Below are 133,791 nucleotides of genomic sequence, written 5' to 3'. Positions count from 1 at the left end.
TTAATAGAGTTTTACAAGGAAAGTTGTTTTTTAATACATTATACATTATACATCCTGGTGTATACTCAGCCTATTTAAGTTTAATCTGCCATCTAGAGAACAATGTAACCAATAATACTATGCTTTCCATTTCCTGCCCAATCAGCTTTTTAAGGCAATTCATAGTTTTAATCTTTAAGTTATGCATATTTCCATGCCCCTGACTCAAAAAAGAATGGGTATGTGTGTGTCGTTATATTTCAACAGGTTATCTACCATGAATGTTGGAAATAGCCTGCATATATAATTTGATAATGTTTATTTACAGTATCCAGTGTTCCTGGGTCAATATTTGTTGGTAAGAGAAAATTAATACACATAAAAAAGAGGAAGAGAGCATAAAGGAATTAATTTTTTTTTCAGAATGAAGCCCAAAGTAACTGTTTAGATTTTTAATAATTTTTCTTTTTATGTGTATGAATGGTTTTTGCCTGTATGTAAGTTTACCACATGCATTCAGTGTCCATTTGCATATATAAGCGCACCATATGCATTCAGTGCTTGTAGAGGCCAGAAGAAGGTGTCAGAACTCCTGGATCTAGAATTATAGCTGTTTGTATGCCACCATGTAGTTATTGGGAACTGAACCCAGGTCCTCTACTGCCAGTGGCCATGTCAGAGGAGCAACGGTAGTGATTGAGGTTCAGGGTGTTGGCATACCTGGAGGCAACCCCCTAGTGAATAATTCTTGGCTAGGCAAGGCCCCTGAGACCATAGACCTGGGAATGTCTTTTGCTTCTGCTGTGCCTTTACATGTTTGCTGTTGCCATCTTCCTCTGGTATCCAGCATGGTTGGATTGGGTGTTGGGAAATTCCCTACTGTCTGTAAGGTAATGTGTTTATTTCATGGATACATCCTGTTCTACTGGGCATTTTTACCGGCAAATTATTATGAAGATGACTTCCTCCCTAAGTTTACCATCTAATTGATAATATTACCTTATACAGAACTTTGATGAATAAAGGTATATACAAGGATATGTTTCACAGCTAAGGCTTATGAGTTCCACCTAAGGAGCTGCTTTAGATCACAGCTCAGGTTAATGATTAAGGAAAGCAATTGAATTCCCTGAGAGCCAAGCTAGCTCTAATAATCTTAATGCTGAAAGATGCTAATGCTGAAAAGAGGCAGTCAAGGGTTTTGATGTACATTATTAGCTGAAACAAAGCCTTGTAATAACCAGATTAGATCAGACTTTTGGACAATAGATTTAAGATGGAAAAAATACAAAAAATAATCTAAAGTCCACAAGGACACATAGCTGAGGTAAAAAATACAAAGCAGCCCAAATGTTAAGGTTGGTTGATGATCAAAGGTTATGATTAACTCCTTGTACCCAGTCCTGCTCTCAATCTCCTTATAGAAGAAACTATTAATAAATAGGTATACACCCTAAAGATCTAAGGTACATACAGCTGACTAATTTTTGTTTGTGTACAAAAGTTTGGGTTTGTTATTCCTTTAAGATTCCTCATAAAATTAACTTTCAAGATAAACAAAAAATTATTGATTCTTTCTTTGTAACTGCGGTATGCAGCCTTCCAGTAAAAGAGTTGGCTGTGAAAAAATACTTTGTCTGCTCATATTCTGTGAATCTGGAGTAAGTTACTTAGACATTAATGTATATGGGATATTGGGATGACTTTGTTTTTAATCATGTAAGGAAGATGAAAAACATATTGTTACCTGTACTCTGTAGGATCTTAGCAGAATCACTGTATGGGATAGATATTAAAATGAACAGATGTTTTTTAAAAGTACCTTGACCTTGAGGAATCCTTGTGGAAGACAATGATTGTTTTGCTCAGGGGGCCTTGAGGCCATCCCATGACTTTGGTCACAAGACACCTCAGGCACATCTGGGGCTCTTGTCTTATTGTGGTATTGCACACAATGAATAATGAAGGACTAGAGTCACGGAGGCATGTGATGGTCTTCTTCAGTAAGACATGTAAATTAAGGTTAGGGACCTTGGTATGAGGAAGTACTTTATGTAACCATCTATAAATATGCTTTTGTGCAGCTGTTCCTCGAGTCCAGTCAAAGCCAACCCCACCCCTACCCCCAGTCAGTCCAGTCCAGTCAGTCCATTATAAGAGGCTAGACCCCATCCATGCCTCCACATAAAGAAGGAAACCATCAAGAGAGTGTGGGGGTGTCTTTTTCTCCAATCCCCTCAGATAGAAAAGTCCTGTGAATTTCCCTTTGAGCCCTGTGATGCCTGGAGGCTGGTCCCCCAGGTGGCAATACTCTATTAGAGCATTAAGTCCTCTTAAGCACTAATCCATCTCTCCAGATCTGTTTTAAATTCCTAACAAAAATAGATTAAGACTATCTTTTAAAAGTCAGGCATGGAATGGCAAAGGTGTTATCTGTCTACTAAGTTATTATAAAAGATTATAGAAAGTTTGTGGACCAAAAAAGACAAAACAGAACCTGAACATCAACAAGGAAAATCAGAGGGAAGAAGGAAAGGAGAGAGGAGAAAGGAGATAGTTGCTCTCCTAAAACTCAATTCAAACATATCTGATAGGGTTATTTGAATAGAAGAGATTTAAGATTATTGGACAAGAACTGCTCCAGGTGTGTCCAACCTGTGGTCCACTGGGGATGCATATAGCCAAGGAGAACTATAAATGCAATCCAATATAAAACAGCAAATTTACCAAAACATTATGAGATTTGTTTTTGTCATTTGGTTATATGGTTCTTAAGCATGAACTTTGTAGATGACAGTGTCTTGTTGGAATGTCAAGGGTTGGGCATGCCTGCAAGTCTAAGGTCTTTCAGCTTACAGGAGACACCATAAGATAAAAAACAAATGAACAAACAAACAAGCAAACAAACAGAAAACATCATTTTACAACTTACATTCTTTTTGCCTTCCCTTCTCTGATGTTTCCTGAGCCTAGGTATCCTGTCTACAGCTGAGCACTCTCAGTCACTTTGTCCTCAGCACTTTTCACAGTTATAAGTCTCTACATTACCACTACCCACTGCAATGAGAAGCTTCTCTGACCGTGGTTGAAAGCAGCACAAAACAATGAATATAAATGTAAATATCCAGAAGGTGGCTTGACAGCATGACTAAACAAGACATGGCTGTTGCACATGTAAACTCACAGCAGCTGTGGTTACCTGCACATGACCTGTGTAAGATCAAGCCAGTCGATATTCCAGCATGGATGGTAGAAGGACCCCTGATGTCCCATCCCTAGGCAAGATGCTACGAGCGGGAGAATCACTTTTCTTTGGAGGAGTAGCCTCTGGTAGATTCCCCATTCCCTAATCAATGGCCCTGTAAACACACATGTATAGGCAACAGTAAATGGACTCAATCTTTTTTAAGGGAATGAAGTTGGGAGACAGATGTGTTGGGGGGACTGGGAGAAATTAGGGGGTGGATATGATGAAGATACACTGTATACATGTATGAAAATTTCAAAGAATGCAAATATTTGAAACTTACTCAAATAAGAATAAAGATATGAGAAACATGGGGTGTTGACACATGCCTTTAATCCCAGCACTCAGGAGGCAGAGGCAGGTGGATCTTTGTGAACTCTAGGCCAGCCTGGTCCATATGAGGAGTTCTGGTAGGCCAGGGCTATACGGTGAGACCCTGTCTCAAAAAGAAAAAGAATACAGATATGAATTTAAAGTAACAGAACATGGAATGTTTTAATGAAAATTGATTCAAAAGTACAGATTGAGATAGAAACTAAGAATAATGAAACGAAGTTAATATTGCAAAATTGCATCAATGACAAAAAAAAACCCATTTACTAGTACATTGGGCAACATGAGAGTCATACTGTGTTGTCCAGTTGGCAATTAGCATCTGTGAGCTAAGACAACAACAGAGATAAGGAGAGAGACAGAGACAGAGAGACAAATACAGAGACAGAGACAGATTATACATAAAAGGAGAGAGCGAAAAGGATTAAGAGTGCTTTACTGCCAGAAACAAATGGGGATCCTTAAGAATGGAGTGACAACTAGATTGGATCGGAAAGCTGAAAGGAGAAGTGGGTGCAAGCCCCCATCACTAGCTCAGAAGCTATCTCCAACTGATAACCACTTGCAAATTAAAATTTAGTTTCCTCCAAGGGAATCTCACTGAAGAAACAAACTACTTTTAACGGTAGGCTGCATGTCCAGCAGTAGATGGCCAACAGCAAATGAACTCAATGACACCTTTGGAGGTCCTTGTCTCATAATGTCCTGCCAGGGGTCTTCAAAAAACTTATTATTTTTATTTTAATTTATATATATATATATATATATATATATATATATATATATATATCTTCTAAATTCTTTTTTTACCCTACAGGTCTTTGTGTATATACCATGGATTCCAGTTTAGTGCTTTTATGGGATTCTTGAGTGTGCAAACATGTGGATCTCTGATTCTTGTACCTTCTCTTGGGCTCTTTTCCTTCTGCTGGGTTGTCTTGTCCAATTCTTATGTGTTACGTTTGTTTTATCTTATTATATTTTATCTTATTATATTTTATTTTATTGCTATCCCATAGGAATCCATTTGTTTATTTCCTAATGAGAGGCAGAAAGGGGGTAGATTCAGATGGACAGGGAGGTGGGAAGAAACTGGGAGGAGTAGATGGAGGGGAAATCATACATAATCAGGATATTTTATGTGAGGAAAAACATCTATTTTCAATAAAAGAGAAAAATTATGAAAAAAGAGTAGAGTAACAAGATGAGCATAAATGGCACTTGTGCAAGGAGATGTCACAAGTGCTACAGCATATTTACAATAATTTAAGTGCAAGATCAGTGGTAGCTGCCAGGGAGGTGCCCTTTCCTCTAGAACATAGGCACCATGGGAGCAGGGAGCCGGACGAAGATTTCTCAGCTGCAGAGATGTAAAGAGTACCTGGATAAGTGTGCATGGAGAGACGTCCAGAGTAGATCAGGCTGTAGAGGTGGAAGCAGAAATATACCACAGGAGCCTGTACCTAAGGTTCTTCTTTGGCATGCTAAAATTGGCTGATGGAGAGGCATCATGTCTGTATGAGCAAGCCACACAGGAATGTGGAAGTGTACTACTGAAGTTAAGATAGTCTCTGGCAGGTCTGGAAGACAACAGTAAACACAAGTAGGCAGATCTAACATATTCCCTGGGAGCCTCAGAGAGAGCCTCACTTGTGGAAAAAAATGATTCCCAAACACCAGAGATGGCTTTGTAACAAGACAGCAGAAGGAGGCCTTCCCACATAGTGATGCTGTCTTCTGATCTTGTCAGAGACACAAACATGGGAGCACACAAGTGTCTTCTGCAACACAACACTGGCCTGCTGTCAGGTCTCTGTATCAGAGACTGCAGTCTGCGTCACTCCTAAATAATAGTGGAGGATGCCGGGCGGTGGTGGTGCACGCCTTTAATCCCAGCACTCGGGAGGCAGAGCCAGGCGGATCTCTGTGAGTTCGAGGCCAGCCTGGGCTACCAAGTGAGTTCCAGGAGAGGCGCAAAGCTACACAGAGAAACCCTGTCTCGAAAAACCAAAATAATAATAATAATAATAATAATAATAATAATAATAATAATAATAGTGGAGGACACAATCCAAAGGAAGACCACTCACCAGGGGACTCACATAAAATGAAACAGACACATAAAAGATTTGGGAAAGAGGGAAAAGGAAAAAACCTCCAGAAGCTCACAACTCCTCAGTTCTGGAAAGTTAAGATAATGAAGTAGCTGAAATATTAGAACAATATTTCAGAACCCCATTTTTGATAAAGAGATCAGTTCGAGGAAGTGAGCAAAGCAAGGAATGTGGTCAGTGGTTAAGAGCACTTGTTGCTCTTACAGAGGACCTGGTTTGGTTCCTAGCACCCACATGGTGGCTCACAACCATCTGAAACTCCAGGTCTAGGGGATCTGATGCTCTCTTCTGACCTTCACGGGCACCAGGTATGTACGTGGTATATATACCTTCATGCATTCATTGACACAAAATAGAATAAATAAAAATCTAATACAAAAACCATATTGAGGACTCTAATAAGCAGGTGAATGTAATAAAGAGGCCAATTCAGGCTCTAGACAAAAAGCACCAGCAAAACGGATGAAACAGGCGTTAATTTGTAGAAGAAATCCAAAAGTATGGAGAAAAAGTCAGCAAGGAAATTAAAAATCCAGAAGCATGAAACAGAAATGTAGGAAATGAACCAATTACAACTGGATAAGAATCACAATTGGAAAGTGTTAACAGACAAGAACAAAGGGGACAACTGTCATGAACAGAGGATAAAATTCAGACAACAACCCACTCACACATCATCCTAGTTGGCTTTCTGTTGCCATTAACAAAACAGCATGATCAAAACCAACTAGGGAGAAAAGAGTGTGCTTGGCCTACGGGGTTACCTAACCCATCATGAAGGGATGCCAAGGCAGGGCCTTGGAAAGAGGAACTGAAACAAAGGCTGTAGAGGGACACTGGTTTTACTGGTTTCCTTGCTTTCCCTGGTTTGTCCAGACTGCTTTCTTACACCACTCAGGACCACGTTCCCAGGGGTGGCACCACCCATGGTTGGCTGAGACCTCCCACAATACCCATCAATCAAGAAAATGCCCCCAATGACATGCCCACAAGCCAGTTTAATGGAGGCAGTTCCTCGATTGAGGTTCTCTGTTCCCAGGTAGCTCTAGTGTGTGTCATGTTGACAGAAACTAATCAGCTCAGACACATATGGAGAAAAATTAATGATTATTACCCAAAACTCCAACAATTTTTAGATACAATCAAAACACCCTCACTAAGAATACACGTGACAAATGTAGGAGCTGAGATATTGTCTAAGGGCATAATTTAATCAGTAAAATTACAACAGAAAATTTCCCTAACATAGTAATAGAAATGGATATTCAAACACAAGAGGAATTTGAAATCCTAAATAGATATGTTCAGAAAACTCCACAGAACAACATACTATATTGTGTGATATCATAATCTGCTGTGAAAAATACTAAAAAAATAAATATTAAAAGCACTAAGGAAAAAACGTTAACTCACAGGCAAAAGAAAACATATCCAAATAATATCAGATCTCTCATCAGCAACCCTAAAACCAGGGAAGCAGAAAATTGTATGATTTTAAACTCTTCAAAGAAAATAGCTACAAAAAAATCACTGCCCCTGACAAAGTTGTCTGGGCTTTTGTCTGCCCTTCCTGGCCAGCAACTCTGCCACATTTCTGAAAAGAAGCTTGCCGCACAAACTGACTGTCCAGTACACAAAGAAAAACTATGCAGCTGCTCATCCCCATATGCTGGAGCCAGCCAGCCAGCCTCCACTCTGAGTCCAGCCCTGGGAAGGCCCCACCAAGGCTGTTATTCTGTGAAATGCGTCCAGAGCTGACTGATAGAAGGCCTTGCACTCCCCATGACCTCCAGGTTTTGGCTTTCCAAGAAACCTCTAACTTTGGATCACAGCAAAGACCAGGACCTGCTCATTTGCTTCTCACTGTTTGTGGCAGATGCCCTGGGTGCATGGAAGAGAGAACGGCTGATAAATATGCCACCTCACACCAGAAAGAGAAAGTCGGGGTTCATCCTAGGGGAGTAAGGAACTGTCCGCAAGCACTATGGATTAAAGGATGCAGAGAAGGCTGAAGGCCTGTAGTTCCCTGAACACTGATAAAGTTATTGTCCTGGAAGGAAACAAGTCAGGCCTGGATCTGGGTGGCAGAGAAAAGCTGAAGAAGAACAGAGGGAGGTCCTGGGAACCTCTGTACTTGAGGCCGGCTAGAGGTCCTATGGTGGCACAAGTGAGTGTAGAGATCTAGCTCTGGCACTGGAGATATGAGCAGATGGCACAAAAGGAAGGGGCATTGTAAGTCCTCTTCCACCACTGGATTGACGAGCTGAGTCTGTGGCAGTCTGCACCTTATGATGGGCTGTGAGTGTGTATAGTGGAGGTGTATACCTATCCACAACAGGACCCCGAAGCACTGCAGGTCTACAGAGAGGTGTCAGTCTTGCCCTTCCCTTAGTGGACCATGAGGGAAACCAGTAATGGGTTTCTATGGCAATCTAAATATTAGCCAGTCTCAAGTCTAGTTCCAAGGTGGGCAAGAATAGGAGCTCACTGTCACCTAGGAACTTAAAGCTCCCATTTCCATGGCTGCTGTGGGTATCTGCTGCTTCCCTATCAGGCCACCAGAGTATCTGCAACTACCTTATCCCAGAGGAAGCACGGTCCTCCTCCCTCTGCGGCCAAGGACAGTAGCATCGTCCTCTGTACCCTGTGTCTATCACACAGGGTCACTTGTCCTCATATATCAGGGACAAACTCTGGGTCCTGCCCTCCATATCTTGTAACAACTCTCCAACAGCCACCGTATCCCCTGCTTTCAAAGAACACAGTAACGAAGTTATTTCTGGCAAAATGACCTCTAGAGTTATGTGGAGACCTGGAGCTTGCCTCATGGAAAGATGGAAATTAAGGGCCCTGGTGTCCCTCAGAGCACTGTCTTCCTATTACTTGCATGTCTCCCCAGATCTCATAGAATCTTCTGTCCCACAGGATTACAAGGTCCTTGTTTAAGAAACTCACCATTGTGCCCATGGAGTGATAGCACTCTCTAAAGAGCCCTTTCCCTGTCCCAGCTTCCATTTCCCTCATCTATACACTGGCTTGCCTCTCCAGCCCCTTAGTCTGGTGCCTGAGTACTTTCTTTGAGAAACCATCCCCAATAAAAGGAAAACTCCCCATTTTCTCTCTTGTCTTCATAACTGTCATGGTTTCCATCTTTAGAACATACCCCTACACCAAACCAAACCCATCCCCAAGGTGTAGGGTGCACAGGGGTAAGGAGCCTGCAGGGTACCTCCAAGCTGTGCTTCGGCTTTAGTGAGCCAGAGAGATGGAGCCCTCCCTGTCTTGCCCAGCTGAATATTACCATAGGCATCAAGTTAGAAAAAACAGAGGACCGCCAGCTGATCACTTCTTACCATTGCTGCTCTATCAACAGCCCTTTCTGCTTGGGGATAAAAGGCCAAGGCCTTGCACTAAGGCAGAGAGCATGACTGTAGGAGCCAGCTACTGGGATGGTTGATGCACGGGTAAGTGGAACGGTGGATTTTCAGAAATGTTCCCCAGGAGAACCTTCCTTTGCAGGTGCGAGCAGAAGAACAGGGGAAAGAAAGATGGCCCAGGGCAGAGAAGAGGGTAATAAATGTTCCTCCTTACATGTTGACACTTCTGGACACCTCTGTCCAGTAACACAGGTACACCACACACAGCATGGGCACAAACAATTACACACACCATAAATACAACATTCAGCCACCACACACAATATGCACTAGTCAACACATAGCACACGATACAACAGACAGCACATATAATTTAGTACATACTACATACATCTATCATACCACTCAACAAACAGAACACACACAACACTCAGTCATACACATATATAACATATACATATATAACACATAGAACAAACAAACACACAAAACAAACACACAGCACATATACAAGTTTTAGACACACAACACAAATCTCAAACACACGATACACATAGGCAGGTAGAGCCTCTTATTCTCGGAGGGACAATAATATTGGGTACTCAGCTTCAGATCAAGCTTCAGCTAAGAAATCCCCAACTGTTTCCTCCCCACTCAGTTTAGAACAAGTGAGTGTATACTCCAGCCAGCCCTAAAACCGTCCTGTCTCTGATGAAAGATTTCCTAGAACAAAGATGGATAAACTTACAAAGTAAGTATAAAGGAGGAGTAAATACACATTTAGATGAATGGATGCATGGGTTGGTAGATGGATGGATAGACAGAAAGATGGATTGATATATAAATGGATAGGTACATGGCTGGCTAGATAGGTAGATGGTGGTTGGATGGACAGGTGGATAGGTGAATCCTGTATAACCAAATACATGTGTTGGTGAATGCATAGATGTGTGATCTGATAGGTAGAAAGATGGGTTCATAGATGGGTAAATGGCTTAATGGGTAGGGTAGATGGATGAATAGATGCACACATACATACATGACTAGATGGATGGGTGTCAACCTGCTCCATGGCCAGCGAGGCTAAGTTTTCACAGATTGAAGGATATTCCAAAGACCTGCATGGGTAACCAGAAGACTCCAGGCATTTGAAATCAAGAATAGTGCAAACAAAGTATTTCTCATTTGTATTATTAAAACAAGCAACACATGAGGTGACATTTAAGCAAATACAAGTACAGCGAGGGAATATACCTGGTGTTTTATCTTATCATCTTTGGTCATGTGACAAGAGCCAAGAATATTTCTCCCAGGCCTTTGCCTCTCTAATGTGGACATGCCAGGGCATTCTCTTTATGTCCTTGAATTCAAGCGCATCCACTTATCATAATTTATGCAATTCTTTCTAGAAGGCCACCATGTGGGAGGAATTTCTGCACTGTGCCCTATCCATAGTTCACAGGAAGTTCACAGCTTTCTTACACAAGCTCCCACAGATGAGGAATCTGATGAGGTTATGGGTGGTATGTGTGGATGTGTGGATGGGTGGATTGGGGATGGGTTGATGGGGAGGGTGGGGGGTTGTAAGTGGTGCTGGATGGCTAGAGCGTAAATGCTAAGCATTAGTTGAGTAAGGAGACACTTGGCAATGAGTTTATCCATGAACAAAATGGGGTTAAATTCTGTTTGTCCATCTAGGAATAGTGTGAACAAAGAGGAAGGGCAAGATCACACATCTTGGGTATGCCTGATCAGCTACTAAAGGCATCTCTGGTCAGAGAGAGGCAAGGGAAAGAAGAGAAAGACAGACTGGCTGAATCTTACTTCCTTTTGTTCTTGTGGGGGAGGGGGCATGGAACAGGTGACTGTGAGTCTGTGACTCCAACTGTGACTCTATTTGTGAATATGTAAGTGTGTTGCTGTGTGTGTCTCTGTGTGAGAATATTTGTGTTTACGGAGCATGTTTGTGCCCAGGTCATGTAGGGTTGTGCATGTGTCTCCTTCTCTTGATGTCTGTGAAGTATTTGGCTGTTTATCTGTGTGTGTTGTATGTGTTTTTCATGTGTCATGGCTGGGGATCCTCCCTTCCTTGTTTCCTCCCTGCTCTCTGCCAGTGCAGAGATTGTCAAATATTTAACAAATGGCTCTAAGGGAAGGTTTTTATATTTTGTCATTTTTTTGTGAAGCAAAAGCCCTGGTTGTTTTTCACTTTGTCAGCCCTGATGGCAGTGCTGGTCAGAGACACACGTGCAATACCAACTCGCCAGAGTTAGTACTAGCGGGCCCCACGATGCCTCAGCCTAGGCTTGAGTCTTCACTTGTCAAAACTCCCGCCTCCCCATTCTACCCCAGCTCCTTGACCCAAGGGGCAACTCAGGTAGCCTGAGGGTCCAAGTGACTGTGAGGTCATGAGCTAGCCTGGAGAATTCTTTCTAGGCCTGTCTGTTCTGCTGATATGCAGGAATCTGGGTGAGTGCGCAGAAGTAGAACATGGTTCTGCTGGAAAGGGGCCAGAGGCTCACCAAGATCAGCCCTGGAGTTCATTCTGCTTCCTAAGCATAGAAGTACACCTAAGCATCTCTTCCCTCCTCATCCCCTCTAGGAAGCCCTCCCTGCTGCATAGGCCACACACTATCAGACAACTATGGAATTGCCCTCAAGTCTCTCACTGAATATGTCCCACAGGGACACAGAGGATCCTGATATGGTGGGTGATACCATTTATTCATCCAGTCTAAAACTGAATTTTTTCTTACCCTATGCCTCACATGCTAGGGTGGATGTTGAAAGTACAGAGATGGTGATACACCCCTACTTTCAGGAAGATCGCCACAGGTACACCATCCCCAATACAGATGTTTGTTGCTTCATGGCACTGTGCCATAGACCCTGTAAGGAGACATGAGGGATCCTACAGGTGCATGTTAGCGAGCAACAGCCCTGCCTGGGCTGAGTCCTGTGTTTACGTGGTCCATACCGAGTGGGCTCAATTTCCTGCTGCATCTGACTTTGTAGTGAAAATACTAGCCCTCCAGAGTACCTCGTCTTGGTTAAACAGTCCTGACTTTGGTTTACTTCTCCTTTTCTCTCCTTTCTCCCCTGTTTGTCATGGGAATGTAGTGCATGGCTCTTTGCTCCTCTAAGCAGGGCTGCCGTCAGAGGTCAGGAACAGCCCGCATCTTTTAAAAGGAAACACCAGGGCCTTACCCCAGGAACAGGTTTGGGAAATGGTGGCTCCAGTGTGTGAATAGATTAGGGAAGCCTACCTCCTTGCTCTACATCCAGCAGGGTAGATATATATAAGACATGTATTACAGTCTTACCCACGCACAGCCTGCCTTGCTGTTTTCACATGCTTAGTTACCATCTCTGCTTCCTTGGCCAAGCTAGCACCAGCCCCCTTGTTCCTATCATCTAACTACGCCTTCTGCAGTAACTATACTCTCCATTATGTGTATGCCCCCTGGCCTGCCTACAGCCATCTATGGCCCTTCACTGTCCTCAAGGCCAAGCACAGAGCCCAGAGATTCTATGCTTGTTCTACCCTCCCTGCCCATCCCTCCTCCCTCTCCAAGCGAGGCTCTATGGCCCCCAGGGGTGCCTTTTCCCCCTTGAATATCCCCTGGTTGTCTGTGATCACACTTCAGTCCATCTTTGGGTAGAACAGCTTATATTTGTGCCTCTTTTCCATACACAGATTTTAAATGGTCAACTTATGTCCAGAAGAATTAAGGGAACATGGAGCAGGAGGGGCCACAGGCAGCATATTCTGCAAGAGCAACAAACAGATAAAATAAGGGAAAGGGCAAGCTGGGTGCAGACAAGGAAATGGAGAAGGATGGAGAAGTGATGCAGGAAGGAGGCTGGCATTCCATTGGCTGCGGAGAGTTGCCAAGGGCAACTGCGACAGTTTAGTTGTGGTGCCAAAGGAGACCTTACTCAGATGAGGTGTGGGTAGAGACTGAAGGTAGGCTAAAGAGTAAATCACATAGCTGGGGCTAGGGGGCGGGATTGTGTCCTAGGTAACAAGTGCAAAGGTCCCTTCATCAGAGCTTTGCAAAAAAGATCTCAAAAGAACCAGAGAGATCTGTGTAGCTGGATGAAGTGAGAAGGGAGCTGAAGATGTCATGCTGAGGAAATGGCAACCTGGCTGTCAGCTTTGCTGGATGGTTGAAACTCAGCAGAGCTTTCAAGCAGCTGCCCATAGTGTCTGGCCCTGAATGATAACAATTCCTCCCTGTGTGCCTATGCTCAGAGGCCAGACGCTGTCCCCCAAACTCATATGCCACAGTCATTTAACCTTTACAAAGATTTCCTCCACAAACCAATTTTGCAGATATGTAAGTGGAAGCACATATAGGCGAAGTAAGCTGTTTCGAGCCACACAACTGGTCAAAGGAGGAGCGCGAAGGCTGATTCCAGATTTACTGCCCCGTCCACCATGAACCATGGCTTTATTTCCTATATGCAGTGACATATCTGGGTGCTGGTGCTGGGGTGACAGCATAGCACTGGGCAGTGCCCAGGAACCAGCCAGGACCTTCCTAAGCAAGAAAGCTCAATGTGCCCAGTTGCTTATGAACTCACTTATGCTTTAACTTACTCTCCTGTATAGGCCACTCATTATCACTAATTTAAGCGTATTTTTCCTCATGTCTCTCACTGAATTTTCATTCACTGGCCCATTCAATGGTTCATTTATTCACTCAACCCATTTACTCTCTCTGTATTACTCACTTATTACAGCCTAGCTAAATAAATCTATTCCCTGAGCCTAGCAGAAGACACTGTGATGAAACAGTGTTGCACTCAGGCAAGAAAATCAGACAGAGACAGTTGGGAGGGAAGCCCAAAGGTGGCAAAACCTAGGGGAGAACTTTTATGGGCAAGGGTCACAGAGCTCTCTGCTCCTGAGTGAGATGACCAGATTCTTCCTTTTTAAGGCCATTGGTTCCATTTCTGCTCCAAGCATCCCCAGGATACTACAGAACATGAAATCACCGACCTCCCACAAACCTGATCCAGAACCTTAGCTGCAAGCAGAGGAGGCCCCCTGACATGACCTCAAAGAGCCATGTATAATAGTGGCACAAAGCCATCAAGCCTGCCTGTCCTATCTAGCACCTGAGTCTCTGCTGACATTCAGCCCCAGAGGCCAGAAGACAGACACAGCGCAGGATCCAGCTGAGTCTGGCAGGACAACGGAAGCATGTCTCACAGCCAAGGCAACTGGGGAGTAGAAAGTGGCCACATGCCCTGGACTCACTGAACTAGGAGGATGAATGAAGATGGTCACTGAGAGCTTCCAGGCACCAGATGATCTGGAAGCTGAAGTCTGGAGGAGCCTCAAACCACAGAAAAGAATCCAGAATCAGGTGGTACATGTCTTCCTAGCAAAACAGGCCTGGGTTATCCACAACAGGGAGCCATCCTGAAAGCTGACTAAAAGCCAGAGTGATCAGATACTTCTGTCCTCTCGGGAGCACGACTTGAGAGGTCCCCAGGGTCACACACCATAACTGTCACTCAGAAAGTCCTGGGTTCCCCTTCAAACAAAGCTCAAAGACTTGCATGACTGGGGAGACAAAAGCTCATCACCTGCCCAGTCCAACCTCCTCTGGGATGAGAGCAATGTAGCCACCAAGGACACTGGCAAATAGGAGGCCCAGAGACAAACACTTCACTGTGAGGATATGGGTAGCTTCAGCCAGGTTGGCCTTAGAGCTATCCACCCTTAAGCTAGAGACATCCATACCCATGGCTCCTGAATGTCAGTCTGGTAGAGCCATAAGAGCTCTAGGCCCACCTGCCCCTCCCTGCCCCACTGACTTGATTATCCAGGTGTCATCTGCTTCCCACCTCTGACTACCCAGGAGGCTCTGGGCTTCTTCCACATATTCCATAGCCCAGTTTCTGGTTCTGGGTCACAGGAATCCTTCATGCCCCCTTTCATTGCAAGTGTTCCAAGGAACCCCAAAGAAGGAAGGGTTTAGGGGAAAGCTATAGGTAAGATTTCAGACCTCTGGTGGCACTGAACAACTGCAACCACATCCCTTACTTGTGAGACGCTCTCAGCTGATCATGGTCTGCCATGCTAACTACCATTATCTAGTAAGGGCACTTGGGGAAGAGCCCTTAAAAGGAGAGGAAAGAGGAAGTTGTGGTTCAGTGCTAAGTGCAGACCTGCCCATGCCCTTTGCTTTCACCCACGCATAAAAGCCAGCTTCAGACTTCCCCTGATGGTCTGCAGGATGGGTGCTCAGTACAGCCAGTGAGCTGAGCAAATGTACTTCCTACTGCTTTGTCAGTTCACACCTTCCATGGGACCTGAACCCCTGCACCAAGTACCTGTAGATCTCGCTGCATTTTTCTTGGCTTAGGGGTATCTGGGCTTGTGGTTCCTGGCCTTTCCAGGAGACATCTGCCAGTCCTGAGTCTTGACTTGAGGATGACCAGATGTGATTTCTCAGTGCTGGCATGGCGGTACCTAAGACTTCTTATACAGGAAGTAGGGGCTTCGGTGTCTAAACCTTAAGGAAGGATGTTTGTGGGCAAGAACAGTTTGTCTTAGGTACAACATTGCGACAGGTAAGGGTGGCTGAATGGACAAGGCTTCATCCTTAACTGGACTATGCCTCGCATCTGTGTCCTTGGACTCCTCACTATTATGTACATGGATATGTTGACAAGAAGGATGACTGGCACTCTAGGGCTCCTGTCCACCAGGCCATGCAAGGCAGCCTAGGTCCTTCTATGAAGGGGCCATTGGCCCCAATGACCAGTGCCGAGTAGATTCTGGAATGTTCTTCTTGCATTTCTAGGTCCACAGCAGATGATGACACTGGTCTGGGTTTACCCTCACCCCTACTGTCTTCTTCACCTACTGCTGACTTCCTTACTTGCTGACAACGCTTAGGGATGAACTTTCATCAGATGACACCATTGCTCCCTTAAGACCTTTCTGTTCCTTGAGACAGAACTCTCAGACCATGTGATATATAAGAATGAGGCAGCCCGAGGACACAATGCCCCAGCCTCCTCCCTGAGGCTCCTTCAGAATCAGTAAGAGTGCTGCAATTTGTTGGATACTGAGACATATACGAAGGCACATATGGTGAACAGCTTGGTCCCTATTGTCTTACCTCCTGGCTCAAGTAACATAGCCACCCACAAAAAAAGCAGGTATAAATCACTATGAGCACAGAGTCTGAAGAGGGAATTGAACTAATGAATGTGTGTTAAAGAAACATGGTTTATCCAGCTTAGTAAGGAGTTCATTCTATAAATTAAAAGACTCCTTTATCCTGGGGATGGATATGAGTGGTACAGCACTTGCCTGACTTGTTCATGACCCTCGGTTCAATCCCCAGCATCACACACAGAAATTAATTAATTAATTAATCAGTCGGTAAGGCAGACAGTCATAACGTTGTGGGCCTGAAATCCCAGGTAGTCAGAAGATTGTAAGTTCAAGGTTAGCTTGGGCTACAGAGTAAGTTCAAGTCCAGCCTGGGCAACTTAGTAAGACCTTATGACCTGGCCAAGTAGGGGGAAAAAGCCAGGCATGGCAGTACACTCCTTTAGTCCCAGCACTCGGGAGGCAGGGGCAAGAAGATCTCTGAATTTGAGGCCAGGTTGGTCTGCAGAGCAAGTTCCAGGACAGCCAGGGTTACACAAAGAACCCTGTCTTGAAAACCAAAAGTTGGGGGAGGGCTTATACTTTTGTGTTAGAGTGCTTGTATGATGTGCAAAAGGCCCTGGGTTCAGTCACCAAGGCTAAAAAACAACCATATTGTCTGAGGTGTAGTGTGCACCCTTGCTCCACCTGGCTCTTCTCTGGGTCCCTATCAGATCAGGCTTTTTGGGAGACCCCAAAGGGGCTAGGCTCCCCATATAGCTTCTTATAAGTTCTGAGAAACCCATGTAAGGTATTGTTTGTGAGCACCCTACTGTAGATCCATCCCTGGACTAAAAGAAAATAGGGGTTGTCACATGAAAAGTGTGACATTAGGGCGGCCCTACTGTTGCTGCTGACCCGAGCTGAATGCAAAGTGGCTCTGAGCATGAGAGAAGCTGCACCTCAAATCTTAGGCTTTGACCAGCTTCTCTTGTCACTGATGTGAGAAACCTCTTGAGCCTGGAATGGTCTTTGTCCTCAGTCCTACCAGCCTTCATATTTGAACTGTCTTCCTGCCTTCCAGGACCAGCCCATAGGAAGACAAGCCCCAACATGCCTAGGATCATCCTACTAACAGGGGTGTCTACAAAAACAAATACCCATAATGCTCACACATGCACACACACACACACACACACACACACACACACACACACACACACCCACCCTGTGTGGGCATTACGTGCACTCTTCAGCTCCTGAATTCCATACCACAGCTTGTGGAAAATGACAGGCATCAGTGTCACCGAGTTTATCTCTGAGCAGTGTCCTCAGCAACCTCTTACAACACATGCTCTCAGGCTGTCACCCTGTCAGAGATTTCTAGTGTTGATAAGTGGATCGTGCGACAGGTTAGAGCAGGACACCTGTCCTTCCATTCTATTGTGTAAGCTGTGCTGGCTTCTTGCAGGAAGCTGGTGGCCATCCACCTAAATTAATTTGCTGGGACCCAAGAATGCCACATGACTCTCTGGGAGAAAATAAGAGGATTCTGTGGAAAATAAACGAAAGGATAATACACAAAAGAACATATGAAAGTGGGTGGGGGAGGCTTGTTGGGATGAAAGATTTCAAAAGGAGAGGAAGCAGGTGAGAGAGGGATATGGGGTGAAAATAACTAAAATTTTTTATATAAATGCATGAAAGTGTCAATAATAAAAACCTGATCAATCAGTCAATAATCAGTCAATGGCTGGCTGGGTGTAGTGGCACAGGCCTTAAATCCCAGTGTTCTAGAGGCAGGCAGATCTCTGTAAGTAGAAGTCCAGCTTGATCTACACGGTAAATTCCAAGCCAGCTAGCATTACATAGTGAGAGATACTGTCTCAGTACACGCACACACACACACACACACACACACACACACACACACCCTCTCAAGAACTTACAGTTACCAGGGAATAATGTTAACAAGTGTGCCAGGAGATGATATCAAAGGTAAAATCCCCAAAGCTGGCAATACCTCCTTCTATAAAGTTAAATATGTGCTTTCATGGGCTGAATGGCTGGCATTATAGACAGGACTAGAGAAAACCCTAGAGGGGGGGTGGGGGGTGGGGGTGCTTCAAGGTCACTTTCTTTGTAAAGGTCAAAGCAGAGGGATTTCCTTGTTACCTTGACTCAGGATGACTGGAACTTCCTATTTTAGGAAAATGGTGTCATTCTCAACATTCAGTTTGGCAAGAGAAACTCCAGTCATTGATCTTGTCTGCTGGAGCCTCCTGCAAAGCAGTGGCCTCTGATGCATATTGTCTAACTAGAGGAAATGTTTGCAAACTTCTGAAAGACAAGCGAGGATACTTTGAACAACTGAAAGAGCATATATTCTGGTATGCAATGATTCCATGTAAATGAGGTTCAAGCCCAGTGGTGGTGGTGGCGGCGGCGGCGGCGGCGGCGGCGGCGGCGGCGGCGGCGGCGCACGCCTTTAATCCCAGCACTCGGGAGGCAGAGCCAGGTGGATCTTTGTGAGTTCGAGGCCAGCCTGGGCTACCAAGTGAGTTCCAGGAAAAAGGCGCAAAGCTACACAGAGAAACCCTGTCTTGAAACCACCCCCCCAAAAAAAACAACAAATGAGGTTCAAGTTCTTCACAGATAAACACATACATTTAGCATGATTTTAAATACAATATCAAGAATTCATTTTAGATCAATTAATTCTAATTTTTAATCAGTAGGGGAAACTCTACTGAATCAAAGCAGAGGAGTAGTAGTGGCATTGGCATGTACTGTAGAGTCGTGGCACTGAGACAGAGAGCCTGATCCAAGGTACAGGCCTCATACATAGGGATTGTATAAATGCTAAAAGGGGACACCAAGTGACTCAGGACACTGGGGTATGATATACTGTTTAATAAATGGTTCTGGAACTGTCACTTTAAAAGCATCTGATCCAATCCCAGGTACTTCAGAGGCTGAGCCAGGTAGATTACAAGTTCAAGGCCCACCTGTTCTGTAGTGTGAGTTAAAAGCCAGCTTGACAGTTTGGGCAACTTAGTGAGACCCTGTTAGAAAATTAAAAGCCAGCAGAGTTGTTTTTTTTAATGAGGTCCTAATTTCAATCCCCAGCAGCACAGAGTAAAAATTAAACATGAATGTACCTTAGGGTCCAGTAATTCACTCCTCAATATTTACCTAAGACAAATGAAAACATGTGCCCAAAAGAATCTATGCACAAAATATCCATAGCAAATTTCATCTCTAATAGCCTCAAACTGGAAATGGCCTAAGTGATAATCAGTAGAAAAATCAATAAACTTATTATGCTCTATTTACATAATGGAATCCTACTCAGAAATGTTTATAGAGCTAAATATTGATAGTGCAACAGTATTCCAGCCCAGCCATGTTGTATCTATCTCAAAGGCATTATTCTGAGTTGAAGTATACACACACACACACACAAACACACACACTGCTGTATGATTCAATTTGTGTGGTATTTTAGAGTACTTAAAACTACCTTTATGACAGATCATACGATGTCCTCTAGGGTTGAGAGTAACAAGATGACTGCAGGGGATGTAAATGTCCTCTTCCTTTGATAAGCAGAGAGGTTATAGGAGTGCATGCCTTTGCCAAAACAATGGTATATTTTAAGATTTTAGTATCTCATGTAAATTATATCTAAAAATAAGGTAGTATAACTTGGCTGTGCATGCATGAGATCCTAGTATCAGTCACCAGTACTACAAATAATTGTATATTATAATTATACATGTGTATATGTATATACACACATATTACTGTACCTTAAAATCCAATAATTTACTCCTACATATTATACAAGACAAATGAAAATGTATCCACGGGAAGCTTTAAATGATATAACAGCTACTTAAGATAACTTTTTATTTTTTCTATATAATAGAGCAATATAGTACTCGTATTTTGTGATTATATGAGACATAACTCTAAAATGAGTACCTCTGAATCCAACATCTAATTTCACTAGAACCTTTCAATATGTTCCAGCTTCTCCCACCTCTCTCAAAGTGTCTGTTCTTCTGAACTTGTTTCCAGTCTTTTAAAGAGCAGTTCTGATGCAGAGGCTGGGACAAGAGGGTTATAAGTTCAAGGGCTTTCAGTGTTGCAAAATTAGCTCAAGGGCAACCTGGGCAATTTAGTGAGACTCTCGCTCAAAATGAAATTTAAAATGTGTGTGAGAGAGAGTGTGTGTGTATGTACTTGCTTCTCTCATCCCACCTTTTCATGAGTTCGGGGAATCGAACTCATGCCATTAGAGTTTATATGGAAAGCATCTTTACCTGCTAAGCCCTAGACTTTTAAATTTTAATTATGACTTTTCTAGATTAGATTTAGTCGAGCAATAATGATCCAGGTGCTCACTATAGCCTTTAAACTAGTTAGGATTTTGTTTTGTTTTTCGAGACAGGGTTTCTCTGTGTAGTTTTGGGGTCTGTACTGGAACTCGCTTTGTCGCCAGACTGGCCTCGAACTCGCAGAGATCCGCCTGCTTCTGCCTCCCAATCTGCCTCCCAAGTGCTGGGATTAAAGGCGTGCGCCACCACCGCCCGGCCAAACTAGTTAGGATTTTTAATTTTATGTTTGAAATACTTTAGTGGGTGATTATACCAAGGAGAGTTGATAGCACATTTGCTAGGGTTCCTGGTAGTGACTACCTGGCATGAAATCCACCCATGGCATATGGTCAGTACCTTGCCAACAAGAAAATTGAGGACCGCTGGGTGGCGCAGGGATACCTAAAGGTGCTTGCCTGTAGGAGGGAATGTACGCTGTGAGAGTCCAGGGCTCAGTGATACACTTCCCAAACGCCCGGAAGGCCCCTGTGAAGAAACAGCGCGCAAGGATCAACAGCCTGCGGGAGTTGGGGCTGTTGCCCGGGGCCGCCGAGATGCGGCAAGCAACTGGGTGGACGCCACGTGGGGGTACTAGGAGGTGGTTCCGGGAGCACTCGTCCCGGATAATTGCCTTTCTCCATCTGCACACACGCAGGCCAAGCTGGACCTCCCGGAGGTGCTGGAGCTGATGGCGCGCGCGGTGAGTAGCCGCTCCGTGTACCGCAGGGGAGCAGGCCACTGAAGCCTGCTAGTGGGCTTGAGTACATTTGCTCAGCCAGCCCAAGCAGGGCTGGCCTCGTCTGTCCGGGCGTTGAACGCAGCGAACCCTAGGTCCTGCTGGGCGGGCGGTAGCAATAGCTGCTCGCGGTGCAAGGAACATTGCTTTGGACCCCCTGTTTTCGGGCCAGAGCAGAAACGCCTACAGGCAGAATCCAGGGAACTCCTTGCCGCCTGGTTACACACACAGATGTAAGTGCCACACACCAGGCGATCAAACCTCCTTCGCTGCCAAATTCTGGAACCACCTATTCTGGCTCTGCCACTATGTAAAGTCAGCAGCTTTTAGGGTCTGCTGGGAAAACACCCTGGCTGGACTGGCTGGAGTCCCTGGTCTGAGGGGCTGGCCTGTGGAAGGGGCTCCTGTAATCCCATTTGCCCGGCCCCCAAGGTCCAGGGGACAAACCATCTCCAACCCGAAAAAAGCCCAACAGTTTAACTGAGTCAGGAGCCCTTTGAGGCTGGGTTTGATGCTTGTGGCTCTGGGCAGCTCAACCACTGGCCTAATCCAATGTCTGGAGGCCCCGATGACCAACATCAGCCTAAGGCCTTCAGGGGTGTGCATGCTTTCCCAAATTTTAATTCCCTATGCCTAAAGTTCAGATGTGGCTAGGTGCAGGATGCCGTTGTACCCCCTTCCTCACCAGCAGTAAATTGGCTTGTAAGACGGCTTCTGATGACTGGCCTAGTCTTTATCCCTGTTTCTGAGGGGTGTGTCTGTGTAGTGGTGTGCAAACCCCTTTTAGTTGTATTTAATTAGTATACAAAGTAATGGATTTTATTATGGGGTTTTCATACATAGTTTTTGCTGATCCTCTCCCCCGCCCCCGCCCCTCCAATTCCTTGCCCCCTCCCACTGTTCCCCACCCCTCTCTTCTGCTTTCATGTTACATGTATTTTGTAACCCTCTTTTTCTTTCTTCTACCCACTCCATGACCCTCCCTTAAGACCTCTTTTTTCTGCTCTTATGATCCATTTTCTACTTTCATGACAGACAGACAGAAACACACAACACACACACACACACACACACACACACACACACACACACCCTGAAGTAATACATTTATGGACCCTACAGCACTGAGGCAGATGGATAAGAGAATCTTGTAGAGTTATCAAAGCTTCCCACACTTGAGCAGACAAGATGGCTCAGCAGGTAAGGGTGCTGCTTGCTGTCAAAGCCCAAGGCTTGAATTCCATCCCTGACACCTAGAAGATGGAAAGAAAAAAACAACTCCCACAACTTGTTCTCTGACCCCCATCATGTGCCCTTGACACACAAATAAACACATATAATTACAATTTTTAAAATAAGAGCTTTCCGCCTTCACCTGTGCCAGCGTTAAGTGCCAGGCACTGTGTGGTATCTGGAGACAGATGCAGGAGTCACGCTGATCCTCCACTGAACTAGGTACCATTATCCTCGTGGGTAGGGTCAGTCAGGTCTTGGTGGTCCTGACCTGAACAGAAGCTGGAATTTGTCACTTCCGATGGATGAATAGAGCAGGCATGTTTATTCCTCAGCATTGCTTCGTTGGCAGAAAGGAGAAAGGCTCTCCATACAACTTGTTTGCCACACACTTGAGTTTGTGTTTTCAGCCAGTTGCTGCCAAACATTCCAACTGCATTAAGTGAAGAATTTCAGATTTAAGTTGGAGAAAAAGAAAAGATGGACATGGTGGCACACACCTATAATCCCAACTTTCAGGATACCGAGCCGGGAAGATTGGGCTTTGGAAGCTAGCCTGGGGTACATAGTAAGTTTAAATCAGCAAGAACCATAGCAAGAAAGAGGAAGGGGACGAGGGGAAAGGTGGCATGTGTAAAATTTGAGAACACGAGCTTAGACTAGTCCAGGCATTGTGTTATCCTGCTTTGGATGGACATGACTAATTATATAGTCCTCTTTTTTGGTGAGCTTTTTTGTTGTTGCTTTTATTTTGTTTTTTGAGACAGGGTCTCTCTGTGTAGCCTTGGCTGTCTTGGAACTGACTATGTAAACCAGGTTGGCCTTGAACTCACAGAGATCCTCCTGCCTCTGCCTCCCCAAGTGCTGAGATAAAAGGCATAAGCCACCATTGCCAGGCTTTTGGGTGAGCTTTTGCTTGACCTTAGGCTCTTTGCCAAGTGGAGCGGCCATCAATTAGAACTCCAGGTACAAGACAATGGCAACACTGTCTCTGGGTGTCATCCTTTGTTCTTGCAGAGTTAGAAAGAGGTAGAAGTAAAACAGCTGGGGGGGGGAGGTAATGTTATTTCTCATGCCTCCTCTTGTTCTTCACTCTGAGCTCCCAACCCAGGATCCCCAGTCTTTGGAAGGGAAATGAATAAAACTTCTGGGGCTACCTTAGTTTGAAAAGTCTTGCTTGCTTCTACAGAATACAAGGTAAATTTAGAGATCCATGATGTTGTTTAGTCAGAATTTTTAAGCCTACTATAGAAAAAAATTTAAATAGACATAAGTGAAAGAAAACACTTTAAATGGATTTTTTTCATTTAGTGAAAATGGCAACATTCTGTACCAAAACTTTCCAATTTTTATGTAAATATAATATCACAGATCTCCTTGACTCTGATGTATTATTTGTGGTATAGTGTAAGAAATATATATTAAATTTATATTTGAAATATTAAAATATCAGAGTTATTTTATAGTGGAGGAAATATTACATATATAAATGTATTTCAGTGATGCAAGAGTGAATAATTCTACATTTCTACAGCTATGAAATGCAACCTAGGCTACAGTCACAACTAACTGCAGTATATATAATTGGTAACTTTTTATTTCTTTTTAATAAGTTTTGCTAGTCTTTATTTTGATTGTGTATAGATATGTCTACACATGTGTATGTGCTTGTGAGTGCAGGTGCCCGTGGAGGTCAGAGGCACCTGATCCTCCTGGAACTGGAGTGAAGAGGCAGTTGTGAGCTGCACAACATGAGTGCTGGGGACTGAACTCAGATTCTCTGCAAAAGCAGTACGTGCTCTTAACCACAAAGCCATTTCTCCAGTCCTGAACATTTTTAATTTATTATTATTGTGTGTTTATCATTGTGTGTGAACTCAAGTGCTCCATAGAGTGTATGTGGAGGTCAGAGGACAACTTGTTTGTTCTCTCCTTCCACCTTTATGTGGTTTTTGAGGATCAAGCTCAAGTCATCAGGTTTACAAGGTAAGCACCTTGACCCACTGTGGTGGGCTGAATGAGAATGGCTCCCATAGGCTCATATGGTCCCCAGGTGGAGCAGCTGTTTGGGAGGTGTGGTCTTGTTGAAGAAGGTGTGTCATTGGGGGCGGGCTTAAAGGTTACAAAAGCCCAAGCCATCCAGGGTTAGTTCTCTTTCTGCCTCCTGCTTTCGGATAAGGATGTAAGTGCTCAGCTACTGTTCCAGTGCCATGCCTGCCTGTCATGATGGTCATGGACTCACCCTCTGAAACTGTAAGCCCCAATAACCTCTTTCTTTTATAAGCTTCCCTGGTTATGGTGTTTTGTCACAGCAACAGAATAACTAAGACACCTACTAGGCCATCTTGTGAGTCCTATTTTTTTTTATTTCTTAAAGGTAAATGAACATGGTAAATTAATAGGTGCTATCATATTGCATTTTGTATGATAGGTATTTATAAAAATGTATACCCATACACAAACACGTATGGTTCTGTAGAACACTTTTAGTTCAGATGTTGTGCTATCTCCAGTATTTCTCTTTTGACTGACTCTGGATTGCTTTGAGTACTCAAAAGTCTTTTATGCTTTCACATATATTTTAGATACTGATATTCTATTTCTGTGAATAATGTCATTAAAATTTTGGGGGTTATTGTATTTGAATCTGTAGAACACTTTTGGTAATATAGTCATTTCCACAATATATAGCAATGTTAATTCTGCCTATTTTTTTCCTTCGGTGTTATAAAGTTTTTATTGTAGAGGTCTCTCAGAAATCTCTTTGGTTATATTATTCCTAGGTCATTTTTTGAGGCTAGTGGACATTGAAGCAAGGACTTGGACACAAACCTGATTTCAGAGACCATACTCCTTCTATAATATTCATTCTGTCATTCATAAAGGGAGATTGGAACCCAGACTCTTGCTCAGTATACACTTCCCATACCTTCTGCAACCATCTAAAACTATGTTATAACAATTTTACTTCCAAGTTTTAAATTTTTGTTTCGATAAATTACAAAAATAGTACATATAATTATCATATGTATTTCCCCTAGATTTTCCAAATTGTAGCATCTTTCATAACCACAGAAAAATTATCTGATACAGACCATCAGCATTGACATAAACATCTTTGAGAACCCTAGGGTTATTTTATTTTATTTAATCAATAATTAGATTGAATAAGTGATGTTTTAAAAGTAGTTTTGTCACCAGGCACCAGGTAAAACTTCTCTTACCAGCTAATTGTGTGACGTTTGGCCATTACTTAACCTTCTTGAAATTCTACTTTCTATCTGATTAAGTAGAAATCTTAAAAACCACTGTAAAATTTAAGTTAGATAATATATAGGAATCACTGACCCATGGTAAGGAATGTGTAAATACTAAAAGTATTGTTGTTCTAACAGTCACCCTGTAGTTGATGGCATGGAGAATGAGATCCCTGTCCTACCCACATGAAGAGACCCATTACTATATATTAAAGGCCACTTTTATACCTTTTTTGTGTACAATGTAAGAAATGATAGTGCATTCAGGCTCCAGTGTAAGGGCCCCACAGCAAAGTTCTGACTCTCATTTGCCTGGCTCTGAATATGTTTGTTCCTGAGATGTCCGTGTCCACACTTCATTTCAGACTGGGAAAAGGAAGACTCATTTCTAATGTGACTAGCTGCCTGCATGGGCTAGATGGGTTCCTCATGGGAAGAGAATTACTTCTAAGGGCACAAATAGACCCTTCGGGGCCATTAATTTATAGTCTGTTGCAATTTTCAAAGAGAGTAGAAAGAAAGGGAGGTACATTCAAATTTTGAATTTTTCCTATAAAATCAAAAATATTTTTTGTATTCAAGATTAAAATTTCATTAAGAACTAGAATCATACCTCACCTTAAAATGGTGATATTATGAAACAGTTTACAACTTTGGTTCCTTTGTTATCACTCTGATTTTTAAAATTTTTCCATGCATTGTAAATTGAAAAACAAATCCAGTGAAGATGGTGTGAAATGCTGAAACATAAAGAAAATATGAATTCTAATCTTGCAGTTGTTGACAAAGGGCCACACACGCATAGGAAAGTTCATCACCATATTGGATATAATTTTGAAAGAAGCGATACTGACTGTGATAGGTTTGTGTTAGTTTGATCACTGACAGGCATCACTTAAGTTGCCTGGTCACGGATATTGCTGCTGTTTACCAGTTATTTGGTCTTTTGCTCAATGTCCTTAGTAGGGGGATGCCTTTGACTAAGATAATCTTGCTTTGTGTTTCACACCGTGTCTAATTATCCTGTCTGTTTAGTTTAAAAATGTCTCTATCTCTGCAATTGCTTTCACCAGCTCTTGGCATACTATCACTCACTACGTGATCATTCACCCCTAGTCAGTGAGGCAGTCGCTCCCTGCTGATTTCATTTGGCTGACTGTACTTTTAGACTTCTAAGAAGTTTCGAAAGTAGAAGAACCACAGACTAAGTTCCATCTTGTTTGGCTTAGACTGATATTCATTCTGAAATGGATTTGCTTAGTCTTCAGTATTTCTTGTATTTATTTTTATTTTGCAGTACTGTGGATTGAACCTAAGTCATCACACATTCTTCTCAGGTGTTCTGCTGCTTAGCGATTTCCCTCTCTTCACTTTGTATTTTGAGATAGGGTCTCATAAGGTGTTCAGACTGACCTTCAACACACTGTGAGCTCAGGTAGACCTTGACTTTCTGATCTCCTTGCCTTAGCTTCTTGAGTAAAGGGGATTACAGACCTATTGCATGAAGCCTTAGCATGTATCCTTTTCAATTTTAACACACAGTTAGATGGGTACCTGGAGTTAGGACCTAACTTATAGGCAACTAAAATCTATTTGCTCTTAGACGCCACAATGAACCAAAAGTTGTCTCCCAACAAATATTAAGCTAACTGAATAATCTAATATGCTAATACAGCCAGTCTTTGATTTCGTTCATCCATCTCTATTAAACATACATCTCTGCATTAAAGATAGATCTGGTTCACATGAACCTATAGTTAGGAATTCTCAAATTAAAAGTTACATGTAACATGAGCTAAATTTTTTGGTAATTAAATATATGTTTCTGAAGGACTTGTCCCAATACGAATCAGAAATTTTTCTTATCATGTGTCATTTGAAATTGTTCATCCTGTTATTTCTCCTTTCATTACTTCAAGATAATCAATTGCTAAATGTATAAGGGTAACATAGAAGGTACATGTTAGCATGACTAAACCATTCATTCCTTTATTGGAAGTCTGCTTAAGCTGATTCCAGAATAACTGAATGAATGGCATAGATTCTTGCTAAAATAAATAAATGTGTCATTAACCATGAAGACTGTTACAACTCATTTGGGATGATAGTGGCAAATCATAGTCTTTAGCACTGCTCTCTGCAATCTGGGAGAGTCATTTAATTCTGGGAGCTTGAATTTTTCTTTTTCTTACCTTTCTGCAGAATTGAGCTCTAGGCCCTAAGCAAGATCAAAGAGGGAAAGCAGCTAACAGTATCTTATATTAGCTTCTTCAAAGTCGATAGACTGGAGGGAAAGCGACTGGAAAAGCTGTACTCATGACCACACATGTGAACTCTCAGGAAAGATACCAAAGGACAAACTCTTCTTGAGGTAAAAAGCAACTTAAAGGTATGTGTATTTTTTCTGCCTGGGTTTTTGTAGCCATCTTTTCCAGAACTAAGAAGAGCATTTATTTTGCAGTTAATAGTAGTTCATTTCTAAAAGTGTCTAAAAGTTCATTCTATAAGTGTCTCTTACTTCTTGGGATGATACTATATAATGACGGACAGAGCACAGGATTTTGCTCTGAAAAGACCTTATCTGTAAACCTGACTTTTCCATGTACTATATATTTGAGTTTAAAGTTACTTAACTTTATCATATGCAGACTGGCAATTAAATATTTATTAGGTAAGATTATTATGAGACTTGAAAAAGATAATATAGGTGAAGGTATTATTATGTAGTAGAGAAACAACAAACATGCCTTATCTCAGTCCATTATATATTAAAATAATATCATTTGAATTTTTGTGATGAAAACTGGGCATGTGGACTTCTTTTGTTATTCTGTGTCTAATATGGACAAAGCAGGCTGGGACAGAGCACAAGATTGTGGGCCTGGTTGGGACTAAAGGGTTGATACGGTTTGGGTGGGATGAAGTCAGGTGGACATAATGGGCTTTGCTGGCACACAAGCCTGGAGGTTGGGGACACTTCAGGCAGAGCTGACCAGAGTAGGTGGGGCACTGGGTGTGGGACACAGGCACTAGATCTGGGGATTAGGGAGGGTGCCTGGATGGGAGGATCAGGTGGACTCACCAGGCTGGGCCCTAGTGCAAGATGTGCAGGATCTGACTTGGCAGAAAGGCTGGAGGCGGCATAGTGTGGATGAAGTATCAGGAGGTACTAGGGGCTCCTGTACTGGCCACAGGGTATGTACTGGGGCTAAGACATTTGTCTTTGAAGTTATTTTGTCAGGTTTTGCCACAGCAATGTTAAAGGTTACTAAAATAAGGTTTTAACACATACTACCATATGCACTTGTATATACATAGCACATACACTTCTAAAAGTAGCCATAAGAAACTGGTTCTAGTTGTTTCATGTAGACACCAGAAGAGGGCATCACATCTCCTGGAATTGGAGTTACAAACGGCTATGAGCCACCAAATGGATGCTGAGAATCAAACCCAGGTCCTCTAGAAGAGCAACCAGTGCTCTTAAATGCTGAGCCATCTCTCCAGCCCCTAATTTTAATTTTTTGAGGAAGCTCCAAACTGATTTCAATAATATTAATTGTGCTCCCACCAGAGAGAATAAGGGTTCCTCTTTCCCCACATTTTCTATATTTATTGTCAGTTTCCTTGAAAATAGCCATTTTGACTGGGGAGAGGTGGTAAATATCCTACCATAGAGATATTTTCACATCCACATTTATTGCTATTCTACATACCATAGCAAGGAAACAGAACCAACCTGGATGTCCATTAATAAATGAATGGGTAATGAAAATGTGGTACACTTACAAAATGGAACATTATTCAGCTTTAAAGAAAAAGGAAATCATGAAAATTTCAGCAAAGTATATTAAGTGACATACCAAATTCAAGAAAAACTGCATGTTCTCCTTCATATGTGGATCCTAGCTTATAGTGTCTGTGTGTGTGTGTGTGTGTGTGTGTGTGTGTGTGTATGTTGTAAGTGCATACAGAACATAACATTTAAAAAAGAAACCAAGACAGGGTAATATTAGGTGATGAGGAAGGATGGAATGTAGGCAAAAGAACACATGAGTCATGAATGAGGATATAATGCTGTTTTTTTTTCTAGTTTTAACACTATCATAGTTTTTTTTTTCTTTTCTGTGGACGATATATCCAAAAATGTAATAGATAGTTGAAATATAAAACCTTAAGGGAAGTTCCATGACTTCAGAATGGCCATTTTTACTGTACAGAAGTTCACTGAGATGGACAGAGTTTGAGACTAGGCAAATATTTATTTGAGTGGCTACCTTAATTGAGCTGTGTAATGTTTTTATTTGTGAGTTCATTACAATAAAGTGATTTTAGTTAATAACAAAATAATTTTAAGATTTCAAAATCCTGCCAGTCAGTGGTAGCACATGCCTTTAATCCCAGCAGATTAAAGGGAGGCAGAGGCAGGCAGATCTCTGTGAGTTCAAGGCCAGTCTGGTTTACAGAGTGAGATCTAGGACAGCCAGTGCTACATATCACAGTGAAACCCTGTCTCAAAACACCAAAAAAAAATTTCAAAATCACTGGAGATTAGTAATCATAAAGAGGGGTAATTTATGAGACCTAATACTTGAATAACACAGAAATAATGTACTAAAAGTGAAGATAAGCAAATGTGTAGAATATATCCGGGGTAACAACCACAACGTTCTGCATTATCCACTTACAGAGATACAAGAACCTCTTGTGGCAACTGGTCTCAATACAGACACAGCATGAGGAAAGCAGAAATACCTTCCAAAATAACTTGACTATAAGTTAGCAGAAGACTCAATAGAATTGCAATGAGTAAAGTTATTTTTCTCTTCTTTAAACTCTGTTCTGGCTTGGATGTAAAATATCCCCAGAGTGCCATGTATTTGAACACTTGATCCTCTGCTGGTAGTACTCTATGTATAGGTTGTGGAATCTTTAGGAGTTGGGGGTTAGCTGGAGTAGGTACATCACTGGGGACCAGCCTTGAGGATTATACCCCAACCTTGCTCCCAGTCCCATATTTTCTTCTCAGAACTATATAACAAACAGATACTATATGCTCTTGCCATCTAGGGTAGATCCCAAGGCACTGTGCCTTCCCTGCTCTGATGGGCTATATACCCTCAAATCTTCTGAGCCCAATTAAATCCTTCCTCCCTTAAGTTGCTCTGTCAACTATTCTGGTACAGTGAGAACAAGAGTAAATAATGTAGAAAATTGGTACTGTGAGTGGGGTCACTGCTACGATAAGCCTGGCCATGTGATTCACTGCCTTCAGAACTTGTTAGTGAGAAGCATGTGGAAGAATTTGGAGCTATGGACTAGAGAAGCCCTAAAATATAGTCAGCAGAATTTAAGGGGCCATTCTGGTGGTAGTTCAGAAAGCCGAAACCCAAATATAACAGTGGAAGTGAAGGCCTGGCACCTGAGGTTTCAGAAGGGAATAGGGACTTTATTGGTAATTGGGCTCTGTGTCACTCGTCTTACATTCTGGCAAAGAATCTGGGTATATTGTCTTCATGTCCTGAAAATTTGAGTGAGGCTAAATTCAAAGATACTACACCAATTTATTTGGAGGAGGAAATTCTAAGACTGCATAACATTAAGTTTATGGCATGATCACTTTTCTGTACTTTTAGCCAGGTTCACCATGGGAATGGAGAGAAAACAGAGCACAAAGATGTAAAAATGTACCATTTGGTAAGGAAAGGAACCTATTTAAAATAGTAGACATATCATGTGTAGACAGTGACTATAATTGTTGAAGTGTTTGGTATCATTAAAAAGCAACCACAAAATTTGCACTGAAACAGTGAGCGTGGTGCCTGACGGGTAAGACCCAAAGTTCCAAGCTATAATACAAACTCATTTTGAACACCTTGATTTAAAACTAGAGTGCTGGAACTGGAGAGATGTCTCAGTAGCTAAGATCACATACTGTTCTTGCAAAGGACCTGAGTTCAGTTCCCAGTACTTAGGTAGGGTGGCTCACACCTGCTATAACTCCACTTCCAGTTCCAATGCCCTCTTCTGATCTCCATGGGCAACCACATGCACATGCACATGTCTGCACCCCATGCCTCCCTGCATACAAATTAAAAATCAATAAAATAAATAAAAGTAGAATATTTGAAAAGAGAAGATCCCCCACTCCAGAATACCTTGCTCAAACAGGGAAATGTTTTCCCAATCAAGCACTTGGAGGCCACTAGAGCCATTGTGTACCAGGGCCAGGCCACATTTCAAGCTGGAAGCAAAACTTGTTAGTTATCATCCATGTGGTGCTAGTTTAACAAGCATACTAAATGCAATAGTTATGTGATTATGAAGGCTTGACCGAAACTTCGGAGGGAAAAGCCTTTGAGGCTAGATGATGTTTAACAGTCATATGCTCTGAAGAGAGGCCCTGATAGGCTGGTGTATGTAGCTGCTAGTGAACCCTAAGGCCGCAATATAGGCACTAGGATAAAGGAGATGCCAGAAATGTTGAACATCTGCTGAGGGAAGTTGAAAACATTGAGTAGAGTTACCCCAAGAGAGAGAATGTGTATGTTGCAGGAAGCAAGGCTGGAGAGCCAAGGTTACCCAAGCCTGCCTATCACAACCTACATTATGCTATCATGAGCTCTAATGTTGAACATGGAGCTGTAAAGATTGATTGTCCTGGGGGGTTCTGGTCTTGTTTATCTCTGCTCTTTCCTTGCTCTTCTTCCATTCCTTACTTTTGAAATGAGAATGTTTATTCTGTGCCATTGTATATTGGAAGTATGTAACTTGGATCTTTTATTTTCTTTAAATTATTTTTATTTTATGTGTATAGGCGTTTGCCTGCATGTAAATGCACCAGGTGCATGCACTGCCCACAGAGGCCAGAAGAGGGTGTTATATCCACCACTACTGGAGTTACAGATGGTTGTGAGCTGCCATATAGGTGCCAGGAACTGAACCTAGGTCCTCTGCAAAAGCAGCAAGTGTTCTAAACACAGAGCCATATCTCCAGCCCCTGGATTTTTTTTAAAAACTAGGTCTTAAGGATAAGAGTTTGCCTGAAACTTTGGATTTTAAAGATTTGGGTCTCCTTATACTGGTGTTGAGAATATTAAGACTACGGGTATTTTTGAAGTTGGACTAAATACATATGTCATTATGAGATGGCATTGAGCCTATGGAGGCATACTACAGTTTGAATATAAGGCTGCTGTGTTTGAACACTTGGTCCCCAGCTGGTGGTGCTGTTTGGGGAGGTTTCAAAACTCTAAGAAGGTGGAGCTCAGCCAAGGAAGTCCAAGTCCATCACTGGAGGCAGGTCTTGAGGGTTATAGCCTGGACCTGCTTCCAGTTCCATCTCTGCTTCCTGGCCTAAGTTATGCATCATCAAGCTGCAATGCATGCTCGCTGCCATGGATGGAGCCCCCGCTGCCATGGATGGAACTCCCGCTGCCATGGAAGGAGACCCCGCTGCCATGCCTTCCCTCCCAAGATCAACTGTACCTCCTCAAACTGTAAGCCAAACTAAAACCTTTCCTCCCTTGAGTGTTTCTATCAGGTATTCTCTCACAGTGAAAAGAAAATTAATATGAATGCTAACCAATTTCTAATATTTGATCATCAACATTTATGATTTAGAAGAATGATCTGATTCTCTAGCACTGGCAGAAAGTAGAAAGCTTTTAATTATTTGATCCCCATTATTTCGGTAGATAGCTTAAGAACAATCCCAATTCTGCTAGTGCCCTATAGCTAAGACCAGACAGGGAGATAAGGTATTCTGAGACTTTCCAGCTCGGTGGGTGATTTTGCAGATGCATTTCAGACAGCTTCCATAAATTCTCCTTGAGTCTAAAGCCCTGTGGTTGGTGATAACAGAGCTACTGTAATGCTTCTATTTATATATAAAAAAAATAAGCTATTTTCCCTCCCAAGAGCCTGTCTTTGTGAAGTCTAATTAACCGAGATCACTAAATCTAACATTTGGAATGTAAATGACTCTTTATAAGGGTGTGGACTTATAAGATGTAAATTTCCAAGAAAAGTCTTCCTACCACCTTGAGAGCTTAACCAAGGGATTGTCTCAAACTATAATCATTTGCTTAAAGAGGAGCTGAGAAGCTCTATTATTCTTTTTGTGAATCTTATGGACTAAAACAACTACCTCAATTTGCAGATGAATTTAGGATGAGCTGAAATGAAAAAAGAAACATTAAAATTGTGCTGAAAGACATGTTAAAAATTGTTGTATAACCTGTGCCAAATGTCCTACTTTATATTAGATAAAAATTATAGGAGGCCATTGTTTGGGATTCTAAGCTTCTGAAGGAAGCCCCAACAGAGCATAATAAATATTGAAATATTGTTACTCATACCAAAGCAAGTTATCTGACCTTCCAAAAATGATAGGCAATAATGTAATTTCTCAGACAGGCCAGTTATAGTAGGCATGAAAACAAAATCCTCCCTGTTTCCAATCTTTATCCCCAAAAGCAACCTGAAGTAACCTAAAGTTAACCAATCAGTGTGTTTTCTTTTGTTCTTTCTATATATCTTCTGCCAAAGGAACCTTGAAACAACTAATCCAGTTTGTTATTTGTGTATGCTTTTTTCAGCTTCTCTTCGTTTATCAATCTTCTGCTCACTTCACTGGAACATGTCTTTCTGTTTCATGAAATGAAATGCTGCTGAGTCAAGCACCACAAAGTCACTTAGAGATCTTTGAGATAAATTTGTTGTATTTTGTCTTTTGACAGCAGTCTCGTTCAGATTGCCTATGTGCACATAACTTGAGTATGCTAATTAAAAAATCAAACACAATTATTTTCTGTGCTTTATAGAGTATCCTGTGTTGGTAGCATTTTTACTTCCTGAATATGATGGCTATCAGCAGATATAAAACAGGGTGAAAAATGTTAGAAGTCAAAAGTCCAGGCAATGTATATAACACCTACTTATCTAGACTTGAAAGCAGCTAGAAGTCTGAATTCACAAACAAATCAAATCCCAGGTAAAACTCCCAACTAGAAACCATGCCTGCAGGCAGAAGACATAGAATTGTAAGGTATGTGGAATGGAGCGACCCTGGCACCAAGCACAGATAGCTATGTCAAGGACATTCAGGGGAGAATAAACACTGAAAAACAAGGAAAAGAGGGTAGTCAGATGTTCAAGTACAGTCAGCATTTCTTCCAGGGCCAAAGTGGATGAGGTAAAGCAAAACGCAAATACATTGTTTCCTATATTGAAAGAAGAGTATGTACAGAGTTGTGCTGGCCAGAGGATGCATGTGTATTCTGTGACCAATTATAGGGCTGGCCAGGAGCACCAGAAAGAACAGAAGGGAAAGTGGAAATTTCTACCAACATGACAGTTTTTCTAGTCTATTAAAACTAATTCCAACTCTCCATTTACTTTTTGGTAACTTTAAGATGAGTAATTTCACCAAGCAACATCTGCCACAAACCTGAAAAGAACTCTAGCTTACTTAGTTCTACTTTTAAAACATTGACATAAGCAGGGATCTGGTTAAAATATGCTAACTGCATATGGTGAAAAAACTGATGCAGCTTTTTTTTTTTTTGAGTTTCAAGACAGGGTTTCTCTGTGTAGCTGTGGAACCTGTCCTGGAACTCGCTCTGTTAGACCAGGCTGGCCTCGAACTCACAGAGATTCACCTGCATCTGCCTCCCGGGTGCTGGGATTAAAGGTGTGTGCCACCACTGCCCAGCTGATGTAGCTATTTTAAAAGGATAAATTCAAATTTTCACACAGAAAAACATATTTATTTTATGTAATTTAAAAAATTTAGTACATACAGGTAAGCCTACATCATCATATGACCCGTGTGTCTGTCTGTTCTGATGATTTTCTGTCTTACACCAGTTATTAAATATTTTCAATGTTTTCTTTCTATATATGTAGAAAATGTTCACCGAAGATCTTGCTGTGATATCTCTCACTCCTGTGTGTTCTAGAAATCTACTTTATTGTCCTTTAAACAAAAAACAATAACACTAAAAAGAAAAAATAAGAGCTAATCCATGTTGCCCATTTCCCTCAGGGTGTAAGCAAGTGATTCTCAAATCTCACAGTGAACTAGAACCGTCCAAGTACTTTAGAGCTAGAGAAATTTTCTTTTAATTGAGTGTGGTAGGTATGGACACAAATATATCTTACACATATTCCAGGTGAGTCTAATATGCACTCAGAATTGAGAATCTGCCAGGAACTCAGACGAGAAAACTAGACTACTTGAACTTGAACTTGAATCTTGGCTCTGTCATTTATTCCTCATATAGGCAAAATACTTAAGACTCTCTGTACTTCAGTTTTCTCACCTGACAAAAGCCCATGAATGTTAGTATCAACTGTCTCTTCCAGTTTTGTGAGATTGACCCTATGTACCCCATGTACACATAAAATGTAAGATGAAGTTTCTTCTGCCCTCTGGTAAGTATTGTCATCCCAGATCTGGTAGCAGCTCCTCATTTAGCATCTGTAATAGAGTGCTGCCAAATTTATGTCCTATTTAATAATATATTATTTACAAAAATTATTTTGAAACATCTTTCTTCTCTCAAAAATGCAGTCTTTGAACATATGAGATCTACTCCCTGAAAACAGGAACTTTTAGCTAACTGAACTTTAAAATCATTGTTCTAGACAATGGCAACCTACTTAAGCTGAAACCTTTTCTGGTGCCATATAGAATAGCATCTTGGGGCAGGAGGAAGTTCTGGATTTTCAGTGAGCCTCATTCATTCTATTATCTGTCCTCCATCCATGTGGTAATCTGGCATAATTTGTGAAAGGTTAGATGATGTATGGTAGAATGGGGAGACTGAATTAACAAGAAGGTAGTGTTACATTTGGGTGTTGTATAGCTAGATGCGTAAGTGGGAAGTAACCCTCTTATACCAAGGAAGAACGATGAGAAAAGGTTAAGGAACAAAAAGGCAAGTTCAAAAGAAATCTAATATCTAAAAACATATAATGAAATTCTATTTTCTTTAGGAACTTATTTCTTCACCAATAAAATAGAAATTAAAATGTACACAGGTAAAACATTAAAAGAAATGTTAAAATATACATATATTAAGGGGTATTGTTCCTGGCACTTACATTCTCAAATTCTCAGCACATGTTCTTTGCATATCATTATTCCTCCCAGCCACTCAGAAGAATGAAGATTAGAAGAGATTGGGGGAAATTTAATGCATTTTGTCTAATCCAATGCCCTATCTCTTGTGCCATAATATGAATAGACACTATATAGATTCTCTGCTTCTGCTTAAAATAGGTAGCCCAGGAATTTGATTGGTTAGCTCTGGTGGTAAATGATTGACATATTGGCATTTTTGCAAGACCATTTAGGTAATCTCTAAAGATTAATGGGGCTTTTTCTATCGCTTTCAGCTGTAAGCCCTCATCAGACTTGTTCTTGTTGTGTTCACAGCAAAGCAGGTTTTTGGTTTTTTGTTTTTTGCCTGTTTTGGGTTGTATTGGGTGTTTTGTTTTGTTTTGAGACAGGGCCTCACTATTTGCTCTAGCTGTCCTGGAACGCACTATGTAGACCAGGCTGGCCTCAAACTCACAGGAGATCTGCCTGCCTCTTCCTCCTGAGTGCTGGAATTAAAGGTGTGTACCTCCATGCCAGCTGCAAAGTAGGTTTTGTTTTGGAAGATTTGTTGTTGTTGTTGTTTTTAAACCACATCATACTGCTTCAAATGATTCGATCTTATACCCATGGCCCAGTATCCAAGCCACTTTCACATTTTATTTATTCTGTGTATGAATTTGTGTCTTGATCTGTTTGAATTAATACCACGGCCTGAATAATTAATAAACAAGGAAACGTAATGCCTACAGCCCTAGGAATTCTGAGATGGAGGTGCCAGTAGGTTTGGGGCTTAATGAAGGCTCATCTATCACAGCATCCCCCTCCCAGCTGTCTTCACATGGCAGAAGGGCAAAGGGGGGGGGGGGAGAAGCTCTATCAAGCCTCTTTTATAAGGATGCTAATGTCATCTGGTTGCTTGCAAGAAGTCCCACCTTTTAATACCAATGAAAAGTCAGTTTTAGCATATGAATTTGGAAGGACACAAAGTTTCAGACCAAAGCCAATGGTGAAGAATTTGTGACATAATTTTTGTCATCATGCTGCCTTTTTAATCTTGGTAACATACACCCTTTTATTTCACTAACTTCTCATAACAAATACACAAGCAAATAATATTACCTTAAAATCGTTTCATCACTATCATTAAGTCTCCATTGGTATTTGAAGGATTGAATAAAGTATGGTGATTGTGCCATGGGTACTGCAGGGGATGCTGCCTGGTTCTGTGCCAGGCTCCAAGCTTGTTCCTTGAAAAACGTATTCCAGTTATTCCCTGCAACTTTGATGTACGGCATTATCATTTCTATTCACTAGATGGCAGTCTTGGGTAATATAGTAACTTTAGAAAGATTTACACTGCAATCCATGTCCTTATGATACTATAGTCAATCTTATTGCCTTTAGAATTGCTCATCCACATCAGGTACTATGTAAGTCATCTATACCGTGCGTTTGAATGTTTAATATGGAGGACTATTAATAAATAAAGAGGGTGGTGCATGCTGGTAGGACTTGCTGAAGGAGGGGCAGGAGGATCACGAGTTTGAGGCCAGCCTGAGCTACACATTTGAGCTGGGCATAGTGGCGTGCACCTTTAACCCCAGCACTCAGGAGGCAAAGGCAGGTGGATCTTTGTGAGTTTGAGGCCAGCCTGGTCTACATAGATATTTCCAGGACAGCCAGGGCTACCCTATCTCAAAAACAACATACAAATAAATAAACAAACAAACCAAAAGGTGTAAAGTGTTTTTAAGTCATGTGGATTCTGGAAAATAAAAATATGGCCTGATTTTGTGTTAAAGGAACAGCTGGATAGAAAGGCTGAGTTTATCAGCTGAGCTTTTGTGACCATAGTCATCTTGTGAAAGTGGCACACTGTTTGTCTTGTGATCAATGTCTTAATCAACTAGAACCTTACTAAACAGGTCTCTGGTACGTGGAGGTCTATTTGGAAATTCAGCTGGTTTACATTTTAAATTCTGGTACTGTGAGGAAGGACTGAAATACAACTCACTACATTATTATCTGAGTGTAGAAAGGGGGCCCCTGGTTGTGAGTATATGGATATATGCACACATATGTATGGATAACAGGAGAGAAGACAGTGCCCTTACCAACAGATACGTGTTGGTTTGATGGAGACTTGGGTTAACTGTCATTGAGTTAACTCTCATATGTTAATCTGGATTCCATCTTGTAGTGAAATGATAACTATTAACTTCAATTCAGGGTACATTAACTACTTTAACAAGCACCTCATAAAGGTAGAACTAGTATCAGAGCTGCTGAATGAAGACCTCAACTCTTGCTAGCAACACCGGGTGCTTCTTGATGCCAATATACTTTAGTATTATGAACCAAAGGGTGTTTAGTTAAGACAATTCACCTACACCCCACATTACCTTCCTGTGCAATTATGGATACTTGAGAAACAAAGTAGATGAAACCTTGCTGCTATGTGAAGTAAAGGGGACAGGTGATAGGTCAGGTTTATAGAAGGCTGTTAAAGTTCCTCAGTTAGGCCTATCAGAAAAGGTGTCCTGAATTCACTCTAGTGGTCTCTTGAGCAGTCAAAATACTTGTTTTTGGCTAAATCCCACCTCACCTTTAAGAAAAGTTCTTGTGCAGGTACATGTGCAGGTATGAATAGCAGGGAAGAGAGAATAGCATGTCACATTTTCAAAATTCAGTAGTTACAGGATTAATTACACACTAGAGTTGGTAAAGAAGGAAAGAATATATTCTAACATTTTTCCTTGTGTTGTCAAACCTCTGGGCTTATTGTTATTTAGTAGAAAATTTCCTGTTGTGTTCCAGAAGTAAAAGATGATGGTAGAAAAACCACAGCATGGTGCCAAAATTGCTAGATGGATAAATGAACTCAGGAAACCCATGCTGTTTTACTCAGCCATTGCCTCCACAGTGACTGTTACTGGCCATTTGCTTTGTGCGCTTGGGTTTTTCTTTTTCACACCTTAGTAGACTGCTAATAATAACTGGATGGTGTCAACTGATTGCATTATTCTTTCTTTTCACTGCTTACTATCCCTTCTGTAGTAGATGCTCTCTAGTGAGCATTAGTACACAATACAAAGATTTTCACTGTTTACTGACCTATTTGTCTAGTCCCATGCCTTCTCCCCCCAATACTACCTTGTACCTGATACTCCAGTCATTCCCTCTGCAGTACTCAGATCATTTTGATAAGTCATTTTTCACTGTGTATAAATTTACAAACATTTTACTTTTGCTTTGAAACAAAGTAAATGGCTCTTCACCTTGTGCCAGGGCTAAGCAAAGCCATCCATAAATCAGGTTAGGTCATTTTCCTTCCGTATTCACCAAGACCAGTAATAATGTGGAAATCTGGAACTCCCTGCACATTCTAGAGCTGCATATGCCAATCTTAGAAAAACCACTTTCATCATACAATGAGTTATCATTGGGCCCATTCAAACAGATAATTGTGTAGGTTTAAAAGTATTACATTTGAAGTGGGAAATTTCTGCTCTATACTAATTATTTGATAAATGATCAGATGTTCTGTCTGTACCAAGGCCTAATAATATGCCAGAGACTCCTTTTTAACTCACGTCTAATTTTTCACTACAGATAGCATGCCCCTGTTCCAGACTATCAAAGAGTATGCTGTAAATTTCTTGTGATAGTTATCACAAATTGCATATGGAATCTGTTCCCTCATCTATTCTAACACCATTAAGAGCCATTAGATCACTGTTTATCAACCTGTGGGTCGTGACCCCTTGGCATCACATATCAGATATCCTGCATTTCAGATGTTTACATCATGATACATAACAGTAGCAAAATTATAGTTATGAAGTAACAATTAAATAATTTTATGGTTGGGGGTCACAACATGAACTGTATTAAAGGGTCCCAGCATTAAGAAGGTGGAGAACCACTGTATTAGGTCATATGGCCTAAATAGCAGAGTTACTTTTGTTCCAATTTAGACCTGCTACAGGGTCTTTTCCTGATTTTGGTCCTACTAGAAGTTAGTATATTTGCATGTCACTCACTCAGTAAATGCATCAGAGCAACAATTCCAACTTAAGTATTTTACCTTCACAAAAAGAGGTCTAGGTCTACTTAGTGGTGGATAACACAAAAAACATTATAATATGTGCTGTGACTTTCCAAGGTTTTCCAAGTACATTCTGAAAACTACTGGACCCCTCAAAACTTCAGTGACATGAATCTCAGATAGTCGTATTCATCACATGCACCAATACTTGAGTATAACTATCAATTCTTTCTTACTCGGTACAATTATTGGTGTTATCTGTGTAGTGGATTAAATACTGTCCTTCAGAATATCCATATGATCCACATCTTTATACAAAATGGGAGTGTTAATATATCCCTGAGGCAAAGCCATCAATTATTTGTGTTGTCTAAATAATGTGAATGTAATTTACTTCTGTTTGTTTTTCATGGAAAATAATTTTATTAGATTGATGGCTACATACCATGTATCTGAAGTCATGTTAATCTCTCCTAGCACAGATACCATGTCTAGTATGGAGAAAGTATCTTGTTTTGAATGTTTGGTAATTCTTTCCTTTTTCATAATATCTTGGGATTTTTATAATGGCATAGACTGGCTAACTAAATAGGGAAGTGACTGGCATCATTTCCTATGCATCATCAACTCTTTAAAGATAGCATGAATTTCTGTTGTTCACCACAGAATTTTCTATAGGTGATTTTTGTTGCTGTGTAATTTACTGTTTTGGATATAGTAGCATCTTCAGAGATTTCACTTACAGATATTCCCAGAATCAGAACACCTTTTTTCTTCACAGATTAAGGATGTGCTGGTTAGCATTAACTGTCAACTTGATACAACCTAGAATCACCTGAGAAGAGTCTTAATTAGGAATTCTCTAGATCAGGTTTGCCTGTGGGCATGTTGCCAGTAAACTGACTTGACTGTTACTTGCCCAGTCCACTATGGGCAGCACTGTTTCCTAGGCTGGGTCCTGAACTATATAACACTGTAGAAAGTGAGCAAGCAAGGACCCATGTATTTTTCCCCCGGCTCTTGATAATGGATGTAATCCTTAATGTTCTTCCTTGACGTCCATACCATAATGGACTATAACCTGGAACTGTAAGCCAAATAAGTCCTTTCTTCCCCAAGTTACTTTTTGTCAGGGTATTTGTCAGAGCAACAGCAATTGAAGACCACTGCCATACAATCAGATTCTCAGCACAGGTAAGCCTAACTTAAAGGAAAGCCTTTCCCTATACTTGGGGTTAACCAGTAGAATTTTCTGTACATTTTGTAGTGTTTATAAACACGGGAAGTATTAAGCATGATTTTGGAATAGAATTGTATACTAAACATGTTAAGATATTTCTTTTTTAGACTCGTCTCTAATCTGACAAGAAAAGTGTGTGTGTGTGTGTGTGTGTGTGTGTGTGTGTGTGTGTGTGTGTGTGTGTGTTGGGGTTGGTAGCAGAAAACAAAAATGATATTATATAAAAATTTGAGACTAATTAGACATGTATGCAGGCAAAACACCCATACACATAAAATATAATTTTTAATTTTTAGAAAAAGTGGCACCTTTAGAAGGTAATTAAATTAGGAGAAGAATGCCACTAGCAGGGCTTCAAGACACATGCATACAGAAAGTGCACACACACACACACACACACACACACACACAGAGTTTATTTTGTACATTAATCTATAAAACCATTTTTTAAAGGCCTGAGGGAGTTCATTATCTTCTGTTCTTCTACTGTGTGGACACAGCATTCATCCTTTAACCCTCATTCACCATTTCTACCAGTGTCTTAATCTAGAAATCTCAGCCTTTAGAATAAGAAAAAAATTCTTGCTTCCTTTCTTTTGAGGCAGGGTATCACAGTTCTAGGATTTCAATCATCAGTCACCACACTCAGTTTATAAATTCGTTTTGTAAATTATTTAGCAGCAAAAATACATACACCGTTTTCTGCATTTTCATTTGTGTATCTTAATATGTCTATTTGACATCCTTTTCAATGTTGTTGAACAACTTTAGATATTTCTATCACTTATCACCTTTGAATCATTGGTTGATAAAATTAAGCATTTCTGTTCTATCCAGTAAGATTCACCTTTGATTTTTTTTTTTTACTTGTGAGCTATAGCATTAATGGCTGAGACATCTCTCCAGCACTATTTTTTATGTGTATGAGTGTTTTTCTTGCATGTATGTCTGTGCACCAAATATATGCCTGACTCCCACAGAGGCCAAAAGAGGTTAGTCCTGGTAGTTATAGACTGTTGTGAGCCACCATGTGGGTCCTGGGACCTGAACCTTGGTTCTCTGCAAAAGCCGCAGGTATTCTGTAGAAGAGAGCAGCATTAACTAAAGAGAAATAGACTAGGTTCTGGAAGAAATGCACTATTATCTAAGTTTCAAGGAGTGTGTGGACTTCATTAGGCACTTGCCTAATATGGGAGGACCTGCTTTTCACAGGAATCTGTAAGACTGAGGATTGTTGAGTCCTTTAGTAAAAGAGAGAAGGACAGTGAAGGATAATATCAAGGAAATGAGAACATCAGTAATATAAAACCATGTCTCTACACTTCATCCAAGCAAACAAGGGAAGCTGGTGATGAGTGACCGCAATATGGAAATAGGCTGGGGGGATGGACACTAGAGGAGAATGATCAGTGGGACAGATGCCACGGCTCTGAAAAGACATGACAAGGAAGTAAGCAATGAAAGACTGGAAAGGAGAGCAAACACAAAGGAAACACTGTCCAAGTCTGCTGGGTTTGTCTAGTAACAAGGAAATAGATGAGTTTGTCCACTATTACCAGGGAATGATTGCAGCTTCAACTAGCAACATGGATGTGACTTACAAGCAAAATGTTATATAAATGAACTAAGTCCTAAAATACTATCCAAAGAAAGTTCCAAATTTTAGTGAGTTTCATAATCAAACCTAAAGAATACTATTTATTCACAATGTGAAGATGGTTGTATTATATAATTATTTACTTCTGCCAGGTAATTTTAAAATTGCAGGCAAACTTTAATACTATCAAAAAGACTCAGAAGTTTTAAAATACAGTATTTTTTAAAATTGTCTGTCCTCTTTGTTTTTTAAACAACCCAATGGGTCCAATTTGTACTGCTCATACATTCCTGGTTGTGGGGCCATCTGCCGGAGCACTGTGGACCTACCAGGGGCCACGGCCTTAAAGATAACTGACCCTTCTTACCCTAGAAGCCTTCAACTTGTCAATAGCTGCTCAGCTAGGGTTGGGGCTCTTAAAGCCCCCTCCCCAATGGGCTCTGAATTCCTGTATGCAATGACCCTGTCTTATGCAGAAGGCAGTTTTACTTGTCCTCTCCAACCTCTGGCTCTTACAATCCTCCCACGACCTCCTCTTCGATGGTTTCTGAGCCTTGCCAGGACGGGATGTGATATAAGTGCCCCATTTGTGGCTGAGCGCTCCACAGACACTTATTTCTGTACTTTTTGACTAGTTGTCAGTTTCTACATTAATATCCAAACACTCACTTTACAAAGAAACTTCTATCATGTCTGAGAGCTGCACTAATCTGTGGGTATAGTGATAGGAATTTAGAGGGCAGTTCGCTATTATGTCCACTTAGCAAAAGAGTAGTAGGTTCACCCCTGGGGCCTATGAACTACCCAGCCATGGGTTCTTGAGCAGATTTACAATACTGGGCATTTGTTTCCTTTTAAAAGAGATTTTTTGATGCATGGACCCTTACAGAGTTGATGAACAGCTGGTAGGATTACCTAACAGAATACAAGCAGTAATTTACTTGAAAGAGTCTAATAAATACCAAGGATGAAACTGTTTCCTTTAAATTTCATTTTTGGGGTCTGGGGAGATGGCTCTGCTGTTTAGAGCACTAACTACTCTTGCAGAGGACTTGGGTTTGGTTCCCAGCACCCACATGGCGGCTCACAACAGTCTGTTTTAGTTCCAGGGGATCTAATGCCGCCTCTGATCTCCTTGAGCTCCTGAATGAACTGTGGTGCACTTGCATACACAAAGACGCACACACAACACACACACAACATTAAATATTTTTTAAATGAAAAAATAAGTCTCATTGCTGGAACACAGCTTGGAGCCTTTCAAATTTAATTTGGGTATCATAAGCACTATCTAAAGCCAAAAATAAATTTTGTGTTAAAAAAAATGAAAAATTTGCTGGGCAGCGGTAGCACAGGCCTTTAATCCCAGCACTTGGGAGGCAGAGCCAGGTGGGTTTCTGTGAGTTCGAGGCCAGCCTGGTCTACAGAGTGAGATCCAGGAGCACCAAAACTACATGGAGAAACCCTGGCTTGAACAACCAAAAAAAAGAAGAAGAAGAAAAAGAAAAGAAAAAGAAATATTTTAAATTTAGTTACTTATAAAACTGTTCTAGCTTTTAAACAATTTCTTTAGAGAAACAATTATAAGTAGCACTTACTTCTAAATACTGATTTCTGTATGTGATCATTTTGGAAAATCTTTAAAATGTAATACTTGGGAGCAACAAACTGAAATAGTATAGCTGGGGAATTCTAAAATATATGTAATGCTTCACTCAGGGCCAGGCAATTAGATTATTCCACTAAATACATAATCACATTCACTTTTCAAACCAAAAGTCTTATCTTGATTAGTAATACCAGGTTTTAAAGGTATGTATTCATGATTATAACGAAATCATACTATTTAGGCATATATCTCTGTGACAATTAGTATGTTTTAAAGGCAAGGAAATAAACAAAATATTGGAGTTCTGAGAGTTTGGGGTAAAAGTGATGATAATTAAATTATCAGTAATATTTCAGTTCTTCCACTGAGTACCAGATTTACCGTAATTTAGATGGATAAGCTGTTGTTTAAAGGGCCATGAAGACTGTAGTACCAGATTTTGCTTATTTCAATCCTAAGACTTCTCAAACAGGAGAAAAATGTCTTTTAGAGATTTTTTGGAGGTGGGATCAAGAAATATGCTGATATATTTTTTAAAAAAATGGGTGTTAGATTAGCGCTTCAATCCCCACTGTATAAGGACATTTGTTTTTCCATCCCGCGCTTTTTGCCCTTCGCCCTTGGCCATCTTTTCTTCCTCTCAGGAGGGAGGTCCGTGATGCAGAGCCAAGGGGGAAGGGGGAGGCGTCCTGCGGGTGCATGGCTCTCTTATTGGTGGACACCGGGAGCCAGAACGAGGCCCGAGTTGGAAAAGAGGAAGCGAGGGACGGGGGCGGAGCTAGGGGGAAGGCGGGGCTAAAAAAGCCTAACGGAATCCAGAAGCCAGTGCAATTGTGCGCGCCAGGCTGCGACGGCGGCGGCGGCGGTGGCGTCGCCGAAAGCTGTAGCTCAGCTGGCGAAGTCTTCCCCTCGGGAAGCTCCCTAATCTGTCGCCTCCGCCGCCGCCTACGCGGCGGCAGCGGCGGCGGCCTTGCTGGTGCCTCCCTCCTCTGCCACCTCCACCCCTGCCTGCTCACTTGCCGGTGCGTGGAGAAGGCGGCGGCAGCTTTGGCGGCTCCACTATGGCGGCGGCGGGGAGGGGGGACAGTAGTTTTAAAGTAGACACCTGCCCTTGCCTCAGAGAAGGTGAGTTCCCGTCCCGGGACGCGAAGGCGGCCTGTTCGCCTTCGCCGCCAGTCTCCAGCCGGCCCGAGACCCGGGCTGGGCGCGGTTCGACACCGCCCCACCCCCCACCTGCTGTGGCGCAGTAAAGGCCAAGCTCGCCCCGCCCCGTCCCGCCCCGCTCCGCTGGGCTTGGTCCCGTCCCACCCCACCCTACCCCACCCCACCCCACCCTCCCTTATTAAGCCCTAGAGTGCCAGAGGGACTGAAGCTGTGAAGGGCGTCCCTAACCTCTCCTTCCCCAAAGGCCCCCAGGCAAAGGAATGGCAGATACTCTTAAGGCAGGAGTTTGAAGGGAAAAAAAAAAAATAAACATAATTTTTGTCCTAGCCAGACGCTTTAGTGTGAAGTAGGACGCAGAGGTGCGATTTGCGACGAGGCAGAGCAGAAGTGCTGTGGCTCTCCAGGGCAGGGAAAGGAAAGGGAGAGCAAAGAGGGACTATCATAAATGTCACAGGAACCCCCACCCACCCACCCTGAAGAAATTCTAGGTATTGCAGTGTAGAAAGTCAGTGTAGAAACTTGGCAGTGAGATATTTACAGAGATGGAGTTAGCAATTTGGGTAGGGTAGCATGTGTACTTGAGCATTCAAGTAGAATTTGTTGGATGATAGGGTCATAGGGTCCTCTGGGGCAGTGAGGCCTGTACTGAAGAGAAACAGTGTTTGGCAGAAGCACAGATTTCAGAAATCATTCGGAGAATTTTCTTTGGTATTTGAGGTTATGACCTAGTAAAACAGGGTTTAAGGGCCCATCTTTAACATTTCTTTGGTTTCCAGTAAGTGCTGTTGTACCTGCCAACAGTTACTATGCCAAACGTGGAAAGCTGTCTCTTGACTGTTTGAATATAAGCGATCTTCACACAGACTATTATAGATCTGTAAACAGCCTACTATTGGACTGTGAAATTTGCCATTGCAGTGTGTTTTAAAGCAGTTTTGAAAATGTTCTTAAATGGTTAAGACTGATTCTGCTGCAGAAGCTCTCAGATTTAATAAGTACTGTAAAATATTTGCTGGATTACCTTATCTTGCTCATGTACATCCAAAGTGAAAGATTGTGAATGTAAAAATAGAGGAAGTAATTTAAGTTCGTTTTTCTTGGATAAAGGACACTCATTAAAATTAACCTCATAAAATAATTTCTTCACATTTATAAATTATATACCCTTGTGTGCAATTCCATAGTATTTCACACCTTCCACTTTGGTGGAATGGGAAAGCAATAAAAAAAATCCCCCATAATATTTGTAATAGGCACATTATGTAAGTACCACCTATTAAATACTGGGAATCCACTGTGATATCATGCTTTATTAACAATTTTTACTGAAGACAGTCTTTGCAAGATTAATGTCTTCAATCAGCCATGAATTATACCATGTTTGGGAACTCCTGGGCTGTTAAATTGTCAAGGGACTTTATGATTGTTTTTTTCCCTTTTTGTCTGTTTTGTTTGGAGACATAGTCTCATGTACTTCACACTGGCCTCAAACTCACTGTGTAGCAGTGAACCAGCTGATCCTCCAGTTTCCATCTCTTGAATGCTGGGATTGCAGGTTTGTGGCACCATGCCTGGCTTTAACTTGGATAACAAACTTTGTCTATAACCAGCAAATAGGTGAGCATTGGTTTTGTAGGCATTAAACAGTTTGGCTCTGGTGACCTTTTCATAGTAAGGTTTCAAAACAGTGTTTCATAGAAAAATGGCTTTTTGCCTCACTGTGTAACTGCTTTGGTTGCAGTGTCTTTGAATATATGCAAATAACAACAGCATTATGAGAGAGAGAATTTCAGGGGCCTGCATGATGGCACAGTAGGAAAAGGAGCCTTCTGCCAGGCTTCAGGACCTGAGTTCATTTCCAGGAACCCCAATGATGAAAGGAGAGAACCGACTCCTACAAGTTGTCCTCTGACCTACACACACACACACACACACACACACACACACACACACACACACACACATTGTGGCACACACATACTCACACAAAATAAATGTGAGAAAAGATAATTTAATAAAAGAGGAAGAGTATTTGAAGTCTGGCACAGTAAATACAGATTATGATGCTCACAAATCCACTAGACTTTGTGATCCTGAATTAGTTCCAAATTTCCTTGATTTGGGCTTTCATTTCTGAAATAAGGGACTTGGACAAGACAAACTCTGAGATTAATTTTTGATCTGAAAATATGAAAGATGATTTTGGAGTTTGTATTGATAATTCTTTTGGTGGAATTTCTGTAGCTGTATATGAAAACAATAATTCATAAATCATAAGAAACTTTGACTATAATTACCATTTGGCACTCCCTGAGTAGCAAACTCTGTGTTGAAATACTGTTCAGAAAGTTTACTAGGATATGAAAAAAACATATGTACTTTTTATCTAAAAATTATCTGTCATTTCATTTTAGTTAAGTATCCTTCATTAACTCTGAAGTCCAAACTAAAAACCCCTTATGTTTTCACTTAAAATGGTAGATATTTAATACATTGTAGTATTCAAACACTATTAGGCCTCAGAATCTTGTTTAGATATTTATAAAACACTATTTTTCTAGTTATAGTGTACAAAAGACAAGGAAATATTGCTTAGTTGTGTGCCAATGTCCTTTTGTTCTAAATCCTAGTTAAGATATAAGTCTGAAATATGTCAGTGTATTGTCAAGATCCCAATTATTACAAGATCACTCCTGATAAGATCATTACAAGTGGTTTGAAAAAGTATTTGCTGGCCCATTTACAGTTGTAGCCACCATTCACAAGGCCTTAGTAGTGGGCAAATGGCAGTAGACATAAAAATTGTCATACAGGGAATGTTAAAATTTTTCAAAAAATTCTATTGTGATATTGAACAACAAACTTAAAACAAGCAAAAGAAATGCCAAGAAAATAATATGCAAAAAGACATACACACAGAGAATACCTGGATAAGAGAAGTCAGGAGGCTTTTTAGGATACTTCATATTTCATTAAGTGAAGTTCTTCAAAAATATTTATGACAAAATGAATTCTGATCCAGTAATGATGCTACGTGTATTAGTAGTTTTTTTAACCCTCCTTGCATATTTTTCCCTTTAAAAACAAAACAAAACAAGGTTCTGAGTTTGTATTTTAGATTAGAACCATTGTGGATTTCAATTTAGTTGTTAAATAGTTCCCATAGCAATTACCTTCTCATAGCAATTACAAAGGCTTTCCTTTGTCTCCCTAATGTTCAGTAATGCTTTGAGTCTTATGTCACTAAGTCCTCCATCAGAAAACCTAGTTAATCTTTCCTTCATTTACTAAGTAATAATTGAGTGACAATGCGTGTGTGTCTGTGTGTCTGTGTCTGTGTGTCTGTGTGTGTGTGTGTCTGTGTGTGTGTGTGTGTGTGTGTGTCTGTGTGTGTGTGTGTGTGTGTGTGTGTGTGTGTGTAAGTAAACCATACTGGCTAGTGCTGAGAACCTACAGATGAATTAGAAACATCTGTAATGGGCCTGGGCAGATGACTCAGTGGTTTTAAAGATACTTACTGTTCTTCCAGAGGACCCAAGTTCCGTTCCCAGCATCCACGTGTCAGGAGGCTCACAACTGCCTAGAACTCCAATTCCAGGGGATCTGATGCCTGCTAATACATGCCCATGGCATACATTTATGCACATACATACAAATATAAATAATAAAAGTAAATCCCTAAAGAAACAGCTATAAAAACAACTCAGTAATGGTCTGTGGACATAGCTCATTTGGTAAGTGTTTGCCTTAAAAGCATAAGGCTCTGAGTTCTGTCCCTTAGAACCCATGTAAAAACATGCATGGTAGCGCACACTTGCGATCCCAGCATTGGAGAGGCAAATGCAAGAGGACTTCTGAGGGTCACTAGCCAGCCAGTCTAGCCTAGTTGATGACCAAGCCAGGGAAAGATCGTGTCTCAAAGGACATGGATGGCAATCTTGAGGAAGATACCACATGCACATGTACTAGTGTGTACACAGATGCATAATAAAAAAGAAAAGAAGAAACTATGCACAGTAGTGCTTGATAGGAAAATTCTAACACAAATCAGTGAGAAAAGTGTAGTTTTAAATATAACTAATCAGACTCCTGGACTGTCAGTACTGTTCAGATATTTCTTATAAGTCTGATTCTGTGATACCTTATGTACTATAGGCACACCAAAGCATATTGTGGGTCTGATGTTGGTGCTCAACAAAAATGATTAGTAAACAGGATTAAATTTCCATTTTCTACATTTGGCAGATTGGAGATGTCTAGACTGAGATAAATGGCCATTTGTTGGTGTCTGTCTCCCTGAATTATATCAGTATGTAAAAATAATCACTAGTCATTAGTCGAACAAGGAAGTCTCCTACTATATATTTCATATATGCTAGGATAGAACTTTATTTACTCTCCGTCTGAAACAATCTTGCACATTCATTCACATGTATTAAACTGTTGGCATGAGTAGCATGTATTTAGTAGCTCTCTGATATAAAGCAGCTGTCATGGGATCAAGGAAATTAAGATTACACAGAGCCTTAGCATTATTTCTGGCTTTATAAGAATGACTCCTGAGCTCCCTAGCCACAAAGGCTTATTATTCCAAAGGTCAAATACTCATTGTGCATAAAGACAGCACAAATATTAATCATAAACATATTATTCCCAATTGTTTTAATTCTGTTTTATTTTGTTATTGTTGAGATACCATGGAAAACCCTGCATTGACTGTGATGACCTATGTAAAATTGTAAGAACTTGTCAAACTCATAAGCCAGAAGCTATTTTAATCACCTTAAAACTAAGGATGCAAAATAGCACTATAGCTATAAGCATTTGTCATGCTGACAGGTACATTCTTTATAAAGTTAATATTTCTGAGTACTCTTTAAATAGAGTGTAGCCTTTAGAAAGAGAGTATTAAAAATATTGTGGCAAGTTTAACATTCATCCTCATTCTCTTCTATCTCAGGACTATGCTCTGCTGATTTTTTTCCTATGATAATGATGGTACTAAAGGAATACAAAAGTCAACTCTTGCCCAAAAAATCCTATTTAATGAAGAATGTTTAAGGAAGACTATCTCTAAAGGTCTATTCACAGAAAATATAACACGTATGTTCTTTGCAAAGCAAAATTAGTATTTCACAGATTTCTCTGTGAATAATGAGATTTGTGTATATAGTGCTGCAGTTCACTCTTGGATTTTCTCTATTCTGTCACTATAAAAGTGGAATATATAAGTTCTTTACAGTGCTGTGTTTCTTTACATCAAGATCATTTAGATTATGAAACTCACAATTCAGGAAAGCATTAAAATTTATATTAAGTAATTGTATAAACATCTGGGTTTCCTAAGGGTAAAATTTGATATTTTGCGGAACAAAATCAAATTATCATTTAAGAAATGTGAGGATGATTTTGTGATATATAACCAGTTATATCTAGAATCACCTAATTTGAGTAAGTTTAAATTTATCAGACTAACTGAAGAACATTTCATTACAGTAAACAGACAAAATTCTCATTCCCAGAACTGGAGAAATATGATAACCTTCCATTTCCTTTCTTCAGAAATACTCTGTGGTTTATAATTCCATAAGTGAAATTGGACCAAAACCATTATTCTTTTCTGACTTCTGCTGTGTTAACTTTTTGTTACAAAAATCTATTTCACCCTAAATTTCCTGATTTGTAGTGTGAGGAGAAAGTCTCAAATATAGTCATTTAGATTTCACATGCAGTTGCATTATTTTTTGATGCAGGAGTTAATGTTATTTTACTCTAACATGACAGTTTAGCTGTTTGCAAAAGGCATGATCCAACAAAAAAGTAAGTTTCTGTAGAGTGGATTAATTTTATATCATCAAAGCATACATTCTGATGTAAACTGAATGAATAATCAATAAAGGAAATTCTACTAATTCCTAAGTCTAGAATGTTACCAATATTAATATTCATAACTATAAGTTACCGAAGAACATCCCTCTGCTATTACTATTGTCTTTCCCTAGACTGTTGCAATTATTTTTTAACCAAATCTACGTAAACTTAGAATCACAAATTTAAAATTTTAGCTCTCCCAACTAGCTTTTTCTTTTATGAAGTAAAGTCATAGATTAGATTGGTTCTACACTGTAGGTGGTTTTACCCCACAAAGAACATTTGGCAGTGTTTCCAGACACATTAGGTTTTCATACTAGGGAATGCTACTGCCAGCTTACTGGTCAGAAGCCAGGGATGCAGCCAAATACTTGCAGTGCATAGGACAGCCTTCAGCAATGAGTTCTGTGGCCCAAAGTGACTGTCGTGTCAAGGTTGAAAAACACTAGGTGATCTCTTAAAGAACACTGAACTAAACTAGGGTGATTATCGACTAGTAAATCAAATTTGCAAAGCTTCTAGATAAGTAAATAATCATACTTTTATTGAGTATGGAACATTCGTTGAACTTTTTGGGGGAAAACATCTTTTATGTTTGTCTGATCCTGGGAATTAGAAATTATGCATTATATTTCTGTATTATTGGGGGAAATAGTTTACAACAGTTAAATGATTTACTCAAGGTTATAAGTCTTTTTACTAATACAACATTTTTATTTTTTTCCTGTTACCTAGCACTACAGATCAAAGGCCCTAACCTCATTCCAAATTATTGTTAAAGTTATATTTTCTCAAATTATATAAACCTTCCATGTAGGAAGGAAATAAAATAGAAAAACACCTTTTTGAGGTGAAGTCCCACTGTGTTTCTCTGACTGGCCTAGAACTCTCTGTGTAGACCAGGATAGCCTCAAACTCACAAAGATCTGCCTACATCTGCCTCCTACATGCTGGTATTAAAGGTGTGCACCACCAGACTCCACTAAAACATTTTTTATTAATAGGAAACTAGGGTTGATTCATTCTCCTACTGAAGACTGAAGCCACATTTCAACATAAATACATTACATTGAATGGATGAACTCTCTTATCCGATAAAATTTGTCATAAAACTACTCTTTCATTTCGGATAATCTTCCTAAGTGTTATGCAAGTGATGATCACTGACATCATGATACCAAAACAAAAGTTAATGAAATAAATTTAAGTACAAAATAAACTTTAGCAATAGAAATCTGAAAGGTTAGCCTTTGTCCAACAACTAGTAAACAGCAGAATGAACCTGGCAGTGCTGTTTCTCTCTCGGTCTGGTTCTTTTTACAACTCATTTCTTTTGAAATTAAGGATCTTCACAAGTTCATATTTACCCATTAATAAGGAAGAGGGGGAAGCATGGGAAAAGTGTAAGGAGAAAAAAGGAAAGAAAGGGAGATAAACATCCCTCAGGTTTCTCCAGCTATGCCTCAGTTCTTAAATCCCAATTCTTTGACAAACACCTCTCAGTTTGGGGGCCCAAGTATTCTCTGGAAGTGAGTTCGTTAAAAGGAAGGTTTTTGCCGGTGGTGGTGGTGCACGCCTTTAATCCCAGCACTCAGAAGGCAGAGCCAGGCAGATCTCTGTGAGTTCAAGGCCAGCCTGGTCTACAAAGTGAGTTCCAGGAAAGGTGCAAAGCTACACAGAGAAACCCTATCTCGGAAAAAAAAAAAAAAGGAAGGTTTTCCTACTAGGGAGTGCTAGTCACTTGGGTCACATCAGGAAAGCTGACTCTCCCTCTCCCAGCAGCTATCAGATGCCAATAGCCTCTCAGCCAAAACAGCTTCTCCTCTGAGCTTCCAGCCTAAAGAAGAACTCTGGCATTCGATGTTTCAACCCATGTACGAAGCAGCTTTCAGGGAATGCTTGGGCAGAAGGAGATTTGAATCCTGGCTCTAATCCATAGTAAATGTGTGACTCTGAGAAGATCACTAATCCTGCAAGCTTCACATTTCACTTTTGAGCAGATAGAATTCCGGTCATGATGAATGTGGGGGACGTGCAGCTTGAGGGGAAATTGGACAGCATAGACTGGGCCTTAAGAACAATAAATTTGTTCTCAGAAGAAATCCAACTTCCACAATCCCCCTGACAACAAGTTTAAGACTTAAAAAACCTTTATTTTTTTTTTAAATTTGGGGGGAAGTGGTGTGTGTTGATGTATACCACAGCATGCATGTGGTAGTCAGAGGATAACTAGTAGAAGTAAGTTCTGACCTTCCATCGTGTGGGTTCTGAGAATCCAACTCAGGTCTTCAGGCCTGGCAGCAAGCACCATTACCCTCTGTGCCATCTCATTAGCCAAAAAGGGATCTTAAAAGGTTGAAATGATTAGGTGAACACAGCAAGACAAAATGTAAATAGTAGTAATATAAATAGATATTGGGTCTGCTTTGGGGAGCAATTTAATCAACTCCAGGTGGAATACAACCATGTATTTGTTAGAAATCAGCCGAGTGTGAGTCAGCAATATTGTGTAAAGTTGTCTTGGGCTATGTTAGCAGAAGATATGTATTCAAAATAAGAGTTTATGTATACTTAACACTGCCAAACAATATATTTAAAATGGTTGCAATGCTAAATGTTATGTTTTTCAGAAATAAAAAAAAAAAGATGTAGCAGAGTGCAGTTATCACACATGTAATAATAGCGCTTAGGAGACTGAGGATATAAATTGAAGGCCAGCCTGAATTACATAATGAGACACCATCTCAAAACAAAAACAACAACAAAGGGATGGCCCCTTTTTAATGGTCATTATTATGACATTGTTAAGGGGATTGTGGTTAAAAGAATTGCAGTTAATTCACAAAAGAAGTGAAGAGAAAGGGAAAGAAGAAAACATAATTCTAAATGTCGAATGAATATTATACTGGAAGGAAGGGGATTTATACCTACTTACTGTGTGTTAGGAAAACAAAGTGGATCCAGTGGAAGCTCTAAGTAGTATTCAAAGAATTGGTACTATACCAGCACCATTGGTATTGCCAGGGAATTTTTGAGCAGTTTATAGCTTGAGCCCCACCCCGGAACTATTGAATCATCAATTCTAGGTGTGGGTTTTGGTGCTATTTCGTAATATCTCTCTAGTTCCTGAGTACTAGGATTATAGATGTTTATCCCCATACCCGATTTATGCAATGCTTGGGATTGAACCCAGGATATGATACACTCTGCCAGATAAGTCCCATCCCCAACCCTGAAACCCTGAATAAAAATAATTATACATAATAATGAGTTCCAAAAATTTAAGATTCAATAATATTTAAATTGATTAGGACAACTTGCCACTTAGATAAAATTAAAGTAAATCCTAAGTATATTTTTGTTTGACTTTTTTATTGATACTGGTATTATTGAGTTAGAATACAAAATAATCTATGACATTTTAATACAAACATATTGTTGTGATTTATTCAAGCCTACCTCCTCTTACCCTCCATTGACTTAGTTCCTTTTTTCTCTTTGTCCCTTTCTTTCTGACAAATATATATTTAATATTTGTAGTTCTTTCCCAAATTAGTCTTTTTTACTCTTCCCTTATTTCCCTTCCTCACTTGACATGTTCAGCCTTTGACTTTCATGTCATATATCTATACAAATACAATTAAATATATCATATGTTAACTAAAAATTATGGAATAAAAGTATTTCAAGTAAGGCAAGTGTATAAATAATAACGGAAAGCTTAGATTGGAACCAAATAATGATAGGATTCATTAGGGCATTTGAATTTAATTGTACATTAAATGGAGTGGAAATTAATGATTTAACATGGGTCTTTAATAAATAATTTGATATATGACATAATCTAGGTTCTGCATAGGAGAAAAATATCTTATTTGTCAGGGTCTAGATAATTTTCTTAACATATCCCATTCATTTTCCTGTAGTTGACATAATTTCACTCTTATGTATGAATGAAACCCTTGTGTATAAATATTTTCATTATCCATTTATTTGTTGATGGGCATCACGAATACCTTGACTATTGTGACTAGTGCTCTAATTAACAGGAATGTGCAGATTTCTCTGGGAATTATAACAAAGGGTTGGTATAATAAGTATGCTTCAAGAGTGAATCACCACTCATCTTCTATAATTTCTCATTTCATGTATTTCAGTTTTTTATACTCTAAACTTGGAACTTCAACACTTTCATGCTATAATAACAAAGAATTTGCCACTGATGATAATTGTAGATGGTAAGGTTGAATCTCCACCTCTTATTAGGAACAGCATTACCTAAGCTTAAATGCAATAGATCTAAATCTCCACCATATTGATAGCAAAAGCTAAGCTAGCCTTTAATGCCCTTTGGTTTTGAGAGATGGGCCTTTTCTTTATGTATCTATGGCCACTTTTCTGGTTTAAGCTTCAAGCCTACAACTGACTGTTAGTTGATATACCCATGTTGAGTGACTCATTTCTCTCTAATGTAAATTCAGATGCCTAAAGTAGCCTGTCATTATTTGATTCCATTCTGAGCCTTCCATTATTATTTATTCTGTTGCCTTCCTTTAAATACTTTGATTCTGTTATTTTTATTAATTTTTAAACTGTGTATTAGTATTTTTAGTTAATGCACAAAGTAAGGTGTTTATTTCCTTTTGGCATTTTCTTGTATGTATCATTATACGTTGTTCTAATTTGTCTCCCTTCCCCATTGCCCTCCTCTGTGCCTGTGCTTCCCATGGTTGGTTCTCTGCCACCCTTGAAAGTAATCCCCATTTTGCTTCCTTGTCTCTCTTTTTCCCTCACCCCTTAAGATCTCTTCCTTCCCTTTCACAATCCCCTTTCTAGCTTGATGATCTGCACATATACATGTATGCATATGCACATACATATAAACACAGGTTTATATGCATACATATAATTTTAAATCTGGGTTCCACATATGCCAGAAAACATACATTATTTGTCTTTTAGAATCTTGCTTATTTCACTTAGCATGATTTCCAGTCCATCCATTTTCCTGCAAATGTCGTGATTTCATTTTTATTTATGGCTTAGTGAGATTCCATTGTTTACATATATTTTAAAGCTTAGACAACACCTTATTATCTATAATTTTCATCCCAATTCCCTCAGAAAGAATGTACTGTACTCTCTTACATCTTTTATCACCTGAAACATTTTGGTCTGGGGATTATAGTTTTTCCATACACATCTTATCTTTCTTATTCAATTTTACTCTCCTTGGAGTTAGGGATTAGTCATTTCCAACATGTATAACAGTTGTGTATATATAATGGAAAGAGTCAAAGTAAAACAAAGGTTTATGTACCCACTCCACCAAAGAAAACATGGCACTTTATTTCAATTTCACTTGTTCCCACTTTCCTAACTCAGAATGTACAAAGTGCTATTTACTGTATACATTTGTGTTAAGGTCTAAGGGTTTAACATGAAAAGATCCACAATTATCTTCATTTTTGTCTACTTCCTTCCAGAATATGTAACATAATAGTATCAGTAAAGCTAAATCATGTTGGAATATATGGAGGGCGTGAACTAAAGTATTGGTATGTGGAAGTCAAAGGAAAAAGTAGATAGGAAAGGATATTACAAGTCAGAATTGTTAGGAATCAGTGATTAAGTGAAGAGAATGGCTGAGATTTTGAACCCAGGTACATTGTGCCATTTGATAAACAAAAATAGACCAAACTTTATTTGAGAAAATAAGTTGAAGACAGTAAGTCTTAACAGTAAGATTCGGAAGGGGAAAAAATACAGTAGAGTAAACATAGATTTATTAAGGAAAAAGAACTCCCGAGAGTGGGCGGGGCTCCCAGATGCGGTATGACAGTTTCCTCCTCAAGAAATTTTCCATCAGTAGTAATATTATTTTGCCATCAAGGGATTACCTGTCCAGAACTTTCTGACAAGCCACATGATATGATCCTTTACAGGCTCACTGCTAGTGTCCTTGTGCACTTTCTTGCTTAGGTCAGCAAATGGACATGCCCATGTTCTCACGATTAACCCTGAAATCTGAATCCGGTGTGGTAGACTTACTTATCAGTCATTTAGAGATGGGCCTAGAGTCTGGGTCCACAAGGATGGTCCTGGATCTTGTACCCGTGCTGAGCATCCTGAAATCTGGGAACTTCAGTTCCTGGGGACTGACTAGGTGTGTAAGGGCTTAGTATAGGTCATGGAGCTCCAGGAGCCAGCTGGAACCTGGGTATGTGGGAAGGTGTCCAGCTCTAAGATCTAGTGGGACAGACCTGAACACTAGTCTTCTAGAGCATGGGACTGCAGGTTCTAGCATGGAGGGTGATGCTGCAGGTATTAACCTAAAGGAATAATGTTCTAGTTGGCACTGTGGCAAGCTAAAGGTTCTGTCTACAAGTACAAGCCTGGAGCTTGTGTCCACAATAGCTTGCTTAAGAGGTTGGGGTCTATGTAAGCTGGCCTGATGGAGCAGGACTTACAGGAATCAGCCTGATTGTAAGGCTAGCCTGAAAACCAAGGCTGTTGAGGTCAGTCTGGTGTTTGAGGTCAGTCTGATGCTAAGAGGAGGTTGGCCAGACATTACAGCAGCCTGGAAACTGAAACTATTGCACTGCCCTGGAGCCTGAGATGGCAGGATCCAGAGAGTTCCCAGAGCTGGCTTAGAAACTCAATCTGGAGCCACCTGCCTGATTAGTCTGGAGCTTTTGGGTGCCTGCTAGGTGCTAAGTTTTAACAACGTGTGCCCACTATTAGGGTTCAAAGTAAAACATGATTTTTATTACCTGCTTCTTCCTCACACACAAAGTATCTTCCTTCATTCTGTCCCACCTAGGATTAGAGAAGGAATGATCTAGGTAAATGAAAGTTTCCATCTTATATGCTATTCAATAGATTTTATTTCTGAAATACACCTAGGTACTATAATCTACAGCCTGGTTTCCTTAACTTCTGCAAAGGTATTTTGTGAATGGATAATTATTTGAATTGAGGTTCTACCATTTTGCTGGTATCTATCCTCACCATATATAGAAATCCCTACATGCTTTTTATAAAACAAGAATTATAGTAAGTAAAATGTTAAGACGACTTCTCTTGTCTGCCCCACTTTCCGGAGATAAATACATTTAAATTTAGTTTAAATCATTCTGTAACTTTCTATGTGTATATGTATGTATATTTCATGCTATCATTGTCAGAAATGGAGTATATTGTATTTTAGTAAAACTTTTATTTATTCAGTATATCATCCATGAAAGTGTGTGTAATACAGACTTACTCATTTAAATAGCCAAATAATAAGCAAAAGTATGATTATTTTTATTAATAACCTGTAGATAAACTAATAAACATTGGCAGCAGAATACACTGAAGCTGTTTAGGACATTAGATATAGGTGTGGACCCAAAGTGTAGATATAAAACTATTTTATATGTGCTATTTATTACAGACACAGGCACTACAGCATAAACTTCTTGATTATAGTACATGGACATTACTTTATATATTTGGAGGAAGACTTATGTGAGATTTGTGTATACAAATAAGTACCCTGGTATTTTTGCGGTGATGGGAGAGATTTGCCTATCATATATAGTTGTGATTTTTAAATAACACTAGAGCCATATCTCAAAGTATATGACAGTCTTACGTACCTTAGGGATTGTCTTACATTTCTTAGGATTGTCTTCTGTAAAACAAAATATCAAGGCTATTTTTTTAATTCAGCCTTTCATTACTGATTCCTTAAATCATTCTATAAAGTTCATGAAGTTACCTATATCCATTTAACTATTCCTTTACAATGTTATTGCCTGGACTTACCATTCTAAATTGGTAACTATTGCCATATTATACATTAAATATGTATGTGTGTATATGTGTATATACATGCACACACATATTGCACATTAAATAACATATTAGAGAAAAAGGCTGCTACTACATACTCCCAAACATTAAAATTTAATTAATTCAAATTTCATTGATCTGATAGAGTTTTTCTTTACTTTATTGATAGATGCCACCTGTGATGGACAAGAAAGACCTGCATATTTTACAGATGATTTTTGTCGAGCATGTGGAGTGGTACTGCAGCTTGAATCAGAAAGGATTTCACATTATGAGGTTGGTTAAATGCAGTGGGAATAAGGATGAGAAATCATATTTTAAGTGTAGCAATTCAACTTCATATAAGTCATCTTACTTGATTAATTTAAGAACCTGAAACATGGTAACATTTCTATTTGACAGACAAGAATATTGGCTCAGAAAAAAGATAGTCACATAAAAATTTAAGTTTAGGAAATCTAGATTAAACTCAGTGGTTTTGACTGCAAAGTTTCTTTTCTTTCCTTCACACCATTCTGCCTCCCTTTGTATTCTCTATTATTGTAGTGAATATAATGTAGGTATTAGCAAGTTTGAGCGATACTGTAGAACTCCCAGAGTCTCCCTTTATAATAAATGTAGACTACAGATTTGACTTGTCAGCATCCTGCCATTGAAGTTGGAGAGGCTCATCCATTGACAGTTAACAGGTGCTAGGAGGTAGGAGATCATGAGGCCTCATCACTCCCTGTGCATCTATTGGCAATTGATGGTTGCTGGGAAAGGGAGACATTTTTTTGCAGTGATGTAGTCACTGATAAGGTGCTCATAGTCCTGTAAATATCTTTTACTAATCTTCATGTAGGCAATCCTAATGAAGATCATTGTGGTACACATAAAAAGACACGAAAGTAGAAGAGGTAGTGAGTTGGGAAGAGGGTATAAGCAGGCCCTGGAGAAGAAAAGATAATAGGAATATAATGAAAATATATACATGCATGAAAATATCATAATGAAACCCATTATAATGTTTAACTAACATGATAATACAAACATAAAAATACTGACTTGTAAGTTGTAGAATCATTTTATTTTCATTTTAACTGAGGTTTAGAGATTTGAAAGGAGTGAAACTCTTTCTAGTTATTGCAGTCATGGGTTGAGGATGTAGCTCAAAAGTATGTCACTTGCCTAGCCTGTTCAAGGCCCTGGCCTCAAAAAAATGTTAATGAAAAGACTACTAAAACTGATGTCTCCTGACCTCACATTCAGAGAGGTGTACATTTTGGGAGTCTATTGTTAAATAAACAAAGTCATATCTTTTTTTTCAGAGTGAAATACATGCTCAGAATGTTAAGTTCTATTTTCAAGTGCATGGGGAACAAAACAAAGTGCCTGGTAGAAAAGTGAGTATGCATGTTGAGAATTCTCAGGTGAGTTGTCTATGTTGAATGTTATAATTCTGAACTGTAAGTTTTTTAATCTTTCCAAAATAAAAAGAATTGTGCTTTTTACAGGTGTACAGAATTGGAGACGTCAACAGAAACAAATTTAGTGGTTTCTGCAACATGAGTTTTGACTCCTCAGCTGTTGCTCAATCTCACTATGTGGGAAAGAGCCATCCACAAAATCAGAAGCAATTACTGGAAGAACATGACAGAGTATCTCCATCAGGATGTCAACCAAAGATGGGTAAGATTCTGTTCATCTCTTTGTCTCCAATACATAATATATATTTTCCCCACACTGTAACATCCCTTTTGGGGAGCAAACTTTTACTACAGTTCAAACAACTTGATTGCTCTTCTGCTTAGTAAATCACTTTTTGTGTCCTTGTCTATGGAGATAACTGTTAACTAAATTTTAAGAAATATTATGGCCACTATTTAGTTTACTAAATCCACATAAAGCAAGTGACTGCTATAAGCTACAAATAGCAATAAGCAGCTAGAGAAATAAAAAAATCTTGGATTTTTTTTATGTTTCCCCCCTTGCCATAATTTTTGGTGTGCTACTTTCTCAAACTTCATCTCACTTATCTATTCAGATCAATGTCTTCACTATGGTATAGTTATATACTATACTGCATATACTATATAGTATACTTATGACCAAAGCTGTAAAAAACAAACTAAATTGCTGAGTCTCCTACAATCCTGATGATCCATTATTTTATTTCTACAAATATGAAGTACCAGAGAATAATTACAGTATGCTAAATCCCAAAGGTACAGAGCGTTATAGAACATTGCCTCTTCCTTCTAGTAATAGTCAGATGAACAAATAAAAGACCTTCTACTGAATTACCTGAACTGGCAGAGTGCATTTTGGAAAACAGCTCACATTTTGAAAAATTCACATGCTACCACAAAAATTATGATTGATCAGCTGGAATAAATAATTTGCGGATTCTTAGGAGCTTTAACACTATGTCACTAAGGCATTGATTCCTAAAAAAAATTTGTCAGCATTCATGTCCAGCACATCATATAGATATTGTCCAGAGCAAAGTTATTACCTCAGTATATTATTAGAATTTATTATTTCTAATAAGCTAAACTATAATAATTTTTATATTTATTCTAGTCTCTCAAATTTTCATATACTTATTTCCCTATCCGTTGATTTAAAGAGGGACAGAGTCATTGTGCCTTACAAGAGAAACCATTTTGTAAATATCTTACCTACAGTTCCCAAATTCATTTTTTTGCTTCAAGGAGGAGAGTAATTGAAAGAGACATACAATAAAACATACAGTTTCAAGTTATTAACTGCTGAGAGTTCATTCTGGTGTAAACATCACAAATCAAGACAGACTAGATACGTTGTTCAAGAAAAATATCAACCTAGAAGTTCATGCCATCTAATTTACCCTTTGAATTGCAAAAGAATAATCTTGAAATGGCTCCCATGCTTCTATTATTTCCTTAAATGAAAATGGTCGAACAATACTGGATGTAATATATTCCTTCCTTCCCATGTCTTTAGTGTACAAACTAGGTAACAGACTGATATTCACATTTGTCTCACAGAAGAGCCTTCACAACTTAATTTCCTTTATCCAGAAGCCCTGTGCTGAAAATGTAGAATGATAGTACATTTTTCGAGAATTTCTTTAGTACTTTACAATGGGTGCAGTTCTACTATCTGATCACACGTTGCTAATTTGTCATTACAATTATTTCTGCAGATAAACCCAATACTACTTCAGCAGCACCAACCTTCCTAAAGTCTGTTATTGTGAAGCCTCCTCCAGGTAGGAATAAAGACAAAACTCTTCCTTTTTCCTCTAGCAGCACTTTGGATCTGGGTAATCCAAGCAGACAGTGGAAGTTCTTTCCTGCTTCTTTTAATAATCTGCTAATGCTCCACAACATTGTATTAGGAGCAAAAAGAAATGAAGCTAGGAGAACATTTCTAGCTAAATAGCAGAGAAATGTCTTCCAGCAAATCCAATACAAATGACAAACAGGAAAAGTATTCTGTACTCTTTCACAGGAAGTTTGTAGTTTATCAAACATACTAGTTTACTAATAAACCACTTTCTTTTTATTGATTCAAGAACTGGTAGCATTCAAGCAATCAAGGCCATATATTTTGATTTGTTTTTCTAGGACATGAGAGCCAGAAAGTCTTTTATGTCTCTTAATGTTAAAATCATATGTGTGTGTGTGTGTGTGAGAGAGAGAGTGTGTGTATTTGTGTGTGTGTGTGTGTGTGTGTGTGTGTGTGTGTATTTCCATGTTATTTTAAGGAATTATTTCAAATTATGATACAACAATATTCATTTGGGGTGCTAAATTAGTCATTCTCGGTAGTGTAAATAGCAATAAACCATTTTCCCTAAAGAGGAAATTATGTGGACTAGTTAACAATACCTCATTGCAGAAGACTATGGGTATATATTTTGTGCACACATTTTGCTAACAAAGGAAATGAAACATCATGGTCCATAGATTTCTATGATTTTGACTGATAGAAGTAGAAAGGTTCAAAAATGACCAGATGGTTTAGAGCTAAGAAAGGGTAGCAAATTTTCAGGTACAACATAGAGACTGGCCTTGACTGGAGAAATATATCTGTTCTTCTATTTTTTCATCCCCACCACATACAAGCACCTTCTCACTACTAGTGTATCTTATTGCCCTTTCTTTATTCTCTCTTATACCTTCGTTTCTTCAACTCATTGTATTTCACTTGTTCTTATCAGATAGACTTTATGCTCCATGTGAAAATATTCATTACTCTTGTCTTCGTAAAATTCTGTTCTTTCCTTGCACAACTCTTCATGGTCTGGTTCTTCTTTGTTTCTGTTTATTTGCTTTCTATATCAGTTCTTTGTCAGTTCATTGCCTAGATTTAGGTGCTCCCAGGTTTCCATTATTGCCCTGACTCTACAGCACAATTCTTTGTATTCCCCTGATTTTACCTGTCATCTGTATTCTCATAACCTGTCCATCAAACTTTAGACTACATGTCAAAATGGGAGATATTACTACACTTGGACACCTCAAAGCCATTTTAAATCAATACTCTTCCAAGTAAAAGCCTAAAGTTAACTGTCAACTCCCCAATACCACACCATTATAAGTTTCTAAAATGAAATGCCAAGTTGTGGTTGTTTTATCTCATGAATTATTACTGTCCTCTTAACTCCATCCCTTCTCTTCCTGCACTGCTATAGGTCTTTACATATTCCTAGAGCTTTGCTAGTCAGGCTGTGAGGTACGGACTGGCATTATTGGTATCATTTGAGAGCTTATTCAGCCCTGCTTATAGACCTACTTAGTCATAATTTACTTAACAAGACCTATCAATGATTTGTGCTTAAGAAACTTGAAGACACAGAGCCATAGCCTTCTAAATACTTTCCTTCCTACTGGTTTTGTCTCCATGAATGCACTCTCAATTCAATTACTGGAATGTTTCATTCAAAACACAATTATTTCCATGACACTGTCTAACTTGAATTTCTTCACTGTTTTTCCAACTTCTAATGGTGAAATCTAAACACCACAGCTCTCTCTCTTTCTTTTCCTCTTCATGCTTGTCCTCTACTACTGACCTACTGTTATCTATGCACGTCAGTACCTGCTTCCAAAAAAAAATTACCTTACTTCTTTCATTTGTACTCTTTCTCATACCTTGTTGCCTGCGATATTTCTATAACCTGCTTCTGACTGATTCATACTCATTCTTAAACATTCTGGTGTTACCTGGACACCCTTTTACTTCCCTTAAGGCTACTTCTCCTTCTGTGTGTCTACTTGTTTCTCTACATATTTTTTGTCCCATTTCAGTTTAAGATCTTTAAGGGAAGAAATGCCATATAATTCATCTCTCTTTCTGGTACTAGACATAAAAACAAGCATGGAAATGTCCCTACCTCAGTAGAGATTGGTTTAATATATGCATTGGTGAACTATTAATAACTCTTTATCTCAAGTGCTCTCCCTTTGTTTGTACTATTTCAGTGTCCTGCACAGTGTGGTTCAAAGTGCTAAAACATTTGTAGGGACATGTAGTTTTACCTGGTATTTTAAAGAATATTGATTTAAGTAAGCATAAAAGTAGAAGTAGCAGTGTATTTTAAAAATAGATTTCTGAAGAAATGATGAATTGCCAGTTGTTGGGTATTTTTCCTACTGGTGAGCTGAGAGTGTCTGAAATGTGTGGCTTCTGTGTAAATTTGAACTGAATCTCAATGAGAAGTATTTGGACTGTTGTTGCTGCTGTGGGAGATAGCATTTTAACACTCTGAAATGTTAAGGCTATTAGAATGAGGGAAGAAGAATATCTTAGTTTGCTTTCTGTGATAAAGTACCATGACCAAAAGCACTTTGGAAAAAAAGGGTTTATTTTATCCTAGCATTTGTAGTCAACCATGGAGAGAATTCAAGTCAGGAACCTGGAGGCAACAACTGAAGCAGAAACTGTGGAGGAATATTGATTACTGGCTTGCCACCATGGCTTGCTCAGTCTGCTTTCTTATACAAATAGCACTACTTGCCAAGGGGGTGGCACTGTCCACAATGGGCTGGGCCTTCCACATCAATCATAAATCAAGAAAGTTCCCCACACACTTGCCCGCAGTCCAATCTGGTCAATTTTCTCAGTTCAGGTTTCCTCATCCCAGATGACCCTAGCACTTGTGTCAAGTTGACAAAAATCTTACCAGCAAAAAGAATTTGGGTGATGTTCTTACCTGATCATGAAATGGCATCAGTAAAACTTAGTCTCCTTACTGAAAGCATTTTCCACTAATCTCTGAAGCTAGTGCTCAAAGAATAGATGTACCCTGTCATACCTCCTGTCTCCTGAGCATAAACAGTTGAGCATTATGAAAACAGCTCATTCATCTGGACATGGTGGTACATGTCTACATTGTGAGTACTCAGGAGGGAGAGGAAGGAGGATTACTGTACACTATATGTTTGAAACCAGCCTGGCCTACAGAGTGAGTTCCAGTACAGCAAAGGCTACATAGCAAAACCCTTTCTCAAACAACAGCAACAAAAGAAAACCAGCAGCAACAACAAAAACATATCTAGAAAAATTAAATTAGCTAATGAGAATTTCAGAGAACACTGACAACAGAATTCCATGTTAAAAGTGAGCCAGTTTTAAGAAAAATTATGGAGATGTAGAGATAGCTCAGAAGCTAAGAGCCCTGGCTTCTCTTGTGGAGGATCTGAGTTCAAGTCCCAGCATCTACATTGCAGTTCATGGCTATCTTTAACTCCATTCTCAGAGGATCTAACACCGTCTTCTGTCCCTCATGAGCACTGCATAAACACGGTACACAGACGTAAAGGCAAAACCCCACTCTATACATAACATTTTGAAAAATGCAACTTAATACCATATGGCACTTTAATGATTCCACTATTTTCATTTTCTCCTTTCCATCTATCTTTGCCTGTTCATCTGATATTATGTGCATGTCTCTCCATATTTGATCTTTTTCTTCATCATTATCACTGCTTGCTTAAGTCTCTAATCTAGCTCAGCTCTTAAAGCTTAGGATTGGCTACAAGACTAATAGAGAACTAAAGTATGTATGTATTTTTTAAATGTGTTTGTTTTAGTTACCTTACTAATTCTAGCTCCACTATTGCACTTAGATATCTCAGCTTTACTAGTATCTCAACATATCTAAAATTAAATAATTTCTAAATCCAACTTAAATTGCAAAACTTTTGTCTTTGCCAGTATCACTGCTATTAGACACCTACACTCGAATCTCTCACTGCTTAATTTCCTATATGCTTTCTATAAGCAGGTATCACCAAATCTACTATTTCTCTTTTCTGTACTTCCCTTACATTTTCATTACCATCTCTTCACATGTTAACACTATTGGAACCATAAGTATATGGCAGTCTTCTGTCCCTTAAACTCCTTTGTGTATGATAATTAAAAATTAAAGTAAGACTTTTTAAAAGGTGCAAACAAAGCTGAGTTTCCAGGTGAACTTAGAAGTGATTGTAGCAGAGCTACACAAGCCCAAGGAGCACTCTCTGTGATAAGAGAGTGGAGGGTGTAAGAAGCAGTAGAGACAGTTTGTAAGATTGGGCCAGGTAGTCTACAAGATGGCTCATCAAGCAAAGGTGCTTGGTGCTAAGCCTAACAACGTGAGCTCAGTCCCTGGAACCACATAATTGAAGTAGAGAACTACCTCCCCTAAGTTGCCCTCTGGCCTCCACATGCACAACATGGCAGAATGCTTGCACAACATAATACACACATCATATATGTGCACATACAAAATAAACTTCAAAATAATTTTAAGATAATTGGGCCAAGAATTCTGATAACTGGGGCAGTGAATAGGCTTGCTGTCTATACAGAAAGGATTTATATATTTTTACTTACTATATCTGAGTTACCCATATTCTAGAAAATGGTAGCATAAACATGTGGAAAATCTAAGAGTTTAGGTAATAGTAATCACACCACAGTTCTGGAACTGCCTCTAAACCTTTCACATGTGACCAGCAACCCTTTTAACTCCTGTATTTCCACTATTAGAATTTTAATAATGATGGAATCTGTGGAGAAACACAGGAGGAACTCAACAGAATATGGTTCAGTAACCTTTATAAATACTAAAGAAATATACGAACAGTCAAGTTTAATGAGACTTTATAATCACAAAGAAGATCACTAAATTCAGTAATCTAGACAGAACTTCAACAGTGACTGCATAGTAAAATTATCTAGAAAGCGTTCATGAAGTAGGACAGTTCATTTCTACCCCTAGAGATTCAGATTTAATTGGTCTCATGTGAAGCTGACTAATATAATTATTCTAGAAAAAAAATGATGAACATGAGTGTATGGAAAAGCGAAGGTCTAAGGACACATGAACATTGTCCACATGACTCTACCGTATAAGCAGCTTTGAAAACCACAAATCTAGAGAAACCCCAGAGTCTTGTTTATCCTGCATCACTTTGGTACACTCTCTCTATATGCTGTTGATCAAGGCCCTTTCTGGTTTGGTTTTCACATCTATAAAATAAAGGTAGCAGGGCTGGAGAGATGGCTCAGAGGTTAAGAGCACTGACTGCTCTTCCAGAGGTCCTGAGTTCAATTCCCAGCAACCACATGGTGGCTCACAACCATCTGTAATCAGATCTGATGCCCTCTTCTGGCCTGCAGTCATACATGCTGTATACATAATAAATAAATAAATCTTTAAAAAAAAAATAAAGGTAGCAATAGTTTCCTGGAAAGGGCTGCTATGAAGACCCAGAATTTCTGGTTGAGTAGTTCATTTTGTAGGAAGTCTTCAGTTAATAATCTTTAAACTGAGGACTTACAAACAAACTTGAAAGAGGCCAATAGATAACCAAGGAATTATCAAAAAAAATGTTCCATTCAGGATATTTCTCACGTCTCTGATAATCTACTGACAATATTAGTTTTCAAAACTAATTCTCAATTCCATTATAGAAATTGAACTCTGTTCTCCAGGAAAGAGTTCTAGGAATCTATACCTAACACCCCAGGTGATTCTTACCAGAGAAATTTGGTAAACATTGTACTTGATGTTAGTGAATTGCCATCCTAGTGTTCATTTATGGTAACAAGAGACATTCCAGTTCTTTTTTTTTTAATGTCTGTGAATCCACACTGTATTTTTTCTAGTTTCAAAGAATATAGGAAACCAAATTAGAAACAGAAAGTTATTTAGTCAGCGTGCAATAAGAGCGTAGAGACAGAAGATGATTTTAAAGAATCATTCATTCAAAGTTTTCAAACACACAAAAACATTAAAGCTGTAGGTATGTGTGGGAGTATCATATAATATTTGATACAGGTATACTTTGTGTAATATATGAGACGTTAAACACATTTATGTCTTAAGACATTTATGATTTCTTGTAGTGGAATTTTACAAAATCCATTTCCTTGCTTTTTGAAATATACAGGTTGTAATTGTTATCTGTAATTAACGTACAATGGACTAACACCCCAGACCTTCTTGCCCCATCTCACTGTTAACAGTACACATTGACCAACCTATACACACCCTTTCCTTGCTTCCTATTACCCTTGGCCTTGGTGATGACCATTCTAATCTAAACTTCCATCGTATTAAATATTTTATATTTAACATAGGCAGAAGGTACATTTCATGCTGGCTTATATCACCTAAAATAGTTACATTCAGTTCTGTGTTGTCACAAGAGACAGGATTTTAGTATTTTTTTTTCATGACAGAATAACATTCATTGTGTGTATCATGTTTTATCCACTCAACAATTGGTGAGCACTTGAATTGTTTCATTTCTTGCCTATTGTAAATAATATAAAATAATCATGGGAATGCATATGTTTCTTACATATTGATTTCAGTTCCTTTGGATATACACTAATACTGTATTTACAACAACACATGGTAGTTATTTTCTTATTTGATAAGTGGCACTTTAAATGGCTATTCTAATTTAGGTTTCCACCAACATTTTCTCCACATCCTCACCAGCCTTTCCTATCCTTAGGGTTTTTTTTTATATTAGCCATTTTTCTTCGGGTATGGTGGCATCTTCTTGTTCTTTCAGTTTGCATTTACCTGATGCTTAGTGATGTTCTGTGATTTTCATGTACTTATTATTGGGCATTTGGATGTCTCCTTCTGAGAAATTACCAAAGGATTTGTTGTTGTTGTTGTTGTTGCTCCTGAGGTTTTGGTTCCTTATGTATTCTGGATATCAATTGCTTGTTGTACACACAAATCACAATATTTTCTCCCATTTGTAGATTGTTAATTCTGTTTTGTGCTTCTTTTGTTGTGCAGGAGCATTAACATTTTTTAAAATCCTATTTGTCTGTATTTGCATTTGCTTCCTAAATTTTGAGAGCCTTTTCCAAAAAGTCCTCATGTATTACAGTATCCTGGAGCATTTTACCTGTGCTTTCTTCTAGTAATTTCACAGCTGTCAGTCTTTTTGTTGTTGTTTAGTTTTGAGATTATACTTTAGTTACAGCCTTGATCCTTCTCTTTCCTCCTTCAAAGCTCTCCTATATATTCCTCCCTCTCTCCTTGAAATTATGACCTCTTTTTTCATCAATTGTTATTGCCTGTGTATAAGTGTTTGCCCCTATGCCAATCTTATATTTAAGTCTTTAGTCCATTTTGAGTTGACCAACGTTACTGGTGAGAGACTGAAATCTACTTACATTTTTATGTAGATAATCAATTTTTGAAAGACTGTTTTCTGTATAAAGGATGTTCTGAGTATTCTTACCAAAACATTCATTCAAATTTAAATGTAACCTGTTGATTGCTGGTCATTAACAATATGTATTAATAGTGAAGATGTTATTCAATATCATTTTTATTTTACCCTGCAAGTAGTCTCTTGTTTCTGTAAATAATTTTTGTTCAACAAAGGTCAATACACTTGAATATGACTAACTTATCATCCTTTAAGTTGATTAAGCTGCTGTTTGATTTACAGGAAGGTGATTTTGGTTGTCCTTAAAATTTATATGGTACCAATTTATTGCCTTGTCTCTAGAATAGTGTTTATTTTATACTTATCTCGTGAAAGTTGTTCACTTTCTTCTTCTGACCAAGAAGAAAGTGGAAGGCTGGTGGGATTTAGAAAATAAGTTTATTCCTGCTTCTAACTCTACTTTGAAAACAGAATAGTGAGCTGTTATACAGCCTCTTGATAATTTTGGGTTTTTTGTTAACAGTTTGTTTGGGGGAAGAATTTTGTTTCGGTTTTGTGTTTTTGTGGTTTTTTGTTTTGTTTTGTTTTGGTTTTTACTCATTTTAAGTGGCAACTATCATTTCAGAATTTTTCTTTGAACTTTTATCCTATGCACAGGGCTCACTGATTTTCTTTTCTAAAATTTGTGGGAATTATTTTTGGCAAATAGTGAACAACAGTGATTTAATAATAGCGAGCAAAAAAGCTGTTGAAGAACAATGAATAATAAGTTTTTTAACCATGTTAAGTTTGAGGTCCTTGATATACAGTATATATAGCAACCACAAGCAAGCAGATAGCAGATTCTTAGGAAATAAATACAGACTATAGATATAGTGTATAGTATAAAGAATTGTATGCATTGAATGTAGAGACAGGGGCTAAGAGATGCTAACTCTACTCTTTGTTTCTGTGGGTATCAGCAAGTGATTTTATGTCTTGGGACCAATCTTTCTTGGGAAATTTCATGTAGAGGGTCTCTAATAAATGATTATCCATCACTGACATTATATGATTCTAAGTGTTTCCATATTTATCTTCTTAAACTCTATCATTTTTATAGCCTATAGAATGAGAACCTACGTATGCCATATCTGCAGTATCACCTTTACATCTTTACATATGTTCCGGTCCCACATGCAAGGAAGTGAACATCAAATTAAGTAAGTGGTTTTGGCCGAAAACATTTTCATGTTACCAAAGACCAAAGTTTCTAGTCAAATGCTCTTTAATATACTTTACAAACTTTCTAGATATTCATTTTCCTATAACCTGAACCTAGAAGTGGTAGATGGTATTTGTAACATAATACACACTAGTGCCAAGGATATTTCCTAATCACAGTAATGAACTGGCAGATCTGTCTGGCAAATTGGTACCCCCTCCTGAATAGACAACATTATTTTTCTTTGTAGATGTGCTGAAAGATCATTTTTTCAGGCTAGCCATGCAAATACAAGGCATCTCAAAAGGTTTTCTTAGTTCCAAGGATTCAGTGATCTAATCATCATCTTTACAGTGAGGTATATAATGGTTAAGAACAAAAGTCATGCTGTATACCTAGAATACAGAATCCACATTTGTTTTTAGTCACTATTAATATATGGTTTTAAGATGAGGAGAAATTAGTGGCAATTATACAGTAGGTAATTTTGGTAGCAGAGCAAAGGGTCATTTATGTTTTGTGTATTTTTGGTTGTTGATTTTTAAATCAAAATGTAAGATTTATTATTTTATCCTATAAGAAATTATTTATAGTATTGGAGTGTGATTACTTAGCGCGGTCTTAGTTACTTTTCTATTGCTATGACAAAACACCATTATCAAAGGCAACTAATAAAAGAAAGCATTTAATTGGGATTAACGGTTTCAGAGGGATAAGAAATCATGATGATGATGCAAAGGCCTAGTGGCAGGAACAGCTGAGAACTCACATCTTGATACACAAATAGGAGGCAGAGAAAGAACACTGAGAATGGCCAGAGTCTTTTGAAACCTTAAATTTTTCCCCCAGTGATACACCTCCTCCAACAAAGCCACACCTTCTAAAACTTTCCAAACAATTCCACCAACTGGGGACCAAAGTATTCAAGCATGAACCTATGGAGGCCATTCTCATTCAAACCACCACAGCGACTAAATTGTTAGACTCAGCAAATGGAACTACATTTTAGACATTAAAAAGAAAAGCTCAGAATTTTAAATAAATAACCTGTCACATCTGTATATCTAATCAAAGAACTGGTTTTTAAAATGTTACACAGTTTATTAGGACATTAGTTATTAATGTTGATTAGACACATATACCAACATGTATTAATATTTGTAGTATTACAGTAGAATGAGATCATTCCACTCTTATGGTCATCCTCTATTTTTATCCCAGGCCTGAAAATTTATTAGCATGTATTTCTTATGCAAAATAATTGGTTTCATTGTGATGTTTTCATGTATTTCTAAAACACAATTGGATCATATTCATTCTCCCATTATATCCTAATATCCTCCCTCTTCCCTAATAGCCCCTCTTGTACTGTGATGGGAGTTTTAAAAAAATATCTAGATCCCACAAATGAAAGAAAACAGTCAAGACTTGTCTTTCTGGCTTTCTGGGCCTGGGGTATTTCACTTGACACCATGATCTCCATGTCTATCTTTTTTTTTTTTTCAGCAGACAGTATGATTTTTATTTTTCTTTGTGATTAAACAGTATTTCTTTGAACATCACAACATATTCTTTATTTATCTGCTGGTGGTCACCTAAACCATTGTGTAATTTGGCTGTGGTGAATAGTATTGCATTAAGTATTGCTGTATAGGCATCTCTCCTGTAAGCAACATAGGATTATTTGGGGTATATGTCTGGGAGTAATATAGTTGGATCTTATGGCAGTTATACATTTAGTATTTGAGGAACCTCCATATAGATTTCCATAGTGGCTACACTAATTTACATTCCTACCAAAATATGTATTCATTTTTTTCGCTGCATCCTCATCAACATTTGTTGTCTTGTGTTTTCCTTCTTTAATAAGTAAATTTTGTTCTTTAACAATTTTGTACATGTACACTATGTATTCTTTTTACTCTCCATATCTCTTCTGTTCCCTCCCCACACACACACACACACCCTACTAACCACCTTTGCTTTGGTTCTCTTTAGTGTTCCACAAAGTTTATTTAGGGCTGTCTGCATGGTCTTGAGTTTGGAACTAACCATCAGAACTTTATGTGATCACCATTGGGGTACACATCTGGATACTATGCTTACCCCTCTCCAAGAATCTGTTGGTTGACAATAGTATGTAGTAGGACCTCATGAATCCTTTTCCTCTTCATAGCTGTTAGGAGGGCCCAACTTCTGTGGACCTGGTAACAGTATACACTGCTGCTGTAAGTTCATAATTGTCACTACTGTGTTATGCTTAAAAGATACAATTTTTAGCCCCTCTCCCCACTCACCGGACCTTAATATTCTTTGTGATCCATCCTCCCCAGTATTCCTTGAATATTAAGTGGGTGGTGTAAATGTCTAGTCTAGGGCTGAGCCTTTATTCTCAGCATCTTGGGCAGCTATGGGTCTCTGCATTTATCTGCAAAGGAGAGGATGCAGAGACTAGCCTTTGTCTGTGGGTATAAACCTAGACATTTAGAGGATGGTTTGATGCTGTCTTACCATCCCTCTCCAGAGTCTAAGACCTCTTCAGCCATGGGTTTTGGAGCAGGTTTACAGCGGTAGGCATGATTCCCTCTTAGGAAGCACACTCCAAATCCATTTTCTCTCTAATGTTTCCATGGCTATGCAATTCTAGAAGCTGTTCAGAAGAATATGTATCCCGCAGCTGTTGAATCAAATACTGTATGCTTAGTCCATTTGATTTATGGTGCAGTCTAACTCTAAAGTCTCTTTGATCTCTTTAGTCTTACAGTATATATTCAGTGAATCAGAGGGATAGTTGGGATTTAGAAATATTAAAATGCGTGGGTTTATACATCCACAAGTAAAGCTGGACAACATGAGATGAACCTTTTAAGATGGTTCTTCATTTCAGCAACAATGAGTTAAGCTGAGAAATACAGGAGACTCCTTCTTTGGGGCCAGCTTACTAATAGATCATAGGCCTCCCATCTTAGACTGTATTTTTTGCAAGGTTCTAGTTTCTGTACTTTGGAACTCACCAAGAGTTTCCTTCTCTCTTCTGCTAAGAGCCCCACTGAGGGGCACCTTTCTTATCCATAGGTTATTGCTGTGCATTTGGTATTATGGTTCTCTTTTTAAATCTCTTACATTCCAACATTCAGTATTCCTGTAGTTCACTTGGTTACTGTCTATTGTTGCACTCTGGTATCTTTCCACAGCATTCCCTCTCCCCACTGCTCTTCATCTGTGAGTTTAATTCAATATCATGGAGAAAATGAAAGTGAGTGTCAGTGTCTCCACTCTACCTACCATCTTCTAAGAAATGTTTTTGCATAAAATTTGTGAAATTCGGCCGGGTGGTGGTGGCGCACGCCTTTAATCCCAGCACTCGGGAGGCAGAGCCAGGCGGATCTCTGTGAGTTCGAGGCCAGCCTGGACTACCAAGTGAGTTCCAGGAAAGGCGCAAAGCTACACAGAGAAACCCTGTCTCGAAAAACCAAAAAAAAAAAAAATGTGAAATTCTGGAGAGATATCTGACTATCCATGCTATGTCTTTTGAGCATCAAAATTCTTTTTTATAGTTTTAAATTTTTATTTCAGCCTTTGTAGAGTTTGTTTAAACTAATATTTTAGAGCAAAGATAATATTCATAGTAATCAAAACTTTGTGATATTTTCTTTGTAGAGAATCTCATGTTATCAGTCAAGTGAAGAATTCAAAGAAGATGCAAGATTCTTACCAAGGTGAATGTGCAGATTATATCAAAGTGAAGAAATCTAGAGAACTAGAGTGCAAGGCTCATTTCAGGAAGATGGAAGATAATTACTTGGAAGTCCATGGGTACAGAGAAATGGTTGATTCCAGACCCAGACATAAAATGCCTGAACAAACACTTCCACTTGAAAATTTCTGGGCACACCCAGGACCATATAATAATTCTCGAGCAGTAGAAGACCAGTTACCTCATTGTTCACCAGCACAGTCAAAAACATATGACTCTTTCCAGGATGAGCTTGAAGATTACATCAAAGGGCAGAAGGCCAGAGGACTTGATCCCAATATTAGTTTTAGACGGATGACAGAAAACGATAGGTATAGGGATCATAGGTACAGAGAAAGGGTTGATTCTGAACACAGACAAAGGGTGTGTGAGGAAAGATTTCCATTTGAGAGTCCACACACCTTCCAGCGACAATACAATGGTTCACCAGTGGAAGGCCAGTTACCTCACTGGTTACCACCTCATTCAAGGAGAAGAAATGATGATTTTCAAAATGAATTTGATGATTACAACAAGGTGCAGGAATCTAGAGAACTCAAGCCAAAGACTTCTTTTAGAAGAATTGATAGTGCTGTTGAAACTCATGATTACAGAGAAATGGTTGACAGAAGATCTAAGCATAGAATGTTTGAGCAAAGATTCCCATGTGAGACTTTCCAGACTTACACAGATCCATACAACAATTCACAAGCTATAGAAAACAAATTACCTCATTATTTACCAGCTTATGAGAGCCAACAGAGCTTAGACTCTGATAGCTACTATCATTTCACCAGAGATTATTTCTCAGAAAAACCTGTTCCCCTGAGCCTTAGTCAGCAAGAAAATAACCCTGGCTCCCACAGTGTAGAATATGACATTTACAAGCAGCTGCTGCCCCCATATGACAGTGCCAGTGCCCAGGAAACAAGTCATAAAAGACGACATCAGAAGAGAAGACGACACCTGGGGGAAGAGAAAGAAAGGCCAGAGAAGGAACAGTCCAAGCATAAAAGAAAAAGGAGCTATCAGGATAAAGATTTAGACAAAGACAAGAGTATCGAGCAAACAAAAGAAGAGGAAGATAAAGCTGGAGTCAGTTCTGAAAAAATCAAGCATAGAAAAAAGAAAAGAAAACATGAAGCATCCTCAGAGAAAGAAGAACGTAAGCACAAGAAAGAGAAAAAGAAATCTGTTGAAGAGAGAACAGAAGAGGAAATCCTTTGGGATGAGTCAATTCTTGGGTTCTGAACTTATAGGATACCCAAGAATGGCTAAGGGAAAACAATCCTGACTTAGATAAAGACAGGACTAACTAGTGAAGTTAAGGAAAGGGAGGTATAATATCAGCTCAAAAACCTTTAGGGCTTTTGTTTGCAAAAATTGAAATTGAATGTGAGAAACACAAGACATCTAAATCCAGCCTTTAAGGAAGTGCTTTGAGGTAAACCTACTCAAGAATTTTGAACTTTTAGTTTTACTTACAGAAGAGTGATTCAAGAAAATCTGTTGGAAATTTTTCAAGTAAATTTAGATAAAATCAAACACTTCAACTAAAGAGAAGAGTTCACAAAACAGTCTCTCTCCCTCTCCCTCTCTCTGTCTCTGTGTATGTATGTATATGTGTGTGCCCTCTGCTCTGCTTTCCTCTCTTACCTACTCCCCCCCATCATTCCCTCCTTTCAAAATGTAATTGAAAGAAGGACCACAAAGTCTAAACCTAGCCTTCAAGAAGCAAGAACATAATACTAAGAAGAATGGGAGAGGAAGAAACCTACTGAAGAAAATTCAGAAGATGCAGTGCTTTCTACTTCGCCGTTTTGTTCCTTTAAGGTTGAAGAAAGGTTGAACACGTTTGGTTTAATGAAATTTGTGTTATTTGTGTATTTGTACATGTGTACAGCAAATCGCTAACAAAAGCCAGATGGAGTAAAAATATTCAATATGCTTTTTAAACTTACTTTCTCTCATTTTCTAAGAAAGAAAACTTATTCTATTGCTTATATATATAATATGGTTTTCTTAAGTAGAGGTGTTTCTACTTGGTCCATCAAGTTGCAATGAAAATGAGTTGTTTGCTCATGGAAATAACGTCCTTAAAATGGTGAATTACAAAGCAGTCTACAGCCATACCACCCTGAATTTTTCCCAGTCTTGTTTGATTTTGGAAGAATGGTCAGGCCTGTGGGAGACCAGACTTCACAGAACCCATTCCTTTTAGAATTTGTGTTTGTATTGGTGGTATTTTACTACTATTGTATGTTAATGTTTCTGTTTTCTCCAATGAAAATGTATGAAGCAACTTAGACCTTTTTTGTTAAATCTAATTTGCAGTGTATTTTTGTATTTTCTAGTTCTGAAAGTGGAAAATTCATGTATAATAAATTAGATGATATATACTTTTAAAATGTTCTCCAAAGGGCTGATAGAAATCAGTCTATATTCTGAAAAATGTTTATATTAAAGTGTTTTAATTTCTAAATACTTCTTTGTGATCATTTCCATCAAAAGATGATTGTTCTACCCATATGAGAAACAAGAAATGGAGTTTGCAACTAATTTTTAGGAAGACCACACAGTGAAGCTGTAATTTCATTTATTCTACAGATTGTTTGGTAGAAGTTAGCATTCAGAAAGTGAAGGAGAAAAATTTTATAAGTGGTTAAGTACTATGGGGGTTTGTTAACTTTAAATTATATGATTTTTAATTTTTTCTTCTAGTGCACTATGTTTAATGACCAGTACTTTCTGTAAGAACTTGAGCATTATTACGCTATAGTAGGAAGTGTAAAGGCCTAAGATTTCCAAATCACAGGATTATGATCTTAGTTGTGCCATCTGGTTGCTACATGATTTTGCAAAGATACCACCAGAACCCAATATGCAGTCCAGAGACAGAAAATATAAAATATCATAGGCCCTGTATATGCTAATCTTGTCAAAAATCATACCAAATGTGATGGTGATATATCTGCATCTGGGCAATCAATTTTATATTTTTCTGAGGTTTGAATTAATGACAAGTGGAAAGTAGAACATAATGATGATTGGGTTTATTCTTAGATGAGTGAATTATTCCAAAGAATGTTAAGTTGTCATAAAATCAATTTCTCTTCCATGATACTTTTAGTATAAGATAAATTTATATGAGTGTATTAACACTCTCTTTAAAGAAACATTTGAGATACTGATTAAAAAAATAGTAAGACAGAGAAAGTAGACTGAATTTCCAGCCATAATGGTGGCAAATTTTCTTTTGATCACACACACACACACACACACACACACACACACACACACACACACACATTGTGGTCACATAAAATGTTAGAAATCAATTGAATTGATAGAATTTTTAGAATTGGTAGATTCTTTTTTGAATATCCATTTTGTGCTCAATTCTGTTGGAGACATTCAAAACTATCACATATTTTGTGAGTAAACTGGGAGCAGGACAGATGAGAACAGGAGGAATCAATCAGGTTGGGGGTGGAGGGAGAGAGTACTGGGAGAAACATCTGGAGTTGGGGAACATTTGGGGGGTGATGTGGAAAGCTAGTGCAGTAGAAACTCTCAGGATTCTACGAGGGAGAACCTAGTGAGAACTTCTAGTAATGAAGAATACAAAGCCGGAACTGCCTGTCTTCTATAACCAGGCAAGGCTTCCAGCAGTGGGACTGGGACACCAACTCAGCCACGAAACCTTCAGCCTCCAAGATGTGCTGGGGTAATGGTGGTGGTGCAGAACTTGTGAGGGCAACCCAACTAATGACTGGTCCAACTTGAGGCCCATGCCACAAGAGGGAATCCATGCCTGACATTGCCTAAATGGCAAGGAATCAGAGGCCGGACAGCCCAGAGACCCAGAAAAGAATCAAATATGACTGGAAAAAAATCAAGGAAATGATTACTAATGATATTGTGCTATATTCATTGATTCGGGCCTAACCCAGTTGTCCTCAGAGGGGCATCATCCAGCAACTGATGGGAGCAAATGCAGAAACCCACAGCCAAACACTAGGCAGAGCAGGGGAATCCCACAGAAGAGGTGGAGGGAGGATTGCAGGAGCCAGAGGAGTCAAGGACACCACTAGAACACAGGACACAGAATCAACAAATCTCTCTTAACTACTTCCAACTGACAAAATGAGTGATATAGAAGAGGACAGCAGTTACAGTGCCTCAGAGGAGGTCCCATCCAAGGGGCCACTATAAACCTCAACAGATGGCAAAAGTCCAGAACACAAGTCAGGAGGTAATAATCATACACTCTTGTGGGGAACATTAAAAGTCAAAGTCAATGAGGAAAATTGCTACAAAAAAATTAAAATAAATGTTGTTTAGTAAGGTGAAACGCAATTGTACAACTGGCTGGACTATGTATCAGAATTCTGTAGAAGGATAAGGTAGTTAGCTGTCAGACTCCTCCATAAGGAAGAAGCACCTGAAAGTTTTGCAAAGAAAGTCAGTTAAACTCAGCATCCAATTGAAAATTCAAAAGAGAAATAAATAGTAGAATATTATTTTAAGATTTGTTACATTTGTTTATGCTGTGGAACTTTTTTTTGATGATGCAAAGATGTGTTACATTCTTTTATGTTGCATTTGTTTGACTCTGTAAAGCTGTGTTACCGTGCCTACCTAAAACACTTGATGATTTAATGAAGAGCTGAATGGCCAATAGATAGGCAGGGGAGGGATAGGCAGGGATGCCAGGCAGAGAGAATAAATAGAAGGGGAAATTTGGAGGAAGAAGAAAGAGCAAGAGAACAAAGAGAGGAAGATGCTAAGGGCCAGCCACACAGCCACACAGCCAGCCACAGAATAAGAGTGAAAGTAAGATTTACAGAAGTAGGAGAAAGATAAAACCCCAGAGACAAAAGGTAGATGGGATAATTTAAGTTAAGAAAAGCTGGCAAGAAACAAGCCAAACTAACAAACTGGGCATTTATAATTAAGAATAAGCCTCTACGTGTAATTTATTTGGGAGCTGGGTGACAGCCCCCCCAAAAGAGCAAAAGCAACCAACATCAGAAATATACTGAGTCATTTTTATAGGATTGTCTAGCAATGTTTCCAAAGACACTGGTTGGATATCATGAATAGCTTTCCAAAGCTGTGAGTTTGATGACAGAGTATCTGGCAGCCTCCTTTATCAGGGAACATGAGTGGTTAGGATGTGGACCCTGGAATTAGCTTTTGCTAAAATGAAAAATGAAATCCAGGGTAAAAGGCATGACCAATTGAACTGACATGAAAGTCTCATGCCAGTAGGGTGCCACTTAGGTATATGGTTCCCCTGTTCATAGCATCCTCATGTTTGGGAGAAAGGACAGACAAATTGGTATTTACCTCTCTGTTGATTAGACTTTTAGGATGTTGGTACACTCGTAAGATCCTCCACTGTGCTAAAGAATCCATCCCCGTGTCATGTGAAACATGAAGAGTAATTCATCTTCCCTTTAGATGAGGTTTTACTGGTCTGGCCTACACAGCCAAAGACAGGATCAGCAAACTGCTAGCAGGTCTTGTTTCTCTATGCATCCTTATCTGTAATGAAGTTAGCATGCAATTTTCTCTGGTGGAAAAGGGTTCTACTTGAGTCTAGGGATGTCCTGCCATGCAAGTGTATTGTAAATTTAACTCATTTTACTCAAGTATTCCATTTTTTTACAACCTGATTTTTTAAATATACCTTATTTTGAATATTATTTTATATAAACAAACTTTAACTTACTTTAAACTTGTTTTGAGTTACTTGCTTCAGGTTTAGCATTGATAACATATACTTTATGTATATGTTGTCCTTATAATGGGACATATATGGTCTTTCCTTCCAAGCTTATCTCTGTAAATGAATTAAATTTTTACTTAGTATGGCTACAAACATAGTTCAGAGCACACTAAAGAAATTTGATCATTTATAAGGTGACTGGTCATTAACTTTTATGTCTCCAAATAGCTTAAGCTTTAACAAAGTTATCAAAGACACAAGTGATTAAGCATATAACTTTAAGTTAGTTTTTTTAGCATTAATAGATCCTTATAATCCTAATAATTTCTAAATATTGATTTTCAAACATGTATTCTTATGTCCTCCATCAACCCTGGATAATTTACTCAGACCTTCTGTGACTGCCTTCTGTTGCTTTGCCCTCTTCTGTTACTTCTCAGGACAAATTTTCATTTCATCATACAAAATCCACCCTTACCAAAATATCTTAACACTTTATAAATTTTGTATAAATTACTCAAATCTTCTGTAACTTGGCTGTAAACCTTATCTTTTACATCCAATTAAACATTTTCCCTCATATCTACATACTGTTTCTTTCCATTTCCCCAAACAAAAGTTGAATCCAAGTTACAAATATGGTATTCTGTAGCAAATTAAACTTCCCCATACACAGATGTTTGTTTATTAACCCCGTTTGTTATGTTTTAAGTTAACTTTTTTTCCTGCTTGGAATTTTGCAACTTTTTAAAACCATCCCTCAACAGTCTTACATATACTGAGAGAAAGAAAGTTTACATTCCAGCAAAGGCTTCAGAGATATCCATGCCCTTAAATGAGGGAACATTTTGTAAACAGAAACCAAGAAAAAGAAAGGCCAAGAAGAGGGGCCAGTATTCAGAGATCTAGGCATCTGCGCTTATATTTAGCCATCTTAATTTTTATGTATAAATTTCTCTTTAAAAAACTTTAATTGCCATGTGATAAAGAAGAGTAACCTCTATTGGAAAGTTTACCTCTTAGCTATTCTCAAGCATATAATGTCTTCCTCCTGTCCTGGTGTTCTTCTCTCTTTCAGAACCAGATGGTCATACTGACCCAGGACAGAGGCTTTGGAAAAAGCTTTTTAAAAAACATGCCTGGTTCTAAAGTGGGCAGACCAAATCCCATCTCCAGAGCCAGTTTTTCAGTGAAGTAAAACAGCACATGACAATTTTCCATTACTATCCATACCCAGAAGTCATTTGAATCTCTCTCAAGACTGAACCCAGTGACCTACATAGCCATAGTGAGTTTGTGTATGACTCCAAATGGAGGCAGACAACCTCAAAAGTTTAACTAGGATTTTTCTAGGATCTAACCTAAAGGCCACCAAACAGAAAACTATAAAATACAACTAAGAGTATCTAGACATAATGGGGCAGAAATGAAGCTAAATTAAAACTGTAAAGGTACAAGCAATAATATTCAGGCTTGGTGGGACAGAAACAAAGGCAGACTATAGACAGACTATGTCAGTTTATGAAAGCAGGCTTGGAGACCTGGTAGAAATGGCAGAGATTCCCAGTAGAAATGGTTGTCATTAGGACCCTGTATAACTTCTATTTCCAGTCTCCCTCGGAGCCACAAAGACAAAGCTTTCCACTCCCACTCCCAACCCTCTCCCCCACACCTGCCTTAGAAAAATGTGCCTTGCATAGAAAAATTAGCCTTGTATCCCATAGCATTTCTGAGGGGGGTTCTGGACTCACTGGTTAGCAAGGCTGCTGGGATGCTTAGGGTTTTTGCAGGGCTACAGAAGTAGGAAGGGCTGCCCTCTGTCCTCTGCCCTCTGCATATATTGCAGCTACCACTCTGCTCCCCTGCAGCCATCATTCTCCCTCTGCAGCCAGCTATCCTAGTATGGATTTCATCCCGACTTTATGGCTCACTTTCCACAGGAGCCCTTTGGGAAAAGAGTTATAGGAGTTACTTAAGTTTGGGCTCTGGTTGTGGTTGTAAGCAGGAGCTGAGTGGTAGGAATAAGAGGGGTTGAGATGAGCTGGAAGTTATATGGGGTTGAGGGCCTTTATACCACTCTCCATTCCATCTTATGAAGTAATCTATATTAGTTTAGATATTAAAATTGAAAGTGCTAAATTCAAACCAGCAGTGGCTATGGTACAATGTATATTGAAACCAGATTTGGACCAAGAGCTGGACAAATGTAGCTAGTCTAGGGTCTCCCAAATGGAAGTCTTTTAGATTGGCCTGCAGCCAGGCTAAGCATGTAATTTCACACAGGCATTGTGGAACCCGTGGTGGATGTGGAACTAAGGTCAAATCCAGCTATCTGGAGGTGTCTATCAAATTTCAGATTGACCAAAGTTGCCTGGAACGTAGAGGGTCATGCCCAAACATGGTACCTTCCAGGAGTAGAGAAACTGGAGGGCCAGTGGTGTGGGAGCCTACAAGTGACTCAGTTTCACAGTTTGAATCCAAAATCTATTCTGAGTCAATAGAGTATAGTAGGACAGGCCCATAGAATCAATTGGCTCAAACCAGTTGCCAAAGCATGCATATAACATACTTTCTTATGAGCCAACCTGGAGTCTGCCTGAGGGCCTAGCAACAGGTGCTATCAGAGTTCCTGATCACTGTCAGAGTTCCTGATTGTGCCCAGACAATAAGAGATGACCACAAAATGCTACCAGATTGGGACACAGCTTGGATGCTGGGAGGAGGGTATATAAGGCTTTCCCTGTTATTAAATAAACAAGTCTGCTATTTGCCTTCAACCAACGCCCAGTATCTGTGCCATTGACAACCATGCCTTCTCACCCCCTCCCCCCCGAGGGAGCTGTTAGGATCCAGCAACATCTGGTGCCTGAACATGGGGCTTCTCTTACTTTCTCTTTCCCGGTGCAGATTCTGATTGTCTCCCTCTCTTCATTTGTGGTGCTTGACAGTGCTCCCAAGATGGTGTGTTTCAGTGAGAAGGCCCCTCAGTGTTGTGTTCTTTTGGTCCCTTTGTCAGGTAAGCATTGGGACCTCATTTCTTTCCTTCTTCTGTGTTGTTTGTCATGTTCGTCTGCCCATCCTGTTAGGAAGGCACATTTTTTTTCTGTTTCAATTCACCCAGCACCTCCACATAAGGACTGACCTCCCAGGAAGTAGAATCAAGGCTCAGCTCCCAAATGCTGTCCCTCTTCCAGAAACATAGTGTGGGCATACAGCCATGGCCTAAAAAAAAAACACGGAAGTCCCCCACTAAGCACAAGACATAAGAGTCCAATACAAATTCCACCCCTGTTGACTGTCATCTTCTCTCTGACTGTTGTTTGCTTGCTGTCCCCTCTAAAATATGGGTAATCTTTTCATCACCTCCACCACTTCCATGTTGGACATCTCTAAGATATCCAATGATGAGGAAACAGACAGTTTGGGCCCCTCAAAATCTGTCAAGGAGAATGCAGCTGTCATTAAGTCATGCACTGCTACCCACTCTGCTCCACCACCACCACCACCACCACCACCACAGGTGGCTACACCTCTGCCATGGTATTCTTGGGGCGATCTACCCCAGTACTTGCCTGCCTCAAGAGGTAGCTACTCTCCCGCAGTGCCAGGCATTTTACAACCCTCACAGCCTGCAACACTGTCAGTCCGTAGGCCTATAGAAGCCTTCCCAGTCAATGTGGGCCCAAATGCTGATGCCCAGCCCAGGATTCCCACCCCCATAGCAGACCTCTCCCTCATCTGGAAGGCAGCTAATGAGTAAGGCTCACATTTCCCCTACTTTAAGCAGGTCCTTGCTCAGTGGTCCATGCAGCTACAAACTTATTTCAATTAGTATCATTTGCTTAAAACTGTGTTGGAGCCTGTGGTCTCTGTGTTAGAGCTCAACACCCAAATCCATAATGGAGTTGCAGCTAGCTGTGTGAAATGAGGACATACATAAATGGGTGCAGGCCACCAGAGATCTTGACCCCAGCACAAGTCCCATCGCCACTCTTACCACCTCCCTGGATGCTCTCCTCGATGACAGCCAGCATGCTAATGACACTCCCAAGGATCCCCAGGTAGATAGAATTTGCTGGGGATGTGGCAAACCAGGCCATTTGCGACATGACTGCCCCCTGGCAAAACCTAGGACCCAGATGCCCTAGATGCAATAAGGGATTTCACTGGGCAAAAGATTGTAGGTCACAGTCTGCCAAAACACCAGCCCATTTAAACTCCAGGTGGGGTGCTCATCAGCCCCATCAGTAAGAGAAGGCTCTTGTAATCCAAAAATCTATTGGACAATACCCATTTTCCACACTCCCCAATGCTAACCATCTATGCCTCTCAACAAATCAATTACTTTCTGGGGTATTGGAAGATGTCCCATACCACTGGCATCCCTACAACCTACAGGGACAAGCCATTGTAGAGAGGCCCAACAGTGCTCTTAATGAGCTGTTCACAAGGACTATCTTGCCAGAGGCTAGGAGAGATCCTCATCTGGCCTTAACAGAGTTCCTTTACCATATTAACTTTCCCAGTTTTGATGACAAGGGGCTCAGCCTGGCCTACAAGCACTGGATGTCTCTGCCAAAGAACACGTTCCTTCCCCTGATGAGATGGAGAGATCCTATCTACCTCTCATGGTAGCTGCCACAGCCTATCCACCCCTGCTAACCCATGGGAGAGGGTATGCTTATGTCTTTCCTCAGAGTGCCATTATGCCATTATAGGTCCCAGCAAGAGATGTGTGCTTGGCCACAGATCAGCCTGCTTCCACCAAGGAGAAAATAACCCAGGATAGGTAATGCATATACTCCCCTTTCTTGTTCTCATTGCCCCTCTAAAGGCTGAAGACTTGTGGACCCTTACTTTTCCTTGTTATGTATAATGCCTTTTGAGATGAGGAATGCTAGTTTAGCAAACCGGGAGCTAGCTAAATATATTAAAGGCTCATGGTCAGCTAACATAGATATTATTCGTTATAGCTAACCATCAAAATTTTCCAATTAAATCAGACAAGGGCAGAGGTTATGGCCTTTGACTCTTTATTTTTTAAAAAGGTTTGGCATGATATAAAAAAGGCTGTTTGATCCCTCCTGGATTTTTCACTTATGTTTTGATTGATGGGTTGGTGCTTTTAATCTTCCTCCTTTTTAAGTATCTCCTACAGCACATTCAGCAACAACTGGTGGCCACTAAGGCGACTATACAGGTGTTAATGGCTCTTAGACATGCCTGGCTTTCTGAAATTCAAAAGGCTACTGCCTGACCCTCCCCACCCAGGGTGACCCCCCCACCAGAGGTGAACGTTCTTCGAGGACTAAAAGTCAATGATGAGTAAGAGCTTGTTTGGCAAGCCAACCTAAGATAAGCACAGTCCAGTTGCTGAGCCCCCCTGAGGTGGGGTCAACAAGGCCAGAGTAAAGAACTCTGACTCCCGCTGAGCACCCATGTAATAAAATAAAAAGGTGAATGTGTAGTAGGACAGGCTCATAGGGTTGAGGAAATTGGCTCAAACCAGTTGCCAAGGCATGTATATAATGTACTTTCTTATGAGCCAATGTGGAGTCTGCCTGAGAGCCTAGCAACAGGTGCTGTCAGAGTTCCTGATCACTGTCAGAGTTTCTGATCATGCCCAGACAATGAGAGATGACCACAAAATGCCACCAGATTGCGACACAGCTTGGATGCTGGAAAGAGGGTATATAAGGCCTTCCCTGTTATTGAATGAATGAGTCTGCTTTTGCTTTCAACTGGCTCCCAGTGTCTGTGTCATTGACACTCTGCCTTCTCACCCCCTCCCCAGAGGGAGCCGTTAGGACCCAGCAACAATAGAGTTCTAGCTTGCTTGCTCCGGGGCTGTGAGAAAGTTCTAATTAGCCCACAGAGTCTCCTTGAAGGGCTGTGAGAAAATCCTGATTAGCCCATGGGAAGGAACATACTATCTAGCTCTACGCAGGCTGATGATGCCAGCTGCAGACTGCTGACTCCAGCCCAAGGTACATCAAGACAGAAAATGAAACTGCCTATTCCTTGACTCAAGGACAGGATAGATAGTGGTTGAATGTCTGTGCTGTGCATTGTTCTACTTTTGCTCTTCAAATTTGGATATAAGCTGGCTATGAAATAAACTCAGGCATTGTCCAGCATTGACTGGCAGTCCTCTTGTCTTTGTTCTGTCTTCTTCATTGTCTCTACAATCCGCATGCCTCCACCCAGCTACCTGGTCGACTGGTCAACTGGCTCCAACACGGTGGAAAGCCTCTTATTCCTGAATTTAGTTGCCCAGGCTATTGTAACAGACATTCCTTTCTGGAATGACTAAGTTCATTTGTAATCTTGTAGGAATAATGTTTTATAACTGAGGCACTCTATTATTCTCCAGCAAGGACCCTTGGCTTTTTGAGACTCCTGGTGCTTCGTATGTATGCTCAGTAGTGGTGGAGGCTGAAGAACTGAGAAACAGGTGGCCTCAGGAAAAAAACCAAAGTAGGGGAGCCCCGGAGAGTACAGTGTGATGCCTTCCAGGTTCATGCCAAAATATTCAGGTCTGTAGAAAACAGCTCAGTGAAAGGATGTAAAAAGAAACTAGTGAATGTTGATTGTAGTGGGTATTCTTTCCACCTATGACCTTGGGATACCAGCCCCTAGGGCGTGGCCTCTTGGCTAGCTTAAGACCTAAGGAGCACATATACAGGACCCTTCTCTCTCAAGCACTTGGATAATGAAGACCGGGCCAAGGGGCATGAAACAGCGTGGGACCGGTTCTCAGCCTTCCAGGGACTCTGCAACTGAAATTGCCATATCCCATATCAGTGAGTTGATACCCTTCTAACCCTCTTAATAAATAGATTCATTATCAGTATCCATGGATTTCAATTCCTGCATTATTTGATGCTCTGGAACATATTCTAATAGGAGACAGACTGAAGTTTAAAAATGTTTAAGAATAATGTGGAATAGCTAGCTGTCAATGGACTGTTAGTGAAAAGGAGGAAAGCAAAAAAGTGGAAATAAGAGCCAGGTAGTAGAAATCCCTGGGAAGAGGAAGAGTTGGATACAGACTTGAAAGTGATGCTCAAGAAGAAGGGCAGCAAGACCAGGTGAGGTGAAAGACCTTGCAAAAAGAGATTGATGGGAAATTGGGCAAGACAGAAGCTTCATGGAATCCAAGAAGTAGATGGGAACCCAGTTTGGCCAGTGGGATACTTCTGACTAGGAAAAAAGGGAAAAGGAATGAAAACCCTACAGGTGGCTTTAGGCACTTGTTCTTCTCATTCAGAGCCCACCTCTTCCTTCAGTGCAGCTGAGAGACCCAACATGGCCTTCGGGCTGTGGTACTCTGCCGAAGAACCCGCAGCAGAATTATAATAGCCAGGTCGTGAATTGGAAGCATTGTCAGATGGCAGCCTTTGCTTTTCTGCCTCCATAGGCAAAACCTTCTCCATCAAAAGGATCACATTCAGGTCTATCGAGTTAGAAGATTAAACCCTTGACTATTGTCCCACAAATAGGTCAAACTGACTCTCTTATTCAGTTTTGTAAATGAAGGCCACCTGGCCAAATTATCTCAACTCAAATACTGAAACTTAGGAATTTAGGAACTCCCAAATGAGCTTTGAACCAACAGGAGGAGCAGCTTGTATGTCAGGAGTCAAAATATGTAAGGGGCTAAATCTCCTGTTTTCTGTTAGATTTTCCATTCCTCCTGAGTGACATTGGTATGTAAGTACTAATACCTTATTTGTTGAGGTCTTAACATTATGGTGCACATACTAAAGACTTTTCCTTCTATTACTCTATTCAGTCACATTATGGAATTGTATTATTCTTATCCCCATTTTATAGGTGTAACAATTGGAGTTTAGTAATAAATATAATTGCCCAAGGACACCTATCTGTTGTAGAATATTAGTTAAAGATGTATTATATTTGTTAATACTGTGGAACATCTGTTTAATGATGCAAAGATGTGTTGCATTCTTTTATGTTGCATTTGTTTAACTCTGTGAAGTTTTGTTACTTTGCCTGTCTAAAACACCTGACTGGTCTAATAAAGAGCTAAACGACCAATAGCTAGACAGGAAAGGGATAGGCAGGGCTGCCAGGCAGAAAGAATATATAGAAATAGAAAAAGAGAAGAGGGAGGATCAAGAGAACAGGAAGAGAGTGTTGGAGCCCATCTGGGTTTCCTGGTGGCTTTATCCAGCAGGTCTGCATAAAGAGGATGATTGGACCATGTGCCTGAGTATCAGGTGTTTGGAAAGGTCTACACTTTGCTGTATCTCACAAGGGGGAGGTCTTTGCTCCTCCCCTTAGCATTGTGAATAAAAAGCCCTTTGGAATAAAGTTCAGTGCTGGTGGGTTGAGACCCAGGCCCTCCCAAGGCTATCCTGTGTTTTCTGTTTTTCCTCTCATCACCTAGGTATCTCTTTCTAGCTAATATTTCTCACCTCTCCCTACTCAAGAGTACCCTGGGTCGTGAAAGTGGTGGCTGGTCCGTCACAGGAGAAAAGGATGCCTGGGACCAGCCACCCAGCCATACAGCCAGATATGGAGTAAGAAGGAACGAAAATATATACAGAAATAGAGAGAGGTAAAAGCCCAGAGGCAAAAGGTAAATGGGATAATTTAAGTTATAAAAGCTGGCTAGAAATAAGCCAGGCTAAGGCCAGACATTTATAAGTAATAATAAGTCTGTGTGTGATTATTTGGGAACTGGGTGGCAGCCCCCCCCCCAAAGAGCAAAAGAGTAAAACAACCAACTACACCTATGTGTAAGTACTGTGAAGTGTTGTGACTTTATAACAAAGTACTAGGTCTGTGGTGGTATTGTGCTCCCCAAAATATTGTACACCCTAATAAACTTATCTGGGGTCAGAGACGGAACAGCCGCTAGATACAAAGGCTAGAAAATGGTGGCACTCACACCTTTAATCCTAGCACTCCAGAGGTAGAAATCCCTCTGGATCTCTGTGAGTTCAAGGCCACATTGGAAACAGCCAGGCATGGTGACACATGCCTTTAATCCCAGAAAGCAAGCCTTTAATCCCAGGGAGTGGTGATAGAAAGCAGAAAGGTATATAAGGCGTGAGGACCAGAAACTAGAAGCATTTGGCTGGTTAAGCCTTCAGGCTTTGGAGCAGCACAGTTCAGCTGAGATTCATTCTGGATGAGGACTCAGAGGCTTCCAGTCTGAGGAAACAAGACCAGCTGAGGATCCGGTGAGGTGAGGTTAGCTGTGGCTTGTTCTGCTTCGCTGATCTTCCAGTATTCACCACAATAACTGGCCTTAGGTTTGATTTTATTAATAAGAACTTTTAAAATTCATGCTACATAAGTCATTACTCATTATTATAAAAATCCCTCTAGAAAATTGCTACCAGAGTACTCTATAAGATTTAGAAGATGGTAGAAGGGAGTTTTGTACCATGTCTAAATCACAGGAAGTAAATGGAATTAATGCTAAGTGGGACATAGCAAGCTTGTTTCCCTTCCTCCCATCTGAAGGTAAGTAAAGTGCAGCCAGGCAAACAGGGCTGAATATCCCTTGCTGTGGGATATGCTCTTCTCAGTGAGTCTTACCTTCTAGCTGCCATTCTTCTGTTTGAATGCTATGATATGATTTGATATTTCTGTGCCAGCCGGAGCCTCAGCAACATTCTATCCTTTTATTGAAAATAGTTTTTTTCTCACATATTCTAATTACAGTTTCCCCTCCCAGTTTCTCCCCACCTCCCCTCTCATCCAGATCCACCCCTTCCTGTCTCTCATTAGAAATCAAACAGGCCTCAAATGGATAATAATAAAATAAGACAAAATATTAAATAAGATAAAAACTAGCACAACAAAATTAAACAAAATAAACAGAAGGAAAAGACCCCCAAAGAAGGCACAAGAAATAGAGACCCACTTGCGTGCACACTTGGGAATCCCATAAAAACTCTAACTGGAAGTTATGATACATATGCAGAGGAACTGGTACAGACCTGTGCAGGCCATGTAGCAACACGTTTTAAACAACAGTTAGTCTTGTAGGTGGAACAATGACAACATTCTAGGACTATGATTTTTATTTTCTTCTCTGTAATCACAAGAACCTGACCAGAGGTAATTTCTATAGTAAGAAGACATGGGCCTATGGGATGCAAAGGGGATGTGTTTATCAGCTATGGAGACAGCTTCTATGTGTGGAGCTAATTGCAGGCTTCAGAGGGTTTCAAATACAATGAATCACATTACACATACCTGTCTTTCTATTCACTGCCCAACATAAAGTTTCAGATGGGGATATTTTTCCATCCCTGGCCTGATGCTTTCTGTAGACATCCAAGTTCAAGCTGACCTAACAGTTTCACTGGGCAGAAATCCTGGCTGAGGGGCTTGATGGAGTGTGCACCAACGACATCTATCCTCTCTGCTCTATACTCCTCTGAGCTGACTTCATCAGGTTAGTAGGAAACTAGGCTTGGTTGCATTTTACTTACCTTCAGATGGGGGAAAGGAAAAGAGCTTGCTATTTTCCATTTAGCATGAATTTCACTTCCTGCAATTTAGACATGGCACAAAATTGTTTCTCCCATCCTCAAATCCCTAGAGCAATCCAAAGAAGAAAAAAAAAAAAAAAACCTTTGTACTTAAGGAAACTTCCAGAAGTCACTCAAGAGCATTTTTGTCTAATCCTTCAGTTTTGTGTGCCTGCTCCTGAATCAGAGCCCTTAGGAATGGAGATTACCCTCTTAGGCCAGGAAGAGGACATAGTATCCAGTATTACCCCATAATTTGGTAAGGCAGTACCTCATGAAGCTGACTCAAAAGCAATAACCAGGCCAAGTCCTCCAGGTATGCCTGCTAGCAAAGACATAGTTAATCATTTCCCACAGAAGATGGACTTGTTCCAGTCTTTTCTGGCTCAGATTTGAGATACATAATGGAAGAGGACATCTTAGCTCACAAAAACAATTCAAATGATGACAATTGATGCTTTGCTGTCTCGTGCCACTGACACACAGGTGAGTCGTGGCTTTTTCCCGTGTCCAGTGCCCTCCTCAGGATATCTGCAAGTCTTCTGTATGACATCCCATAACTTTATTCCTGTACAACAAAACATGTCTCCAAGGTGTTGGAGGTATCTGGCAGTCTAAAACCTAACACAGGCCTTAGTGGAACTCAGCTTGGGGATTTCTCAAAAGCAAGATCCTCCCTCCATATAGTCATCCATTTCTAGCTGTCCACCCACCAAAACCACTTGGTTCTTGAAGTGATCCTTGCTATAGTTTTGTTTGAACCCACAATGGCCTACCCTGAGGCCACTTTTTTACAACCAGAACGGGCCACTGAAAGTACCTGACAAGTACATGCAGTTATTTGTAGCACGAATCTTAAAAGGTCTTATTAATAAAAACAAACCTGGAGCCAGGTATTGGGGTGAATGCTGGAAGATCAGAGAAGCAGAACAAGCAACAGCTTCCTCACCTCGCCAATTCCTCAGCTGTTGTTCCCCAAAAGAAATTTTGTGTTCAATTCTATAAACTATTAGAAATATTTAGGTTTGTGTCAGACAGTAAACAAACAAACAAATTAACAAAAAAAAATGAAATCTGCCTGCAGGTGGAGGCATGCCTTTGTCCACCCTTAGAAAGTCAGGTTCACCTTAACATAGTGGATTTTTTTCTTCCCAGAATTCCTGCCACCTAGTGCAGTCCATGGAAGCCACCATAAACTTTGGTTGAGTTTGTCTAATTTTCTAAGCTTTTATTCAGAAGATTCTTAACTTTTCCTTTTCATTTTCTTCTATCCTTTCAGAAGCTGACCAGAGCCTAAGTATGCTTTGAAATTCCCCAACACTTTGGACATCCTTACTCTTTTTCTTTAAAAAAAAAATTATTTTATGTGCATGAGTTGTTGTGCTTGTATGTATGCGCCTGCTGCCCACCAAGATCAGAGGGTGTCAGATACCCTGGAACTGGGGTAGTGGAAGGTTATAAGCTGTTGTGTGCTGCTGAGAACCAAAACAAGGTCCTCTGCAAGAGCAGCCAGTGCTCTTAGCTGCTGAGCCCCTCTCCAATGCCTTACTCTTTTTCTAAAGCTCCCCTCTCTACCACATGGTTGATCCTCACACTCACTCATTTCAAATGGTGTGGCTTCTTTTTGTCCTTTTTCCCTTCTTTTCTCCATTCTCCTCCTCTCCTTGGGGCAGCTCAGATTTACACTTTGCCTTTCCTGTTTTGTTTTTTTAACTCTAACAAATTATCCTAGATCTTTCATTTGAGCCATTTTTCTTCATTAATGAGACTAAGAACCACAAGAGGGTAGCTGGGTGTGATAGCACATGCCTTTAATCCCAGCATCAGGAGGCAGAAGCATGCAGATCTCTGTAACTTTGAGGCCAGCCTGGTCTACAGAGTGAGTTCCAGGACAGCCAAGGCTACATAGAGAGACCCTGTCTCAAAGAAACAAAACAACAACAAAAGAACCACAAGAGGAGACCCCAATATCCCAGGTAAAATATGATAGCTAAACTGGAACTCACAAAGATCTCCTGTAACTCTTATTTTCTACCTTTTAATACCTTAATCAACAGAAAAAAATGAACTTGTTTCTGTGCCTCTAGGCAGCATTAAGACCATCCTAAGAAACACTTGGACTTTGTGACTATTTTAGGTTACAAAGAAAAGTGAAATTAATGTTACTAATCAGGAATTTCAAACACATTGATTATCCTGGATTACTGGGTAGATGCTGTCTTTATAAGAATCCTGAAATGGAAGAAGGTGGCAGACAGAGTTAGTGTGGAATACACTTGTGAGAGAGACTTCAGCAACCACTTCAGAAGCAAAAGGCCACAGGCCAAAAGACATGGCAGCCCCCAGATAATGGAACAGGTAACACTTTACAAAGAATGCAGCCCTTCTGACACTTTAAATTAGCCCCAAGGGAGCATTGAAATCCCTGATCAATAATTATTAGATGATAAAATTAATCGTGTGAAGTCACTGTGTTTGTCCTCCCTGTTTTGGTTAAGTGCCCCCTGGCTGTAGGGCATGGATCATCAGTACCGTATTTACTTATTTTTTGTTTGTTTGTTTATGTATTTATTTTTACTTAAGAAGGCCGAACTTAGGTAGTGGGTCTTTAATCTCAGCACTCAGGAGGCAGAGACAGGTGGGTTTCTTTGAGTTTGAGGCCAGCCTGGTAGATAAAGTGAAAGCCTGCCCCCACGCAAAAAAAAAAAAAAAATGCTTAACTTTGTTGCAGACACAAAGACCACTCAGCACAATCAAAGTCCAAATTGAGAAACACTTCTCATAGAACAGTCTCAAATGCATTTTACAGGGAGCTTTTAAAGGCAAAGAACACAGAAAAACTTCATCCTACTTGACAGTTGCAGGAGGAAGTAAAGGCAAACAAGCAGTTTAATAGAAGCCAAACAGATGCCATTAGCTGGGGCATTTTAACCACTAGTTTCTAGAACAGAGTTGGGAACTTTCCCACAGGACTTTTCATGGCTAGAGTAGAAAAGGGGGTAACAGTTTTCAGGTTAAATCAAAGATGGTTGCAGCTGAGACAAGATAAAGGAATCTTTCCCACTGGTCTTAGTGAATGAGTCAAACATGGACTCATTCTGCTCTAAAGGGATGTATGGTCCTAAGGACCATTAATTTTACTGAATTAATCCTTTGTTTTACATAATTGGACATACTATTTAAGATGCAGGGTCCCATCTTTAATCCAATCACAATGACAATTAAAGGCCCAGCCAGTGTTGATAGCAGAGTAATTAGCCTGGGGGACCAAGAGAAGAGAAACTGGTAGTACCAATTATCTTATCCATGTCTCTCTCTCTTTGAGGATCTTCCAGTGATGGCAAGATTTTCTCTAATTACTCCTGATGGATTAGCAGAGAAACAACCAGTTTCTCTCAAAGCCATACATACATAGTCCCCCTTGTCTCAATTTTGTTGGATGACTTCTGCAAAGGAATCTAACTGTTGTTTTAATTCAGAAATTGGAAACTCAATACCTCTAGGTCCTGATCAACCTATCAATTTCCTCCTGTCTACTTTTTTTCTTTTCTTTTCTCTTTTTTGTTTCAAGATGGGATTTCTCTGTGTAACAGCCCTGACTGTCCTGGAACTTGCCCTGTAGACCAGGCTGGCCTCAAACTCAAGCTCTATTTGCCTCTGCCTCCTAAGTGCTGGAATGAAAGGTGTGCACCACTGCCTGGCTTAGTTTCTTAAATTTTTCCATTATATAGGCTGGTGCACTTGTAGCTACTTGTTAAACTGGCTATGCTAGGTCCAACCAGGAGTGACATGAGGACAGACACAGTGTTATTTATTGAGAAGCACTTTTTACCATGTGAAAGAGGCCACAAAATGTTATTTAATAAGCAATGCTTTTTACCATGCAAGAGAAGTCATGTGTATCATGAATCTTAAAAGATCTTATTAATAAAACACTGGGAGCCAGATATCAGAGTTAAAATCTGAGCGATCAGAGGAATAGGAAAAGCCATAGCTAACCTCACCTCACCAACTCCACAGCTTTCAAAGAGACCTACTTCTGTATACCCACACCTATATGCCTTTCTGTTCTGCCAACTCATTTCTTCTCTGCCCAGCTACATCACTTCCTCTTCCAGCCCAGCTCTGTCACTTCCTGTCTGTCTGTACAGACTTCCAGACCTTTATTGTTAATTAGTGTTGGAATTTAATGCATGTGCCACCACACCTGACTCTGTTCCCAGTGTGGCCTTGAACTCACAGAGATCCAGATGGATCCCTGCCTCCTGAGTGACAGGATTAAAGACGTGTGTTGCCATTGCCTGACTTCTATGTTTAATAAAGTGGTTGGCTTTTTCCTCTGATCCTCAGATAAACTTTATTGGGGGACACAGATAAAATATCACCATAGTCACAAAATGTTATTTATTAAGCGGTGCTGTTTACCATGCAAGAGAAACCATGAGGCACAACAAAACTCACTTTAAGAGTTTATTAAGGGAAGGGAATAGAAGGGGTGTACATAGGCCTATGGAATGATCATGCAGGAAGAGAGAGAAGGAATAGGTGGAACTTGCTTTTATAGGTCCCCCGCCCTGCACATGCACATATGGACTTACATAGCTATATCATACATGCACATAGATTACGTTATCATGCTGTTCACAAATTATGTGATCACACTGCACACAGATTACATAGGATGTAAGGCCCTAGGATAACTAAGGATCGTGCCTGGCTATTGGACAATGCATGTGTGATCATGTAGCTGTGGGAATGGCTAGGAATTCTAACATTCCAAACTCTTTGCTCTTATAAAAAAAATAGCATGGGAATGGGGGTGCCATGTCTCCCTAAACTGCTTCTAGCTGACTCAGTGGGCATTGGTTAACTTTTGGGGGTAGAGAAGGGGCTTTTGAGGTACCCAGATTTCCTGAGGTAGTTGATTGTCTTTTGCTGTCTTTTGGGAATCGTCCATCGCCTTCCGCTGCTTCAGGCTCTGTGGAATTGTCCATCGCAGCTTGGATCTGACTGTTTGGGTCTGACAAGGTGCTGGCAAAGCAGAAGAGGAAGTTTAGAAAAAATTTTACCTTGGGTGGGTCCCCGAGGTCCCAGGGTGAGAGAGGAGGGTCCTAAGATGAGGAAAGTTTGAATTATACTTATCTGAAGTGGATCTGTCTTGTCCAGATAGATTCAAGCAGGCTCTAGAGCTTGGGAGAATTTAACATATTAAGAAGCAGCCACAGGGAATTTAAAACCTTGAGCTGGTAGCTATGATATTATAATGTTTAGTACTTTGCTATCAGAATTTTATTGGTTAGTGTTAGCAAGAGAGAGAGAGAGAGAGAGAGAGAGAGAGAGAGAGAGAGAGAGAGAGAGAGAGAGAGAGAAATCTAGAGCATGCTTTTAATTTATTATTATTATTATCAATTAGACTTTTTATCTTCACCTGAGACAAACCTTAAGGAACCTGTTTCCTCTATTATTTAGCATCCAGAAGACACAGGTGATTGGTTACTGAGGGCATTTAACAGTAATAGATTGTTATGTTATATTAAAGTCTGTTTTGAGGGGGGTTGGTTGTTTGTTTGTTTGTTTGTTTTTTCTTTGTGTTTTTTTTTTTTTGCAAAGTCCAGACCCTTTTGAGTCTGGGGATATGAATACTTCTGGTTTGTTACTGTTCCTTACTGCCTGGGTATATTTGAAGGTAGTAGGTTCCCTTAGACTTTTTAACTGCAAGTATGGGGGCGTTAAAAGGCAAAGAGGTTGGGCTGAGCATCTTTTTCCTGAGAAGGTCAGAGGTGATAGGCTTAATTCCTCTAAGGCTCTGGATTGAGAGAGGGTACTGAGCCTGGGTAATGTACCTGGTAGGGTCCTGCAACTTGATAATAATAGAAGGATGGTGCCTAGCAATTGAAGGGTTCTGGATGTCACAGACTTTGGGGTCCACCTGAGAGGCTGGTAAGGGAAATGAAATGTTAGAGCTAATATGTTAGGAGGAGGAGAGGAACTTCTGACAAGTCTGGAGTAAGGCAAATGGGGGGAGCAAACAAAATAAAAGCTCTTACCTTAGCTAGGAAATCTCTTCCCATTAAGGGCACAGGGCATGTTGTCACAACTAAGAATGTATGAGAGAGATACCCCTGAAAATACAATTAAGTGGTGGAATCTGGTGAGGTAAGTAAGGCTGTCCTGCTACCCTGACAATAGGGAGACAAGACAGAGAGGTGGGACTCCCAAAACTCCCTCAGATTGAGTAAGTGGCTCTGGTGTCCAAAAGGAAGGAAATGGATCGCCCCAATACTGTAACGGCTATCCTTGATTCCCTGTGAGAGATGACTGTGGTCAGGTCAGGAATGGAGCACCTACAATCATCTATCACCAAGCCTAGGAGATTGGCTGGAGGGTGGTCTTCATTTGATGTCCCCATGCCACAAGGTGCACAGGGGCAGTCAACCAACCAATGTCCCTCTTGGTGGCACTTTGGACAAGGCCCAGATGGTGGCCTGTGTGGGGCAGGGCAGGCACAAGCCCAGTGGCCTTCTCTACCACATTTAAAACAGGGATCTAGAGGCATTTGGATGGCTGGTCAGATAGCGTGTGCCAGCATTTGGCAGTTCTGTTTATGGGCTTTCTCATCTCTCCCATGGTACACCTTAAATGCCACTGCTAAGACTTCTTCCTGTGAGGCCAGGGGCCCTTTCTCCAGACACTTAAGATTAACCCTAATGTCGGGAAGCTCCTCGAGACAAAGTGGGTCATAAGGAGCTGTCTGCCCTCTGGGCTCTCAGAATCCAGACTAGTATGTTGTAAGAGAGCCTTTGTAAGCCATTCTAAAAAATGAGACAGATTTTCTTCCTTATCTTGAATTACATTTTTTAGCTTTTCATAGTTTACTGGTTTGAGGGCAGCCTTTTAAAGACCTGCCAGGAGGCAGGTTGTAAACTGATGCCTAGCTAGAGAGCCACCCAGGGTATTATAATACTACTGTGGGTCCTGATCAGGAACTGCCTCGGCTCTGGGTGGATGGGCAGCATTTGTTTCATGAACTTAATACGCATGTATCCTAGCCTGCTTCCAAACTCGTCTGCACTCCTCAGGAAGTTGGTTATTAGCAAGTATAATATATACATCATGAAAGGGGAGACTATAAGATTGGGTAATATATTGAAATTGTTTAATAAAGGAAGCAGAATTAGAGGTATAAGAGCCCATTTTTTTCTATCTGAGAAAGTTCTGTGAGGGAGAAAGGGATGTGAACCTTAACCAGTCCATCCATCCCAGCCACCTCTTGCAAAGAGAAAATGGTTGCTGGGTTGGCACGAGTGGAGTTGGATCCCTTAGCAGCCCAAGATCAAGTGGTGGGAGGGGTAAAGGTTGGATCCAGAGTTGGGTGGTTGGAGCGGCCCAATATCATAGAGGAGGAGGGGGTTAGTGGAGGAGCTCAAGGGGCAGACACCCAAGGAGTGGGAGCAGGCAGCTGGATAGGCGAAGGTTCATTAGAGGGTCCACAGCAGTGAGTAGTCAGAGATTCCTCAGGTTCAGGTTGCGTAGCTAGGAGCATGTGGTCAAGAGAGAAGGAATCAAGAAGGGAGGGTTTGGAGCTTAAGTTAAAAAAAAAAAAAGCTTGGATGTAAGGTAACTCTCTCCATTTGCCCCTTCACTGGCAGAAGTTAGAAAATTCCCATAAAATATTGGGGTCCAGTGAGCCTTTAGGTGGCCACTTTTTGTTGTTATCTAAGGGATATTTAGGCCATTTTTTAGTGAACAGGTGGACAAGCTTAGAGGTCTTTAAGTAAGGCATTAAGCTGGGAGGCTTAAGAGTTTCTAGAAGACATCCCAGAGGAGAAGTGGAACTAATTGGATTAGAAGGCTTGTTTCCCATCACTGCGACAGAGAGAAAAAAAATGTGATCCAAAGTCTACAATCTTAGGCATCCCCCAGATCAAGCGAGGAATGGCAATTGGCACAAGAATTTCAATGCTTCAGCAAGCAAGAGAATGTGGGTTGGGGTGTATGTAGCCCAAGGACAAGGATCCAACAGAGAGAACGATATCTCAGACTGCAGTCATGGGGAAATAGCTAAAGATCTAAGCCTGCAATGGGGGCCGACTGTAGCAAATGAAGGCCATGGACAGGAGTTCTCCAAGTCCTGAGGACACAAGAGGGTTGCTGGATGATTGACAGTCATTCCCACAGGTCCAGGGAACTGTTTACACTGGCTGGTAAAGGGAAAACTCACTAATCGAAGCAGCCAGTGTTGTGTGAAGCATTCCAGCAGCCAGGCAAATGGAAAAGTGGGCAGTTGTAGGTAGAGCAAACCTAGATACAGGACCCCAGCGCAGGGTGCTGGGAGGGCCTGCTTTATCTCAGCACCAATTAAGCGGCACTGTTTACCATGCGAGAGAAGTCACAAAATGTTATTTATTAAGCGGTGCTGTTTACTGTGTGAGAGAAGCCACAAGGCACAACAAAACCCACTATAAGAGTTTATTAAGGGAAAGGAACAGAAAGGGTGTGCATAGGCCTGTGGAATGACCGTGCAGGAAGAGAAAGTAGGAACAGGTGGAACTCGCTTTTATAGGTCCCCCCTACATGCACATATGGGCTTACATAGCTATGCCATGTGTGCGCATAAATTACATGATCACACAATACATGGATTACATAGGACGTAAGGCCCTAAAATGACTAAGCATCTTGCCTGGCTACTGGACAGCACATGTGTGGTCATGTAACTGGGGGAGTGGCTAAGAACTCCAACACACAGCTCTTTTTTTCTTTGTAGTCCAGAGTCCATATTAAAATGTATTTTCCCTTCTTCCTCATTATATGGGTATACCTGGGACAGAATGTGTGCTAAGACATATAGAAATGTTCAGTGTCTTAGTCAGTGTTCTATTGCTGTGAATAAACACCATGAGCAAGGCAACTCAACATTTAATTGGCTTGCTTACAGTTTCAGAGATTTAGTCATTATCATCATGGTGGGGAGCATGGCACTGGAGCAGTAGCTGAGAACTACATCCTGATCCATAAACAAAGACACTGGGCCTGGTGTGGGCTTTTGAAACCTCAAAGACCATCCCCAGTGACACACTTCTTCCAACAAGGCCACACCTCCTAATCCTTCTCAAATGGGAGCCATTCTTGTTCAAACCACCATATTTAGTTCGGAAAGCATCAGAAGAGGCATATTTAGTAAAACCATTAGTACATGCCCACTAAGTAGACTCAAGGGCCCAGTAATATTGCTGTTGTCAAGATGAGGCAGAATAGCAGGCATCAGAATAAAGGGAAGTGCCTAGGTTAAAGGTTTTGGATACTAGACAAGTTCCAGCCCCTTGTAAGTTATGTTACAAGGGACTAATGTTAATTTGGACTGCCCCCAGTCACACTGAGTTTCACAGTCTGGTTAGTTCCTCTTTTTATGTAGTACAGGGGCCAGATGTCAAAGCACAACCAGCAATCCTGGCCAGTTTCTGGCTGAGAATGATTAACTAAGTGGAGGACCTTATCAAGAGTAGAAAAGAGGGAAGGGTGATCCCTCAGCTTTCCAGACAGTAAGAGCTGGAACTCTTGCCCAGGTATGTTTTTCAGAGGGGAGTGTTGTGACCTTAGCACAGGTAGGAGATCTTTGTTAGGATACAAAGGTCTGGGGACCTGGGGAGGGGTGTAGTTTTTTTTTTTTTTTCTGGATAATAAATCTATCCCAATGAGCCCCTTCCTGCAGCATAGATTTTAATTCCCCAGGTTCTCCCTGTTTTTCAAGGGTCAAACTCTTTCTTAATGAATTTCCAGACCTTTAATTTTATGGTCATTGCATTACACTTTTTAGATTGTATATTCCTTGGGGTGTGTGTGTGTGTGTGTGTGTGTGTGTGTGTGTGTGTGCTTCTAGGAAGCCTATGTTTTACCCCAATTTTTGGAATGGAAACTCATTTGTTTTTGGCAATTAGGGGACCAAGATGCAGGTCATGTATAAAATTGTAAAGATGTAAAATAGCTATGCCAAAAGATAAACTCCCACATTTTTCCTTTTTCCAAAACAACCAGATACTTAAAGTGGGCATCAATGAGCAATGGTCAAGATGGAATATGGGTTGCTGGTTTGTAGCTACATTACCTATCACCTCCCCTGTATCTGTCTTCCTCAGTTCATGTGGGGTTTGGACCATGAGGCTTTACTCATACCAAACATAAGACTCAGGAAGAGGTGGCAGGTTAAGAAGTGGAAGAGCCTGGGACCTGAATAAACCTAAATTTTAATGGGTCCATAGTCTGGAGACAGTACTGTTGTGTGAGGTGTTCAGTTCATGTGGGTCCGTGGAAGAAACAGGGTCACTCTAGGATGATTTTTAGCCTTTGCAGCTGCAGGGGAGTCAGCTTCTGGTGAACTGACTGTCGCTTCGCAAAGGCTTTTTTATTTTTATACAATTTACACCTTAGCAGGTCAATTTCTGCATACCAAAACCTCTGATCTAAAGCTCCCCAAAGAGACAAATGCCTAAGCAATTCCCAGTCACAGGACATCTCAGTTTTCTGAGTCCTCCCACAACCAAATTTTGCATAGGCTTTAAACCTTTAGAAGACTCTCAGTTAAGATTTACATACTTCAAACAGAAGGTAATGGACACAAAAGGTAGTACTCACAAAAGCCAGATAAAAGCTCAGGTGCTAGGCGCAAAGCTACACAGAGAAACCCTGTCTCGAAAAGAAAAAAAAAAAAAAAAAAAAAGCTCAGGTGCTAATACTCCAGAATCAAACAGCTGCAATGCTTTGTGGGATCTCCCGTTACACCTGACGTGTGTGTGTGTGTGTGTGTGTGTGTGTGTGTGTGTGTGCAGACAACATCTCCAGGGCATTATACTGGGAATGTAGAGTGCTTGGCCTATGGAAGATTGTTATTTGGTATTGCCCACCACTAAGGGGCGAGAGAGAGGTGGGTTGGTTACTATGTCTTGAGGCTGAGGTATTTGGAAAAATACCAAGAGTAGTGGAAAACCACTTGCCTAGTACGTGCAAGGCTCTGTATTAGACCCTTAGAGCTACAAAACAAAACAAAATTAAATTTTTTAAAAAACAATGAGAACAGAGTGTGTGTCTCATATTGAAGTTTCCCATATATATATTTACCGTATTTCCTAAAATGTGTTTTAGAATCTTCATTTACCCCATCCTTCCTAGTGGGAGCTGATGTCACCCTATGTAGACTGCAATTCAGAGACTGGCCTATTGATTCAGTGATGGACTGGGGAAAACGAACACGAGCACACACACACACACACAGTCCAAGCCTCTGCCCAGGTTAGGTGATATGATACAGAAGCTCTTTGTGTGTTACTTGTAGCTAGCCCAATGTGGAGGCAAATTCAGGCTCTCATATCTCAGGTCCAAACTCATATAGACACAACACAAAGTTCTTTACACACTGCCTTGAGCATTGTGGGTTCGTAAGTCTATAGGTCCCACGGATATTGCCATTTTGTTAACACTAAATTTACATCTACTAGTTATGTTGTCTCTCAGTGTGTGCTGATATGGTCATGTGGTAGATCTGTTTTTCCAGTCACCATAGCACTCTGGTGCTCATACTTCTTTATTTTATTTTATTTTATTTTATTTTTATTTTTATTTATTTTATTTATTTATTTATTTTGAGACAGGGTTTCTCTGTGTAGCTTTGTGCCTTTCCTGGAACTCGCTTTGGAGACCAGGCTGACCTCGAACTCACAGAGATCCGCCTGCCTCTGCCTCCCGAGTGCTGGGATTAAAGGCGTGCGCCACCACCGCCCGGCTCTTTTTTTTATATTTTTAATTAAATTTTTTCATTTATTTTACATACCGACCACAGTTTTCCCTCCTTCCTCTCTTCTCATTCCCTCCCGTTTGTCCCGCCCACCCCACCATCCACTCCTCCTCTGTTCAGAACGGGGCAGAGCTCCCATGGGAGTCAACAAAACATGGCATATCAAGTTGAGGCAGGAGCAGGATCAAGCTCCTCCCCCTGGGCTGGGGCGAGGTATGCCAGCATGGGGAATAGGTTCCAAAAAGCCAGCTCTCCTCTCTGTCTCTCTGTCATCTTCCTCCCTCCCTCCCTCCCTCCCTCCCTCCCTCCCTCTCTCTCCCCCTCCTTCCCCCTCCCTCTCCCCTTCCCCCTCCCTCCCCCTCTCCCCTCCCCCTTTCGCTTCTCTCTCTCTCTCTCTCTCTCTCTCTCTCTCTCTCTCTCTCTCTCTCTCTCTCTCTCTCCCTCCCTCCCTCTCTCCCTCTCTCCCTCCCTCCCTCTCTCCTTCTCTCCCTCCCTGGAGGGTGAGAGGACCGGGTGGCCAAACCAGGGCCATAACAGGCTCCCCTGACAGCCCTGACATGGACCAGGCTTTAGTTTCGGTTCACTATAACAGGCTGGATCTGAGCAAGCAATTCTTAGGAAAACCACAACTTAGGGGCAGCCAATCAACAGGTGCACCCCAGCCTCCTGCTGGCTCAGCAGGGTACCCCAATCCCCTTCTGCTAGCTCAGCAGATGCCCCCAGACTTCTGCTAGCTAAAGATAGCTTCCCCTACTCTCTCCTCAACTAGCCCCTGGACACTAGACCCCTTCCGCCCAGCACCAATGGGCCCATGACTACTACAGCCTCCCACCAATCAGCTCCCAGACTAATCTTTCCCCCACCAATCAACACCAGATTAATCCCTCCTCCCTGGAATTCCCTTAACTCTGCTTAAAAGGAGCCTGCAACCTCCCTTCAGGGTCACCGTTTACCACCCCATCATGCTGGAAATAAAGACTCTTGTTAAATTGCATATGTGACTGTTGGTCTTTCTTGGGGGCTTCTCTCGGACCCTAACAATGAGTATAGAATGTCGATCTTTTGTCTGTCTGTCTGTCTCTCTAAGTGGTGGGTACAGAATATTGATCTTCCACATGTCAAGCACTCTACATTCCCCAGTTTAAGGTCCTTTAGATGCTGTTTTTATACACCCCCTACAAATATGGTGTCAGGTTCAGCTGCATTATTATTATTATTATTATTATTATTATTATTATTATTATTAAGACAAGGTTTTACTATGTTCAAGAGGCTGGCCTCAAACTCACAGAAACCCACCTGCCTTTGCCCCCTGATTGCTGAGATTAAAGACCCACTACCTAGATTCAGTCTTCTTAAATTAAAATTATGAGTCATGGTACTGATGATTCACCACATCCCACAGCCAGGGGGCTCTAAACCGTAACAGGGTTGACAAACACGTCAAAGTGGCCCGAGTCAAACCTACTCTATGGCTGATGCTGGAGTTTTCGGTTACGTAGCACGCTGTGATTGCGTGAGCCTCGGCAACCCATCAAGTGACGGCTGTGGTCACGTGATGTTCAGTCGCTGCAGCAGAGCACGCCCCGAGCACGAGGTGAAGACAGGGCATTCGCAGAGCGCGCCCTCAGCACGAGGCACTGTTTCCTGGAGACTGACCAGACTGAGCGACCGAGGTTTCGTCCTTGAGGTGATGTGATCCTCTCCAGACAAGAATCTGGAAAACAGGTAGGATACCAAAGCCGGGGAGGGTTTTTTCAATTTTATTCCATCTCTAAGAATAATTGCCAAGCTCCAGTCACTAATTACATTGACGGCGGTAGCTTCGGCAGATCTGAGGAGGGACGAACAACTCTTCAGAGGTCCGGTCCAGGCTGCCCCTCTGGCTCTGGTTCCGCTCCGGCTCCCACTCGAATTGAAGCGTTTCTGAAGTCAGACTAGCTCGTTTCTCAGCTTTCCCGCTGACTTTTCTATCTCTCTGATGGTGGGGTAGGTTTTGTGGTAGGAGGACTACATGGTTCCACGGGTTTACTCGGGTAGAGCCTGCTGAGATGCTGAGGCCAGGGGTTTCCATGGAGGCAAAGGGAAATTTTGTAAGTGTGACCCAACTTTACCACTTATGACAGAGAAACCCTGTGTGCTGAGAGTGGGGTGGGCAGGAATCTTATCCAGGAGTCACTGGAGGTCTAGTTCTGGGGTGGTGACCCTCAGGGCTGAGGCTGAGGAGGGAAGCGGAGAAGCACGGGGCATGGCCACGTCGGGAGAGCCTCAAGAGAGCAGGCTACCGAAAAGCAGCAGCTGAGGGGAAGAAAAGCAGACTTGTGATTGTGACAAAGCCACCTCAAGGTGACAAAGCTGCTAAGCAGGAGAGCAAAGGCCACCTGCCGGCCAAATGGTAACCTGAAGGGAGGGAGCATAGGACCAGGGGACGCAGTGGGGAAACTAAGTAGTGAGGGTGGGGTAAGAGCCATGGTGAGGTAAGAGCCACGGTGGGGAGGCAAAGCGTGGCGGGCGGCGGGGTGGGGGGGGGGGGGACGGGCACGGAGGCGAAGCGGTGGCGGGCGGCAAGTGGGGGGGCCGGGCGGCGGGGGGGGGGGGCGGGTGGCAGGTTGGAGGGCGGGCGGCAGGTTGGAGGGCGGGCGGCAGGTTGGAGGGCGGGCGGCAGGTTGCAGGTGGGGAGGCGAAGCGGTGGCAGGCGGCAAGTGGGGGGGGGCAAGCGATGGGCGGCGGGTGAGAGGGGAGCGAAGTGGCTCAATTGCGGGGGGGGGCGGGGGGGAGCGTCAGTGAAGAGACTCTGTGAAGGGAAAGCCATTGTGGGGAGGCGAGGATGCAGGCGGGAGAGGCGAAGCGGCTGCTGTGGGGGTCCCAGGGTGCTGAGGAGAAGTGGCCACCGGAAAACCGTAGTTGGGAGGTGAAGCGGCAGGGGGCAGTCTCCGGCGGGGTAGTCTCGTGAGGGAGGAGAAGCGGCCATGGAAAAGCTGGGATAGGGAAGCTGAAGCAGCCGTGGGGAGGAGAGGCGAAGCAGTGCGGGCAGGAGAGGGGTGAGGGGGGGAAATGGGGGGGAAAACCATTAGGGCGGACGGGGTGGGAAGGTGAAGTGGCTCAGTCCGTCCGGGGCGGGGTGGGGTGGGGGCTTCGAAGTGTTGGCAGGGAAAGCGGTGTCGTGTCGTGGGGTGGGGGGAGCCAAAGGGGCGGCAGCTGCAATTCAAACTTTAGCAGTCTTTTCGGGGGCCTTGCTGCACCAGGACGATGCCTTCCTCTCGGAAGCCCCATCTTTTCCTTATCACCTTTTGAGTTGTCGTCTGTGCATCTTTTAAAAATTAGCATGAAAAACTAAGGGTTCCTCTTAGGACATTTTTGTTAATGTTTATCTTCCCCCCTGTTTACTTTCTCATGTCCCCACCTCAGTTCCTTCTTCTGGACCCTTTCTTCTTGGCTTTTGAGAGAAAACATGCAGAAATTATCACACCCCCATTATCTTTCATTTTCTCCTCCTTTTAATCATCTCTCAAATAGTTTCCCTGCTTTCCTTTCATTCGTGTGTGTGTGTGTGTGTGTGTGTGTGTGTGTGTATGTGTGTGTACTTACATACATACATACTTGCATGCATGTGTTTTAATCTACATTTTGATTAAGAGAAAATGTACTATTTTTTACTTTGACTTACGTTGTTCAACGTTTTCTTTTTTTTTTTCTTTTTTCTTTTTCTTTTTTGAGACAGGGTTTCTCTGTGTAGCCCTGGCTGTCGTGGAACTAGCTCTGTTGACCAGCTGACCTCGAACTCACAGGGATGTGGCTGCCTCTGCCTCCCAAGTGCTCAACTTCTTAAATGTCAGTTCTTATGGACCATTCCAAATCCAATCTTAATTTATGCCTCTTTTTGGACTAATTTAAAAGAGAGGAAGAAAGAGAAAAGTATTGGAAATGTGAACATAGCCATCCTGTAAAAATGTAGAGTTTGTTTCTGAATATTTACTTGAAATTCAGTTGTTTTTCAAAGTGTCTGTGGTGTGCCCTAATCACACTGAATTGGGGAAAGGCGCCTATCTTACACTCTAACCAAGCTCTGCCTTTGTTCTCCTTTCTCCCAAGTTTCTAACCACCATTTATTTCACTCCCTCTTGAAAATACTCTACAACTTTATGTATGAATAGTAGTATATTTTTAAGCATATTAAGTAAATTATAAGTGGGGCATATTAAAGTAGTATTAAATACTAAAGCATAGTGCTACTGTTGTGGGCATTTGAGATACTTAAATGGATTAAAGTTGGATGTGGTTGATAGCCCATGCCTATAAATTTCAGTGATTGAGAGGCAGGAACCAGGAGTATTGCTGGCAATTTGAGACCAGGCTGGTGTATATAGTGAAGTCCATGACAGCCAGGGTTACAGAGGTGAAGGAGCCTATTTAAAAGATAAAATAAAAATAAATTTTGTACTAAAAATATAAAACATTCTAGTTTGTGATATTTTATTAGCATGCAGCTTAAACACACCACTTTTATTTTTCTTTAATCTCAGGCCTTCCAAGGTTCGGCACAACATTGATTTTGAGATAGAGCAACAAGAGTGTGATCTATCATACGAGAAATCTGTCATTCAGGTAAAAGGATTTTCATCTTATAGGAATTTATACATTGTTGCTAATATGGAATGTGATAAAGGAATATTTTTCTCAAATTTATGTGCATTTAGTATTTTTCATATAGTATAGTGGTCTTCAAAAACATTTTCTTTCATTTTCCTTGGTTCTTCTAGCTAAAAATCCATTAATTTAAAAAAGTCAGCAGATAAATTAAATCTTTATCATATGATCAAAGTATGTAACTGCTAGTAATGTCCTGTTTTTTAATTTGTTTTATTTAATTAAAATATAATTACATCATTTCCCCCTCCCTCTTCTCTATCCAACCTTGCCCGTGTCCTTCTCCTCCCTCTCAGTGATAGTTTCCTTTACAATTAGTATTGTTGTATATATGGAAACAAATATATAAATATAACCTGCTGAATCTGTTTACTGTTGCTTGTATGTGTATGCTTTTTAGAACTGACCACTTGGCATTGGATAACCATTTAGGGGGCTTTTCCCTAGGACTAATTCTCCCTTTCTCAGTAGTCTTTAATGGACTGTAGCTCTTCATCTAGGAGTATAGTCCCATGAAAATTTCCCCATCCTTTTTTTTGGTTTTTCGAGACAGGGTTTCTCTGTGTAGCTTTGTGCCTCTCCTGGAACTCACTTGGTAGTCCAGGCTGGCCTCGAACTCACAGAGATCCGCCTGGCTCTGCCTCCCGAGTGCTGGGATTAAAGGCGTGCGCCACCACCGCCTGGCAATTTCCCCATCCTTGTTGGCCTGTTAACTGCTGGTGTCATAGTTCAGGTCTTTTAAAAACAGCTATACTGATGCTGGTGTAGCTTCCCTGTCATATCTAGAAATCACAACCATGCAGCAGACTTACCGAGCCTCTGTCTTTTACAGTCTTTCTGTCCCTTCTTCTGAAATGTTCTCTGAGTCTAAAATGTAGGAATTGTGTTTTAGACGTATCAACTAGGGCTAGGCACCCCACAGTCAGTTATACTCTGCTGCATTTTAACCAGTTGTAGCTTTCTGTAATGGCCTCTGTCTGAGCAGGCCTTAAGTTCAATTAGACAGCTGCTGCTTATGACCAAGATATGGGCCACTATTGTATTTTTAAGGATATCTTGCCATGCTGGTCTTTGTTGTGGTTCATAGGCATCACATCTAGGTAGGATTATTAATTGCTTCCCTCCCATGGCAGCTTGCATAGTCCCTTCCAGTACTGTAAAAGCTAGTCCTCAGGGAAAAGGCTTTTTCCGTTTTTGTTTTTTTTTTTTTTTTTTTTTTTCCCGAGACAGGGTTTCTCTGTGTAGCTTTGCGCCTTTCCTGGAACTCACTTGGTAGTCCAGGCTGGCCTCGAACTCACAGAGATCCGCCTGCCTCTGCCTCCCAAGTGCTGGGATTAAAGGCGTGCCCCACCAACGCCCGGCTAGGGAAAAGGCTTTTAAGTCAGACCATCTCACATCCATTGAGTCCTGTCTCTAGAGTATGTGGTGTCCTCAGCAATAAGAACTTCTGAAGGACAACTAAGGGCAACAGCAATAGTCTGTATTGTTTTGAGCCTGTGACCAATAATTCAAAAGGAGGTTTCTCATGTCGGGTACTAGAGGTTCTGTTAGTCCATGGCTCTTGGGGAGAATCTCATTATCCCAAGAGGCATAACTCCATTTAAACTCTGTGTGTGTGTGTGTGTGTGTGTGTGTGTGTGTGTGTGTGCGCAGCACACATGTATACTTATGTAGTTTCGGGTAAATACAAAATTATTACGTCTTTTTTATACATTCTTGCTGTTATTTAGCCCTTTCTTTCCTTCTGTATTTTCCTCTGTCCTCTCTCTCCAATTAAAGCCCCCCTTCCATTTTTTAACATTCCTCCTTAATATCACCTGTATCTTTGCTATTCAGTACCCATCTCTAGAGCTCCCTGTGTCATGGTGTCCTTTTACTTTCCTGGTTTTTGTGATTACTTCAGGTTATATACTCACATCTGAAGTTTTGGAAGTAGGAACCATAATTTGAGAGAACACACGGCATTTGTCTTTCTGGGTCTGGGTTATCTCACTCAATATAATACTTTCTAGTTCCATCCATTTACCTGAAATTTTCATTTTTCTTTATAGCTGAATGGTATCCCATTGTGTACCACATTTTCATTGCTAATCATCAGTTAAATAATGTTTAGGTTGTTTCCATTTCCTAGCTATTGTGACTAGAATGACAATGAGCACAGCTGAGTTAGTGTCTGTGGACTAGGAAATAGAGTCTTCTTGGCATATACTAAGGAGTGGTATAGCTGTGTCACCTGGTAGATTCATTTTTCACTTTTTAGAAATTCTCTGCAGTGATTTCCAGAATGGCCACACCAGTTTGCAATGCCAGCAACAATGAATAGGGGTTCTCCTTTCCCCTCCTCCTTGCCAGTATTTGTTATCAGTTGTTTTCTTAATCTTAGCCATTCCGACTTGGGGAAGATGAAATCTCAAAGTTGTTTTATTAGAATTTACCTGATTTCTAGGGAAATGAACACTTAGCTTTTTTTTTTTTCTTTTGAGAACTTTCTGTTCAGATATATAGTCCTTTGTAATTGGGTGATTTGTTTTCTTGGCTTTTTGTTTTTGAGTTCTTTATATATGCTGGATATTAATTTCTGTCCAATATGTAACTGGTAAAGATTCTCTACTACTCTGTGGGCTTCCTCTTCACTTGATTGTTTGGTTTTTTTTTTTTTGGTTTTTCGAGACAGGGTTTCTCTGTGTAGCTTTGTGCCTTTCCTGGAACTCACTTGGTAGCCCAGGCTGGCCTCGAACTCACAGAGATCTGCCTGGCTCTGCCTCCCGAATGCTGGGATTAAAAGCGTGCGCCACCACCGCCCGGCACTTGATTGTTTCTTTATATGCACAGGAAGTTTTTTATTCTTATGAGGTTCCATTTGTAAATTATTGGCCTTAATTCCTGGGGAAAAGGAGGAATCTTATTCAGAAAGTCCTTTCCTATACATATGTCCCACATACTGCCTATATTTTTCTTCTAGAAATGTCAGCATTTCAAATTTTACATTGAAATCATTAATCCATTTAGAGATTATTAATATTCTCTTTAAATTCATTTTCTTTCTTTGAGTTCACTTAGCTGTCTTCTTTAAGCTCCTTGAAATATTTAGTAAAGTTTGAGTGTTGTTCTGAGCTCTATATCCTGGGGTTCGTCTAGATCATTGGAGAACATTTCTATAGGACTGATGAATTTAGTCCTTTAGGCATAAGGTCTTGATCTTTTCTATTGCTTGTGTTTTTTGAAGTGATACCTGGGCATGTGGCTTCTTTGGTTGGTTGCGTGTCTGATGTGGACACAACAGGCTGGGCTGGCACACAGGATGTGCCACTGACCCCAAACTGAAGATTGAGGAAAGTGCAGGCTTACCAGACTGGGACTAGGTTTTGATATTTGAGGTAGTTCTGGGGATTGGGGAAAGTACAGGGAGGGTACGGTCAGTCAAAATCACCAAGCTAGGACAGAGCACAGGATGTGCAGGCTTGGTTAGAGGTCCTGCAAGATAGCTCGGTGGGTAAAGGCACTTGACACACAAGCTAATTCTTGACACTTGACGTACACTAACTAACATTTGACACACAGATAATTCTTTGCCTTACCTGTTCACACCTAGGGGTGGAGTCCACAGGGAGCTGGAGGTGTGGTGGGAAGAGGAGATCCTGCAAGTTGGTTATGGTAAGGCAAAGAATTATCTGGAGAGCCAGGGATAAAAATGTTAGGGGAATCCTGGGTCTAAACCAAGAGTTGGAGTCTCCAGTGAATGTAGTAGGTAGAGGGGCACCTGTAAGCAGGCTGTTGCTGGGCTGAAGGTGAGATTGGAGAGATCTTAGTGGAGGAAAGGAAGGATAGTGTGATTCACCTACATGAGTCCCTGCTGGGTGGGATCCCAGATGGTTAAGATCTGTGGCTGACACAAAGGGATGAAGGAGGGGCAATGCTGAATCCTCCTTGAAGTTCAGTGGAAGCCACACGGACCGGAGGTAGGTGGGAAGTCAGGCTCCTGCATGTAGTCTGCTACAGGCCTTGGGGTGAGATTGTAATGGACGACAACCAGTGTGGAGTGGCTTCTTTTGAAAGTTTTAGCATCTTTACATGGTGAAGTTGGTTCTGTCATGCTGGGACTGGCTCTTATATAAAACCCTAAGCAAGCTTTCATGCCAAGTTCCCCAGTAGGTCACTTTTTGCTCCCCATTCTGCCACTGGATGTTGAAGAAGAGATAGGTGAGGCAGTCTTTTTGCTTTCTGGTACAATACTATTCATGTACCTCAGTATAGAAGTCTTGGCTTCTGGGTAAAGATTATTAACAGACATTGACCAACAATAGATTCTAAGTTAGTTGGCTTGATATTGCATTGCATTTCTAAGACCAGGACATAATTCTCTATCTTTCACCAGTCAGAAAGGCCTATTTTTCATCTTGGGCTTCTTGGACATGGGGGAGAACAGTGCAAATAGCTCTTTTCTTCTTTAGTGCATCTTTTTGTGTTGTTAAACTAAAAACAGGCACTATGGTGTCTCACTTGATTATCTTAAATATCTGTTCTAATAGTTTTGTGCCTTGACACTTGTTCAACTCAGTGTGTCTGTGGGAGTTATCACTGTAAGATAATACTCAGCTGCCATCTTTCTCCACCCACCAAAATGTCTTTTTTCCCTAAGACTAGAACAAACTACACTCTTGGGTGGTCTCAATTCAAAATATTCTGGCCTTTCCAGATAAAAATGATTTTTAAAAGAAAAAGAGTAAGTGGATAATTAGCCTTAGTTCCTGAATTTTTACTTAACTAGGAACCTAGCATTGGAGGAAGGTGGGTGAATTGTGGAAAATAATATAGGTTTTTTTAATCAGAGGGAAAAATACTTATCTGGTTAGTGATAATAAATTGTTCATATTATATTAAATATGGTGATGTATCTTCAAATTTGTATTGTTTCCAATTTCAGAAGACAACATGGATGATAACCGTGTTTTTAGAGGAAGAAAGAAAAATTTGAGTTATAACAGACATACATTTGACAGAAAGAACCATCATTTTGAGCATTATGGGTATGTTCTTCTATCTTCAAAATTCCAAGAGAATAATGAAAACATGGCAATAAGGGATTCCAAGAGGGCTCCAAAGTGGCCAAGTAGCCCCTGGGACCTTGCAACTCTTTCACTCTCTGTGGTCTTCTTTCAGTGAAAAACTGAAGAGTGATAGAGATTGAATACTGGTTTAGCAGCTCTAACCGTAGACATGGTGTTAATGAGGGGGTGATTCATAAAATAATTTGTTAGCATGTATAGCCTCTTTGCTTCTCTCTCTTTCCTAGTGTTCCTTATTCCATGGGACCCAAATGGAGAAGAAGAAAATACAGTGATGAAGACCAAATCTTTCTAACTGTGTGGGATGATGATAAACCAGAGGCGAGTGAAATAGGTCTGGATGCTGAAAATGGAACCCTGGCGAGCTGGTTCAAGGTCACAGTGAGTATCTTAATAAGGTCTGCATTAGACAGAATATTCTGGATCCTAAAAAGATGATCATAGTGACTGCAATAAATCAATTACCTGGAGAAATGCTATTGCATGAAGAGAGGAAGGATCTAGGACAGAGGTTCTCAACCTTCCTAATGCTAGGACCCTTTAATACAATTCCTCATGTTGTGGTGACCCCAACCATAAAATTATTTTCATTGCTGTAATTTTGCTACTGTTATGAACCATAATGTAAATATCTGACGTGTGACTCCTGTGAAAGGGTTGTTCAACAGCCAAAGGGTCATGACTCACAGGTTGAGAACCATTGATCATGGAGATCTATGTTTAGCACAGAAAACAAAGAACCATGTCAGATCCCTTTCGAAGTTCTTTAAGACTAGGTAGAAGGTCAAGAAAGAACACTTGGTAGTTAAGTCTGTTCTCTATCATGATTCCATGCTGTCTCTCTTCTCTCCCATTTTTATTTGTAAATATAGATTCCCAATGGAAGAAAGTATGAGAAGACATGGCTAATCAATTCAATGCAGGACCTCTGCAATGTGCCCGTCATCCCTGTTGATGTAAGAAGGCTGATGAAGCCAGATAGACACAAGGGAATGAAGGAGGGAGACCAGGAGCTAGCTGCTGTCTTCTAACATGTCTTCTCTTTTTCCCTTTTGTTGCCCATAGTTCCACTATGACAAACACCGGGCCCGGTTTTTTGTCCAGGATCCTACCGCTGCCTATGCATTGAAGGATATCAGCCACAAGATTTGTGATGAGACAAGCCAAAAGGTGTGTACTAACAGCATTCTCTGTACCTAGTCCTGAAAGGGGTGGTGACTGGCCATGAGCTGAGCATCATCTTTGGAATTAGAGGTCATAGTACTTATCTGTTTCTCCTTCCCACAGATACCTATCTTTGTCAGTCCTTCTGTTGTACCCTATTCTGTGCGGAATAAGTTCACATCAGAACAAATGGACCAGCTAAAGGTAATGCAGACTTAAGGCATGTTGTGTGTCTGCTTCCCAGACCTACCTCCTTTCCCTCTTACTCCCTGACATGCCTGACACTATGAACCCCAGAGCCTTAGAGCCACTTTCTCTACCTCTGTCTCTGCAGGTGACTGTGATGAAACGATATGATGCCTCTCAGAGAGCTCTGGACCTCCAGAAGTTCCGCTTTGACCAAGGTATGGCTGACTAAGGAAATTCTGGGTCGTGTGAGAGTAGATGGATCTTCCTAAGAAGAAAATGTAGGGATGGTAACTTGGGAAGGGTGTCTATCTGTACCAATGCTGGTCCAAGTGGACAGACAGCCTTCTAATTCCTTTTGTTCCACTTTCTGAAGACTTGATGAACAGTGACATTGACATGATGCTGAATCGAAGAAGCTGCATGGTTGCCACACTGCAGATCATTCAAAGCAATATCCCTGAAGTGAGGCCATAGACTCAGTGAATTTAAGTAGAGGGATAGAAGGGATGGGATGAAGGGAACATTTGTCACCAAGGCACTAGAATAGTAACTGTATCTCTTAACTCTTCCTCCCTGAAAGCTGTTGGCCTTGAACTTGTGCAACAACAAATTGTACCAGCTGGATGGGCTGTCTGATGTGGTAGAGAAGGCCCCCCAAGTTAAGATTCTGAACCTCTCCAAAAATAAAGTGAGAAGGGGAACCAAATGTGGGTTAGGTTGAGCGTGGGTGGTAGTGCACACCAGGGTTATGGTAAGAAGCAGGTAGAGACACTTATGAGGGAGGGTGGAAGCTGCAGTTACTGGGCCGCAAGTTTTCTCTTTGCTTAGGACAGCTTTACCAATTCCTTCTCGTCTTTATCAGTTGAAATCAGTTTGGGAGCTGGAGAAGGTGAAAGAGCTGAATCTGGAAGAGCTGTGGCTAGAGGGAAACCCCTTCTGCAACCACTTCATGGATCAATCTGACTACATAAGGTACATAATACCTGCTGAGTCTTTCCCCCTTCAGTGCCAGTGCCATAGTTATGTTTCTCGTTGCTGTGATGAAATACACTGTCCAAAGCAACTGAAGGGAGAAACGGCTTATCTGGCTTACAGTTGCAGGTTACAGTTCGTCATTACTTCGGAGTTAAGGTGGTAGGAACTTGAAGCAACTGATCATATCACATCCACAGTCAAGAAAAGAGAGCAATGAGTTAATGAATGCATACCACTGCTCAGCTCACGCTTTCTTTTCATTCAGTCCGAAGCCTAGCCAATGAAATGGTGCCACCTGTGTTCTGGGTGGGTCTTCACGCCTCATCCCAGTTAAGAAACTCCCTCAAAGGCATGCTACAGCCCAACCTAATCTAGACAGTTCCTCAGAGACTCCCTACTCAGGTGATTCTACTTTAGGTCAAGTCCACAATCTAAACTAACCATCACAAGCACCATAACCTGTAGCAACTACTCTATAGCTTGAGCTCCTCTTGATATGTACTTTTGCAAGAGTAGGTACCTCCGATCCTCTGAGAGGAAAACAGGCTCTGCCTTCTCTGTATGCTCAGCTATGCTCGCAGAAATCCCTTCCTTCTTACCTCCCCCTCCCCCTTTCACCTAGTCTGGGCTGTTTTTCACTTGTCAAAACATCCAGATTCCTCCAGAACCCTCCTATTCGACATCCCAAATGTACCATCCTCCCTCTCCTGTCCTGAGAGAAGCCTTCTTTTCTTGTTCCTGAACTATCCCTTATTTGTCCCAGGCTGCCCTCAAGGCTGTCCTGCTCTAAGCTGAGGGCTGAGATCCTGGGTAATGCTGACATGGACATTACTGTCTCTGTTCCATTGTTGGGAGCCCTAACCTCCTAGGGAAACATGAACTCCCTAGATCAAGGATCCAGAAGTGGGCTGCCACTAGAGAGCTAAAAAGGTTGAAGAGACAGAAAGACAGACCTCCTGGAGGCCTCTATCCCTCCCTTCTTCCTTCCCTACTTACCTATAAACTAACTTACCTGCCTGCCTGCCTACCCATAACCCCTGACCTCTAGCAACAGGCCAGACAGATCATTTCCCATTTGCTTTAGGTGTCTTCTGCTTTTATTTTGTCTCTACTCTCTTATGTCTCCCTGACAGCGCCCACACCTTACTTTAACTTCATTTCTGTTGCCACCTCCCCACTTTCCTATTTCTTGAGTCTTGAGCCTGCTTCCCTCACTCCCTGCCCAGCATCCTGGAGAACACTGGATACCTAACAAGGTGGCAGAGCCCTGGGCTTTTACCCAGTGCCTTGCTCCCTGAATTCTTCTATGGGTACTCTGAGGAAAAGAATACAAGCAAGGAGAGGAAAAAGCCACAGACCCTGGGCCTCCAATGTGGCTTCTTCTGGCTCTGGAGAAGATGCCAGTGCAGTGTGTGTGTGAGCTACTCGGGGGAAGAAGAGGAAGGAGAAGCAGGATCCCCAAAAGGAAGAAAAGCTAGCTCAACTTTAACTAATAATCACTTCTTTTGGCTTTTGGTTTTTGGACAGTGCCATACGGGACCTGTTTCCCAAGTTGTTACGCCTGGTAAGTTCCTACCTTCAACATTGTCTTGGCTTCCTCTCATAAATTATCTCTACACCTTCCCTAAAACTCGTTTTAAAAAAAAACTAGTAGATTTTTTAGATGTAGATTACGTGTTTGCAGCAGACCATCATCCATTTTAGATTATGTGGATTCCTGAAAAACATCAATATTTTCCCTGAAAAAGTATCCATAAGCAACACAGACACACAGAGGTTCCATATAATAGAGATTTACACAACTCTGTCAAACAGAGGTTCATTATATCACCCCTGGAATTTCCAGGGGCAATTAAACCCCCGGCCCCGGCCCTTTTCTTCCCCTTTAGGTCTCTGGATCTTCTTGGACATTCAGTGCCATTTACCCCATGCACTACTAACCTTCTCTTCCTTTCCTTAGGATGGTAAGGAGCTATTAATATCAACAGGAATGGACATAGAAGTCCCCCAATTAAGCAAGGTGAGAAAGGACCAAGAAAGATTTGTGGTGTTGCAAAAGAGAAGTTATTAGATTTTTTTTAATTGTTTTTTTTTTGTTTTGTTTTTTGAGACAGGGTTTCTCTGGGTAGCTTTGGAGCCTGTCCTGGAACTCACTCTGTAGACCAGGCTGGCCTCAAACTCACAGAGATCCGCCTGCCTCTGTGTCCCGAGTGCTGGAATTAAAGGCATGTGCCACCACTGCCTGGCTGAGACGTTATTAGATTTATAGTCTGAAATGACTTTCTGTTTCAGGAAACATGTACAGAATCTGAACTCATAAAAAACCTAGTTCTACAATTTCTGAAGGAGTAAGTACCCCTTGGACTACAAGAAAGGTGGGAAAGCTGAGCAGTGTTGGACTGCCTTACCACATTTGCCCATAGGAGTTTTAGGTCTCACTTAGGGTTCAGAGCACAGAAATCAGCTGTCCCCTTAGTTTATGCTCCTTCCCCTTACTAGATACTACTTGTTTTATGACAATGGAGATCGACTTCGGCTCATCGATGCTTACCATGATGAGGCCTGCTTTTCCCTGGCCATTTCTTTCAACTTCAGTGACCCAAACCTGTGAGTATCACAGCTCAAACTCTGTTCTGGAGTAGCATGCCTCTCCCTAGAAAATGCCTATATTGGGTAGAACATGGAGTTCTTTTCCTCTTTTCTCCTAGGAGTAACCTGGAAGAGTATTTCAAACATAACAGAGATATAAAGAAGCTGCAAGACTCATGTAAGTGTGATGGAGAAGACTGGGCAGAGGAAGGGAGGAAAGACAAAATTTTAGGAGTGGTCAGTGGGCCAGGTTGTATCATGCCCCTGGTCTTTGCTTCTTCTCTTCTCTGTAGATATGCGAATGCAGTTGCTGAAGCACACAAAACGTGACATTGTGGACTCTCTCAGTTTGTTGCCCAAAACTCAGCATGACTTGTGCTCTTTCTGGGTGGACGTGTGTTGCCACACAGTGAGTACTTGGTTCTTCTGTAGGTCATACCCAGAAATCTGGAGGTATGTAAGATCCTGAGCTCATAGCTTATACCATCTTCCCTTTCAGGATATGATGCTCTGTTTTTCTGTCAATGGGTTGTTCAAGGAAGGTGAGTATCTATAGAAATTCCTCTCTATGTCCCCTCTGCTTCCTCCCCTAGATAGGCACCCCTGAGAAGTCTTCCAGATTCTCTCATTCTACACCCTTCCTTCCTTCCTATTCTCCATATTCTACTGCCTTCAAACCATCCTAATCTGACTTGGGTCCATGCCTTTCTGCCCCACAGTTCACAGGTAAGGGACACAGGCTATGGAGTTTGTTGAGTCTCATTCCAGTTCCATACTCAGCAGCTTTGGACCAGTTTCTTAGCATCTCCAGTTCTCTATTTGTCAAACATGACTAATTAAACTCATCTCTGTAACAGATGTTAAAAAGACCCATCAAACACTAGAAGTGATTTTTCACAGGGTCCATAATGTGGTAAGGGGCACATCAAATGGGAGTGAATTATTACTGTTGTTGCCCTCCCCATTCCTGCCAAACCCTCCTGACTCCGGCCAAGCCAACAACTCTTCAGCATAAGAGCCCAACTTGGGAATGCTGTGTGAGTATGTAAATAAGGTGCTATTCTAAGAAAGCATTGTTGCTTCTTGTCCTTGAAGTGGAAGGAAAATGTCAAGGCTGTGTTCGTGCCTTCACGAGGATCTTCATTGCTACCCATTACAGCAATTCAAGGTCAGTGCTGTGTTGCTTCTGAAAATTCCTGTCCCTGCCCAAAGCCAGCAGTGTGACAATATGATGGTGCAGTTCTCAGGGTATCCTCAATATTTAGAAAGCCAACAAGGAGATCCAACAGTTTTGCTTGCTGGTTGATAGTGTAGACTTTGGGGTCAGAATACTATGTTCTTTCATGATAGGATTTTTACATGCTATATCATTGGCCAAGGCATTGAGCTTGTCTCTGGTTCAAGGTCTTCCCTTGTTGTGTGGGTTAAATTCACAAATCTAGTCAAGCTAGTCTTTAAAAGGTGAACTTCATATGGGGTGGATTGAGAGAAGCAGGCAAGGATGTTGGGAACCAGGCATAGATGGAATGTGGAAACAGTCTGGTTAGTGACTGGTAGTTATTGTAGGATTGGCATTGGTAATGTAGGCATGTCCATTTCTTTACTTGTCTGTCTGTTTTTCCTCCAGAATATGCATCATGAATGATGAGCTGATTGTGAGGAATGCCAGCCCCAAAGAGATCCAGAATGCCTTTATCTCATTGCCCACAGCCAACGCTTCTTCCAAGTCTCCCCTCTCTGAAGAGCAGCAAGAAATGGTGAAATCTTTCTCCATGCAGTCTAAGATGAAACTTAATTGGTCTCAGAAGTGAGTACTGGGTGTGCAAAGAAATGGGTGGGGTAGAAGAACAAGTGAATAATGGTACTTTGTAGGCAATTTGAAAAAACAATTAGGATATTTACTTCCCCTCCCCAAAGTGGGCTCAGGAAAAGTGTGTCCTAATCTATACTGATATCTTCAAAGGATTTTAAAACACTATAATATTCATGTGGTATATCTTATATATGAAAAATCATAAAGAATCCACTAAGAAACTACTAGAAGTGAAAAAAACAAATTCACCAAATTTTTAGGATATAAGATTAATATATACAATAATTTTTTGCATTTCTGTGTATTAACATTTAATATCCCAAAGTTAAATTGAGTGAACAGTTCCATTTATAGAAGAATAAAGAGGAACAAATACCAAAAAGCTATGGTGGGGAGCAGGTGAGTATAATATATGAACAAAGTTTTGCCAGCAATAGCTACTCACATATATAAACTGAACAATATTTATACAGAAAGTGACCAGGACAAGAGCTCTGAATATCAGGTGAAAAGCCATCATGTCTGCCTTGACTGTAACAAAATGATGAAAAGAAGCATGACATAAGACAGGGAATAAAGAGCCTATGTGACTTGTCACTGTTCTTATGGCTATCAAGAGAACTCATGACCAAGGCAACTCTTATAAAAGAAACCATTTAACTGGGGGCTTGCTTACAGCTTTAGAAGGTTAGTCCATGATCATCATGGCATGGCAGGAAGCAGACAGGCATGGTGCTTAGCTGAGAGTTTTACATCCTGATCCACAGGTTAAAGAGAGAGGCTTTTGAAGCTCACTCCCAGTGACACACTTCCTCCACAAAGGCCAAACCTCCTAATCTTTTTCAAAACAGTTCCACTCCCTGTGACTAAGCATTCAAATATATGAGCTTATGGGAGCCATTTTCATTCAAACCACCACGCCATGTCATATATGCCACCCACAGAACTACCTCTTACTTGGGGGAAGGAAAGTCCAGAACTGAAGTTTGAAAACCCGTCCCATGGCTTGCTCAGCCTGCTTTCTTTCTTTTTTTAAAAGTTTTTTTAAGAAAATGTTTTATTCATTGTAAATACCAATCACAGATCCCCCTCTTCCCTCCTCCCGTCCCCCCAGCCTTCCTCCCCCAACCCACCCTCCATCCCCTCCTACAAGAAGGTAAGGCCTCCCATGGGGAGTCAGCAGAGCCTGGAACATACAGTTGAGGCAGGTCCAAGCCCCTCCCCATGCATCAAGGCTGTGCGAGGTGTCGCACCATAGGTAGTGGGTTCCAAAAAGTCAGCTCATGCACCAGGGATGGATCCTGATCCTACTGCCAGGGAGCCCCTTACAGCCCAGTGACAGCACCACCCACAGTGGGCTAGGCCCTCCCTACCAATCACTAATTAAGAAAATGCCCCACAGACTTGCCTGCAACACAGTCTTGTGGAGACATTTTCTTGATTGAGCTTCCCTTCTCTCAGATGACTTTAGCTTGTGGCAAGTTGACACAAAACTATCCAGTACACTCTAAAGATTCTTTTTTTTCCCCCTGGAGCTGAGGACCAAACCCAGGGCCTTGCACTTGCTAGGCAAGTGCTCTACCACTGAGCTAAATCCCCAAACAAAGGTGTTTTTTTTTTTTTTTGGTTTTGGTTTTTGGTTTTTTGAGACAGGTTTTCTCTGTGTAGCTTTGTGCCTTTCCTGGAACTCACTTGGTAGCCCAGGCTGGCCTTGAACTCACAGAGATCCACCTGGCTCTGCCTCCCGAGTGCTGGGATTAAAGGCGTGCGCCACCACTGCCCCGCTTGTGTTCTTAAGTTTTTGTTGTACAGGTATTTCACTTCCCTGGCTAGGTACATTCTAACTTATTTTTGAGGCTGTTGTCAATGGAATTATTTCCATAATTTCTTTCTCAGTATGTTTGTCATTGGTATGTTGAAAGGCTAAGAATGTTGGTTTGGTATCTTGCCTCTTTGCTGACAGTATTTATTAATTCTAAAAAAAAATGTGGCTGAATCATTAGGGTATACCCTTAGATATAGAATCATATCATCTACAAATAAGGAGACACTTTCCTTTTCTAATTGTATCTCCTTTACTGCTTTCTCTTACTGATCTAGGTAAGACTTCAAGCACTGTATTGAAAAGAGGTGGAAAGAGTGGACATCCTTGTCTTAGTCCACTGATCTTAGTGACAGTGCCTTGATTTTTTTCTCTGTTAAGTATGATGTTGGCTATAAGGTTATTGTGTAAAGCCTTTACTATGCTGATACATGTTCCCTTGATTTCTGCTCTATATAGGGCATTTCTCAGGAAGCAAGGTTGGATTTTGTCAAAGGCACTTTCCGAGTCTATTGTGCTGATCATGTTATTTCTGTCACTCCAGGTGCCTTGAAGACAACGGCTGGGACTACAACAAAGCTGCTGAGATCTTCACTGTTCTTCAGGTGAGGTCTGGGTATCAAGTGAGTAACAGATGGATGGCTCAGGGGCTTCAGCAAGATGGAGTCTAGGTAGCCTGGGGATCAAATTCAAGTCTCTTCTGACATCCTAACTCTTTCCCTGCAGAATGAGGGCAAGATCCCAAAGGACTTCTTCGAATAAATGTGCTAAGGAGGTCCTGTGGATGTGATATCCCATCTCATCCACATTATTTCTGTTTGTTTATGTCTTCTCTCATGCTTGGGATCAGAGGCCTGGCTGACCAAAATCCAAAGTTACCATATAGGCCAGGTAACACAGCCACCCCCGGGGGCAAGTTCTTTGTTTTCCTCCAAAAATGTCTGTTTGTTTTCATAATAAATCATTACTTTACTTTGCACATTGTGTCCTGAATTGCTTTTCTCCTGCCTCAGCCAAGAGCCAGAGGTGCCAGGATGAAAAAGACCTTTATTCCCAAACTTCTACTACTTTCACCTCTGGCTGGCCCTAAGCAGATACATAAGGATTGCTTCAGTAGAAACTTTGTGAATAAATCCACATGCAAATAGCACATGCTACTTGCAGTGATTAGGCTCGGGAATCCAGGGACTCTGACAAATCCTCTACTTGGAGGCCTGTAGAAGCATCGTGTGACCTGGGTTTCAAAGGGGTGCCTCCAGGCTAGTGAGGCTGTGGAGGAGGGAAAGGTGTAAAGAGGGTACACATTTCACATCTCCTTGCTGGGCATTGGAATGTTTTCACAGTCTGCACTGTTATAGAATATTACTTTAACTAGACAAATATATGCTATATTTGTTTATGGTGTATTTAACAATGTAAAGATGTGTTGCTTTGCCCACCTTAGGCACCTCATTGGTCTAATAAAAAGCTGAATGGCCAATAGCTAGGCAGTAGAGGGATAGGTGGGCCTGGTGGGCAGAGAGAATAAGAAGGGAGAGAAAAAGAATGAGAGGAGGGAGAAAAATAGGGAGACACCTGGAGTCAGCCAGCCAGTCAGCTGCCAGCCAGCCAGACATGGAGTAGGACATACAGAGTGAAAGAAAGGTAAAAAGCCCCAAGACAAAACAGATGAAGAGAAACAGGTTAAAATAAGTTATAAGAGCTAGTGGGACAGGCATAAGGTAAGGCCGAGCATACATAACTAATATTAAGTCTCTGTGTCATGATTTGGGGACTAGCAGTCCAAGAATGCCTGCTACACTGCACCATGATAAGTTTTGATTTATATGCAGGTGGGTGGCAAGTGGGTCTTTTCACAGCTCTCTCCATGTTTCCTTCTTGTCTTTCTGCCTCCCTGCATTCTGAAGGAGCTATATAAGGAGTGTTATAAAAATTAGCCCCTGCTGGAGATCAGGAAGGTGATCCTGTCTGTAGAAGCATGTGCTCCATGTCCATGTTCTTGAGGGAGGGCCTTCAGACACTGGCTTTCACTACCAAAAAACAGAGCACACCCTCTCACTTTTTGGACAGTTCTGTGAGACCTTTCACAGAGAGAGGTGATAAGTTTTTTGCACCCTGAAGGCCTCTCTGCCAGTGCAGCAAACTGAATCAGAATGAATCAGGAAAAGCCCAGGTTTAATAGGTAAAGCGTTCCTGGGTGATTCCTCAGCCCTCAGAGAGGAGACTGGGATGAGAGACTGAAGAACCATGTGTCTGTTTTCTGGGATGCAGTTTATATGCCCTGTGGGAGTGGTCTTGAGCCTCTCTGGGGGAGGAGCTGTGTTTGGCAGGCTTTGAAGGGGCAGGTTTAGGGAAAGAGAGAGGGGAGGGGAGTTGAGGTGGATCTTCCACCAGACTCCTTCCAAACATTCCAGATTCTTTGGGTATAGGGATGCCAGAGTGCCAGTGTGTAGTGAGCCACAAGAACATATTATAGAGATTCAGCTGTGTATTAAAGCTATACTTTGACCGGCCAAGGGTCTGTCGAAAGGCAAGCCATTTATTATGAGTATTTGGTGTTATCCAGCTTTTAATATTTCAGCTGTCTTCTGCTATGAAATTCTTGCGTGGCCCAAATAGTCCCAGACCACTTGACAAATCGTTCAGCTCCTCAGACCTGCTGAACTTCTAGGTAACTAACTCTTCCGCTGAGCCTAGGAGACAAGCTGGCTGGAGATGCATAGCTTTGTTTCTCATGCTAATGAAGCTCAGACCATCCCCTTGCTTTGAGGCCTAGTGGCTCTCCAGAGCAATTGACTGAGAACAAAAGAGGTTTTTACATATCAAGGTGGAAGGTAGGGTGGAACAACATTCCCGAGGAGGCAGAGAACAGCATGGCCAGGGGAAGGAGGACAGGCATTTTCTGTGGAGCTAGACAGAATGGCATGACCAGGGAGAAGAGAAGAACACAGAGGTTTTATAGATGCTAAGGCAGAACTTTTGTAGAGTTCACCAGTGCCAGGAGTAGAGAGCAAGTAGAGATGGAGGCGAGGAAACAGAGGACTAAGATGAGGCTGGAAACATAAGAGCTTAGTTGTTAGCAGGACTATGAGATGGCAGTAAAAGAGAGGACAAAAGAGAACTGAGTCTCAGGACAGAATTGAAGCTATGCAGACAGGATTTCATCCCAGAGAAATAAAGTAGATGGACAAAGTGTTAGTTATTTGGCGGCACTCTTACCCTTCGAGGAAATGTCACGAAACATGACAGAATCCACTAACAAGAGTTTTATTAAGATAAGAGAGAGAGACAGGTGTGCTCAGGCCTGTTGAAAGGACATGTGCATAAAAAAGGAAGCCAGGAATATGGCGCTGGCTTATAAAGGCTGGGTCGCGCGTGCGTATACAGGTTCATGTGGCTACTCCATGCATTCGCGTAGATCACATGGTTGTGTTGTGCGCTTTACGCAACCATGCAAAGCCACGAGGGCCTGGTCACGCAAGACGTTTTGACCCAGAAATGGCTATTTTGACCCGGAACTGGCTAGGCAGAAGTGTCTAGATCCGCGGGCATGCCCAACCATGGGAGCGTGTTGTGAATCTATCACAAAGAGCTTAGTGTATCTAGATTTATACCTGCCCTGAATATCTGATGGAGCTGTAGCTATGTAGATAAAATTTGTCTTAGCTGAATAAAGTTAACAGACATAAGAGCATAGTGTACATAGATATTTTTTCCTCAGATATCCCACACTGAATGTAACGTCTGACCCGGACCCTGGGTAATCCATACCAGGGGTTGAGGTGGAGCTCCCACTCAAACATTCCAGACTCTTTGGGTACAGTTCAACTCTGACTACTTCCTGCAGGCTTGGGACTATGTGGGGAAGAGGAGTCGGGAGTTGGTGAGCTCACATTCAGCAGGAGGTGTGAGGGGAGGAGCATCCAGTTAATTGTCATCCTGGAGACCTCAGGCATCTGTTTCTTAAGAAAGCAGAGAAGGCAAGTTTCTAGGGAAAAAATAGATTATTAACCTCTGCCCTAGTTGTACTGTACAGAGCAGAAGAGCAGATAGGCCCTTTATTGGGGCATCTCAGACAATTGGAGGGTAGAGGGTCCCAGCTGCTGGACAGACCATGTATCCTAAATAGGTGCCCACTTGAGCCTAGAGAGATGGTACCAGCATGGATGTCCCAGACAAGGGGGTGGTGAGGATCACAGTGAACTGAGAAGGAACCTCATAAGAGAAAGGTAGGGGAGGTACCCAGCCAGTGGGGGAGTTTGGGCTGGGAGGTGGTGATTGAGGAGGAAGGACCTTCCATAAAGGAGCTCAAAAGGGCTCAAACCTGTAGGAGAGCGTGGGGTGGCCTGGAGGTGGGTAAGGGCAGTGGGGAGAAGGGAGGGCCAAGATAACCTGAGTTCAATGGAGAGCTTGGTGAGCTGTCATTTGATGAGTCCATTGGCCTTCTCAACCTTTCCTGAGGATAAAGGTGTCAACCACAGTTAGGAGGTAACAGAGTTCTTTAGGTGTAGGCCTGTGAGTGAAGTTCACCTGCCAATTCTCACCTGGTTGGTGTCCTCGAAGCTGGTGCAGAGGCTGACATATCTGGAGAGCCCCTGTGAATGGACCTGTGAAATACTCAGAGGAGTGTGGGGGCCAAGATGAATGTGGCCCCAAAAAGGCTAAGAACATTGCAACCAAGCAGAGATGCAGGGCAAGCAGGTATGACCAGAAAAAGAGTGTAAGAAGAATCGCCCTGCAAGAATGCAGGGAAGTGTCAGAGTCTTAAGTGGGAAGGAAGGGATCTCATCCACCCCTGTGACAGAAATTTGTGAGGGAACTGTAGGACCTGAGTGAGATGTCAAAAAAGAATAAGTAGCTCCCATGTCCAAAAGAAAGTCAGTGGACTTACCTGTTACCTGCAGCGTCACCCTAGGCTTGGAGAGGGCAATGGGAGTCAGCAGGTCTAGGCCATGTCAATTCTCCACCAGGCTTATGAGTTCTCAGTTGCCAGAGTTGGTAAGGCTGGACCTCCATGGCATGGCATAGAGGACGAGCCTGCATGGGGGCATTCTGATTTCCAGTGCCCAGACTGTCAGCAGACAGGGCATGACCTCCTGGGCAGCTGGGGGTCAGGGCAATACTGTGACCAGTGACCCTCCTTGCCACATTTGAAGCAAGTTTTTGGCAGAGTTGACTTGGGCTGAGCTCCAGTGAGATGGAGCCTTGTGGCAGACTTATCTTGTACCCCTTGTGGGGGCCCTGGGGGCCTCAGAGCAGCTGCTAAAGCTTGGGCTTAGAGCGTATTCTGTTGCAGCCTTGTCTGTTGGGTTGACTCGGCTGTCATTCTCAAGCATTAAAAAGTTTAAAAGCCATTTGCACCAATTCCTATAAGGTAGTTTGGGCATACTCTTCAGCCTTTTAAAATTTTTTCCAATATCTGGCACTGACTGAGAAATGAAATAGGTAGGAAGGCAGGAATCTGGTGAGACAGTATGAGAAGAAACTGGGGAAGATTTTGGGGTGTTAGGCCAGTGTGTATGTTGAGGCATTGGGAGATAGGGGTGAGCAGAGGGGGTAGGGGAGACAGGAAGAAGGGTAAGGAGGAGGAATTTGGTCTTGGATTTGTGGCCCTGGAGGAGGGGGTTGGGCAGGTAGAGTTCGGGGGAAGAGGGAGAGGGGTTAGTGTCTCCAGCAGTGTATGGACAGGTGCTGTGAGACATTGACCCCTGTAGAACCCAAAAACCATGGATGTAGGGCAGTTCTGTAGCCCCAATTTGAATAGATTTTGTAAAAGACCCCACAGGGGCATTTGGAGATCAGGCTTCAAATGGCAAGTGCTGTTTCTCAAATCTATGCTGGGGACCCGAAGCCTAGCACAATGCATCCATTGTGGTAAGTCTTGGGTCAAAAAAATGGGGGTGTATGGGAAATTTCCTTCAACACAACATCTTCTGGAGAAGGGGTCCCACGGAACAAAGGTAGCCCTTTGCTCCAGAATGGGTCAGGTGGAGCAAAGGCAGCCCTGTGCTCTGGAACAGGTCAGGAGCCTGGCGTGGCTGAATCTTTGGCAAGACACCCCAAAAAACGAAGAGGCCCTGGGCCTCTTAGGCAAGGACTTGGAAAGGGTAACTCACCCAGTCAAGAGTTGATCTTAGGCTGGCAGAGAGCAGGTGTTGGGGAGAGGGGTGTTTTCCCACCATGCAGCCCTGGGCCAGTGGGGAAAAATCAGCCCCCACCTCGGTGGAACCTCCAGATAAGTCTTTGCACCCTGAAGGCCTCTCTGCCGATGCAGCAAACCCAATCAGACCAAATGAGGAAAAGCCCAGGTTTAATGGGTAAAGCGTTCCCAGGTGATTCCCCAGCCCCTCAGAGAGGAGACCGAGATGAGAGACTGGAAGAATCATGTGTCTGCTTTCTGGGATGCAGCTTATATACCTTGTGGGAGTGGTCCTGAGCTTCTCTAGGGGAGGAGCTCTGTTTGGCAGGCTTTGAAGGGGCAGGTTTAGAAAAAGAGATAGGGGAGGGGAGTTGAGGTGGATCTTCCACCAGACTCCTTCCAAACAGGAGGCAATTAGAAATTGCCTCTAGGCAAATTCTAGGCAGGTGTTAAAAATGAGAAACCTGCAAAATTTGTTTCCTGCCTCACGGATTTCCTCCATTTCTGTAATGCATGTGCTTTAAACAATAAACAGGCACACTTTCTGAAATTCAATTAATAGTGGTACAGAGTTTTCCAGTTACAGGCCTGTAAATTATGACAGATACAGTCCTACGTGTTGACAAGTTATGCTTGTACTTTATTGTGTTTGGTGTAATTACCCACTAGTTAACACTTTTCAGATTTTATGTGAGTTTACATAGTTATGTGATGGAGCATAAATTTCAAGAAAATATGAACTGAGGGGTAGTTTTTATTGCATAGAGAATAATGCCAACTTTGTTCTTACATGAAAGAACTCAGTGGTCAGACACAAGTTTCTGTAATTCAATTCTCAGTCATACCAAGCAGAGAACAGAACCCCATTGCACATTTGTTAGTCTCCTTGTAAGAAATGATGATGATCTCACATGAGATGGAGCAATCACATTACTGAGCTTAATTCAGGGTCTCTGAGCTGCTAGACGTCCCTTCAGTGACCATGGAATCCTTGGCATGACCTAATCAATTCCATTTGCCTTTCTATCAATTCCCACAGTTCCACTTGTTCGGGTGCTCTTGTGCTCTCTCACTCTGTCTATCTGTCTCTGTGTGTGTGTGTGTGTGTGTGTGTGTGTGTGTGTGTGTGTGTGTGTGATATATATTTAGATAGAGAGACAGACAGACAGAGTGACTGACAGAGGGTGAGGGAGGAAGGAAGAGGGGAGGGAGAGAGAGATCTGCAAATATTTTCTTAGGAGAAGTTCTTGCTTGGAAGCATTTAATGACATAACATGCATAACATAATGTCCACCTAGGAAGGTGGATAGTGGGGTAGGGGTACAACAGATATTTCTATGCACTATTTTCTTTTCCTTTATTTTTATTTTATGAATATGGGTGTTTTGCCTACATGTATGCCTATGTACCACACATGTGCAATGCCCAAAGAATCCAGAAGAGGGCATAGGATCTCCTGGGACTAGAGTTACAAGTAGTTGTGAGCCGTGGGGTACTGGGAATTGAACCCAGGTCTTCTGGAAGAGCAGCCAGTGCTCTTTAATGTTGAGCCAGCTCTCCAGCCCTGTACATTGTTTTTAAGCATATCAATATGCATACATATTTCTTAGTGCTGTATGAAACATTTTTATCCTATACATATATTCATGTGTGCATATGTTTCATATAAATTGAATCATAATATAGGTTGTACCCTTTAATATCCATTTCATTTCCATTGTACCAGTTATTGAAATGAATCTGTATGTAACCACTACTTACTCTGTACATTTTTGTAGGATTTTCACTGGTCATTTTTCTCATTCCAGACATTTTTGTCTTGGTTATAGTTTATTACTCGGATAAAACACCATAACCAAAAGCCGCTTGGCAAGGAATAGGCTTATCTTGTTTGCACTTCCACATCACAATCTATCTTCGAAGGAAGTAAGGGCAGGAATATTGAAGCAGGAATTGAAGCTGAGACCATGGCTTGCCTCCTTATGGCTTGCTCAGCTTGATTTCTTTTTTTTTTTTTTCCAAGACAGGGTTTCCTGTATAGCTTTGTGCCTTTCTTGGAACTCACTCTGTAGCCCAGGCTGGCCTCGAACTCACAGAGATCCACCTGCCTCTGCCTCCTGAGTGCTGGGATTAAAGGTGTGCACCACCACCGCCTGGCTCAGCTTGATTTCTTAAAGCACCCCAGCCCAGGGCACTCCCATGTCATCAACCAAGAAAATATCCCCGAAGGCCAATTGGGTGAGTACATTTCTCCAATTGAGGTTTCCTCTTCCAAAATGACTCTAGCTTGTTTTAAATTGACATAAAACTAGCTGGCACAACATTGTTGGTTTACATACTGATTGTGTGAATGTGGAGTCATCTGAAAGCAGCAAATAGCAGCCATAGCCTGGAAGGTCCAGTTATATTTTCTCTGTTCATTTTCCTGGGCTTGAGAACACACTAGTTCATGAGAGTGTGAGGGTTGGTGGGGCTATGGGTTATGAAATTCACATGGGAATAGTTCCAAGAAAATAATTCCTCTATGTTACCTCAGTACTTTCCGGCTCACCACATACAAAGGCATCAAGGTCATAGACAGCTTGAATGGGGGACATGTCTTACAGGGGTTTCATGTGAGGGTAAACGTGGACTAATCCCTGCCTCATCGTGGCCTAGGAATCTCCGTGTGGAAGGAACTCCAGAAGCAACTAGGGGAACTCTGGGGAAGTGCCTTTATGATGTCCTTTTCTAGCTGGAATCTCCAGATGATGTGTGAATGTCCTGAAAATACTCTAGGCTCCCATGTACTAATTTCCAGTCTCAACCATTTCTTCACAAATTTTGTTTCTTACCTGATACTCTTATTCCTGGGACAGCTGCTTAATGCCCCACTCAATACTATACAGTTGCTACTTTTGCAAATGTGGATTTAGTTTGTCCTGTTTGATTTCATAGAAGGCGTTAATAGATCATTCCCAGAATGATGACAGAATTTACCTCCATACCCTGACCTTGTGATGCCACTGCCCTGTAATCCCTGTTCTGGAGAAAGCTGGTGGCTGGATGTGAACACTTTGTCTCCTCAGTGATCACATCCAAGAGCACAAATGCTGTGGATATCATTCTGTATAAATAAAATGCTGATTGGCCAGTGGCCAAGCAGGAAGTATAGGCAGGACAAGGAGAGAGGAGAATTCTGGGAAGTGGAAGGCTGAGGCAGAGAGACAATGCCAGCTGCCGCCATGACAAGTAGCATGTGAAGACACCGGTAAGCCACGAGCCACGTGGCAAGGTATACATTTATAAAAATGGATTAATTTAAGATATAAGAACAGTTAGCAAGAAGCCTGCCACGGCCATACAGTTTGTAAGCAATGTAAGTCTCTGTGTTTACTTGGTTGGGTCTGAGCAGCTGTGGGACTGGTGGGTGACAGAGATTTGTCCTGACTGTGGGCCACGCAAGAAAACTCTAGTTACACACAAACTTCAAACATGCAAGGTTTGACACTGTCCACTCTTAATGGAGAAAAAATGGTATCTCAGTCCTAGTACTCTAGCTTCCATCCAAAATGTAATCAATCATATAAGGTTAGGAGGATGCACTTGCAGCCAAGTATGTCTTTGATTTCGAAAGGCTTTGATCTCACAATGATTTCCTGGGAGCTCCTGTAGCATCACAACAAAGCATATTCATAATCTTCCAGCAGTCCTATCTAGAAGGCTATAGACCCTGGAGTGTCCAGTCAGTTATCTCAAGGTCCTGCCTGTTCTCCTGGAAGGCCCCAGTATCCTCCCTCTAATCAGGCTGAACTCCCTGGCCCTTCCTCCTTTCCACCCCGTAAGCCCTGTTTGATTTTGAGAACAAACTGACTATCCAATGAGGCCTTCCTCTTCTTTAGTAAGGGGCTCTGTAGGGCTCTGCAGAGGTCACATAAGTTCCACAAGAACCTGGAACTAATTCAGTGATGGCTGTGACCTCTCCACTCCCTGGGTCACTGGAGGAAAGGGGAGGAACAGATGGTTAGTAAACATCTGTATGCTGTGTCCTTACATGGCTTGGATCACAAAACCCTGACTAGAGGCAGTGAGAGAATGAAGCAAGGACAGCCATGGACATAGAAAAGCTGTGATTGGCTGGACTTGGATCACTGATGGATAAATCTCAGCACTCCAGAAACTTGGTGTGTTTATTATGTATAGTTTAACCGGGAAGCAGGGTTATTGCATTAAGCTAAATAAGGAAGGAGAGTTATTGTATACAATTGAACAAGGAGGCAGGACTAGCTAATTTCATTAGGAACATTCTACAGGTTTAGCAGTCTTCAGGCTGAAAGCGTTGGGGGAAGAAAGCTACAGTGGACATTTTATGCACACCCTATCCACAGCCACATTCAGACCAGATGAAGGCTTTGCCATCCCTCTGAGCCTTACCTGGAAAAGTCTTCTCCAATCCCACAGGTCTGAGACACTGGGGTCCTTGACATGAGTGTACCCCTGTCAAACAATACATATGACTCAGGATTTCACTGCCACCCTACACTGTATGAAGAGGCAGGAGATGGAATTCACCCTGCAGTGGCTCTGGCGTTGGGGCCTAGGAAGAGCTCCTGCCTTTCTACTCCAGTGTCCTATCCTAAAGACCCACAGTCACCTTTCTGGAGCTTCTGGGGTGAGGGTCTAAGAAGGACCCCTAGGACCTATGAATATCTGACATGATTACGAAAGGATATGGCAGAGTGCAAAAGAGGCACAACTAGTCAGTGGGTGAGAACACTACCCCAACTCCACTGTACAGTACAGAAGATGGCACCGACTCTCCTCTGTAACAGAGAGGAGTGTGTGTTTATTTCTTATATTCCCCATACTCACTAAGACTCAGTAATACTAATGAAGCTTAAAAAATAACATTCCTGTTAAACATGGAGTTGTTGGGCTGGGAAGGAGGCAAACACAGGCAAAGTGAATAATGGACCAAAAAAAAAAAAAAAAAAGATAAGATGGAGAGAAAATGTCCAGGGCTTCTTAGAACCTTAACCTGTGTCAAAGAAATGTGATCATGTGGTAAGAATGCCTGGTTTCTGGGGTTTGGAGGGGGTGAGTGGCATGGTCTTTTAAAAACCAACATTTGTAATAGGATCTAAGCCTGATGGTTTTGTACGTCAAATTGGGTGAGATACATAAATAAGATATTTGATCAAACACTTTAACTATTTCTACAAGGGTATTTTCAGATGAGATTAGCATTTAAATCACTAGGCCTTACTTAAGTATATCAGCCTCGATAATATAGGTGAGCCAATCCACCAATTAAAGGCTGTCAGAGAGGAAAAGCCTGGCTGACCTCTGTTTAGAATTCTGCCAGCAGGCTGCCTTCAGATTGCAGATGCAGTTCTTGGGTGGACCTTTGCCCAGCCAGCCTTCCCTATAGAGTTTGATGAGGTTCTACTATTGTCTAAGCAGATTCCTTAAACTACACAATTGCATGAATGCACACACATGTGCTTCTTATCGA

General features: G+C 41.2%; 2 protein-coding genes across 5 annotated transcripts; both read left to right on the top strand.

The window, feature by feature from the left end:
* The first annotated feature begins 21,023 nt into the window (after positions 1–21,023).
* Positions 21,024–78,339, top strand: Zmat1 (zinc finger matrin-type 1). 2 transcript variants are annotated; one of them, XM_059250014.1, is made up of 9 exons: positions 21,024–21,249; positions 27,978–28,164; positions 32,593–33,274; positions 60,420–60,526; positions 61,561–61,662; positions 61,747–61,921; positions 63,420–63,485; positions 72,020–72,119; positions 75,782–78,339. In XM_059250014.1, the coding sequence occupies exons 3-9, from the start codon at positions 33,139–33,141 to the stop codon at positions 77,106–77,108; spliced, it is 2,013 nt and encodes a 670-aa protein (XP_059105997.1). In that variant the 5' UTR covers positions 21,024–21,249; positions 27,978–28,164; positions 32,593–33,138; the 3' UTR covers positions 77,109–78,339. The 2 variants fall into 2 exon arrangements, with proteins under 2 accessions (XP_059105997.1, XP_059105998.1); XM_059250015.1 differs by lacking the exons at positions 21,024–21,249; positions 27,978–28,164; positions 32,593–33,274 and adding an exon at positions 46,423–46,501.
* A 27,111-nt stretch (positions 78,340–105,450) lies between these two features.
* Positions 105,451–123,137, top strand: LOC131899540 (nuclear RNA export factor 2-like). Of its 3 annotated transcripts, none has more exons than XM_059251028.1 (22): positions 105,451–105,621; positions 108,417–108,498; positions 113,465–113,567; positions 113,834–113,987; positions 114,479–114,562; positions 114,672–114,776; positions 114,894–114,974; positions 115,105–115,174; positions 115,333–115,421; positions 115,540–115,647; positions 115,822–115,931; positions 117,462–117,498; positions 117,895–117,954; positions 118,227–118,282; positions 118,434–118,541; positions 118,643–118,701; positions 118,817–118,932; positions 119,023–119,065; positions 119,619–119,691; positions 120,151–120,330; positions 122,703–122,763; positions 122,885–123,137. In XM_059251028.1, exons 3-22 carry the CDS (start codon positions 113,473–113,475, stop codon positions 122,918–122,920), a joined length of 1,725 nt encoding a protein of 574 aa, XP_059107011.1. In that variant the 5' UTR covers positions 105,451–105,621; positions 108,417–108,498; positions 113,465–113,472; the 3' UTR covers positions 122,921–123,137. The 3 variants fall into 3 exon arrangements, with proteins under 3 accessions (XP_059107011.1, XP_059107012.1, XP_059107013.1); XM_059251029.1 differs by lacking the exon at positions 105,451–105,621 and adding an exon at positions 106,092–106,288; XM_059251030.1 differs by lacking the exon at positions 105,451–105,621 and adding an exon at positions 106,690–106,804.
* The last annotated feature ends 10,654 nt before the right edge of the window (positions 123,138–133,791 follow it).

The sequence above is a fragment of the Peromyscus eremicus genome, chromosome X (genome assembly GCF_949786415.1).
Source record: "Peromyscus eremicus chromosome X, PerEre_H2_v1, whole genome shotgun sequence".
Lineage (NCBI taxonomy): Eukaryota > Metazoa > Chordata > Mammalia > Rodentia > Cricetidae > Peromyscus > Peromyscus eremicus.
The sequence above is the reverse complement of the archived record's forward strand: the minus strand, read 5'-3'. Positions and strand labels throughout refer to the sequence as shown.

Excerpts from the sequence above, each read along its gene's own strand:
- Zmat1 (XM_059250014.1), top strand. The coding sequence starts at position 33,139 with ATGCATCATCAAGCTGCAATGCATGCTCGCTGCCATGGATGGAGCCCC. Across the intron at positions 60,527-61,560 it reads AAAGGATTTCACATTATGAG|AGTGAAATACATGCTCAGAA; the intron begins GTTGGTTAAATG and ends CTTTTTTTTCAG. Across the intron at positions 72,120-75,781 it reads GGAAGTGAACATCAAATTAA|AGAATCTCATGTTATCAGTC; the intron begins GTAAGTGGTTTT and ends TTTTCTTTGTAG.
- LOC131899540 (XM_059251028.1), top strand. The coding sequence starts at position 113,473 with ATGGATGATAACCGTGTTTTTAGAGGAAGAAAGAAAAATTTGAGTTAT. Across the intron at positions 115,422-115,539 it reads TTCAAAGCAATATCCCTGAA|CTGTTGGCCTTGAACTTGTG; the intron begins GTGAGGCCATAG and ends CCTCCCTGAAAG. Across the intron at positions 115,932-117,461 it reads GATCAATCTGACTACATAAG|TGCCATACGGGACCTGTTTC; the intron begins GTACATAATACC and ends GTTTTTGGACAG.